This window comes from Pholis gunnellus (assembly GCF_910591455.1).
Source record: "Pholis gunnellus genome assembly, chromosome: 9".
Classification (NCBI taxonomy): Eukaryota; Metazoa; Chordata; class Actinopteri; order Perciformes; family Pholidae; genus Pholis; species Pholis gunnellus.
This window is the reverse complement of record NC_136535.1, coordinates 20,269,289-20,382,096: the sequence shown is the minus strand read 5'-3', so window position 1 is coordinate 20,382,096 and position 112,808 is coordinate 20,269,289. Positions and strand designations below refer to the sequence as shown.

The following is a 112,808-nucleotide window of genomic DNA, read 5'->3' as shown; positions in this document are numbered from 1 at the left end:
GCACAAAGTCTGGAAACTGTTTTCAATCTTTATGCTAACTGGTTGCTCGCTGTAGAGTCACATGTAATGGCTCATGTATACTCGCATGCGGTGTTTGTGTGTGTGTGTGTGTGTGTGTGTGTGTGTGCACTGTCCACAACAATTCATATTTACATACTCGTGCATGCTGAGCTCCCGTTATTCTGTCTGGAACACTGTAGAGGGAGCTGTGGACCAATCTGCAGCGAGTGCACGGAAAGGCTGCTGTAGAAAGAAGGAAAACACAACCGCGGTTCTCAGTTAAAACTATTATAGTGGCTGCATGTTGCCAGTGCACAGCATATGTGCTGTTTTCTACTTCCTTGTACGTTCTCCTGGTCTTTACAAATACGTTGGTTATCTGATTATCTGGTTTTGGAAGGAGGCTCATAAGCCAATCATTAACATGGAACTAGCACAGTTATTGCGGATGCAACATAGTGATGTTTCAACTTTTGAGAGGTGTGCGCTGGGTTTGCGGGACAGTGCAACAAGCATTCAGTACATTTAAGAGTGGTATCTTCTCGTCTAACTCTCAGCAAGAAACTAAATGTTGAACTGTGCCTTTAATTTCTTGCTCAAAATGTTCCTATTTCTAATTTGGACTCTAATTTAGCTATAACAGGATTTCAAAGGAGATACATTTCTGTAATACAGCCCCACATTTCCTGAATACTGTATTTCAACCTACAAGACTTCAGGTCCACTCTGCAGAATGGACCACAGTACATGTACTACGGTAACCTTTTCCATCTCCCTCTCAATTCACAATACCAACATCCCAGCCTGCTACAGCAACCCCAGCCAGTTTCCCATTGGTTAGCCCCAAGGCACAGAGGAGCATATCTGTAGCCAACCTTGACGTGCTAAACTAGGACGCTGAAGGGGACAGAAATGGGAGGAGAGAAGGGGAGAGGCAGGGGAGGCAGGGGAGCGAGCGAAATAAGGAGAGGGGGGTGGGGTGTGGGGGGGGGGGGGTGAAAAAACGTAATGAAAGGCTGGAGAGTGGCAGAAATACGGAAGTGAGGATGGAGAGCTGAGAGAGTGATGGAGAAGAGGGGATAGAGAAAGGAGCGGCGGAGAGGGAAGGGAGTGAAGGTGAAGAATGCAAGCAAAAGGAGGGAGAGAATAGGGTGGGTTTTGGTGATTTGTACTCTGGCTGCATATGCGCCTGGTCTCCATCTCCTCCATTCTCTGCTTGAAAACTGGAAAAATCAATACACCCACAGTCTAGTGTATCCCCACATGAACTGGATCATTAAAAATATATAATCAAACCCCGCACCGTCATTTTTCATCACTATCACCATCATCACGTTTCTGAACAGGCACAGATATCGGTATATCACAACATGGCTGTAACAATGTAATAACCCAATCAATGGCCTCCTAATTATTCCAGTGGCTCAGTTAATCGTCCAGTTAAAGCAGTCTCTCAGCCTTGACTCTCAGAACGGCGCACGGAGACAGGCTGCTTGTTATCAAATGCACACAGCAGAACCGAAGTGAGGCTGTTGTAATAAGAATATCTGACTTCTCAGCTTCACAACTCAATCCAACTCAGGGTCGCAGTGTTGCCTAGTAACGATGGCACACTACTGACCTTATCTATGTGGTCATAAAAATGTATGAAGAAGCCCCCCCCCCCCCCCCCCACCCCCCCCCTGCACGCCTTCAAACCCCTCCCTCCCTTCCTTTAGTCCTTCCTACAACCACACTACCACCCTCACAGCCCTTACCTCCCCCTCTTTTTGAGTAGCGTCTATCCCGGGGGCAAGCACCCTCCACATTCTCCTACCCCTCTCCTACCGTGAGGTGAGTGTTATCTGCCCGGGAGCTCCCCTCTCTTTTATTACGGGAGAGGGGGGGGGGGGGGGGCATGTACGCACTTGTGTACACTGTACACTCACAGTACATGCACGAAGAACACAACAGATACAGCACTAGTGGGTGGGCAGTGGGAGGCTGGAAGGATGCAGATTGCATGCTATGAAACTGATAGATAGCTGTAAGAACAGAGGGACACAGTCAAGCGCAAAGGAGACTCAATACCACACCGCAAGGTGAGTCGGCGCCCCAGCCTTCGTGAGAATATTACTTCAGGAGTGGAATCTTTGCTCTGCCTGCTGTGGGAGCAAAGAAACATGGCAGAGTGTGAGAAAATGTGCTTGTTTGTATGAGAAAACGACAGAAAGACGGTAGACTTACCTCTGCAATGAGCATCCCAAATTTGCTGCATTTGTGAAAGCAATTTGCTGGTGAGAGATGATATGTATCTGATCTCTATCCACTCATGAGTCCTTTGAGCCAGGTTCAGCTTTTCTAATTGGCTATCACCTTGGAGATGCCCATCCTAATGAGGAAACAAACTCCAGGTGTTGCACCTTATATAACCCCTGAGAGTCACAGGGGGAGTGTGACACGTACTGTACACACACACACACACACACACATCTGCTCAATCTGTCTGCTCTACAATTAACACTGGCAGGACATAATATGTCAGGATTTCCACCGCAAAGTGAAAGCAAACATTTGCAAACTGCTTCTATGTCATTTATTCAACTCTGTTTTGGAAACCAAGTACCAGAACCAGGAAGTTATTTAGTTTTGTGCATAAACCATCAAAATGGGTTATTTCATTTGATCTATTTTGGCAAAATCTAAAAACAATTTCTACACCAAAGCAAACATCTGCAGCTAATATTTTTGTTATTTCACACCAAAGAAACAGATTATAACTCATGACATCCGATGCCAAGAAACGCCACAGTTATCCTGTTTGGGGTGAATAATTATAACCAACCAATCCTACTACAGTGTGCCCTAACTATGTTGACAAACAGCATCTCAATAATGTGGACGGCCCGAAGCCCGCCACCGCTCTCCTGCCCACTACTACATCTGCTCTGTGGCACCCGACGCATCAGGTGGGATCTGTGGCATTTGAACAACCACAGACGGCATATGTTTGTGTATGTAAGCGTTAGAGTAGCTAGGGAGACTGGTGAGGGTATGAGTAGTGCCTTGAGGCGAGGAGCAGAATGGGGTGGCAGGGTTCCTGACTCCCACCGCGGCCTGACTAGATACTAGCCTCTATGACTCATCTACGTGTCACTAATGCTTTTCCTATGAATGAACAAACAGATACAGATACACTGCAGAGAGGCAATGCTACCACCACGGGGGGGGAAGAGTAAGTGTGAATAGCCCGCGAGACTTGCATGAGCCACCCTTAGTCATACTCCCGCCTGTCTAAGCAGTGAGAGTTGCCATACAGTTACAAGTAATTGATCTAAAAAAACAAAATAAATCAAAACCAGCTGTCTTTTATATGGCTGGAAACATGCAGTGTGGTACCAGGGAGTGAGCAGTGGTGTACCCACGCACCTGTTGTCTGGAACGTCCCTCTCATCTTATTCAGGCTCCCCTCATTTGGGCTGCTCTCCTGCAGTAGCAGCTGTGAATATGTACACCTTGTTAGGAGGTTGACAGTTCTGGCAGAAGGAGAGACAGGGAAGTAGCTTGTTATGAAGAACAGGCTAACTTTATGTCAATCCCTGCTATGCAGAGACAGGAAATACAAAAACAGACAAATAATAAACAGGAGATCTCCTTTAGAATATGGAAAACTAAAAATCGTCTTTTCACTTCAGTCGAAATGAATTAATAGAGCAAGCCACATTATATCAAGTTAAATATTTGAATGTATCGAGCTAAAAGCTAATTGACCCCAGCCACTCTACTAATAAAACAGCATGGTAGACTGGATATCAAAATGAGATTTGCCTCAGAAACATGTGGCCGGCCTGCTCATTATGACCTGCCCCTCTGTAATCCCCATTTGCCGCTCATCCAGCTCTGTCATGCCTCTGCTGTAATTACACTGCGTCCTATATCACGGGGAAATGCTAAGAGATTCAACAAATCTCTGGTCAGCATTATAGACTAACAGTGATTGGGGCTGTCAGTGGGGCTGCTTATCACAGCTCTGTGTGACGCTAAAAAATACAGCGAGCTGGGGTCCCCAAACAGGCAAAATGGCTAACTCAAGACTTTATAATGCACCGTTTCTAAGTAATCATGGCTAAGGTTTGATTGAAATTCCTAAATGTAATGTAGTACATTGTAACATAAAATGTAAACACACATTTACTTTCTTGCCAAGAGTTAATGAGAAGAATATATGTACAGTAAATATAAGGCATACAGTTGGTTAGCTTATCTTAGCATAAAGAATGTAAAAAGGGGTAACGGCTAACCTTGCTTTGTCAAAACTTAACAAATCCAGAACTTGTTATTTCTACACTTTACTTTTTGTATGACTCAAATAAATAATATAACGTGTTACCACTCTCATAACTGCACAGTAAATATAAGGCTAGATGGTTAGCTTAGCTTTGCATATAGGGCTAGATGGTTAGCTTAGCTAGCATAAAGAATGTAAAAGGGCAAACTGCTAACCTGGCTTTGTAAAATCGTACACAAAACCCAAACTTGTCATTTTTACACTTTGTTTTTGTACGAATCAAATAAAGAAGATATTGCGTGTTAATTAGTGAGCTCCAGGGGTGCTGGTGGGTTGATTATGTTGGTTGAGCCGGGCTAGCTGCTTAGACTTACATTGTAGCTTTCTAGTTTGTTGCTTTAGTTTTAAAAATGCAAGTTATGTTTTTTTTTCAGGCATTTTTTGGCTTATTTTGCTTTTACTAATTGTTTTGCTGCAGATTGTAGATTGTATGTTGTACCCTTGAAAACAAATCACAGATTCACTCACTTTACGTCATAATAACGCATTTGCAGTAATGCTGACATAGTTGATAACCCCTGCCGACCCTTTTGATAATCTATTATTCACAAGAAATGTACAGTCTCTGGTTTCAACTACTCACAGGTTTTCTGTCTTTTGTATGATTGTATATATTGTATATAATATCTTTGATTGTAGGACTGTTGGTCAGACAATATAAGACATTTAAACATGCCAAGAGTTTTTTCCTATAATCATTAGGGGAACAATATGAGACCTTTGTTAAACTTCTACAGTCAAATATTTTAGGGTGTGATATTGTGTTAATAAGTTGACATGATTCTTATTCCTTATTAAAACAAATACAGAAATTGCATTGGTAAAAACTCAATTAGCAGCTTCAACCGAAACTGCTTGTGTTACACAAACCAGTTCTAATCAATATTTGTAACAATGAGTGACCACAAAACTACAGCCTAAACAATGCTGGAGTTATATCTGTGATTAGGTGGAGATGTGCGTCTGTTGTTCAGACAAAGGTGGGTGCATATGAGATAATGTAATGTGCTCTCCTTCTCTCTCTCATCAGCTGTAATGATCAGAGCTGTGAGGATTAAGTACCAATGTCCCAGTAAAGGAGCTTTGCACTGCCAAATGAAGGAACACGGCTGTCCTAAGCTGCCTAATTTGCTCACATGCAGACGATGCTACAGCACCCTTAGATTGGATTAAAAGCACAGGAATGGTGTGGAGTGCCTTGTTGTGGCTAGCAGTGGAACTGCAGGGGGAAGATGCATGGACACATTAGAAATACTGAATCAACAGATGCAACACGGGCACATTTTTTTAAACATAACCAACAACAAAATTGACTAAGTAAAATAAAGTTTCGCAGGGCAATTGGGACATTTTTCCAATTTCATGGACAATTCACTATAACCCTCTGTTCCATGAAAAATCATTATCATCACAAATCACAAGCTGTCATTTCTTCTTGATCTATCGGATTAAAGCTTTCCTGATTTGTATTCGCCATTTAATTTGTAAGATATCTATCACCATTTATGGTACATTTGCTTATTTGTGTGCACTAATAAAAAAACAAATGCGTACAACTTCACAGACTTCTAGTTGCTGGATTCATATGAATTTTATTGGTAGCTGAAAAAATAGGTTGTGAGCCAGAATAAGTTGAGAAACCTGCTAACCCAAGGAGGTACAACACACATGATCAACCACTGGATTCGCTGTGTTTCATGGACAGTAACAGACAAGTAAACGATGCATTCCTGCTTCCCGCTGTTTTTATACTCTCAGGCTAAGGAAATATCAGTCACAGGGAGGAAGAAACAGGGATTGTGCTTAAATGGGTCATTCACAAGACCGAGTGCATGACAAGCAATACACCGGAAAGATGATGTTTTGTGGTCACAGTCTTTCCCCATAATATTCAGGTTATTGTAACTATAGTGATTAACTTCAATGAAAGAGTGAAACAGAGAGGGAGATGGGGTGAACATGTGACAGCATAACTGTGGACTCATGAGGAATTCAGAGTGAGACAGTGGTCGTCTCTGTGTGAAACAGGCAGCGTGGAGAAGGCTTGTGACATTGATCTTGCCTTACCACTGGGATCTTTTTCCTCTTTCTCTGCACTGTCAATGCGGCAAATGAGACCGTCCAGACAGATGCATGCAAAGACTAAAAAAAATCCCCTGAGTTTCTAATTTGGAAAATCAAATGCAGGAAATACTCATAATCTGGTATTATTCGTGGAACACTGACCAGCATCATGGTCCTTGAGAGTGAACTAAAAAAGCATGGGAGGAAATGCATGTGACTGCCGTTGGCATTATTTTTGACGACTTAATCGTATGTTAACTAATTGATATTCGTGTATTGGCCAGGTTAAGCATGCTATGGGAGTAAATGAGGGCTTTAAGACACTTCTGCATCAGGCTTATTTGAATAATATAACTGTGCATGTCATCAAAATTAGCTCATGTGAGCATGTGAAGGTATCTGAGCATTTTGAGGCTTTAAAAGAATAGCCCGCTGTATATAGTGTGTTGTAAATGGGCTTCAACAGATTTATTGTAGAACTCCAAATACAAACTGCAGTTTGTATTTACATGTAAATATCATTGTAATGGGCTTATGGTAATCAGTGTACAATACTGAGCGTTGTGAAATCTTAACGTGGTTTTTACTCTCATATGTGGGAAACAAATACACTGGTTGCAGGGATTATCTTTAAATGTAAAAAAACTCAAAAAGCATATTAACATACATACATTAATGACATATAAATTGTCTTGGTAACATTAACACTAGTATTGTAGGCTACAGGTTTTAAGAGATGACATACTGGACTGTTTTTAAATATTCACAACATTTCAACTGAATTTGAAAGATGTAATAACTTGTGTTGATTGTAACATTAAGCCTCTGGTGTAGCCTACGCATGAGGTTCCTTTTCTGTGACTGAACACATGTGAGTAGCCTGCTGGAGTACCATAACAAGACAACCAAAGGCTATGTGCAAAGGATGGAAAATTAGATTAGCGCTGTAAATGAGGACACATTAAGCGAAGCAAAAAGCTGTGGAACAATGCCTAATTTTGGTGACGCGGTTAAAAGAGGAGACACGCTTCCCCGAGTGTTAAATTACCTGTCCGGAGTGTTCACGTCAATTCAAGTTATAGTGGGAAGTTGTTCCCACTCCCTGGTAGGTTCAAGTCGGTCACCTAGCACCCAGGAAGTGTAAACAGCAGCGTCAAGGCTGTACAAATAAGACAAAGTTTGAATACAAAATAAAAGTTTTCACAATACCAAAAAAAACCCGCAAAATGACACAATAAAAAAGACTTTTTCCTAGTATAGTCTGTGATGTCATTTTGGTATTTCTTCCCTTTTATAATGATGTGTGTGGCTCATATGTCTATATTAAAAATGACTGTCCTGTTTTTGTGCTATAAAAAAAAACAATAAACAGCTTGGGTTTACTTTAGTTTGAAAAGTGTACATAACCGGAAGCTATGTTTCCTATTTTGGCCAACTTGGATACAGTTCTCCAACTTTAGGCTTTATTGTAGCGAAACTATCTCGGAGACACCGACTGCAGTGAAACAGCTGTCACAGTGCTACTCATACTGTGGTACCATCATGACTGCATGTTTGACTCGTTACTGACGGTGGAGAGGCAGCGTGTCCGTGATGTCCGTTACCGTAGAGGCGTTTCCATGGTGGTCAAACTGAAAACTTAAAAGGAGCAAAAACTTTGAGCAAGGAGACTTTTTTTTTTTCTCCCCGCAGACTTTCCCCCTGTTATCACTAGACAACGTAACAAAGCGATGGCACACACTACTGTTTCGATATGGGCATTTATTTTTAGTGTATACTTCGGCGTGTCAACGTGTTACTTTGCTATACCGCTCAAAATATACTCGGGAAGATACAATGTATCCTCGGATCATGTGGATTTGACCCGGAGAGTCGCGTTAACGTCGGATGGAACCGGCCTGTCTTTGGCCTCTGATCCCACCGGTACCGTGAACTTTCTGGACATGGTAAACAACTTGCAGGGGGACTATGGAAGAGGCTACTACATAGAAATGTCGATTGGTACTCCTGGTCAAAAGGTAATGCTGTCGCAAACACATGTTTACTTTTAATTGTTTTTGTTTGACACCTGTGTTTTTTTTCAGTTTTTATAAGACTATTTAAGGTTGTTAAACAGAATGAAACTGCATGTACTTATTTCTTTTCTCTGCTTTCCTTTTTGTTTAGTTTCATTGTGTTCACACAGGGTCATGTGCTGTATTCAGACACTTAACGCTATGTCAAGTGTGTGTGTGTGTGTGTGTGTGTGTGTGTGTGTGTGTGTGTGTGTGTGTGTGTGTGTGTGTGTGTGTGTGTGTGTGTGTGTGTGTGTGTGTGTGTGTGTGTGTGAGTGAGTGTGTGAGAGAGAACAGAGGCCGGTCCGTCCACAATGTGACCCATTCAAGGCAGCTGATTGTTGATTGTTTCACCCCAAGGCTCATGCAATATTTCATATATTTACATACACTTAATGACTGTTTTATATGACCCTGACAGCAGAACAATGACCAGGGTCATGGGAAGATTAGGGCATATTTTGCTATCACTGCCCTTATTAAACAAAACCAGCTTCCCCCCCCCCAGCCTGGAGGGGGCCTGGGAACATGCTGGAAGGATGGTTGCATTAGCTGCCTCAAGTCTGCACAGCCTTTGGGTCTGAAGGTAGACTAAAGCCCCGCTCACATGCACTCACATGATGCTGCCTGTGAGGACCTCTCTTTCTTACCAGGCAGCTGATGGGGATTATGAGGCTCCCAGGGAGCAAAGAGCAGCTCCACAGTTTAGTACAAAAAACAGCACGAGCCCTCCAGGTACATTTCGCTGCTTATTTTCTTTTGGTTGCACGGAAATAGGCCCGTGTAATTCTCTGTCATTTTATACTGCTTGTTATGTAAAGTGCCTAACGAGATCATATTAATGATTAAGGGGGACTAAACGGTCCCGGAAGAGTTGGCATGGGGTGGGAGGGGGGGAGGGGGGGAGGGGGGGATTCTCCCAGTCATTAAAAATACATGACGCATTTACGGTGTTGTAGGTTTAAGGCAGTGCTTTGCCATTGTGTTGTAAGAAGATGCGTTTGAAATGGAGCTTAATCCGAAGGTGAATTATCTCATTAGTGACTTGATCTGTTGTTCCTGGGCCATCTCAAGTTAAACAGATCAGAGAGTCTTTGGTGGCAAGGCTCAGATCCTCAGGCTCACAGAGGCTTATCAGTGCTATACCTGCCACGTCATAATGCAGTATTTGTACCGTTCATACAAAAACTTTACAACCAGTCCATAGTTGCACTTTGGAAAATACACTTAATAATATCTGCTCAAAGGAGGAAACTCTCCAAATCTAATGTTTGTTACCGTTGTTGTTCCTGTGGACCATCCTCGAACTGCATAGAGAGCAACTAGTACACTAAACTATGCACGGCCTTTAACCAGGCACAGGTGTGTTTGCTTATCAGTAATCAACAGTCAACCGATAACGGAATGTATAACAGATTTACAACCGTATCATCGGACTATTCCGTAATTAATACCCAGTAGAAAAACTGATTCAAAAGGATCACTTATCAAACAAATCACCGGTTTTATCTTACGAGAAGCAACTCGAAAAATCCATTGTTCCATATGGGAGTAAATATAATAGTAAATACAGCAAGTCTCAACAAAACATTATTAACATATTTTATTAGTTATTTGCATTTAGGATGCTTGTGCTGAAGCTCTCTGTCTTTTAAGATCCTCTGTGTTTTATAATGAGTCATTTAAACAAGTACTGTCTATCGATAGCTAACAGGACTAACGGTTTTAGTTATTTATATACAGTATATTGGTATTCTGTATATGAAAGGCATCTGTGATGTCAGGGGTGCCTCACCTGGTGAATTCTAACAGACCGTTGTCACATTTCTTCTTGTCATATCAGGAAAAAGCACAGGTGCAACTTAATAAACACCAACAATGGCTCAGTTTCCTGCTATGACATAACACAAATAAAGCTGTGACAAAGGTCTATTTGGGCTCTGTGTCAAGTGACTTGCTGTCTGCACAGCCTGAGGAAGCTCAAGAAGAAGTGAACATTGATTTGAATACTTCATGTTTTTAACAAATACTACTTTGAATATTCTTCTGATGAATGATGATGTTGTTTTTGAGGAAAACATCAGTTCCACCTCTTGATATTTCTCCTCTGATATTCCAGCCTTTTATACTCGCATACATGCCTTGTGTGTATTTATGGTGAAACCATTATAATGTTTTTGTGTCAGCAGAGCTCAAGTTGGTTGAGATTGGTTACGCAGTGCCAAAAAGATTCCTGTATCTCAATACTATTGAGTCATACTCTCAATATTATTCCAACTAAATAATGATGTGATTACAGGGCTGCGGTGTTAAATGAGGCACTATTCAAATGAGCCAATAATTGCCGCATCTGTTAGCAATGCGGCACAGCCGGTCGGAGGTGTCGGATGGAGAAGCCTCACATCTGCTAATTGGTACAAACAGGTAGCAGATGCACATTGCCGCCACGGAGCCACTGCCAATTAGACAAGTGAGCGCTCAACTGCAGGCTGCCGCAGCAGCAGCAGCAGCAGCGGGGGTGGAGGTTTTCGCCTGAGGCTCAGCAGCCGCGCTAAGGGAGGATAGTGTGACCAGAAAAGATACGCGGTGCGGGGATCAGGAAATGCCCCTACTCCCCCCACCTCCCTCCCTCCCTCCCTCTTGCCACGAGGTTTCAGTATTTTCCAATCTGGCCTGCTTGGCCGGTTCAGGCCTTGTGTGAGAGGACTGATGCCATCTGCACAGCAGCAGTGGGGGTTTTAGATGGCACAGCCACAGCGATGGGGACCAGGGCCGGTCCAATGAGGAGGAACTGATAAGGCCGACTCCCATTGGACGGGCCCACCAGGGCTTCCTGTGCCCGACTGAACCGGTCGATAACACATTGTTGATAATTGCAGGGGTCCCCCCCCCCCCCCCCCCCCCCCCAATTGTTTTATAGTGACTTCATGCACAAATGAGCACGACAGTGGGATCTTGGCTAAAATAAATAAATAATTAATAATAGAAAGGAAGTGCGATGTAATGATGAACATGCTCCAGTTAGACATGGTCTAGGCGTGATAGGCTCGAGGAACTAAGCTTGAGGAAGTGGATTTCTTCACGCAATTATTGGAATTCCTTGTTCCTTTGCCTGTCAAACACTTAAATGTCTTAAATTAACTACTTCCTGCTGTTCTGGTCTTTCTAAAACAGGGGTAGGCAACCACAGGCACCTGTGCAAGAGTTTTTTTTAGGGTTGTTTAAGTGTCCTCTCATCCCCATGCTACCTCTTTCCCAGCATGAATGAACCCTTTTTTTTTTGTAATGTATATTTCCAATGTCTGTGTCATGTGACATCATTGAAAAGCTACTGTATGGACCCCTTTGTTGTTGAGTCATCCGGTGGCCATGGGGCATTAGCTTCATGGCCTCGTCATGGTGAGAAACGCTCGCTAGTGAGTGTTAATGTGGCCACTGCTCAGTTGTGGAGGTGACAGAAGTCTGCAGGCTAATTAGTTCCTGCTCGTTGACTTGATGCCTGGAAGACAAGATTATCTCAACCGTTTTTAGCTGGTCTCCACTGTGGACGTGACACACACACACACACATACACCGGCATTGCTGGATAGGTCATACAGTCATGTCAGTAGCTAGAGGCGGTCATGTTTGTCTCAGAGATCACACAGAGAGCAATTATATTACAGATGCAATAGTCATTTTTTGCAGTTTGTGCGACACCGCAGTCAGTTTTTTTTGGTACCAAATCCAAGTTAATATGACATTTCTGCATGTGCCCAGTCCCATAGTGATGTTTACGTATGATATCATCAAATGCAGCTGTAAAGTGCACTCTTCACTTCAGTTTTGAGTTTAATATTTGTGACAATCAAAGCTAATCGGCCTGCAACAAAACACTGACCAAATCGTTTACCGTCTCTACAGCATCAATGCGAAACACATTCTGCGTTGCTTTCATTTTCCATTTATAACACACACATGTGACAACAGGCATTCTGTTGATTGAAGTATGTCTTTATAAACTCTTTCAAATAGGTGGGAAACCTCCCTAACACAGAAACTGTTTTCTGTTTTGCTTTTTGTGTCTATCTTCTTATATTCTCTCCTCACTATTTCCAGATTAATTCCCTTATCGTGTTTGTGTTGGTATTTACTATATTTAGTTTTTATTGCTGTTCTTCTGCTTTTTCCTCCTCTAATCACTATTATTTGTTCAAACAGAACCTTTAAATGCCTGAGTGGCATTTTAAAAGTCTTCTTATCAATGTGTCACACTGTTACTTTTACCCTATGACTCAGCAGCTCTGTGAGGTCGGGTGGGGTCGGCCTGAAGCAGAGAACTGTACTGGTTGTTCAAAGAAACTCTCCCTTGTGTGTTTCAGGTGAACATCCTGGTGGATACAGGAAGTAGCAACTTCGCCGTGGCTGCAGCTCCACACCCATTTATTACTCACTACTTCGACACTGCGCTGTGAGTGGCTGGGACACTTTGTGTGATCTAGAAAACAACATTCATAATGGGAACAGAGTGGAAATATAGGGATTATCTGGTTGTATTAAAAATTTGACAATTTGGGTGTACAAAATTAGGGTTCCCCCCCAAATACGTTCACTATTAAAAGATATGCTTTTAAAATTGAATGTTGCAAAAATTCAGCAGCTTAACTTCCCTTGAAAAACCCTGAATGCGATACACAAACATCATGCTAATATTATTGAATAGCATGATCTCTGCTATGTAATGACTGTCTTTCATGTATCTTTTGAGATGGCCCGTTTATTACAGTCCTAGTCCTAAATCACCACACATTTAGCTTTTTACCTACCTACCACATGCCTTTGTAACTATTCACACTGCTCGCCTTCTTCCCCTGTGTTTAGCTCCGGCACCTACCAGTCATCTGGCCGGACTGTGGCTGTCAGGTACACTCAGGGCAACTGGGAAGGTGAACTGGGCACTGACCGTGTCTCCATTCCCAACGGCCCAAATGGGACTTTCACCATCAACATAGCTGCCATCCGGTCATCTGAGGGCTTCTTCCTTCCTGGGGTCAACTGGCAGGGCATCCTGGGCCTGGCCTATCCCATGCTGGCAAGGGTGAGAGAGAGAGAGAAGCTCTGAAAGTTTGAATCTTCCTTTGAATGGTAGTTTAAGGGGGCGACTTTTTTTTTATAACGGGCCATACGTTTTTTGTTTTTTTTACATTTGCAGTCCCAAAAAGATACAATAAAATACAATACGAACAAAAGCAAAACAACAAAAACATACAAACAATACATCACATATAAAAAAAAACACCATGCAAAAAAAACATTACAGTCTCCATATTGGAAAACAGTTGGTTCCATACAAAGTTTAAGATCAGTGATCACATGATTGGTTTTTCTTGAGCTTCTTATTTGTTCTTTTTTTAAAAGGTGCTATTGGGAGCATTTCTGTTGCCTCTCCCGGCGGCTCGTAGCTTACTGTGCTAACAGCGCTAACAGTGCAAACTACAGCAAAAATAGCAATTTGCTGTCTCTGTGGAATGTTTTTTCCTGAATTCAAACTGCATTGAATGCAGTAGAGAAAGGGTACTTGTATGAGTCCGCCCTCTTTACTTCCTCCCCCTGGATGACGACCAGGACAGGGGTCTTCCTGTTCCTCTGGTATTCCACCACAAGCTCAATGGTTTTGCTGATATTGAGCTTCAGGTGATTGCTGTTGCACCATGTGATGAAGCTCTCTATCGGTCCTCTGTACTCCATAATAATAGTCTCTAAGTGAAGATAGCCAGCTTCTCACACGAAGTGATTCACTGGAATCATACGTGTCAGTATTGTGAATACTTCCATTTTGCCAAAGAAATACACTTTTTATTAAGTTTCTTCAAAGTCTGGACAGAAATGGATATGAACTTGACTGGTTGGTGGAGGCATTCAGCTGTGAGGCGGTTATTCTAGTTACAACTTGTTTTCTTGAGGTCTGACTTTGTGTCGCGATCATTGAGAAATATACCATGAGGTAGGATTGCCATTCTTTGTAGTAAAGAACTAAAAGCAGTGCATATCAACAGTAAATGTATGGTTTGACTTTTATATGAACTTCATAAAACGATAGCGAAAAAGATATCGGGTTTTATCAAGTTAATCAAGCAGTACTACATGACTTCCTGCTGTCATACATGCCTTTCACAGCAGTGAATGACTTTGAGATCTTATCTGGGTTTAGTCATGGACATTTCACATGACAACAGAGACATTTCATGTTCACGCTTTATGTTTAGCAACAAGGGTGTCATTCTTCTGCATAATAATAAAAAAAAGTCAGAAGTATTACCCTGTTGTACCAGATCAGTGAATTAGATTTGTCATAGGTTAATTAATGGACTTGGAACATTAATTTCAATGGATAAAAACTACATATGATTATCCGGCCTCCTCAATAGAAAAATCTAAATTCCTTTATTGTGGAAGAAGCACATTCACAGAGTGCTAGGCTTATACTAATAAACTGGTCCCAGTCACTTCCACACAGTGAGGCATATAGCTCATTAATTAAGCTCTGGTATGGGATCGGTACTCAATATAAGCTGGTACCCAAAGCCCCAGGTCTCGGTATCAGGACTGAAAAGGTTGGATCAGTGCAGCCCGAGTTAAGTATCGTTATAGTAGAAAACCAGCGTATTTTTCCTTCTTAATTCCTGATTCTTGTAAATTGGTGTTAAACTTCCTCACTGTTATTTCCTGTTTCTTAAAGACTTTGTTTCCCCATGTAATCGTGTTAAGATGTCTCAAAAAGCAGTTCTCAGTTCAGTTGTGTATTTCTTTAAATCACACAAAACATTTAGTTGTTGTTTTTTCTGACCGTAATAATTTAGTTTACTGGCTGTCTATACTTAATGTACTCTAAGTCAATATGGTTAATCAGGTGTTAATGATAGCACATCTCCTGTCTCTCGATTAGCCGGACTCGTCCGTGGAGCCCTTCTTCAACTCTTTGGTGCAACAGCTGGGAATTCCAGACATCTTTTCCCTGCAGATGTGTGGCGCTGGACTTTCAGCCAGCAGCACAGTGGACCCCCCTGGAGGCAGCCTTGTGAGTAGTCAGGAGGGGCTGAGTGTGATCAAATGAACTTATCCAAAAAGGTTTGCTCAAAGGCAAAGACATTTGACCGAAGCAGTCTTCTGACCCTTTTTTTAGACTTAGTAACACGCCCCTAAATGTATATTTTTGTAATATAGTCTGCGTCCATTACGTGCTTCACTCACAGTGGACTGGGATGTGGTTGAGCTCTCAGACAAACACTAAAATCCTTCACTAGTGGATCAGACAAAGCAGCTGAGAGCAGTTTAGAAACATAATAGCTGGTATCCTCCTCGTCAATGTGGTTTCTCCACTGGAGGCCCAGTCTAGTTAGAGTGGAGCTAATTAAGCTAAGATAGCATCCTGCTGAGAGCAGGTCTGTTGCCGTTGTACAAACGGCCTCGGTGCCTCGCTCACTGCATCTCCATCATGTGACCCACTGACACGAACATATGGATAAGGTGTGTGTGTGTGTGTGTGTGTGTGTGCGTGTGCGTGTGCGTGTGCGTGTGCGTGTGCGTGTGTGTGTGTGTTTTGTGGAGGGATCCTCCAAACCTTTGCTGGAGCATCCTCTTGTAAGATTTTCCCCGTGTTGTTGTTGTAACCCATAGATGATTGAAGAAGTATTGTTTTTTTTCCCTTCCTTAGATCATGGGAGGGGCTGAACCAACTCTGTATCAGGGGTCAGTGTGGTACACCCCTATTGTAGAGGAGTGGTACTTCCAAGTGGAGGTTTTGAAGCTGGAGGTTGGCGACCAGAATCTGGAGCTGGACTGCAGAGAGGTATACTTCAAACTAAACTATATCTTGTGTTTGAAGCAGAAAAGCAGTAAGTTGGAAACTGATAACATTCTTTTTTATCAAGAATTATGAGTTGATTGTATCAAGGTTACAACAAGGATATGAAACTTGAATTTGAGACGCAGTACTGCAGGGGAATGTACTCAAGAGCTTCCTTGTTTTACATTCTTTAGTTTGCTCAAGGTCCTCCACACTGAACTGAGAATACTACTACTACTGCACTTCACTCTTTCTCCCTTTCTTTCAGTATAACATGGATAAAGCTATAGTTGACAGCGGGACGACGCTGCTGCGGCTTCCTGTCAACGTCTTCAATGCGGTGGTAGAAGCCATCACACGCAGCTCTCTGGTAAGCTGCCGTCTCACCACAGACGGTGATGAAACATGTTGTCAGAGCAAAGCGATGCAGGCGAGGATAGCACACGCTCGCTGCTCAAGGACATGGTGGCTTTGAGAGGAAGGAGCAGGAGTTTTTCTGCTATAAAAATGTGTGTGCGCGCGGCCATGCTTTTTTTTGTCTTTCTTTCCTCATTCTACATTTTTCACTGCACATAAACAGTACTCAAGGTTAATTTGAACCTGGAAGCAACATTTTCAATTAATGTACCCACATCCTTGCAGATCAATCCCAAGTGGGGAAAATGAAAGAGAACACAAAAACCTGTTTTGGTGCCGCACTGACCTTCTGATTCTGTGTGTTTGTCCTTCTGTCTCCCTTTTGTCTTTTTCTCTTTGTTTTCTCTTTGGTTCAGATCCAGGACTTTTCTTCAGGGTTCTGGGATGGCAGCAAGCTTGCATGCTGGATGAAGGGAGAGACCCCCTGGAGGTTTTTCCCCAAGCTGTCCATCTACCTCAGGGCCACGAACACCAGCCAGTCCTTCAGCATCACCATCCTGCCTAAGGTACCGGGATAAACACAAACACATAAACAAGGAATCGCTTCTGCTCCATCAACGCTAAGAGACACAAGCACTCGCTGGTCCTCTTTAATCTCTTGATTTGCCTGTCATGTCACAGCTGTACATTCAGCCAATCACAGACGTGGACGGCACGATGGACTGCTTCCGTTTTGGATTGTCTTCGTCAGCTAATGGCCTGGTGATCGGCGCTACTGTTATGGAAGGCTTCTACGTGGTGTTCGACCGCGCCCAGCGGAGACTGGGCTTCGCACTCAGCAGCTGTGCAGGTGAGGGTTCGCACGAGACTTTCACTAAGACAGCAAAGCATGTGAAACGTATCCGATCCTGTGTGCAAACATTGTAAGTCAACAAATGGGTTTACAGTGTATCCTCAAACGTTAAGTGAGAATAATAGTAATCTGCAAACGAGACAGTATTGCGTTGTTCAGATTGTCATCCCAATATTTTTATATTTTTGTCAGCCTTATGATAACATTTTGTATGTGGTTTGAAATGTGTGTGGCCAATCTCAGTATGCTATTTTTAGTGTGTTCTTTGTAGGGAAGTGCTAAACTCAATTATTCACAGCAGAAAAGACTGAAGTTTGCACAAACAGGGCTGTATTCATACTACGTAATCAACTAAAATCACCAGAACACTTGATATCATATTGACCGTCAAGTGTCAGCAACTACTCATACATCTCTATATGCTACGTATCTATAGCTAACGTTGCTGATGATATTGCTTCAAGACATTTAACTTTTAACAAAGAAGGAAAAATCATAGGCCAGAAGTCTGTAACGTGCCTTTATTAACTGATAACTTATGGAAAAGCAAACGGTAAAGTACAAAGTATTATTTAACATTACTCGCAGGTTCACTGACCAAAACCCAGAGAATATCCTGCTCATCAGGACCTAAACAGCAAAGGTTAAACCTTTTAACAGTCTCACTTCCCTGTAGTTCTGTGCAAATATGAGCTTGGGCAGGGCTTCCAAACTCTCATCTTAAAGCACAAAGATCACCTTTGTTCCGTATTAAGCAAACAGACTTGGCAAATGTAGGCTGAAGGTTAAGGATGCAGGCTTGTGACAGTAGGGTTGCCAACTGTAATTTCCGAGCTGGCTGGTGAAATCTAGACAGAGAACTATTCTCATCATCATCTATTGAGGACTTGTCCACGTATAAAAGAATTAACCTCTAAATACTTCAATGATGCCGCCAGTCTAAGACGACTGTCGCTGTTTTTAAGAGGCTCATACATGAGTTTTTATTGCTGGTGCATAGATATTTTAAGTTTTCCAGCACATTTATATTTTACTTTTTACTCGCCGGTCCGACGTGAGACGCGCAACAAATCTGTCTTGTATCTCTCTGCAGTGAGCGATGGAGAGGCTCTGTCAGAGATCGCAGGGCCCTTCTCAGCAGCAGACGTGGCGGCCAACTGCTCCGGCGGGAAGCTGAAGGAGCCCCTTATGTGGGTGATCTCCTACGCCCTGATGGCGGTCTGCGCGGTGGTCCTCATCATCCTGTTGCTCCTGCTGGTCCTGCCCTGCCGCAGAAACCGCTCCGGGGAGATTACCGACGAGTCGTCTCTGGTCCGCCACCGCATCAAGTGACTGAGGGGACGCGGATGGGCGGACAGGGCGAACAGCGAGCGGGGCCCATCCACAGCGGTGCAGAAAGGGGTGAGGCTCGGCCTGCACCAAACGGGGACGCGCGCCTCTGAATGTCTGACTGATTCTACACTGCACTCGGCGGCTTGGTCCGTGGAGATAGACACAGACAGATCAACCGCCTCTTGACAGGAAAATCCAGCCTAAAAACTCTTCTTAAAAAACAGCTGGTTCCAATTTCTTTTTTGAGGGTGACTATTGCTTATTCTCACTGATGATTGGTGAGACCATGTCATGTGTGACACAGGGGAAGACATTCAGCTTAGTAGGAGAAGAAGAACGGATGCAATTTCCCCACTGACTGTAGTAAATCAGTAATGACATGTAGCTACAGAGCAGGTTTTAGTAAGTATGACGACAGAAGGGGCGAACCAAAGTATAAAACACTTCATCACAAAATAAACTCCAGACGCACACTAAACAGCTCGCCAACAATGACGTATGACGGTATCATAAGAGCTAAGGGTGGAGTCTTCCTTACAGACGATCACAGGACTGCAGGTGGGGAGGACATAAACACTACTATCAACAACCATTGGTGCATTCTTGAACAATTTAAAAGTTTACTGATTTTCTTTCCAGGCAAACAACCTCTTCAGATGTGCCTTTACAGTCTGTGATCAGTGAAGGAATGTTTCTTGTGCCTTCTTATATTTTGAAGTTAACCTCCAGTCCTCTGTTGGGTGAAATTGATGCCTGCGTACGTTGAAGTTGAGGGGGAAAGCTGCTCAAACAATCACTGTCACTAGGAAGAATATTACTAGAGGTTACACGCGTTTACAGTGCCTGTAGTGCCATTAAGTCTCAGCTCACTGATACCGAATGATAAACAGTATCAGCAGTTTGAGACTTACTCTGCCGAATTGCACTTTGTTTCTTACGTCAATCAAAAGTGTATTATACAGCTAAAGATCAATATTTCTCAATCTTACTAATTATGTTCAAGTTTATATTTAAATTATCTTTGAATGTGATTGTATTCTTCCAAATGTTTGCTTTTTAGACACTAGATATTCAAGGATACATATTTATAATGCACATTTTATACAAACAATAAATCAGATGTTTTTTGAAACTGACACATTGGATACTGGAGACAGCTCGCTTTTTTTGCAAAGCTGAACGACTTGTTAGCGACAAAATGTTGTCACGCGTTGTGTTACAGTCTCTTCATACAAAGTATCAGTGTTTCAAGCTGCACAAATGTGTCACTGTCTGCCAAAATGTAAAGTTGACAAATTGAAGCTACACTTGATTCTTTGAATGTCACCTATTTATAAGTGTATTTCTTTTCTGTGCCAAAATCATATTTGTGCTGTAAATAAAATAACTGGATCAAATCGAAGATGTAAATCGTCTTAAATAAATAATGGTGTCTTTGTGAACGGTTACTGAAGAACAAGCTGCATGTGGTTTGTGAGTGACTCGTGGTTTTGTTCTGTTGGCACACAGTATCTCTATCTACCAGCTTAAATATCACTATTAATTCAATTAAACACATATTTACAAAGACTATAATCAGGACTTTAACTACACACGTATCAAATTGAAACAAACATAAATTGTTCTGATGAGATAATAGGAAAACATTGTTCAATGGAGCTTCTTCTGTGGATTTGAGCATCAACAGTAAATCTAAATTATAAAAAACACGGAACAGTAATATTATGTAGAAAATACATAACTGATACAGATATTGTTGAGGCATTGATATAAAGATGTATCTTTGCACACTTAAAAAATAAATTGTAAACAAACATCTCAGATGGTTCATCTTTGTCCCCGTCATCCTCAGTCATCTCGATGCTTCTGTAAAGAAAATACAAAATATAATAAAGACGTTGTTTTTTGTTTCATAATTGTGGGTTTTTACAGCCGTAATTGAGATTAATTGCTCACTGCACTCCAAAAACTCTGCTGATGTTAAAGCACCGCGGTGAAAGTTTTCTCACTGTACGTCCAGCATGTGTACCAGACAAATAAACCTTCTTATTGCATCTGGTCTTCCAAGCAGATTACACCAAATGCTACAATTGATCCGTACATACAGTACATAGAAATCCTCCGCATCAATTAGAATCTGATTTTGTTTAACAGCCTTTACAAGTCCAATCTTTCATTGGTTTTTACCCTCATCTGATTGTAGATCCAGTCCAGAAAATAGGTGACGTTGCCATAAACAGCTGGTTTGTTCTGCTCGGTGCAGTGTTCCCCCCAAATAGTGTCCCCTATGAGCCACCATACTCCATCCTTCAGGGACACCAGAGGGCCGCCGCTGTCAGTCTGAGAAAGAGTTCAGCACAAAACAAATTGATATTTTTATGAACTTCACACTCGGATACATGTAACACTTATCAAGACTCCCACATTAAAAATCAAAAAGCATTACAAAGCATTACAATGATCTGAATGTCTCTTTTGGTGAGATTCATACACCATAAATGCTTTTCATGCAGTGTTGGAAGCATTTTAGGTCTTTCAAGGATTTCCGAGGTCCATAAATAAAGCATGATCTCATGGTCAGCTGCCACCTCAGTGATCTAACTTTACATTCATTGTTGACTCGACTGTATGAGGGGTTTGTTGTAAGTCACAAAGTGGAACTGTTTATCTAAAGCTTTCACCATGTACAGAACATAATGCAGGTCTTGTTGGACTAGGCCTCGAAGCAAGTTACATAAAAGCATGAAAATGCTTTTTCAAGTGCAGGAACTGATCAATTTGCACCAGAAAATATCTCGTCATAAAGAGTGTTTGTTGTCGCTTTGGCTGGACTCTCATTTCTTTGAGTACATTGTTCTATAGGATCCTTTCTATATTTAGAGAATGTATTTTCAGCTAATATCTAGACATATTAACCCTGGGGGCAGTCACACTGCAACCGTCTGGTACATCCTGCAAAATAAAACTAATGGTGACATGTTTTAATACGTGTATCATTGTCTCAGATTAATTTTAAATGTATTCATGTTGTTTTTTAGCATTTGAATCTCTGTGTGGTTGGTCTTACATGGCACACGTTGGTTACTGCCTCCGTCTCTCTGGCACATAACATGTCCTGTGATATTCTGCCATCGGGAGCGACGGACTTGTTGCAGTCTGCAGTATTTAGGAGAGAGACCTGAGCCTCGAGCAGGTGTGGAGAGCCAGAGTCTGTCAACATAAATTCATATACGTTGTATGTGATAATAGGCAGTGGTAGAAAGTGACAAAGTCTATTAGTACTGCACTTAATTAGAAATTTGGAGGTGCTTGTACTTTATTTACTTTGCAGAATCAGATTAATAATAAAACATATTGTTTAAGATTAGATGAGACTTTATAAAGTCAGTAAAATGATCCTCAGCTTTACACGCTGTGACATTAAAGTGATGCACTGTCCACAAAATGCACCAATATATACAATCCAATGATAAAATATATTCTGAAATGCATCATTATGCATGATGAGCTTGTTTACTTTTGGTACTTTAAGTATATTTGAATGAAAATTCAGAATGCAGTACATGTCACAGAGTATTTCTACACTGTAGTATCGTAACCTTTACTGAAGTATAATGTCAGAGTACTTCTTCCATCACTGTTAATCGCTACCATTGAGTGCGGATTGACAATTGTCCAGACTCTGGTGCCATCCAGTGGTAGTCAACGTAACAGACAGCAGTGAATACTATTGCTTTTATCTTTAAACACTTCTAAAGTCCACATATGATTTTGGTAAATTGGTTTAAAACTCTAGTATCTTTAAAATGTCTTGTCGTTGAATCACAACACACAACCGCGTGTAACCAGAACTGTCTCACCTCCATTTACTGTGCGACTGAATCGTGTTATCCAGCCCTTCTGAGGATCAGTGATGTTTACGCCAACATTTGGGAGGCACACAGGTCTGATGTCACTGGAGGCTACCGAAAGGAAAGAATATGTCTGTTGTCATTTATCAGCTGGTTTCCACAGAGGAAAGGATATACACTCAGTATTCACTTTATTGAGTTCACCTACAGTAGCTAAAACTAATGCAGTCTAATGCAGCGGCCCCGCAATAAATCCTCCCTTCATGACGGTTAAAATGTTCACTTCCAGTTAAAACTGATTTAGAGAGGTGTTGAAAATAAAAATGTCATTTTGGAGGCTGCAGTTTGTGGTGCTGTTGGACTGTATTACATTATACAGAGAGGTGTTTCTGGTATTTAGTCTACCCTCACTGATATAAATGGGGTGGACAAAATAATAGAAACATTTGACAGTATAACTACACCCTCAAAATGATCATACAGTTGAATCAACAGCGTTCTAAAACATTTTCAACAAAAACTGAACATAATAACATTCAGGAAGAGAGAATTTATAGCAGGACTTACTTTTAGCTAGGTGTACCTAATAAACTGGCAACTGAGGGTATATAAGATATATACGATAAGTGTAAGTATATATAAGTATTGCTATTACACTAACTAGAATAACTGAGTACACAAGGACAACCCTGTGCTTTTATTGTTGGTCACAAAAAGATTTAGGTCTAAGTTCAAGAAACTGAATATTCATCAATGTGCCTTTAAACACCTGTGATGTCCAGAGGTTTAGAGAGCCTCATCAGAGCGATGTCATTCCTGCGAGTGACCCCGTTAAAGCCTTCGTGGGCTATAACGCGGCTCACAGAGTATGCCGGGTTGAACAGGGTGCCTAGTGGATCCACTATCCCAGCGTACACTGCCCAGTCTTCGGGGCTGGAGGCCCTGCAAGGGGAGAGACACAGCAGAGAGTAGATTCAAGCTGCATCAGGCCACGAATGCTGATTCAAGAAGCGTGGTGAAAAGGCCTCACCTGGCCACACAGTGTGCCGCAGTGACTATCCAGTAGGGGGAGATGACGGCTCCTCCACAGCGGTGGGAGCCCGCAACCTGCAGGCTGACCTGCCACGGCCAGGCCCCCGGAGAGGCCAGCTGGCCCCCAGAGGCCCTGCTGGAGTTCACCCCACGCCCACAATCTGAGGGGAAAACTGCTGTTAGAGAGGACGCATTTCACTGCTACAGGGCTTTCACAAGCAGGTGTTTAGTCAAAGTGGAGATAAAAGTAAAGAAGAAATGTAAAGAGGAGAGCAAAGACGCAGAACAGTGAACTGAAAGTGAAAAATCTTATAATTATAGTCTTGTCTTGTTTTTTTTTAAATGTAGTTTTTGCATTTAATTTGATAGAGGAGACCAAAGGCCCTGGAGAACACTTAGTCCTGCTTATTATTTCTCCAAAAGCTAGCATGTCTTAGGTATATTAAATATAAATATATCAAAAATCTTTAACTGCAGCAAATAATCAACACAAATGCAGAACCAGTTCCACCCACCCCTTACACATCATAGTATTAACATACCAGTACAACGCAATGTCACTGCACTGTTGTTGGGACAGGTATTGCTGCAGATGGCAGAAGAAAAGACATTTGAGGTGTAATGAGGTCCATGTTGATTTAGCATGAACACATTTACACTGGTTCATCTCCACCGGTTCACTAACCTGAGCGCCAGCTGTTGCAGTATGGACGCCTCAGGGTTGAAGTCAGTCTTAGCTATTATGTACCCATCATCTGAATCAGTCTGCTGTTGGCCTGATTTGAAATATGTGCCCCTGTCAAACCACATAAGGGAAAATATACGGCGTCAGTTAAACACACAAATCCTTCACATGTCAGACTATAGAGGGGAAAAAAAAGAGTGAAGGAGCTTCTTACCGGCTGAAGCCAACATGCTGGCAGCTTGCTCTCCCCTGCTGGTCGGTCCAGCCGTGGGAACAAACAGTCCTCCAGTTTTTACTCTGAGTCGAGTAGATCTGGAGCAGGAAGCTGGAGCCACGCAGCCTCACTGAGCACAAACAGTGGGAAGTGGGTGACCAGAGTCAGGTAACATAACAGATAACTGGCCTTTAACAACAATGTTCTCTTTGGACTCTGGAGTGAAGTTTGATGCTTTAAGAGCAGATCCTAAGTAGTCTTTCTCTTAGAGTTCCTAGATGACACGAATGATGGCCTCTAATTTAAATTATGTGGAGCTACAGGACAATCCTGAGCAGCAGTGTGTTAATAGGATGTTAACAAATACAGGCACAGATCTTAGATGTAATCTTTAATCTAAGCCTGTAGAGGTTAAATTAAACAACAATATTAAAGTGTTCCTTTTAGCTGTAATAGATGTGTAGCTTGGTTTTATAAATATAAAGGCGAGTGAACATATTTTCAGGTGTGTCTCATCCCGCACTTTGGCCCCTGGAGGAGCTTGTTTACCGCAGTTAGCTTCATCCTGGCCTGAGCGACAGTCCGTCACTCCGTTACACCACTGGGACTCCCACACACAGCTCCCGTCACCACACTGCATCCCGTGTGCACAGGACGAAGAGACTGAGGCGACAACGGGCAAGAATCAACTCACAGATTTCAGGTTGTAATAGCACATGAGCCATTGCAGCGGACACAAAAACCTGCACTCACAGTAATAAGCGAGGAGGACTCCAGCCACCAGCAGGAGGAGCAGCAGAGAGATCACAGCAGCCACAGTGAACTTAACACACCTCTGTTTCACACCTGACAGGACGACACACACACACACACACACACACACACACACACACACACACACACACACACACACACACACACACACACACACACACACACACACACACACACACACACACACACACACACACAGCTGACTCACTTGATAAATGTGTTTAATACAAGTTATTTTGTTCTTTGCTGTATAAAGAAATCTGTAAATGAAACACTTCTATGAATGCATCTCTATGGAAGTATTGTTGTTGTATTAGGCTGACATTTACAGTCATCAGTCATGAGTTGACCCCATTTATTCTGTAACTCTAACATACAAAAATTGGATAGTTTATTTACATTTTGGGGAATTCTTTTTTACGTTTGGTGCAAACAGTAAACATTGAAATATAAATTTCATATAATACATTGTATTTTGCTTGCAATTAGTCCTTCATTGCACAAAGTGACTATTTTAGAATCACTTTAACAGTATTGAACGGGAGACTGGCTTACTTTTGGGACCGAGGTGGCTGATTTCAGGTGGCGGTTTTGGGGCCACATGATGAACATACTGAGGCTTCACATCTGATCTGGTGAGTGGAGGAAATTTCATCCTCTCATCTTCCAGGTACTGCCAGTAAAGCATAAGTGATGAGACAAGAGAGACGCTGTAATACTCTGGCTGCTTGTAGAGATGGAGATTTAGGAATTTGAGTTTAAGAAGAAAAACAAGCCTAAAATGTAAATGTACTTTTCAAACACAAAGCCATACGCATTTCATTCACTCACATTTCTAAACTTATATTTTCATTACTGGCATTATTATAGTATGAAATGGACTTAACCTTCTTCAAACTGATACAAATAAAATGAAAACTTACCGGATTGGTGGTCATTCTCTGTTTAACCAAAAAATATCTTACAATCAACTGATGGGTGCAGTGTGAAAAATGTCCTCCTGCGATATTTCAATCATCAAACTTGCATGTAAATAATCTGGTCAATATCAGCGTCCACTCCGAGAGTTAATGAAGGTACAAGATGAGCTCTGCTCTCCCGAGTTCTCACATCACAGCGATGAAACAAAGCGCTGGTATGATTGTCCGAGTGGCCGCTCCCCACACTTCACTGGCATCGCTTTAAAACGTCCCTCCTGAGCACACAACAGGCACAAGGAGGACTGTTGCCTCGTCTAAACATCCCACAAGTGTTATCTGCTGAGCTGTCAGTGTGGTGAGCAATGGAAAGGTACTACACTACATGAACTGTATACAGGCAAACACATTAAGCCTCAATACCCGAGTCAATGATTGACAGAAAACACAGTTATATCTGGAAATAAACTTCAGTCAGTTAAATTGAATTAACGAAAATGTGTTTTTACTGCCGTTTGCTATATTTATTTCGTGATACAGAATTCATGTTAAATGGCAGCATTCTTTTTTTTTTACAGAACAGGTACATAATACAAAGTATAATCTGTACACATATCGGACATTTCTGAATGCATTATATATACTCTTTAAGCTTTACAGCACATAATATTCACTAATTTAATTGTAAAAAAAGGAAACTGGGAAACAGCTGAACTGAAACAAACTCCTCTTGGATAAGACTCATCATACATTCATAAGGCGTGTTCATGGTGAAGAGCTTCGGGTAGTCATTGGCAAAACTCAATAACTTCATACGACAGCCAAAAGTATGAAAACATTCACATGCCATGGGCTAAAAAATACTTTTACATAAACATGTCAGACTCATCTCAGCACTACAGTTCACTGGTCTTTTTAAATTCCCTCTCAGGATTTTGCAGTAAAAAAATGTGATCTTATGGTTTGAATTAGTGCAAGCAATCTGCCAAATTGAATTGATGTTCTGTTAAAGTGCAACGTTTAGCAGAAATGAATAATTCTAAAGACAAAAAAGTTGATCTGTTGGGTGTTTAGTCTGAAAATGAGTAATAGAGAACTCCCTTTTATTGAAGATGGTCAAAAGACGCATAAACAAGTGACCATGGGACTTGTTTCACCATTTATATTCTGAAGCTCATTTGCATAATGTCCTTTTTATTTCTTAAACTATGTGGTGATATTATTCCTTCAACAATAGACAAACATCCTTATTTCTTTTGCAGGGTAAAAACCTGTTGCAATCCAGATGTTTTCAAATAGTTTGACTTCCTAAAGGCCGTTTTTTTTTTCCCTGGCACAAGCAAAGAGCAAGAAGCCTGTACCGATCATACAGAGGAGAAGAAGAAAGCGCCCACATCAAACGTGTTGCCTAAAGCAGGAACTTAACCGGCGCGAGTGAACCTCCTCTCAAGTCTACACCCAGGCCTGCCAGCCTGGGAAGAGTCTGCTGAGGTTTTTGGGGTCCATGGCTTGCTGGATGAGCAGGTTGACCTGCCCCCCCACGCTGAGCACCGTGCCCTCCTCCACCCCCTTCAGCTTCTCCTGCAGCCTCAGCAGCACCCGCTCCGCCACTTTGTTGAAGCTTTGACTGTCACTGCGGGAGGGAAGAGTACACGACGATGAGACGGCGCTTTAACAGAGATAGAAACAGGACTTCAACATCATCGAAAAGGGCCGTTTAGGAAGCAGAAGATTAAAAACAGTTCTCATCATGAGCTGTAGCACCTGGATTTACGGTGGTTGTCTATCTCATCTCCCCCCATGGTGGAGCCGAGCGTTGCGTTGAGCTCCTGCTGCTCGTCATGCTGCAGGTAGAAGGCCTTCAGCGGGTTCATGGTCCAGTCGAACAAAGGGTCGTACAGCAGCACCTGTACAGCACATTAACACACAGACACATACAAAGAGGCAACACTTTAAATAAGGTGAAAGAAATCCCACGTGGTTTAAGAGTCTGTGTGTGTGTGTGTGTGTGTGCAGTGATCGTACCTCTACAATAGTCAGCAGAGCTTCTTGAGAGCTCCTCATCACCCCCATAGTCTTCTCACAACATCTGACCAGAGAAGACAAGTGAAGATCATTCAATTTCTGTATTCATCAGGCTGTCTTTGAAGGCACCACGAACCAAACCGTTTTAAAAATGGCCATGCAAGTAGATTTTTTTTTACACAGTTGGGACACAGTTACACAGTTGGGACCAATCTTAAAATGTATAATAGTCGGGAGCAATGTCGAGTGTGTACATTGTAGTTCATTTGTGATCACATTTGTAGTTTATCGGCTAAAGGTTTCATGACAAATTAACCTGACAAAAATGAAACTATGATGAAAAGAAACACGATATGAATTAGTCTTTGTTTATGAATGTTTGATAATATCAGAACAAACACGTCCTCCTCCCTCACTCCTCCCTCACTCCTCCTCCTCCTCACCTCCTGAAAACCCCTTCCACTCCAGTGATGCCCATCCCGTCCACAATGTCTCTGGACAGTCTGAAGGGGACAGTCTCGGGGGTGGGGAGGATCTTCCCCTGCTCAAAGGCCACACCTGAACACCAACAGCAATGAAAAGGAAACAGACAGAGAGAGAGAGAGAGAGAGAGACAGACAGAGAGAGAGAGACAGAGAGAGAGAGAGAGGGGGGGAGGGAGAGAGAGAGGGAGAAAGAGAGCGGGAGAGAGAGAGAGAGAGAGGTGTGTTGGGATGCATGTTACAACATTTCTTCACAATGTCTTGATCTTTGAATTTTGAGCTTTAAAGAGTTATAAAGCTGTGTGCGTTTCATGACAAGAGTCCATATCTGATTTAATTTACCGTCAAATCAAAAATGCATCAAACTCTTGCACTACAGCGAGCTCAGTACAGTCAGCAGTTGTTTACACAGCCTCACCTTTTCTGAAGTGAAGAGTAAACATTCTACGTTTGCATACACAAAACACATGAGAATGATTTTTTTTACCTAAATCGATGTGCACCAGTTCAGCAGTCTGCTCATCAATCAGAATATTCTGGATGTGTCTGTCACCCAGACCTACGATGTAGCCAACTGTGGGCACAGAACAGAAGAGTTATCAGTTCATTGGTTGAATTCAAAAGTGTTTTCTACACCATTATTGGTTATAATGAAATGAATTAATACCAGTAATAATTTGTTATATCTGTCACAATTTACACCGTGGCCATTTTTAAGATGACCTGTACTGAACACAAGCCCTGGGGTGAACATGCAGGACTGTCTGTACCTATAGAAGAGGTGGCCACACTGCGAGTGTAAGCCAGCCGTTTCTCCATCCACACCGCGGGGTCCAGGAATCGTTCCATGCAGAAATACCTGAAGACCGGCCTGAAGTTCTTGCACACCTCACTGTAGGCCTGGAGCTTCTCATCAAACCCCAGCTTCAGAGCCTCCTGCAGTTGTACCGAAATCAATTCAAATGCAAAGATGGAAAAAGACCACGATTAGCAAACTGAGACAGCTGTGGTGTATCAGAAACAAATCCCTGAGTAATTGTGTACGACTGTGTTGAATATTTTTCCATTTAAGCGACGGATATGCTCCGAGCAGTACCGTCAACCTCCTGCGGCAGGCCAGGCTGGTCGGGTCCTGAGGTCTGAAGCGTTTGTGGGCTCCTTTAATGGGATCCACCAGAAACTCCCCGATCGGCACCGTGCCCGAACACCACTCCAACACACCGCTGCGCTGTGAGAACGGCACCACCTGGGATGAAGAAGAACGAAAGTATTAAGTGTCTTTTTTTAAAACTGCTTTGATGGGTTCTTTCAAGAAAATAAGGGAATTACAAGACGACGACACAAAGATCAAACATATAACCAAAAAAACTCTTTCTGATTTATTATGTTCCCCATGAATTAAAGAGCAAAAGGTTTAAATACGAGATCAAGTGGTAAAAAAAGGATTAAATGTGTATTACCTTGTATCGTCTGATGTTGAGCTTCCTCTTGCGGGTGTCCGTGTTGCGCTGCAGCAGCATGGAGCACATGCTGAAGACCTGCTGCATCACCGCGTCCTGCCGCAGGTCGTCCTGACCCTGTTAACAAAGAGAGGTCACCGGAGAACATACTGTGGACCACAGCAGCGAGAGCCTCCGTTTAATGCTGTGCTCTACAATTATAACAAAGGAATTGTTGTTTTTTTGCCATTTTACTCAGTTCTATCAACACTAAAGTCTTCAAAATACAAGAAAAGCTCACGACAGACTCAGTAATGTGAGATTCATTCTGATTTATGATTGTGTAAGATATCCCGAAATATTCCACATATTTCTCCATGGGACATAAACAAAGGCGAACAAAGTCACATTGATTGAAAAGTAGAATTCACTGAGGTTAAAGATCGGGGAAAAACACTGCTCTGGCCACCATGACTCTCCCAAGTGTCGAAGTGGTGAATTATTAGCCTTTAAGTGGCTGACAAGTGTTACCGCAAACAAAAAATATGCGCACGCACACACACACACACACACACACACACACACACACACACACACACACACGCACAATGTCCCCTGAAGAATGTCCTCATTGCAAAGGTGTCGGAGTAATATAACACACTTTGTATTTGTCCTGGTACAAAAACAAGATTAATCATTGCTAAAGTTAAAAGTTCAATCACACATGACAGCAGCTTTGGCTTCAAAGAGAAGAGATTTGTTTAGTCGAGAACAAACCACACAGCCGACAGAAACAAATGTCTTTGCACATGTTTTGTAACATGAGCTCTCCTCACTTACGAGTCAGGGAACCAAACTCTTACCTTGACCAGTTGTCTCCTGCTCTTGCCGTCGGAGCCGACGCAGTCGATGATCTTGGGCAGGTTGACTCCTCCGACCAGGTGGTACTGAGGCATGAAGGATCTGACGGTCACCAGGTTGTCATAGGATCCAGATGGATCCACCTGTTGACACAACAAAACAACACGTGTTGTTTAAATATACTGTCCTGAGTGTTAAACACTTAAACGTCTCATTTATTAAATGTGGGGTCATGGGCGGAGCTGCTTTGTTCTGTACTGTTGGTACAAAATGATCAAATACTGGTTCGATATCTCAAGACATCTGTACCTGATGTGTCATTTGCTGCCAACAATGCTCAGCCAACTCAGACACAACATTTAAATATTTGTTTTTTCACATAAAAAAGTGCATTAGAGCACGAAATCAATTTTATAAAGTGAAATTCAACCAGAATATCAGCAAAATAAAATCCATTGGGTTAATGTAATTAAATCAAATCAAACCCATCATCCCTAGGAAGTCCCTAGCATTCATAAATATTTAAGTGATCATGTTTTACCTTGATCTCCATTGTGGGGATGGCGACCTCATCCAGGTTTTTGATTTGCATGATGGGCTGATCAGCAGGGATGGGAATAGCCTCTATAATGAAAAACACACACAAAAGATTAAACATCTGAATATTTAATACACACATTTAGGGGTAAGAAAGACATTTCACTCAAATCAAAACAGAAATGGCGAACTTAAAGCCATTTGCAAAGAATGTAGAAATGAGACAAATGTTGGAATTTCCAGGACAGCTATCGTCAAATCCTTAAAAAGCCGTCCAGTGTGATTGTTTGTGTACGTCACTGTGCTCTGACTACTCACTCTTCTCCGTCTTGTGCTTTGTGGCGTCCATATAAGCCAGAGTGATGTAGGCGTCACACAGACGCTCGACCCCTCGGATCATCTTGCCTCTCTTTTTCCTGAACCCACTGATGATCCTCTGGGCCACATCGGACCGCTCCTGCACCAGAATAACTTCACTTGTAAAAACAGAACGGGCCGTGTTTACAAAAACTAATGGCTAGAAAAACATTATCGTTGATTTTATCCAAGAGAGCACTTTAAATTGGGCTTTTATTAAAACCTACTCATGTATTTTCACATGAAACAGAGAATAATCTAATGTAAGTCCCACCACGTCGAATGGTGAAGGCTGCCGTGGAGCGCCCTTAGACAGTCGGGGCGTGCAAAAGTTCTCGTCTTTGTTGGCGTTCACCAGGGCGAGGACGATGAAGAGTGTGTGGTGAGGGTGCTCCATAGACGCTCGGCACATCAGCTGTGAGGAGAGAAAACAACTGAAGCAGCAGCTTTTGATATATAGCTGTTAATTTGTATTTTAAAAGAAAATGTTTTGTATTACGTTGCTGAGGACATCGTGGAAGCCGGTATCCTCGCTAATGCCAGTTGCCATCTTGGTTCCCATGCGAGCAGCCAGCTGATACATGAGAGGCAGAAACTTGTAGGAAGGGATCCGCTTCACCCCTTTCTGGAACACAAAATAAGTGAAATGTAAAAGCACTGGGCATCCATTTTACAGAGCGACTTTAGTCCCAAAATCAAAAGCAAAGAGACTCGAGTGTGTTTAACTCACCTTCATCATGTCGTTTACCACCTTAACGCCGGCATTCTCCAGCCACAGTGAAGCCAGGCGAAACACCCAGGTGTCGTGCTCCTCACCTTCCTCCAGACACTGGATGTAATTCTCCACCGCCTTACACAGGAAACGCTGTCTGTCCGCCTGCAGGTTAGACAGGGCCTTCTCATCCAGCACCAGCTCTTTCTGCACCTTTACTGTGTACCTGTGAAGTCAGAGAAGTTGTGTAAAGTCTCCCAATTGCTTTCTTATTCATTCACGTAAAATGTTAAATCTTTCCAGAGGAAGGAGACCGTTTTTTCCTCGCTGCCGTGTAACAAAAAACAGAGATCTTGTGATTTAAACAAGTGAAAAAAAAGCAATTAACAGAGCACACACCTGTTGGAAATCACGTTACGCTCCTTCATCAATTCCACTTCTTCTTTGGCCTTCTCCAGCAGCGCCTGCTTGTTCTCAAACTCAGAGGAGTTCATGTATTTGTCGATGCTCTGGTACTGAGCGTCGGAGAAGCGGGCCAGAGACAGGAAGGCCTCAGTCCGCTGACTCTGCAGCCTGGGGTCCTGAACTCGCGATTCCTCCTCGATCACCTCCACTGCCTGACAGAACAGCACAGGAGACACTTTAACAGCTTCTCTGTCAAAAGCTACTGGGGCATAAATGATGGGTAATTTCTCTGAGGGAGGCCTGCTGTGTGGGCACAAATATGTGTACTTCAGGGTGTTAGAGAGATTCATCAGGTTACACGTATTAGATATTTTGAGGAGTTTAGATTTCTGTTTGTCGCCTGAAAAAATGCCATTAAAAAAAAAAAAGATGTCCCAGGAACTATGGACACCACTGTTTTTATTTTGCGGTTTCCCTGAGCAGATATCCATTAAAATACTGTACGTCACACAACAAGGCTTGCCCGTAAATCTGGCCTGCTTCCTCTTACCCTCTCCAGGTATTTCTCCAGTATTACTCCGGGGCTTTCCAGGCAAGTCTCAGCCAGCCAGTTACCACACAGCCTGAGGCACTCAGTGTAGACCGGGGCCAGAGCAGGATTCATGTCCACCTGGTCAACAAAACACACAGAATAGTTACAACGATGTCTCTTGACATTTTGGATTTGAGGATGTTCCATAATTACAGTAATGTGTTTTCATAGATGCTAAATATCCATGTTTTGGGGGGATTTGTTTGTCTGTGTGTTTAGGTCTGACCTTCTCCTCCAGGTTGTGTATCATCTCTCTCAGCAGACCCAGGGCCAGTCCCTGCTCCCCTTTTACCCAGAACACCTGGGCCTCTTCCAGTTGCCATGATAAGACAGGGGACGACGCCCAGGACCCCGCACCACCACCATGCTGCTTCATCTGGAACACTGCCCGCTCTGCGAGCTGGACAGGAATCACAACACTGTGAGTACTTTGTAGTTAAAATAAAAAGACACACAAACACACTCAGATGAACACACACACACAAAACACACAAACACACACACACTACCTGTGTATTCCCAGCCTTTCGAGCCAGCCGGCAGAGCTCCATGAGGTGGTCCGTGAGCACAGAGCTGAGGTACTGGGTGCTGTCGGGGTCTCCCGCCCTGGATATCAGGGTGTGCTGGGCCACAGTGCGGACGGCCAGAATGGGCTCCACCAAAGCAAAGTCACTGTCAGCGAGCAGCTGGGAGTGCTGTCGCCACTGGCTGCAAACTTCCTTCAGAGTCAAATCTGAGAAGGGCCTGATATTAAGAGTACATAAAACAAATATCTCATTAGCAATGTTTCTATGAGACATCTGGACATCTCCATCAGCCCAACCCAAGACGGCAGGGAACAAGACTTCCACACATACATCCTCAAGACTCCTTCCTGTGTGACTACATTGTTACTCATGTTTGACTGATCACATCACCTAGAAAAGAGCTGTTTAACACTCTCCAGCTCCCTGATGCTCTGCAGGTTCCTGAGAGACGGGTACAGAGAAGACACAGCCTCCAGACTGCCTCTGCACAGCTCCTCCACATCTGCACCCCTGAGGAAACACACGAGCACATAGATAAGTGGATTCCTTTACGAGCGGGGAAAACTGAATTAGAGTTCAAACTTGAAATGTCATGAGATGTCTATCATACCTCGCCTGTTTCATAGTTTCATCAAATATGGAGAACTCTTTGTCCCTCAGTGCTTGCAGGGAACAAAACACCGATTCATGGAAGCTGGGTTTGGTTTTCTCACTCCTGATACAACAAATTAGATTCAGAGGGGAAAAATAAAAAAGGTATTAAGTGAGAGATTGCTTCTGCTTCTCTGAAACACTGTGTAGCAGGCACCACGCTCTCGGCTGTGTGTGTCGCCTCACCTCTCTGGCAGCTCACAGTCCCACTGTGTGCTCCTCCAGGCAGCCTGGAAGCGGAGCTCTCTCAGCTCAGCTCCCCACTCCACCCCTTCGCTCTCCAGACCCCTCATGTAGGTGGCGAGGATGCCGCTCAGACCGAAGTTCTGCAGGCCCTGTTGGCGCAAACGCTACAACTGAAGAGGCTGCGTTACATGCATCAATTCCCGTAATAAGAATCTACATTTTCCTTCGTTATTTTACCTCCACAATTCCCACTTGACGAGTGACCTCGGGCAGCGTAGTGTGCAGGTCGTATGAAGTCAGGGCCTTCCCCCACATAGCCTCATGCTCATAGGTTCGAATCCTATAAATTAGTGTGACAAAACAACCTTTGTAATTCTCATAGTGATTGAACACTGCAGGGAACGAGTGATGATGTGAAAGGGATGCATGTCTCATTAATCTACTTATTGATTACCTCGTCAGTGGACTGGTCAGCGTCTCCCCGCCGCAGCCATACAGACTGTCGGGCTCTCCGATGCTGCGATACACCTCAATCAGCAGCTCCTACAAAAAACGTGAGAGAGAGTGGAAATAAATCCTCTGAAACTCACGACAGAACGACTTTATATTGGATTGCTTACTATTTTACAGCCATTTACACTGTTCTGCCTTACAATGCAAGTTGTGTGCATTTGTCACAGGTTTTGAAGTTGTTGGTCATTAAACTGGGCTCACGTTGGGTAATAAACAATCTAACTTTAACTGCTTCGGGGGGCATTTTTGAGGAATACATCAGGGAGAAATCTGAATGAGAAATTGCTTTGTATTGTTGATTTAGAAAACAAAGTTGTTCAATGAAAAAACGGACCTGCAGGCTGATATTGGTGTCTTCCATACTCTTCTCAGTGAGGCTGGAGATGGTGAAGTTCTGGCTGTTCTCTTCAAAAGTGATCTTACGTGTTGTTGTGGACTTGGTTCTGCAGGTTTGGTAAACGTATGGATAAAATAAAAGGATAAAACTCTCAAAATACTAATTCAATTTAACCTTGTGATCTTTAGATTTAGTTTTTCAGATGTTTCAAAAAAATGTATTTACATATTGTTCATAACCCCAATTTAACGTTTAATGTGTGTGAAAACCAAATGTTAAACTGAAATAATATGTAAACGTCTTCAACACATGTTTAGAAGCTGCATACCGTCGGCTTTCCTCCATGTTAGCTTTGATCTTATCCACGTAGATCTCAGTGTACAGCAGAGCCGTGAAATGTGCCGAGCAGGACTGAGCAGCTTTGGCCACCTGCAGGTAGTTGAGCTCCAGCCAGAAGTTTGAGTCACACACCGTGCCACAGGAGTTGCTGGAAGAACGATACAGTGTTTATTTCAAAGACACGTTGTCAGTTTACATGAACCTTCCATTAACAAAGACACAAATCAGAGTAAGAGCAGGTCCAAATACAGTCCCTGAACATCCGACACATATTTGATTACAATAACAGTGCAGACCTATCAGCTTCCAGTGGCCTCTGTTGGTGTCTCAGGTAGTCGATAACAGCAAGCATTGTACGCAGAGAGGTCTTGTCGTACAAGCCCTGACTGGCAGCATCCGACTCTATAAAGAATAACACATTTTAATCACAAACAAACACAAAAAAACATACAAACTCCTGAATGTGGGTGGACGGAGAGACATGCATATTATTTGTCATACTCTCAAGCTTACCGGAGTCAGAGTTGAGAGGTGTGGCAGAGCGACTGGCAGCCTGAGCGCTTCTGGAACAAAAGCTGAAGAAGTCCCGAATGTGAGAGGAGAGCAACTCCCTCCACACACCATTGCGGTCTTCCAGAAGGATGGAGTGAATGATGAGCGGCAGCAGCCTCTGACAGCAGTCCACCCTCACCTGGAGACGGACCGAGGAAAGAAGACGCCGTTAGAGCCGGAGCTCCGGATTCAAACTAGAACTGGTTGATGGAAAGTATGAGACAAAATGTGGACCACGAATGCTACAAAATGCTCTAAAGCACGAAAACACAATCCAAGATGTGGATACTTAAAGCACATGGAACCGTATTCAAACTGTGTATGTGTAGGCAGGGTACGAGTTCTTCAGCTAACTTCTGTGTGGCTCACCAGACACAGCGGTCGGGACAGCAGCAGTGCTTCACTCCTGACTCCTTCGCTGTCGAGCAGGGCGGTGCACAGAGCCTTCAGCCAGGCCTTGTGGCCGCCTGCCTGGGGAATCCAAAACTCCTGGCTCACCAGCTTCTCCCTGGCCGCCAAACTCTCCTCAGCACTCACGACTGCCACCTAATTAAGGAAAGCCATCGGTAAACACACAGATGTTACATGTGCATCCTCGAAAACACATTCATACAAGTGAGGGAGATACATCTGCATTCAACTGGACAGCAAAGTGGTAAAAAAAGGGTTGATCTTTTGTATTAATTAGTATACATACACACTGTTAAACATCCTTAACCCACCTTCTCCTTGGCCTTTCTAAAGGGGTTGAGGTAGGCCAGCATGGGGTCTCTGTTGTCTTTGTGTTGCGCCCAGAAATCGACTCCAGACTGAGTGGCGAGGATGCTCTTCACACACTGAGCGGCTGCCTGCCTCACCTCGATACTGGCAAGACAACCGCAGCACAGAAGACAGTAAATATAAACACACGCCGCTCCCTACGCCATAGTCATGTACAACAAACGTTTGACTACTGAGATCTAGGCTTCAGTGTACCGCTGTTGAGTGAGTGCGTCGTTCATGCAGTTGAGGACGATGTAAAGACACTGTGACTCGGTTGAGGTGAAGAGGGACACAGCCTTTTCGTACAGGGGGTCTCTGCCATGAAGCAGGGCGATGGTGGAGAAATCCACAGGACCCAGTTCTCCTAGACAGCTGCCCGCTGCCTCTGCAGGAACAGATTTGATGTTTGTACTCGTGAAAAATGATTAATGTGTCCAGACAAGGCTGAGAACACAGCATACTGTCGCCGTAGGAGGTTTTTGATTTCATACCAAGAATGTCGGCTCCTCCCGGGTGGTTGGCTGCTAGCTTACAGAGCTGCAGCAGACTGAGAACCAAATTCACCAGCACACTGTCAGTGGGTTCAGCTACAGGAGGGACAAAGACGAGTGAGAGAACAAGCTCATTAGACATTTAAGATGCCAAAACGTTATGCATGGACTATTTTTCCTCAGCTAACCAGCTTCAGCACCGTACCTTGGCACTCTTTGAGCAGCTCTCTGATCTGTCCCTTGTTGTCATGCAGCTGTCTGGTGAGCTCCTTCAGCCCCTCCAGTCTGGTCAGAGGTAAGGAGTCACATGACGTCACTGACAGGAAGTGGGCTATCTCCTGTGAAAGGGAAACATGGAGGATGTAGGTCGGCAATGACATTTTGAATAGTTCATTTTCATTGATACCCATGAAATGAGAAATCAGAGCTACATATGCATAAACAATGACTTGTGTACATGATACAAATACATGGGTATTAGTTAGGTTATTACCTGTCTCAGTGTGAAGCTCCCAGTGTTATATTTGAGCTTGTGCTGTACAGAGCGCAGCTCTCTGAACTCAGGGAGGTCAGGAAAAGGCTCCAGCCTGCTGATGGCTCCTTTTAACTTCTGTTGATTTTCTATCACGAGAAACTGCAACAGACTGTTCACCTAGAGGGGCCAGCGGGGAGAAACAAAGAAAGTTAGAATGTGGCTCGCAAATGCAGAAAGGAGACAGATATTTCTCTCATACAGTGCAAAGCGCACAACAGTAATACATGTCTTAAGGGGAGCTTGGGAAGTGAAGAAACAGTAGTTAAGTCTATAAATCCAAGAAGCATTTATCAAATAAGTATCAACCAGTCCACACTTTTGTCTGGATGCATACCTGCATGTGGCAGTTTTGCTTAATGCATGCGTTCTTCAATGCATAAGTCTGTTGCATTTTCCTTTAATTACATATAATTGTACTGAATCTGCTAACTGCAAAACAGAAAAACTCCTGTACATTGACTCCCGGCTGCTTACCTGCTGTGAGATGGCGGGCCGGCTTTTCACCTGAGCTGTGAGAGTCCCGACAATGACCTGTAGGTGGCAGTCCAGAGCGTCATCACAGAACTCCAGAGCCGCCCGACACACAGACGTCAACAGGTCGCAGCACAGAGAGAGGCTCCGGTTAGAAACCTCGTCATCACATTGAACTGGTCTGAGGATGAGAGAAACACAAACGGGTCCGACTTTGTCAGGGAAGACGATATAGTGAGGGGGTTGTGTCTACACAGCGTGTGTTATGCTGTGAATGTTTGTGTGCACCAACCTGCTGTTGAGATGGTGGATGAGTGTGTAGATGATGTCCCTGAGCACGAAGGCCCAGGCTCCCCCGAGGCCGTCCTTCACCTCTCTGAGCAGCAGGTTGACAAACAGGTGGTACATGAGGAGGATGCGATGACGTTCATAGCTGTTGGTCGTCTCCGCTGCTCTTTCACACACCGCCAGCAGAATCCTCTGGATAGAAATCTAGAGCACGACGAAGGGACGACAAGCGGGTTACGAGCTACTAAAAGCTACTTTAGAGCAAAATAGTGTCGGTCAATTAAACCACATAAGGGATAACTTGCATGTCTTACCGGAGTTTTTGAAAGAATGGCTACCAAAGTCTTGTGGTTTGCGCTGTGGCACTTGCTGAGGTAGTCCAGTGTGGCTCTAATGACATAAGAGCTGAAGTGCGGTGGGTTTGGTACAGGGTCCAGCTCCCTGAGGGCCGTTAAAGAGATATTTTGTCACATTTTCTTAGATTTAGATTGAGACAAACAACTTTTATTAATGTCCTGGGCGAGTAAATAGAAAAACAAATGAACAAATAAATAAAATAGACTGATATGAGGAAAGCATGGTCAATTAGAACAACCGTTACCCTATGAAGCGGTTCAGGTCTCCTCTGTCCCCTTCAGCTCCACTTCCTTCATACAGAGTCATTAGCAGTTCAACCACTATGTCCGCCAGGTTACTGTGGATCAGGTTGTCAATTTGCTGCGGAGACATGCACAAACAATTTGCCATTGAATTACTGGATATTTACGGCACACACTGCACACTCAGTTGAGCCTTTGATCCTGTACATCTTCACAGGTGAGCAACTTATTCAGACTGGGGCGACACATTCTGAAAGAGTAACGTGTACGTGAGACAAATGTGCAAAAGTCCCACAACAAATATCGTGCTGACACATTATGGAAACCTCACAACAGTCGCTGTCCTTTTGCACTTCAGATGTAGCTTATACGAACAACTTTAATGTGATTTAGATCCGTGTGCTGCAAGTCCACACCCGGTGCTGAAAATCATATGTATTTGCTTTCCCTCGCTGTCTGTTTTCACTATTTTCAAAAGTGAATTATTGTCACGATGTGATCAAATTGTAAAAGCTCCACATGTACAACAGCCGTGTTTACCTGTTTGCCCAGACAGTTGGCATCTTTGAGCAGGTCGTAGACTTTGTGGGCATTCTCTCTCCGCTGTGTGACCTGTGAATCCTGGCCCGACGGGGCAAAGTATGGCAGGATGTTGACCATGATATTGGGGAAACAGTCGGCCAGTAACCCTTTCCAGTCCTTCTCAAGATACCTGCCGATAGACTTCACCTGCTCAAAGTCATCCAGGAACACCAGGTGGGGGATTAACACCTGGTAGGAAGAGCTTCAAGGGGACACAAGACAACAGCTATGATAGCGTTTTACTTAACGTAAGGTCATTGCATACCGGGGAAAACAACATCAAATGGAGTTGTGACTTAAAATGAAAATAACAGAAGTTAAGTTCCTCACTTGTAGAAGTCTTTGACTGTGTCGTGGTCTAGGAGGGTGTAGGGGAAAGATCCAAGAGTGTAGCGATCGTCAGACTGTCTCTGCGCCAGCCACTCAGCGACCAGGTAGTACAGGTGAGAACTGACAAATGTTTTCACACTCCTGTAGCCCAGCGCTCTGGACACACTGCACAGCATCTGTGACAAAAAGAAGGACAGAAACGGTTCCTCTCACTCTGCTCTTTCTGCAGTTTGTTGTTTTATAGGGATGAAGGGCAGGCTTTTAATTAGTTTTAGGTAACACTGCGATGCATAAAGATAAGATCATGTATCAGATTAGTGGTGCAAAGTAACATTCACTTGTTAAAGCAATGTGGACGATGCTGTATGACGTTAGAAACACTATTATAGACACTACTTTCAGCATTTTGATCCTTTCACAATGCACAAGGCCCTGACATCGTCACCTTTTTGATGAGCTGTTCCTCTATATTGTTCTCCTTGTAGGACTGGAAGAGGGCAAACAGAGACTGCTTTTCACAGACTGGGCTACAACACAGCACAACGGACAAAGTCTTCAACAGGGTGGCCTTGCGGTTAAACAACTCGTCCTTCATGTCTTCGGAAGAGCTGCTTCTCTGTGTACGATCACACAGACACAAGAAGCATTAGGAGAGTCAAACAGAGGTGGGAAAACACACGCGTGATAAAGTATTCCTAATGAACTTACCGGGAGCTTCATTCCTTCCTGAGCCCTTAGGTAAACGTTCTCAAAAGCCGCCTGCTGGTGTTTAAGCGGCAGCATGTTCCTCTTATCTGGATGCTCTGGTCTCATCTCCAGAAACAACCTGGAGACGCAGAAGAACAATGGTGACAACCAGATCCATGATATACCATGTTTAGAAGTGACATATATTGTGTGTGAGGTACATCTTTCACTGAAATGTATCCTGAAACGTCATCAGCTCCCGGTTAAAGCGTACCTCTCCACTGACATGGCTACCAGCATGCGGACTTGGTGGTGGGCGTCTGCAAGGTGAGAAGGAAGGACGACAGACACCGGGCAATCTTCCTCTTTGATACTTAAGACGGCCCAATTACAACAAGGGTCAGCCTGTCAGAGGGGAGGGACAGAAAATATAGAAAGCAGCTTTAATATTCTGACTCAAAAAACACACTAGCCAACAATAAAACCAGTCGTCTTCACAGTCAAACATACAAATGTGGTCTCTAAAAGTGTATTAAACTAATATATAGAATATATATAGGACTGTCTCAGAAAATTAGAATATTGTGATAAAGTTCTTTATTTTGTGTAATGCAATTAAAAAAACAAAAATGTCATGCATTCTGGATTCATTACAAATCAACTGAAATATTGCAAGCCTTTTATTCTTTTAATATTGCTGATTATGGCTTACAGCTTAAGAAAACTCAAATATCCTATCTCTAAATATTAGAATATCATGAAAAAGTATACTAGTAGGGTATTCAACTAATCACTTGAATCGTCTAATTAACTCGAAACACCTGCAAGGGTTTCCTGAGCCTTGAAAAACACTCAGCTTGGTTCAGTAAACTAAATCACACGTATGGGGATTATCACAATATTCTAATTTTCTGAGACAGTCCTGTATATAGAAATGCTGCATTTCATGGTTGTGCAGATACATCACAATAACTGTGAGAGCTCACCTCCAGCAAGGCCACCAGACATCTCACTAACGCAGCTCGGACAGCTGCCATGCATTTCCCCGTTTGACTCAGGAAACTGAAACACATTATAGGGATTGAGTTAGTATCAGAAGGGGTGCGTTCCAATGCCCAATCTACCATATATTTATTATGCTCGAAAAAGATTGAGTATTTCCTAATACATGGTCTGTCAAATGCAGTATGCATGCTCATTGACAGCTTCAAATGTCAGACTATGGACTGCGACGGATATATGAGCAAGAGGGTCAAAGACTGCTGGCTCCTTGCCACAGACAGAGGCTTCCATTTAAGTCATAATCTCTCATGCGGTAAAAAATATGCTGCTAACCAGAATCCAGACACCACTTTTAGCAGAGATCCCTGAACATGTCTCATCTCCTCCGGCAAGTGGTGGGTTTTCCTGAGGCTCGTGATGGAGGGCAACAAACCCAGCAGTACAGCAGCACAGATCTCTTGGTCCTGACGGTACAAAGAACACAGGTCCCTGTAAACACAGCAGCAGCACAAAGGAAAAACATGAACTAAACTTCATTATTTCATTTCATAAAGACAGAAATGGATGAATTCTAAAAGAAAACATTCATTTGTGTGGCAGAAAGATTTCCCTACGCTAGAGGACGGAGCAGGGAATCAAATTCCTCCGGAGAGAGCGAGTCCTCAGCTGGAAGCTTCTTCAACAGGACAAGATACTGGAAGAGAACCAGATATTAATATTCATCCGCTGAACCACCATCATTGCCACTGCAACCACGACTCCCCACGGCTACATCTGCTACCCACCATGTTGAGGTGCAGGGCTTTGTTAAAGTCCATCTGCTCCACCAGCAGCAGCAGCCTGCGCCGCACCTCCTGTGGTTTGAAAAGCAGACCGTGGACGTGCTGGATGGAGCCGCACTCACACAGGAGCTCCAGGACTGCGAGGAGAGCCACGTCCTGTTGGGCCAGATGATCGTCTGCTAACAGACTTTTTGCACCTGCCGGAGGACAGAACCGAGATTCTTTTAACAGTCATCCACTTACATCGTTTACTGGTGTCTGGATCCTTCTTTCTTTCTAATCCCACACTGATACAGAGAGCAAGTGATCCCTTCATACCTGGCCCACAGGAAGCCTCACTGCTGTCTCCCTTCTGTCTGTGACTCCCATCGGTGCTGCTGTGGGACTCATCGCCCTCATCAAACAGGTCGATGTCTTCCCCTTGTTGAGTTCTGGTCACGTCCAAGTCATCATCCATATGATCGTCATCGTCCACAACACTGACTCTCTTAGAAACGCTGCTTAACTGAGGAGACGAGGAAGTGAGATTATTTCTTTTTTTTTTTTAATCCTCGAGCAACAAACACCTTGAATATGCCACGTACGTAAATATATGTCACTTACCAACAGTTTGCAGATCTCAGCCAGTTCACTGAGGAGACTGAACGGCAGAATCATCATGAACAGACTGGAGGAGATAGGACAACCATTATCCTGCAGAAGAAAAGACAAAGATTTATTTGCACAGCATCCTTAATTTTGAACGTGTGATTGCGTGCGAAGACTGGTGATTCAGATTTATCTGTATGATGTCAGCATTGTGCATCCCGTCATGATAGAGGCTAGCGCTGGGCAATACGGAGAAAATCAAATATACCATATTTTTGACCAAATACCTTGATTTCGATACTGCGACGATATTGCAGGGTTGACTATTGGTGCTTACAGAAAATATTTAACCAATGGGATTTGAGATAAATAATCATCAGTGATGTGGATATAATGACTAAGTACGTGAAGGCAAATAATAAAACAGCTTGAACAGTCCGGGAAGAAGACTTCAGAAAAATACATCACTTTAATGCAGCCTTTAAAACCAGGAAAAGACTTGCCACATGCCATATTACAACATCCAAAATCTAAGCATTATCTGGTCTCATATCACAGTGGCAATGTAATATGAATATATTGTCCAGCCCTAATGCAGACTTGTGTCACCTTGTTTGTTCTGCTGGCTGACTGTGAGCAGAGCTTCATGACAGATCTCAGTGTGCTCATGGTTCCTTCCTCGGTCATCTTCACTTTCACACTAGAAACAAAACCGCTGAAGTCCTGGGACAGGGCCTGGGAACAAAAACACACCAACAACCTTAACCTTCTATGTTGTGACGTAATGTTTTAATGGTGAAGAGGCTGGGATGATTAATGGAATGATAAATCTACTGCGGTGCTTCTGAATGCTACCTTGGCTTTAGTGTAGAGTTGTGAGCGGCAGGCCTCCTCCTCAGTCAGAAACCCAGTGGACACGTAACCAGCTAGAACTCCAGTCAGCAGACTGAAACAGCGCACCAGACACTCTGGAGGCGTGGACTGAGACTGTGGTCGGGGGGGGGGGCGACACGACACGACATCAGAATAAATACCAGTCGTCACTGTGACGACTATACAGACACTTAAACACACAAGCATCAACTTCCACTCACATCGGGAGAGTAGCAGTTGAGTAGGTGGTCAGCCACACAAAGCAGGGATTGCTCCAACTTGTTTCTGAGGGAGGGGACGGCGGCGAATTGGCCGTCAGTTGAAGCCGCTGTCGCTGTATCGCCAGTGTCTCGCCTCGGTGACGGCAGCGTGTTGAAGCTGAACTGCAAGTAAAGCCTCTCGATCTCCTCCAGGTTGTCTTTGGCGTTGGATGTTTTTTGTTCTTGAGAAAAGGCACTTTAAAAAAAAAAAAAAAAAGAGTAATTGAAAGATGAATTATTTCTATTCCAAAACGGCAATCGACACATTGATTGTGCCAAAAGGAGGTGTTAGGACGAAGGTCATCATGTCTGTGATTTTGGTAGTCTGTACACTCAGTGTGTCAGACCAGGACCCTTTCCCTCACCTTTCTACTCCCTCAGGACCCAGCAGACGCTTCAGGCCAGTTCTGGTGTCTTTCAAGGTCAGGGAGACCAAGATGTTCGCTATTAGGTTGTGTGGAAAGTCTCTGCACACAAGATCATAATCAAGCATAAATGTACAGACCTTTATTTTAAAATCAAAGAAAGATAGATCCATCTTAAGTGCATCCCCTGGGGAACACCAGTCTGTAACTGGAGCTTCCCACTATTTAAACATGAACGCAGTCTCAACATATTACGATTCACGTCCTTAAACAAGCGAGTACTGAACCAGGACAAATGTATCTACAGTCAAAGTCCCATAAACCCAGAGTTAACATGGAAAAGCAACACAAAGCCAAACCTGCAAATGATGGGGTGAGGTCTGGAGCTATCCTCCATCTCTTCGCTCTGATCGGTCATCAGCAGCCAGGCTATAAGGGTCTCCTTCAGGTTGGATGTCGCAGAACCCTCTGTGGCCCCCACATAGTCCCTCCCTGAGCTTGAGATGATACTTTTAGGGGTCTGACACTTCAGCAAGGCCTGGGCCAGACAGAGAGCAGCACCGCTGTGGATAGAGAGAAACAAAGGGCTACTAAATGCAAACACAAAAACCCACACATCATAACAACACATTTTCAGTATTAACAAATGTATTGTTATATGTTGAGGAATGGCGAAGACTCACTGAGACGGTTTACATGCTGATCCACAGAAGAGCTTCCAGAACTCTCTGTCCATATTGATGAGTCCACCGTGGACAATAGACCTCAGCAAGTCCAGGCTGAGGGTCTCTGTCTGAGGTGAGCTGACCCCTCGCATGGCCAGGGCCCACACCCGACCCCACAGCCGGGCCAGCTCCGTCCTGTGGACGCGGGCCCTTTCCGGGTCGCCGGCCTGGCACCGGGCCACCTCCCTCAGGCAACGCAGCACGTACGGCCCCCTCTCTCCTCTCCGCTGCTCTGCCAGCAGCTGGTACAACACCGACAGCAGCGGGACCAGCTCCTGGCCGGGCACCATGGACGGGTACTTAGAGGTGAGCACTGCCGTGATCTGCAGCCTGAGAGGAGGAAAAGAGGGTTTGAATACCATCACAGGCTACTTTGAGTGTTTTTCTACCACAAAATACATTTTCTTATTTCTAGAAAGTCATACTCAGAACTTACTTATTTACCTTTAAAACGTTATTATATTATTTGTACGATTTTCATACCATGGTATGACATCAAAGTCATTATGCTGAGGCTGCAGATGGTCCCGGAGGACCTCCCAGCCCACTTCAATGCGCCGTCGCTTGCTGGCTGCACCATGGGTGGGACTGCCCACGTGGGTCGCTCTGACGGAGGCCTGGGTCACCTCCAAGATATGGGGGTCATTGTCCTCCCTGAACAGCTACATGCAGGAAACACAAGACGAAGGAAATAGTCTTGACAACTCAGCTTTTGATATTAGCTGTTGTATAAACACAAACATAAAAAATTGTGATTTTCTGTATGCATAATTGAGACTTGAACTGTGTTACCTGATGACAGATGTCAGCTGTGAGCTCAGTGAGATTGTCTTTGACAGCTATGTGTCGTGTCCCAGTGACGTACTTCCCTCTGCTGCCTAGCTGGCTAATTTCTCTGATTAAGGCGTCATACAGGTTGTACAGCAGACTCCCCCACCTGGTCCAGTCCTCAGCATGAGCACCTAAAATATGAGAGAGCGGACAGCGAGTAAATGGTTGTTAGTTCAAAGTCATACCTGTGGTTCAAAATGTTTGATTGCCTTTAAATCACATATTCACAACACTTATCCAAAGCAAACCCCCTGTTCAGCTACTGGTTTTCAATAATTTGACGGTATAAACTTGTATTTTATTGTGTTTTAGATAATGTAATTTGGAAAGATTGCTTGATATCAGTAATCCATCACCATTCATCTTTAGTCACCTTTATTATAAAGTAAATGTTTGTCACAGTTGCCGTATTATCACTCAATAACACAGATGTTCTTCTTGAAATCTTTCCTTGGTGGCACAGTTTGAACTTTAAAGATTAAGTGCGTCAAATGTCTTCCCTCCATGGCTTGGAACAATCACAATAGTGTTATCAGCCTTATAAGGAACTACACACAACCCACGATAAGGCCTGTCTACCGCAGAATTACAACCTACGGTGTCACCACCGAAGAGAAACAAAGAATTGTTAAAAAGAAAAAGGAACGATTACTCCACCTGTGTCTTGCGTCTTGGCTCCTTTGGGGTGGTGGGCACAAATCTGCAGGTTAAAGAACTCCACGATCTCCTCTTTGAGAGCCGCACTGGGCCTCATATCGGCCCAGACATACAGTATAGAAGGCAGAAGCTCCTCTCCCAGGTGACACACCCTCATGCGACAGTTCATGGCCGCGGATCTCAAGAAGATGTTGAGCGCAGCGACGAGGTGCTCCAAAACAGACAAGTGTTTCTCCTGCCTAGCAGGATCACAGGATTTTTTAAAAGACGACAACAAGTGCATCTATTTCTTCTAGTTGGTGTACAATTATGTAGCAAAATAATACAATTTAATGTTGATTAAAAAAAGTCTTCACCTGGCATTTAGAAGTGCTTTGGAGAAGAAGCTGAAGAGAGCGCTGTTGAATCCCTCGGTCTGCATGCAGCAGCCCTGCACCACCGTGTGGATCACTCTGCTCACCAGAACACGGTTGATGGACTTGGACGAAGTATTAAACAGGTCGCAGTATAAGTTCAGAAGATCTAAGAATCACAAATATAAACAACGGCAAGTTTGTATTATAATATCAGAATTCAGTAACACAACTGTATAATGTAAAGCAATAACTAAAGATTAGTTATGGTTCATGAAATGTTGCTAAAATTTTCATATCATTTATCTAAAATATATGTAGTTTGAACGGATGTCCCACTGACTGTGCCACTGCTGTTGAGGGATGTCACACCAGTACTTGCGGACAGAGAGGATGTCCTTTACTAAGAGGCTGCTATAATCTTGTCCATAAGCTGAACAGCTGTATGAATTCTGCAGGACGTTCATCACATGTTTCAGCATCTCACTGCACTTAAGACGAGGCCCGCCTGCACAGAGAGAGAGAGAGTCACACTTTAACTGCAGTCCCAACACTACGTTCAACTGAACGAAAGATATTAAGCAAAAAGTCAGTGTTTCTTACGTTTGTTTGCGTAGCGAATGAAGTATTTGATCAAGCTGCACATTTCAGCCATCTTCTTCTGCCGCGTGGACAGAGTAGTCGCAGTGACGTTGGCTTTACTTGATTGCATGCTTTCTGTCTCCTTCTGGACATAACTCTGCAAGAATCTGACATGGGGGGGGGGAACAGAATAGAAAGTGCTTATTCAGCAAGACCATTGCATCTGATGAATAACTGAACCTAATAAAACCCAAACTTACATGTATGTTGCACAATATGAAATGAGAAAAGATTACTGGGGGAAAAAATCAGCCATTGTAATTATACAAACACCATATTTAGTATGTTGTTAAATGCAGTAGGTCAAATTTCCATTAGTTTAATGGATACTGTAAGGCTCCCAGCAGTCAGCTGGTATTCATTTGTGAGTGATGCAAAGAAATAAAAGTGAAACTAAACAGATCATAGATAAGTAAGATGTCCAAGTGTACAATAACACTTATCAGATTACCTGAAAACAGCATCCCATGTGAGTTGCTTGGAGCTTTTAGCTTTAGGTTCGGAGGTACGATCCAACTCCTGTACAACTTCTGGACTTCGAATGAGCCTCCTGAAGCGTTCAGCTTCTTTCTGGAAGCAGGAAGAGAGGATACAAATGTGAAAAGTGTAGGATTTGTACCGCACGTAGAGGTTAAACTTGATTACAGTGAGGCTAAAACAAAGCGTGGGACAATATATTTGATTACAATGTTTAAATGCAGTTCATATGCAGGTGCGATTACCTTCCTCTCTGTGGCCTTGTCATTCTCCAGCCCCCTGCAGCACACCAGGAGATCATGAAGAGCCAGACTCATGGTGCTTCACAGTGGACGAGGGCGCAGCTTTCATCAATGCAGATAAGGCTTTTCTACCTGCAAGAGCAGGATGTTGACAAGAGAGAATGTTGATCGTTGGTCCACATTATACATACAAAGCACTCCTGTCAAAATATTGACATCAAATGGCAGTTTAACTACTGACCACTTAACCTAAATACAAGAAATCTCTTTAAATTACCTTAGCTACAGTAGCAACAGCTACTTTAGCAACACAACATTGCCAGATTAGTTGTTGTTTTGATTCACAAACATTCAAACACTCTCAGTCAATCCACTGACCTTTGGTGGCTGTCCTGATTTTAGAGACGTAGCTGTCACACATTTAAAGTTCAGATGTTCACTGAGATGCAACGGTTACTGGTTGAGCTCCTGACAACTTTTTGCTTTGCCATCTTGACGCGCGTTAACGGACACACGCACGCACACGCAGACCACGCAGGAAAATTCCCGCCCCGGCATCAGCAGTGGAGAGGTTACGTCACTTCCTGGTCAGGGATAGAACCGAGTGTGTGTTTCCGGTTAGTTTAGAGCCAACGGTCAAACGAATTTACTGTTTGGTCTGGTGCAATATTATTAAAGTGTTAGAAAGTATATATAAGTTATGTCCGATGTATTACACGTATATATGTATAGAGCAGGGTGTAGTAGAGTTTGACGTTTCGGATTGGACTACAACTACCAGCACTCCCATCAGGACGAGGACATTAATCCTCAAACTTCCGGGTTACGTGCTTGAGTTCCCCGCCTTTTGAGTAAGCGACAGCATCCCAGGACCTTCACAATAATAACCGCTGACGTTTTTTTAAATTCGACTCGGTATAACAGATTTTTTGAGAGATTTTTCTGAACATGTAGCTTACTTTTGACACTTAATATCAACCAACAGGCAGCCATGTTGCTGCCGTCCGACGTCGCCCGGCTTGTTTTGGGTAAGTCTAATCAAGGTTTTAGTGTTGTCGTTCGAAGCGAAGTCGTAGCTGTACGTTAGCGTTAGCCAAACATGATACTTAATCAACGTTAACTGTAAAAGGGTGGCTCAATGCGCATAGCCGTTACCAACCGTCAACGATAAACCTGCAGTGCATTTTGGGTAATTAACTATCTACATTTTTTAGCTTTGTTATGCTGCTCTTATGATGTTGGTAAACGTCCTTCTTCAGGGTACCTTCAAGAAGAGCGACTGTGCGCGACAACCCAAGCTTTCATCCACGAGTGCCCAAACCTGAAAGAGTACGCCGAACACTCCACAGAAGATGGGACTATTCCTGCTTGTGTTTTTGTAAGTGCGCCTTTTTGTCTCTGATAGGCCCCCTTTACACAAACTCTTCAGTGTGTATGTCATGATGCTCGTACATTGAACTTCACGTCTGTGATTTCTCTTGTTTGTTTCCCCCCAATCACAGTCCGTCTTTGGGAAAGGCCTGACAACCATCCTAAACGAGTATATAGCTGCCAAAACAAAAGGTGAGCTTATCTGACATTGTTCCTCTTAGAAACATGTAGCATTTGTTATATATTCTTAGTGTCGTGCTTATGTTTTGGGCCATTTTTCAATAGAGTCTTGTCATGAGGTCCCTGCAGTGATGACCTCGTTGTGGAAAAAGCTGGACTTTACTCTCAACCAGATCAAGTAAGGAGCTTCAAGATTCATCTTCTAAAATCACTGCAACTGAGATTTAACTGACCACTGTCTCAAATCTCAGTGATTTCTATTCAAAGCTGACACTCAACACTGATATTGTTCCATTATTGTTCTATTTGTTTTCCTTAGGTCATTGCAGAATTCCCCGGCTATATCAGCAAATCAAAGAAGTAAGTCTGTTATTAGTTTTTCCATTTTAATATAAGATTTTACATTTCTACAACTACTATCTTTGCCGACAAAAGGTACATTACTGCTACATTAATGTATACTGCAATGTTACCAATGTTTTTTTTAATCAACACCCACCCAAGTACGTTTGACTCAGCTATCAAGGTTTTTCTATTATGATTTCGACCCATCAAATGTATTGTGTGGTATGCAGTTGAAAGTGTAATTGTCTAATGTTGAGCTGTTCTGTTGTTGTCGATGGTAAAGTTTTTATTTATCTTATATTTGCTGTCTGAGTTGTGTTTTGACTCAGGGTTTGTTTTTAGGGCCTTTCAGTTACTAGTCTCTGTTTATTGCAGTACGTTCACGCATCGGATTGGCTAACATGGCTAGACAGCGGGTGTTGACCGCGGCTTCGGCTGCTGGTGTCGTCTGCTCATCGGTCTCTGAGACGAGCTCCATCGTCAGCCCTGCAAACATCTCCCACAGCATGCTGGGCCACTCCACTCCCGTGAGCTACACTGCCGCGCACGCCCGACCAGCCACCGGCAGTGGCGCACACGAGCAGATCCATGATGGCAGCCGGTTACTAAATACGCCCAGTCAGTACCACAAAATAGGCAGTGCTCTCTATATTTTTTGCTTTTATTGACAGTGCAGTTGAGGTGACATTTTTAATACTGTAGAGATGTTGAAACAAACATGTATTCTGATTTTCTTTGAACAAAAGTATTTTTGATGATTGCTTGAAAATGTTGATGATTGCCACAAAACAAATTTGCTTGTTTTTGATGTGTGACGTAATGTGTCCACCACAGGGGATTCACCAATACAGATAATTGTTTCAGAACATCGGCTAAATCCAGGTCCAATGTCTCCTGGACGGCGGAAATGGTAAGAATAATAATTATTATTGTTATATTGCAGTTAACGCATTGATGCATTGGATTGACAAAGCTGCTTTCTCGATGCAGAACTACAGTAGAGAAGTAGAAAGTTAATGCTTATTCGGGGACTTGACTAGAATGCATACCGCATTGCATTATGGGATGTTAATGCCGCCGTAGTGTCCAGTCTTTGCATACTGTAATATTAGACTGGAAATAGTATGCAACTCGCAGCCTATTGGTTCCATACTACGGTTTCGGACATATTAAAAATCTCACATTCTGTCTTAGCTACTAAATAGCAAGACATTTTAGAAATCACCAAAATGTCTACCGTGAAAAGAACTACTGAATTCTTGATATTTTAGTCAATGTGTCTGTATGACCGTGGCTCATACTTTGTGTGTGAGGTACAGGGCCTCGGTTTAGACCTTATTCACAGCAGACATTTGCACAGCTGACTTGTGATTGCAGTGAAAGTGAGGGTGCTGCTTATTGCATTTAATGAAAGGTCTGTTTCAGTCAGCAGAGCAGCATAAAAGGACTGCGGAACTGCTTCTTCAAACTGGAAAGGACTCATCGTTAATGTTATTAGTTACACCTGTGGTTTTCCTGTTAACAGCTTTAGTTTGGGGTGTTTCTGTATGAGATGGCGCTTCAAGTGTTCATATTGCGTTGTCTATGCCTTGTGCATGTTGGCAGCCACCTCCTAAACTTATTTATTTTCTTCTGCTGCCTTCAGGGACACCCCCAGGAAGAGAGGTGGTGCTCAGAGTGGGTCTAGTACCCCCAGTAGATGTGCCATGACTGTCAGTGCCCCCAATGCAGAACCTCCACCTGAAGATGGTGATGGGAACTTTCCTGTAAGTAGAACTATATGTCAGGGGTTTTGACCAAACGATGATCTTGTGCAGCAGATTAGGGCTAAATTACCTCTTTAGATTATCACCTCTTTAGAATACCAGAAATAAATGTGTTTTCATTTTTGTAGTATGGTGAATGACTGGATGCTCTAGACACCAGTTTGATCTGATTTTGGTTCGTTGTGCAGGGCCAGCTTCACTAGGACATGTCTCAACACTTCTTTAATCTATTATTTGAGTTAGTGAGGGGTAAAAGGAACTGTTGTTTCTCAGACCAACAGTAGGTGACCTCAGCCTTACCTCTGTGTTTCTGGAAGCAATTAAGTGATAGTAGAATGTCACAGAATCAGAGGTTTAAGCGTTCATATATTTTTTGGACCTCACAACACATGCTAATTTCCACAGCAGCTTGTGATACAAAATGCACGTGACAAGATATTGGGGGACCGATCGTTACAAGAGAAGCTTGCTGAAAACATCAACAAAATCCTCGCCAAGTAAGTTTTCAGTTGGCATTTCCTCACTGCGTTTGTATTAAGTTGTTGTGATGGATGATTTGTGATTTTGTCGATGGCAATCAAAGTTGTGACATGTCTGCAAGCATGTTATCACATGGCCGTACCAATTTCTCCTCATCAGTGAGCCAACGCCCCAAACATCTAAGGCCCCTTCAAGTACAGTGGAGGCAGACCAGTCTATTGATGAAATCCTGGGATTACAGGTGCTGAAAAACTATAATAATTAATATCATAGTAATATAATTATATACTGTGTGTGTGTGTGTGTGTGTGTGTGTGTATATATATATATATATATATATATATATATATATGTGTATATATATATATATATATATATATATATATGTGTGTATATAACACGCTGTGCTTATTTTACAGTGTGTCCTTACATTATTTCCTGACGTTTGTCCTCTGAAACAGGGGGAAATCCACATGAGTGACGATGCCATTCATGACATTTTGGAGCAAACGGAGTCAGACCCAGCTTTTCACGCCCTCTTTGAGCTCTTCGACTACAGTAACCTACTTTGCTTTCATTTTGTTTGCTGTGCAGAGCACTTCTGAATCACTTCTTTTTAAACTGTGTTATAAAGCACTATAGAAAACTTTTATGATGTGTATTTACAGATAAAACACGATTCCCCGATGGCGAACCGGGGGATGGAGATATTGGCAGTATTCCAGTAGAGGGCGACCTCGCTGGACCTTCATCTACAGTCGGACCCCTTCCGAGTGATGATCCAGGTATTCTTACAATGTAATGCAGTAGTAAGCTCTCAGAGAGAAAACACCGGTGTCACCTTTTGATTGTTGTCTGCCTCACAAAGGCCAAGGCAAGTTTCTTGAATTCAAAGTTTGGAAGATGAGATATAAAAAAAAATCCTATTTACTCCTATTAAAGACCGAGCTGTATTAAATACAAACATGTGGACAGATACCAATACTCAAATATTTATTTTATTTTTCAGTCACTGCACACCGAGATGCTAAGGCTTCGGATACAACGCCAATGGCCGCAAAGATGAGAGCTGGACAAGAGCATAGGACCAGGAAGTCTACTGCTCCCAGCTTGTTGAAGAAAGTAGCTCTTGGCCCCAGCGGCAGAGTGTCTAGAATAGAAAACAGTTCAGCCAAGTTGTTAGTGAGTCACGGGGAGCATCAAGGTGTCTCATCCGCTGCAGTGGACTCAAACAGCAAAGAAAAGGCCTCACTCTTCAATAACTTTGTTTTTGTAACACCGATGGATGTTGATGAACCGTTGAACACCCCTCCCCCTCTTTCAGACTGTATGCTCATTCAGGAGCCCGCCACAAAGGACGGCCCGTCCATCGTAACTTCTCCCAGTGAATCAGCCGTTCTTCCCTCTGCTGTGTTTAATGTGCCGGAAGCGACATCGTATGTCGTTAAAGGACCGGAGCATAAACAAGCGGCAGGATCTAAAGCGCAACTCGCTACAACTCGCCCCGCTGCTTTTTTGTTTCCTTTGCAAGTGGAACTAAACAACACTCCGATGCTGACGGCCGACCTACCTCATATGTCTCTTTCAAGCAGTGGAAGAGACACTCAACCCGGGGCTTCTCTCTCAGTGACGCCTGAATCTGCCTCTTGCACATCTCCTCCTAGCAGTGCCGCGGTCACAACTGTGCCTGCCTCGCCCTCATCTGCACCCACATCTGCTTCTACCTCTGCAACGCTAACGGCTACGCCCGCCTCATCCTTACCCGTCTCGCCCGCATCCTCCTCCTCTTGTGCCCCAGTTGGTGCATCACCCGATCCTCCAACTGCCAACCACACCACTCCAAGCAAGGCTGCAGCGGATCCCAGTAATATCGTTTCTTTGGAGATCATTATTAGCGACAACCAGGAGGAGGATTTTTCCAGCAACGTGGCCTTGAATCAGACAATTTCTAGCATTTCTGGAGACAATATACCCACCATCTACCTTTCCTCTCCAGCTAAGTCCTCCGTGGGCCCCGGCACACCAAAGGCCACCTTGGATGAGGCGGCACAGGCAGTTAGTGGCTTACAAACCTCTGAGTCGCACGCCAGTCCTCTGAGCTGTAAGACTGGAGCTGTAGTCTCATCCCCGTTAACGGGGACGTCACAGGCCCAGCAAAACTTCATAATTCAGCTACCCCTGAACGCGGCTAACCCTGCCCTCCAAGGAGCCACTGCCAGCTATTTCCTTGTGACTGAGCCCCCTACTGCAGATGCTCAAACCAGACAGGTGTTACTGTCTGCTGGAGTCTCAACGGTGCAGCCTTTACCCACCAACCAGTACGGGGTGACCACACCATCACGCTCTCGAGGCTCCTCCACCGGTAAGAGACAACAGACTACAGTAGTGGGTCATCTCGGTAGACAGAAAGTATTCTCTAGTAAGTATCACTAGCTGGCTTTGGTTTTTGTAGTTGCATCTTTTTTATATTTAGTTTGTAATTGTCTTAACTTACTGTGAAAGGGACACCTCTTCCCCTTAAGGTACTTTGGGCGGGGCAAACATTAGACAATGTCGCTTTGGCCCCATTTTTATAGAATGTGATCATGTGTATTGATAATGAGTTATGTTCCTATGAAGCAATACATAATGCTCCATTTGGTGTGCTCGTCCACATTGACACACAGGCTGCAGTGTAAAATGACTGAAAATATAAAACATTTGGAGTACCTCAACAGAAAATTCAGGAAACTCTAAAGTTGAGCAAAGTTCATTTTGATTTTTGTTTTAGTTTTTTTGCCATAATCAAATTATTTTATTTTATTTTATTTTGTGCAGGGCCAACACTCATCTTACCATCACCTGTTAAGCCCATGTTGCTTCCTGTTTCTGTTGTGGGGCCAAATACTCTGGGGAAGGTCCAGATGCTGTCCAATCAGGTAACAGAACTTTATCTGCACTTCTTAAGTTGGTAGTCAATAGGTATTTCCTTTCTTAACATGTTTACCTAAATAATAACATGATTCCTGATCATTCTGATGATCATCTACTTTACAGCTTGTTGCCATACCAAACCCAGCCCCTGTACAGCCGTCAGAAACTGTCAAGCCAAAGTCTCCCACAATCAAACAGTCTACACCTGCTGGTGAGTTGCAAGTTGAATTGGAGCGGTGCCAGCTAGCGCTATAAGATGTTTTACTTCATGTTACCAAAGTATGTCCTCTGTGTTTATGTTAATGTTTTAATGTCACGACCCTCTTTCTCTGAATTCCAGGCACTGAGCAACACCTGGTCGCTAACTTGGTTCAACCTGTGTTGGCTGACAACACGGGCCAGCAGGAGACAGCAATGGGTCCTCGTCATCGGAGAATTCTATGTTTTGACTCTTCTGCAGAAGCACAAACTGCTAAAACAGCAAGAAGCACCAAATCTACATCTACACCGCGATCTGTCCAGCAGACTGAGAAAGATGATAAACAGTCGGGGACTCGAACTAAACCTTCTATCTTGAGTGGCAACAAGCCCCGGAGGAGAATAGAGACCGTCAGATGCTCAACAGATACCCAGACCAGAGGAGGCTTCATGAAGGAGGCAGAGAAGGCCACTCCTCCACAACAGCACCAGAAAGATCCTCTTAAAAAGAACTATCGCACCCATAGCGAAGAGTCTCAAAGGGCAAGTACCAGCAGGGTTGATGCCCCTCAGCCCGAGACTTTGAAAAAGTCCGAATCGCGAAGGAGATCAAAATCTATAGACAGTATACACAATCATGATAAGGATGGTGATGCAGCGAAAGCGAAGGATTCTCGTACTTCCAAGTCTTTGTCCTCTGATTCTGCTCTGAAATCAGGAACCGTAAAGGAGAAAGAGGAGAGCAGCAGGAAAGAACCTGCAGAAAAGGCTGCTGGCAAATCACGAGAGGGGCGTACAGAAAAGAGGACTCCTACTCAGGAGATGCCAAATGTGACGGCTAACAAGGAAAATGAGATGAAAGGCAGCTTGCAAGAGCAGCAGCAGCAGTCAACGCCTTCATCCTCAGCATTAAGAGACTTCAGCCCTCCAGTTGTCACCCAGCCTGCATCTAATCCTCAGTCCAAGGCTACAAAAGCCCCCTCAAAGACCAGCTCTCTGGCCAAACAGGCAGCTGAGATGCTGCAGGACATCCAGGGGCTCAACTCTCCTTCCTCCCCGGTCAAGAGGCCCGGAGCAGCCGGCTCAGACCACAGCCTTCCCTGTACCCCGGGGACTGGTCGCAGCCAGGAGGAGTCCGCTGACCGCGCCCGGACTCCTTCCCGACAGAGGAAAGGTAAAGACGGAGAGGGGACTCCCAAGCACCTGATTCCTCCCAACACCCCGGACGTCCCCACCTGCAGCCCAGCCAGCGAGGCCGGCAGTGAAAACAGCATCAACATGGCCGCCCACACGCTCATGATTCTCTCGCGTGCCGCCATCGCCAGGACGGGCACGCCGCTGAAGGACAGCTTGCGTCAGGAGGAAGTGGGAGAGAAATCGCCCACGAGCTCAAAGAACTCTAAGAAACGCAAACAGCCTTCTCCCACGGCCAGCCCGCGTGCAAAGAAGGACTCAAAACAATCTCCCAGCCAAAAGACAGACCGGGTGAGTACCACACAAGGATTTGTCCTGTTTAGAATGTGTTTGGGTGTTAAAACTAGACCTACTTTATGTTATAGACAAGTTCTGCTCCAACAGTATTCTGTTTTCAGATGTAGGGCTTTTTTCACTGTGTATTATTTTTCCGTTTTAATCGTTTGGTCCATAAATTGTCAGGAAAAAGATAAACATTTTATAGTTTAGAAAAGCCCACGGTGATGTCTTCAAATCACCTATTTCGTCAAAACTCTATAAAGATTTTCTGTTTTCTATCAAATATGGAAAGCTGCAAGTTCTCACATTTGAAAAAAAAGCTTTAAAAGGGAATCTTTGATATTTTGGATTTAAAAATGACATTAAATCATTGAAAGCAATGAATCAATTATCAATATAGTTGCAGATTAATTTTCTGTTGATTAATTGACATTGTTTCAGCTCTACTTGAAAGTCTTGCTGTTGTAGCTTTTAAACAGACAGTACTTACCCCTGCATGACTACCAATACACTCTGGTTGGCTCTCTGAGGCAATTCTACTGATTATATGTTAAAACGGTATACTGATGAAAGTTAAGCTTAGTCGTTAAAGTTAGGACTGAGAATGAGAGATGTCCTAAAATGACATGCAGGTTTGGTGCATTGGACTCTCTTTGTCTGTAGGTGTGAATGTGTCGACATGTGTTCGTCCTCCAATAGACTGTCAGTCTGCACACGGTGCCCTCTGTGGCCCTGAACAAGATGAGCAGTTTACAGAGTGGATGGATGGATTTAGGTGACAGTGCGGCCTTTACTCTAGTGCCACCATCAGGCCGATCTTTACTATTATTTATTGTTTTCATTAAGAATTAAGAGTACTTGAGTTGTCTCTGTTTTGCATCCTTGCAACACTGTGTGTAATGAGCAACATGTTTACACAGAGCCACAAGATGTTCTCTTGCTGAAGAACTGCCTTTTGCTGTCCGTACTGTCCTTTTATATTGTAATGAAGTGTTTATGCATAACCCCATTAATACCATTAAATGAGGGGGATGTTGATTCACATCACTGTGGTGTAATTCTGACTTTTGGTTTTAATCTGCAGGAAAGGAAGAAACTTGTAGACTTCTTCCCCCAGGACCTGGATGTGGATAAGTTCCTGTCCTCACTACACTATGACGAGTGAAACCGGACCCTCCAACAGGAAAGGACCTCCGTATTGCTACCTGCTTAAGTTTCGATCCAGGAATAGAACAAGCCATCTGCTAAATCAGTGCCTAAGGTTCCAATTAGTGACCTTGCCTGAGACCTTGTAAGCTGCAATGTCTCCTTCAGCCAATGAGGGGCTTTGATTTGGTTGATCAGCTTCCTTCCATTTTGGATGATCTGCATAACGTCTTGTTTGATGCAGCAGCTCCCCCCCTCATGCTCACTCCTGTTACATTTTTCATTGTTTTGTACAAACATCACTTGTTTTGGGGCCCTTTGACATATTGAGTGCATGTTGATAAAATGATGACTCAAAGCATTTTCTTGGTCAATATTTGACTCTAGTTTGATAAATCCAGTTTACACTGGCTGATAGGCTTGTGTGTGTGTGTGTGTGTGTACAGATGTGTTTTCTAATTTGAGTGATACTGAAGACTCATTGGCTTTAGTTTTTCATGTTCAGTGAAGTCTGGTTAATTGAAAAATACAAAAATGTGAAATTCTATTTTATGTCACACACATATATACATACATGGAAGAATGAGACACACAAAATAGCTGCAATTGTTCAAAATTGCGTATTCAAGCTTCATTCAATGTAATAAAACAAAGTCGTTGTGTATTTGTCCTCGGTGTACACAGAGATGTCTTCGGCTTGAATGTCATGTCATGAAGCTCAATAAATTAAGTTTTGCTCTCTGAGTAAAATAATGATCTATGTTCAGTCTGCATCATTGCAGTGAGGTAAAGGGTCATTTAAGGGCCCAAAAGGAGATCCATCAAGTATTCAATGCAGACCTGTTTTACAGTTGGACGGTCCTGACTCCTGACTGACAGACAGACACTGAGACTGATCAACAATGCTTGGACTTGATTTAGGATTAATGCCAGCTTCATCTGGTTCTAGACTAATATTGCTCCATGGCTCAAGGTTAAAACTATCCCACCGCGAGTGTTGCAATAGTCTCACTTTGTTGGCAAATTTGGCAACCTCTGATTGGACCATGACACACACTTTACGGAAATACGTATCCAATTTAATTTCACAATAAAAGCATCACCTTTATGAGTTGCATCTTATTGAATTAGAAGGCAAGACTGTGCTTTATATATACTACGCATTGTTTCCAGGATTACATAACGGATTATTTCACCACACCAGGACCACAAAATTCGCTTGAAAAAAAATATTTCACGTCTGAACGGGTTTTACTTGAACACGTCCGACGTTTGTTTCCGGGTCTAGAGGACAGGAAAGAGGTACGACTGTCATATGATTTTAACAAACATCGCTCTAGATCCCCTCAGTTTGGAGTAAATGTTGTCATTACTATAGCAGCAGAACGACAAGGAACGTTTTTTTTACATATCTCCTCACAAGTAAGGCGACTCCTGATTAATATTTAAACCCTTTGATGTAGAAACTGCCTCCCTAGCTTAGCCTTTAGCATGGTGGCTAACCGGTTAGCATATGAAGGATTGTGATGTGCACGCATTCGGCATCATATCTCGTGACAGATTAAACCTCAAAGCGACGATTATTAAGTAAACCACACGTTGTTGTCACGAGGCAGCTGGTAACATGTTCGTCTTATATCTTGTATGATATTTAGTCTTTTTGTGATCTCATTTAAATGTCTGTTGGCGTGTTGACGAGATTTTTTTATTTTTTTTAAAGCTGATAAGGATTTCCAGACAGGCATGTGCTCTTTGGTCCATAGGAAATGAAAGAACAGCGAGGGAGCGACTGTTATTGTCTTGTTCTCTTGTCTCCTAGCCTGACCTGCTGAGACCTTGATAGACATGATGGCAGCCAACGGAGCGGGCTGTGAACGGCCACAGAAACGTGCAGCCAGAGACAAACACAACGGCAAGACGACAGGTCGGTAAACGTCCAACTTTTTAAACGTGTACAGTAGAGGAAGTCAACACTCATATCCGAGGTGTCCCTGACACGTGTAGCTGGTGTTATCTCTGATGCCACAGTACGATAACCACCACATAGTTTGAACAAGTCATAAACACCCGAATTCATTCAAACTACTTGACTTATAATAGAGCTGGTTGATGCCACGTGTATCATGCATTCACCAGTAACAGCTCAACAGAATACAATAGTTGAAGTAGAGGATAGTAGTACAGTATTTGAGGTTGATTGCATTTCTGTCTGCGCTCCAGACTCTTCGGTGAGAGAGAGGCGACAGAAGGATAAGGAGGACCGCCTGTCTCTGGTGGTGTGGAGGAGGCCCGTCACCACACTACACTATTTCCTCCTGGAGACTATTATCAAGCTAAAGGAGTGGACCTTGAAGTAAGACGTTTGACAGGTTTTTCTAGTGTTTCTGTCAGGATGTTTGCGTCGTATCTGTTTTTCTTGTTAATCTCGTCTGTACTGCTCACCAACATACCCTGTGACTTAAATAATAATTAGTTGTTTGAACTTGTTTCCTTATTGACATTTTGTTTCCTTTCCTTCCTGTTCAGGCTTTGGCAGCGACGAGGCGCAGTGTGCTTAGTTTTGTTGTTATGTTCTCTGTTCTCCTTCGCCTACTCTACGGAGGGAGCACACCAACAAGTAAGGCTCAATGTTAATAATCAACACCACTGCGCTGTCACCAGCCTGTTTTAAAGGTCAATGATAAGTCACTCTTTAGCCACCTAAAGACATTCTTGGAAGGAAGCTGTTGGGAAATAATGAGGTCGAGTAACCTATTATCATACAGTCAGTTGTGTTCACTAATTCCTCTGTGCAGCGGCCCGTTACCGTTCGGTTAAAGCATCACCAAGCCTCAACATAAAATGAATCTCCTTATATTCCTCACATTTCTAATGATGAACTAATAAGTAACTCATGACAGCTCTTAAGTAAATCATTAAATATCAGTACGAAAGACTCAAACTGTTATTTACAGTAATTAAGAATTACCTTTTTAAAAAACGGACATAATTCAATGAGCATTTCCTGTTTCTTCCGCCTTCTAATCAGTTTTATTTTCCTCACTGAAGTATGTCCAGTACCTGGAGAAGAGGTTCCTGTGGTGTGCCTACTGGGTAGGCCTTGGGATCCTGTCCTCGGTTGGCCTTGGGACTGGCCTGCACACCTTTCTCCTCTATCTGGTAAGATAACACTTTACGGTTTGGCAGAAGTGTACACACCAGTTCATGAATTGGGTTAGTACAAAGTACAGGGATGCTCACAAACACCACACCAAAAAAAGAGATGAAAAATAAAAAGTATCAGACTGCACTGAGTTAAGAAAGTGCTGCAATCCCAGCAGCCACCTCGCTGCGAGGCCAGCTGTGGCTGTGAAGAAATCTTCCGTCTTACGATGAGCAACATGACAAAAGTGAGGAAAAATATAAACTAACACAACTTTATGAATTTGAAAACCGCCTACTGTTCTGCCTCTACATAAAGTTCAAACCAACTGGAGCAAATGTTGATGTAATGCCATTTAAATAAGCGGCATACAATTGGAAAAGATGGGGGAAAAATGGCGGTCAGTGATAAAGTCATTTGCCCATCTGTACACACTGTAAGTGCAAACAAAAACAGACTCGATAAATAGATGTAACGTTCCACTTAAACCACATTAATATCAAATCATCCACATGTTTTTGTCATGATTGTATCCATTACTACATTTACATATTTCTGGGAAATGTGGTCGGATGTACTCGGCATGAGTCAGGACGTCCTGTGTGTATCTACAGTATGCAGGCTGACATCTCATTCACCACACACTTCCCTTCTAGACATACCTGCCTAATGGACATAAAAGCTCCATGTGTGTCTATTCCTGCAGTTGCCAGAGGATGGCGTCACACTCCACATTCATTGTCTTCCACTCATTCCATTTTGTCACCCTTCAGTCCAAAGCGAACCAAAAGTTCAGTGTAATTTTTCCCCTGACATGCAGTCACAGAATGACCGTATGACTGAGTCACCAAAATGTGTGTCACTGTGTCTTGGTTGTGGTAAAAATAAAAAAAAGGAGAACGTAGCAACATAAAACCAGAGTGCGACACAGTCCTCTTTAGACCGATGATGTGGCTTCTGTTCTGTGGAGTTTGTGCAGATGTGGTTCCTGCTGAGTCAGATGTTTCCGTGATAATGAAATCATGGGAACAGATATTACTGGGACCTCCATGTGTCGGGAGATGCGGTGCACTCCTCCTGTTAATGCTTCACATTGTTTGTTTGACTGGGTTCACCGTCCTCTGTTGTCTATAGTTACTCTAAAAACTCAGTCCAACAATAACGCGGCGGTGGCTCATACTTGTTCTCTTTAACACTTCAGAAGGTGTGACCTCATCCTCTCTCTGTGTGAGGGAGGTTTTCTCTCTATGAGTAGGCACCGTCATCTCCCCCGTATGGAACAACCTAGCATCTGTTAAACCAGTTTCTCCTCATTTATTTTTTTCTAAATGACCAGCTTTTACTTTTGCAATAGATAATATCTTAGAAAAGACTTTTTTTTTACAACAACTTTCCTTTGCGTCCCACTTTGATGGTGTGACGGCCTCTGGATCCCCATGGCTCAAGAGCCGGGTCGTGACAGATGGCCTACTTGAGGCTCTTCTGATCTTGTGTTTTACTAAACCTGATACAATGTTACAATTCCCATTAGAAACATTGTGTCCAGACAATAAAATGTAAACCAGTATTCCCAAAATGTTAGTGGCTAGCAACCTTCATGTTACAGGAGAAGAGTGTTTTGTTGAAAGTCAGGACAGTCCTACCATGTCTCTATTATAAGTGGGAGGGCTCTTGTGGCCCAATTAGCGACAGAAGAACGTGGTGGTTTGAATTACAATTAACTTTACATTATGAACTGAGCAAAGATACTATTAGTTTCAACAGCATGTTCAAGGGGTTCCAGCCGTGGAGGAGTGTTTTTGAAGAGGTTTAGAAAAAATAGTTCCAGCTCATCAGTCCTTCCCCAGCTCCTCTCCGTTAGACCTCCTGCCATCTCCTCGCACCAACCCAGGCCTCCTTTATCGTAGCCCCCTCTAGATCGTATGACCTTTTTCTTTAGCTTTTCACACATGTTGACCATATGACGTAAGCCCTCTGCTCATAAGGAGACTATTTCCTGTGTCTCTATTCACTAGAACTTAGCTCGTGTTCACAGTGTCACAGCTCCGATCGCTGCTGCCTACTCGGTGTTGATGTCAGCCGTAGACGGGGAAAGCCCCGGTTTTAATTTTGAAGGGAAAAACATCTCCCACCTGCACACTGTGAATTCACATCAAGCCTGAAGCATGAATAGATAGCCCCATAGAGAGGATGAAATCATCCCACTCATGGGAGAGGGGATTCACTCACCAGCATGATCGTATGATTCATCATGATGGGCTGGAGCTCAGTGCTGGATTCTAGTCATAATACTGTGGATGAAATGGGAGAGAAAGCATGTTCATACATTGCTTTTACTCGGAGATGCATCTTTTTGATCGTGGTTTGATTAAAGCTGTAACGATGGCAGCTAAATATGATGCTGTTGATCCCACCCCGTCTCCGTTCATCTCTTTGGTTTAGAACACGTCACGTCCTGAATAAAGGTTTGTATGATGCTCAGAGAGTGATTCCTAATTTTGGTAACGTACACTTCTCAGGTCCAAATTAAAGTCAACCAGCACAGGGTGTTTTTTTGCTAATTATTTGTTGGATTCCCATGAAATGTGCTGGTTGTTCATGGCCCCTAGAGGATTAGATCGTAACAGTTTTGGTGACACAGAGAACCACGCCCGAGAACTTCCCTCTTGCTCGATCCAGAGGTCAGAATGTCAAAGCAGATTGCCGTAAAATTGTTGAATTGAACATTTGAATCACTCCGTGGCCCTTCCTGTTGAGTCACCTTCCCAATAAGCTTCACATATTTAGACCCGTTCCTGGTGAGAAACAGAACAATTGGTAGTCTGTTGTCTGTCCCCATCTCTGCTGCTTTATGGGTCCACTAGCAGTGCTTTTGCGAGGTTGCCTCGTTCCTGATGATTGAAGATGATTTGTAATCTTCTTTTTTCCATTTAATGGAAATCCACGTAGTCAACGGATACCAGGCAAAGAAGTGGTTCATCTGTCCTGTATGCAAAGCGTTGTACTCTGGTGAACAAAGAAGTTCCCCGCAGGGCCAACGTATCGCCCGTCTGATGAGTATCAGAGTTTGACTCACAGCTTAGTGTTTCTTGTCGTGTCATGAAGAAACGCCGTTAAGTGAGCCCCTGTTTGCTTTGGAACAGACCGTGTTGTGTCAACTAAAGAAGCCTCTTGTGCGTTCGTACTCGGTGGGGAGGAGGGGGGGTGGGGGGTGAGTAGTTCCAGTCAACAGATTAATTGTGCGCTGTCCATCTTCTGTCAGTGCTGCCTGTATCACCTGAAGGAGGCATAATGGAAGAGCTGTGTGGTAGTTAACAGCGGGGCCCACTGTTTTTTTGAGGCCAGGTGGCTGAGCCTAACCAGACGTCTTTACAATGATAAAGGATGACATGCCTACCTGTCGGAGAGAGAGACCGTGAGTCAGCTACCGTCGGTCTGTGTCTGTACCTGTAGGCACACGAGCTCCCTTAATCATGCAACAGCACATTCACCTAAAGTACTTGTGTAGGGCTGTGCAATACAATCATATAATCATTGTTAAAGGGTCAACAGTTACTAAATACTTAAATACACACAGTTGCCAGTTTATTAGGTACACCTAGCATTTACTGACCAGGGTGTGCTTTTAAGGAAATAATGACATGTGGTATTGGCAATATTTAAACCACCTTCTGTGGAGAATAGTCAACAAGAGTAGGCTAATAATAGTATAGTATATGTCCTCATGGTTCCCAGTCCACTAATGCAGCTCATCTTGTCTCACCTCTCTCAGGGTCCTCACATAGCATCGGTGACCCTGGCAGCATACGAGTGCAGCTCCACAGACTTCCCAGAGCCCCCGTACCCAGACCAGATCGTGTGTCCCCAAGGCGGAGGGCTGGAGGGGAGCATCTCCCTCTTCTCAATCATGTCAAAGGTCCGCCTGGAGGCCTGCATGTGGGTAAGTTTGAATAAAGAGACAGTTCAGCGATGCACACTGACAAAGGGCAAGAATGTTGGCCAGTGCCAGCGGTGGGCGGCGTTGTGACAGCTGGAAACTACTCTCAGCCTCATGTCAACATGCCTAATGGAAGGACAGAAACGCCATGATACTTGTATATGCTTCAAACGCTTGTGTCGCGTGTACGTAATTCAAAAGTTCATGGTGGCATGAATTAGTCGCCTGTGGGTGAATGTGGCGAAATGGATTAGCAAACGCTGACGCGGGGCATTTTTGATTGTGCTGGTTTAGGGGGCAGGCACTGCCATCGGGGAGCTGCCTCCGTATTTCATGGCCAGAGCGGCTCGTCAGTCGGGAGCTGATCCAGAGGACGAAGACTACGAGGAGTTTGAGGAGATGCTGGAGCAGGCAGAGGGCGCTCAGGTGAGAGTCGCACACACACACACACACACACACACACACACACACACACACATCTGTTATGAGAACCAGTGGTTTTGTCATCAGCAGATCATGTGCACAAAAATACAAAGAATGTTTTGATCAAGATTTAAGAAGCAGCACCCACCTCAGATGATCTTTTCTTTTGATTTGAAGTGGCAAACGGTTAGACCTTAATGTGTAGTTTAAAAATCTCCACAAACACAAGTTAGCTGTGAATAGGTTACATTTTCTTTATCCTCCAAATTTGTCACATTTAGTGCAGATTTTAGCCTAGATTCAACCTCCTGTCCTCATTGAAGACGCACCCTGAATATTGACGTATTCGTCCCTCTACTTGGTTCCGTATTAGCACAGGTGTTTACACTTTACCACCCAATATGATATGATCATATCTGTTCCGGCCTCATCTTTATAATGCACGACTGACCATGGAGCCACTGTCCAGTGATTGGTCCTGAAGTACCATGTGACTTCAGTGAAGCCCCTCCCTCCTTGCACTTCCAGTAAATCTGTCTGTTTTGTGGGTGAGTCACCCTGAGCACAGCTCCCCCCTTTAATCATCCCTCGGGCTACGCTCTCTCTCCTGCCTCCTCCCTCCCTCACTCCCTCCCTCCTCTCTTTTCACCGGCCTCTAATTTGACTGACGGACAGTTCAGTCAGGAACCTAAGCTCACATGACTGGAGACGGCTGAGATCAGATGCTGAGTCAGCAGTAGACATCCGCGGGATTGTGTACGTTGTCTCCATGACCGGTTTGTCAGATGAATAGGCTCAAGAGGCCAAACCTCACATCACATGGGTTTCATCACGGGAATGTGTTCAGGACGTATCCGCGTGTGCATGTTTCACATGTTTTCTAAGCAACCGGCTCACAGGAGAGTCAGAAGCTTTTATTTATTCACAGCTGAGGAACACATGGTTCATGGGAATCAATGTCACACTAAATATTTTAAGAAGAAGATTGCGAGACATTGAAACAAACTTGAAAAGAATGAATTGTAACTGAGCAAATTATTGCATTTATAATTGCATTATTATGACAAACGGTCACTAGGTATTTCACCCCAGTACTCTTAACAGTACTCTCGCTTCTTGTAATAGTCTTAGCAGAGAATTTGCACAGCAAACCACACCTGTGAGAAACACAGCTCGAGTATTTTCAGTAATGAATGAAAGGTGGATGTGTTTAGAGACCCCCATGTATTTAAATTTTGTGCTGTGTCATGACAGTCTTTTAAGAAGATCTTACCCATTCATATCTGACAGCTGTAATGTGGTTTGAATCGTTTTTTTTGTTCATTTGTTTTTCAGGATTTTGTCACAAGAGCTAAACTGGGAGTTCAGCATATGGTGCAGAAAGTGGGCTTTTTCGGGATCTTGGCTTGTGCCTCGGTAAGTTCTTTATGATGTCCCTGCAAGTTTTATGCATGTGTGATGTAAGATTTCCTCATTTCAACAAACTTTTGTCGCTGTTGATTCAAATATTAACCTGTAACAAGGGTAATTTATAGATTAATGTGATTTCTGTGTGTGTTTCAGATCCCTAATCCCCTCTTCGACCTGGCTGGAATAACTTGCGGTCATTTCATGGTTCCCTTCTGGACCTTCTTTGGAGCGACTCTAATTGGGAAAGCCATCATCAAGATGCATATACAGGTCGGTAGCTCAACTAAAAGTTTTTATCAGAGGTGGTTCTACACGAGCAACGGACCAGTTCACATCAAATCACACCAGTTTTTTCCATTTTAACATTAAAAAAAAAACCATACAGGCACACTTTAAATGTGACTCATCTTTTGTTTCATGTCATCACAGTTGTCTGTCCACATAATGTAATAATGCATGTCAAAAAATAAGAATAGAAGGGGAAAAAGGGGGGGGGGGGGGGGGGGGGTTGCAATGCTGACTGATTCACAACCTCAAAACGTGTGGGAGAACTAAGATCAAACCTCCAGCTTAGATCGAGCTTTATATTATTATTTTTCCTTTTTTTTTGGTACCTTGAACCTCTTGGGCATCACGTGTCGTATCCTGTCTGATTTTGTCCAGGGGGCCATGTGTCATGCCGTTTGAAGCTGATCAGTTTCAGGACCGGAGAAAGAATATTGTGGTTTTTGGCCCCCCCCCCCCCCCCCCAAGCTTCATACCGACACACACACACTTTGGCGCTTTGCAAAAACCACACAAAGCCCCTCGCAGCCCAGAATTTAGCTTACTGCCTGGTTTGGGTTTTGTAATTAGTGTGTCTGTGGACTGTGGCAGATGTGGCCTCAATTTCCCACAGCTGTGCCGCTAAAATAAAAAATCTAAATATGTTGTATCCGTCAATATATTTCTGTTTGTCATGTGTGTTTCTAAGAGACACTTTGTTGTTTTGTTAATTATTTCTTTCCTCCCTAAATATGTCTGCCATGTCCTGTAAAACACAGTTCCACATCAACGTATATCATTTTATGTCGTGGAGGTTTACTGTGTTGTATTCCTCTGCATATTATCAGAAAGTAATTGTTTTTAACGCTTAATCTCTCTTGTTTTCCTACAGAAACTATTTGTTATCATCACCTTCAGCAAGCACATAGTGGAGCAAATGGTGTCTCTCATTGGGTAAGTGTGTGTGTGTTCCCCTGATTTTGTGGACGGTAATGCATTTGTAAACCTTTTCAGATGCATTTTGACCACTGATTGGAGATCCTGTACGAATGAATGCCTTCACTGCGGGGGTGTACGTGCATGCATTTAGCATTTTTCCACAGAAAAGGTATACCCCCCCCTCTCCCCCTCCACACACACGCGATCCATCTCTGCAGCACTGGGTGTCAGGCATGTGAGGTCCCATCTGAACATGTTGATCTGACTCACCAAGTTCAGCTTTCACTTAGATATTTGCCCCAGCGAGGCGGGAAACGCAATCATAGACCATCGATGAAAAAAACCTTCTGACTGTTGAACTAATGTCAGGTTTAAGCAATTAAAGGTAACGGTAATATCCTAGTGGTTAGCTTTAATTATGCACTTTGGGTGCTAAAATGTAGCTTTCACAGTAAAAGAAAAACATAAAAAAAGATACTAATTAGTATTCATTGTAGGTCAAGTAATGAATTATCAGTAGGCCAAATAAAAGCAAGTAAAGAGTTTAGTCAGACCTTTCTGTTCACGGGAGACTAAACATTTTTTTTAAATGAGCAGTTAGTGATCTTAATCTGTTACTTTTATGTACGTCCAGGTCGTAGCTTTGACCTGAATCTATGGTCATAGCCGAGTGTTCTGAGTCCACTTGATTGAAAAATAAGATTCAAGGTTCTTTCCCATGAAGGTCAGACGGTGACTCGCTATGAGAGCTTCAGTGCTGATACAGGATGTTTTTGTGTGTGCTTGCATGCTAAGTGGAAGAGATAGCAAGAAAGATGAATGAGTCAAACTAAAACTAGTTGGGTTTGTTTGAAATCAGCAATTACCCACTTCCCTTTAGCTGTTTAGTAAATTATCCAAACGCATGTTTATGTCTCAACTTGGGGCAGAATTTAATGACTGCAGTGGGAAGTCTATATTCTTCTTTTCTAGGTAATCCCTAGAAAAGAGATCCCTTTCAACTCTTCCACTGCTGGCCAACATGTAGAACGATAACTCCATTGCTTCTATATGAATTGATAAGCTGGTATCCATTATGATTGGCCCCCTGGTGAGCTAATCCACATTACCAAATAAGGACATGAGCACGCCCTGATTGGATATCTTTCCACAAGAAGGCAGCAATGGTGGTAAAGGTGATGACATCATGTCGACTCACTTCCTGATTTAAGGGGCTGACACAGGCTCCTATAGAGAGCTGAGGAGTATAAGAGGAGGGCCAAAGGGTTTCTGCTTCATTCCTCTCTGCTGTCTGCTCCTGCTCACAGTAGGTGGAGGCTCCAGGATGGGCCCCTCATGTAGGACGGGGCCTCCAGCAGCTGTTCCAGAGGATGCTGGTTGAGGACCTTTTTGGTAGTGTTCAGGGAAAGAGAAGACTTCAGGCTCTTATAGGGAACAAGGGTTCACGGTCTAAAGCTTGAGTTTTTTTGTGTCTCCTTGTCAAAGGAAGGGTGCTTTTAAAGGGTAAGTGAACTAATGTTCTTCCTCCCCGTCTCTTGTGTCTCTGTGTGGATGTATGCGCTGTCAGGTCTGTGCCCAGAGTGGGACCATCACTCCAGAAGCCCTTCAGTCAGTACCTGGACGCACAGAGGAGCAAGCTGCACCATGCTGGAGGAAGTGCACCAGCGGTAAGAGCAATACTAGTGGTAATATTTTACCACGCACCACTTTAGAATGACTACTTCTTCTTTATATCACCAAAATCTGACTTTTATTGATGTATTAATTTGTTAAGATTAACAATATATATGTCTTTGAGCCAATCAGTTGGGCGCTTGTTTTAGTAAAGCCCAACAGATTTTTGAGGCCAATATTTATATTTTTGAGTGCTTAAATTAAAAAAAAAGCTTATTTTTTTCTCGTAATTGGAAAACATCATTTCTTTTAAACATCCTTGAATTTGGTTATTACCGAAGTGTGACTGTGTAATTGTCAGTGCTCTCTGGTGGACAAATTATGTAACTAAGAATTGTTTTTAGTTATTGACCTTGTATATTTACTTGTATATTTGCGAGCTGTAGTTTTTAGTTTCAGTCTTTGGCTGCTAGAGAACATTCTGCAAATGGAGCTTGTTATATATGAATACCATTTTCTTCATGTACTTCATTGCAGAAAGCAAACGATATTCGCAATATTTTGTCCCCTATGAACTGTAATATTACAATATGCTTTTTTTTTTTTTTTTTTATGACTGTAACTGATGGCATACGCACTCCCAATTTTCTTGGGTTTCCAGGATGAGAACTGGCTGTCGTGGGTGTTTGAGAAGGTGGTGCTGGTCATGGTCTGCTACTTTGTCACTTCCATCGTCAACTCCATGGCTCAGAGCTACGCCAAGCGCCTGCAGCAGCAGAGGCACACGGAGGAGAAGACCAAGTGATGACGAGACGGAAGCGGTTCAAAAACATCCAAGTGACTGTTTCTGCTGCTGCTGCTGGGAGACCCTCCGCTCAGCCACGGCCACTTACGACTTAACAACAAACCTCACACCCTCCCCTCCCCCCCTCCCCCATCCATTCTCAGAGGCCGACCACTCAAAAAAAACCAGGCACTATTTGTTGGCGTGTGTGCGCGCGCTTTTGAGGATGTATGTGCTGTTTGGCGTTTGTCCCTCTTCAGGTTTTGTAGTTCTTCCTCTCATCTCACTCTCTCGGTGTGTGTAGTGCGATTGGTTTTATTGCTGATCTTAACGTGTTTCTGTTAACTTAACCCATTCGTTGACCTCAGATGTACAGCAGCAGTTGGGTGGTGACTGCTGTGTAGGTGCAGTGCCCATCAGACGCTATGCCTTATGCAAGACGGGGAGGTCTCACTTCCCTTGAATATAGTTTTTGACTTAACTTGATTTTTATTTAATTTTGTAACATTTATGTATGGATGGATCATGACTTGTTTGTACAGTGCGCTGCCAAGATAACTGCTGTGGATGGTCTTTCTTTTCAGGGTTAATTTTCCTGTTTTTTTTGTCCTGTTAAAGACCAAATTTGTCTCTTCTTTTTTTTTGGTCTCTGGAATTGTCCGTTTTAAAATAATGAAGAAAAAAAAAAGAAGCAATATCAACTTAAGAGTGTGGTATTGATGGTTTGCACATTGTGTAAATATCTTAATATCTTTTTGACAGTATGCACAGATGTATTTCTATTCTAATGGTCTGTGTGGACATGAGTTAACTTGAACCAAAAAAGAAAAAAAAAGAAAAGGTGATATCATTTGTAAAGTGACATTGTACTCTCGGCTAACTAGACCCATTTCTATTCTGTACATTTAGGTTGAACCTTGGATCAGATCATATATAAAACATGTAAATCATAGCACTGGTTTCCAAGTCTGATTCTCTCTTTTGTTTCACATTCTCTTTCAGTTGAAGATTAACTTTTAAATGTTCTCCCTCATACGCTCTGTGATCTTGTGACATTTAAAACTGTTGTAAAGTTTCTTTAAACCCTCGTGACGGAGCTAATGGTTAGTTTTCTAGTGATCATCTGTAAGGTAAGTGAACAGTTCAGCGCCATCAGTTAGTAGTTGTTTATCTGGGCTGATTCAGACTCTTCATGTCGGGGAGACGTCCGGCCTGAAACGGACTCGGCAGATTCTGGTCCACTCCGGCTTGTGGACCCCGCTTCTATATTCCCATGAACATCCTCGACTCAACTTTCCCATCCCGTCAGCTAGCTTATCAGACTGGTGTTGGCTGTTAAACTAGCACGGCAACAGCAGTCTGTAAGCTGGCTGAAGTTCTGGGCCTTCAGCATTTCGTTTCTGCCGCTTGGCACGTGTCAGAACTGCACTTGAGCCGGTCCATTAGTGGACACAGACCGGTCTGTAGTGAACACCTGGTTTTACGTTGATCTGACCACATCTGGAAATACTGTGATGGAAAAACAATGAACAATAAAGTGATGAAAAGTATGTTAACTGCTCTTGTTACTTTTCTTTGTTTCCAATAATTGCTGAACATACCTTCACATTTACTAACTGGAATAGCTCAGGAGCTGTTTGGGAGCTTTTGATCACAACACATGGTCTTCTTCAGCAGATGGAGACGCTGCGTTGTCATGGAAGTGTAGAAGTTGAAACGCTTTTAAAGGCTGAAAGCTGAAAATAATCTAATCCCAAAACCCATAACGAATTAAATGTAAAAATAGTTCCAACAAGAGGAACTGAATGTGTCCCAATGATACTTTTGGTGGAAAGAAATTGTCAAAAGTCAAGGAATTTGTTTCTTTCAGTGAACCAAATAAATATATTTTTTTTATGTACATGTTTAAAAAGAAAGAAGAAAAGCAGCAGCAATGTCCCACGTATTGGTATTCTGTTTGGTACATACAGTCCAAAGGGCCAGGTGGTGCTTCTCCATTTCTAGTGCAGTTGGTTGTAGCTGGAGATGACTTGCTCAATAGATGTGAAGCTGTCTAGAAAGTCCTCCTCTGAGATCCCAAACTTAATGTACTGGTGGATGTAAGCCCTTTAACAGAGGACAGGAAAAGACATTTAATCCAGAAATAAAATAAAACATTAAATAGAAACGGTGTTTGGACCCAGCATTTCCAAAAAGTGACATTTAAGCATTGTTTTCCTGAGTAACAGGGCTGACTCACCTGGACGCAAACATATTCCAGGCTTTTCCCACCATGTTGTCCAGAGGTCTGAGCAGAGTCTGGCTGTTGCTGACCAGCGTGGCACATTTCTCATACTTATTAAAAGGCACTGGGGATTTCCACGAGTTGAAAGCTGCTTCTGATGAGAGCCAGGAGGTGTACAGGGCCGGGTCCTCGAAGCCACCTGTGGACGGTACACAGTTTACATCTCACGCATAGCGCCACATCGTTCCAAAATGTCATCATATTCCCTCATGACATTTCAACCAGACCTGTCTCTGCGCTGTAAACGTCTTTCCCTCTCAGTATGAGCAGGTTGGCCAGAGAGCGGTTGAAGCTGGATCCTGTGAGACTCCTGGTCCGCTCAGAAGCTGCAGGCGGACGCACCTGCCAGTCTATACCTGAGACGGGACAAACAGCGATCCTCAGAAGTGTTTCGCTGATCACACTCACTGTCAAGCCATATAATAGCTCAATAAACTAATCTGAAACTGAACTGCGAGGTTACATTTCACAGGACTTGCCTTCCTCCATCTTGGTGTTGGAGATGAGCATCTGTCGGAGGTGTTTGAGCATGCTCGGCCAGCTGAACGTGCTGTAGGCCATGGAGGAACTAGGCATCTGAGGGATGGTGCACACGCTCAGCAGCTTGTACTCCGGGTGGCACGCGAGGGCGCTCACCAGCTCACCTGAGAGACGACAAAAGAGTGAAGTCCACATTAGGGGTGAGACGGCACAGGGTACAACATTCCCTGTGTAGACTCCACCTCTCCATGGCTCACCCAGAGGATTTCTGCCGTAGACTCCGTGGGAGTCGGCGGTGAGCGCGGGCTGCAGGACGCTGCCCAGCTGGTGAGCGATCACCTTGTTGACATCACCGAAGGAGATGTGTTTGATGTTGAGCAGCTGACCGCAGATCCTGTGCACCGTGTCGTTCTCGTGCACCAGGATGGCGTCGGACAGCTGGTAGAGGTGAGCCAGCGTCAGCACAGAGTTGTAGTTCTGGACAATCACCTGAGAGGACAGGTGAAAGATTTTAAGAGCACATTATTCTAATATTAAAAGACTGAACACTCGACAGCCGTCTCCGTTACCTCCCCGGTGCCGTACGGCCAGGTGAGGTGGTTGAGGATGAAGGTTTTGGGGTAGATGTCTCGGAGACACTGGGTAACGTAAGTTCCAACGCCGGACCCCGTTCCCCCCGCCACACTCATGATGGCCATGAGTCCGGACAACCTGTCACAGCGCTCCACCTCTCGCCTCACCAGCTGCTCCACCACGTCTCTGTGACGAGGCCCGTGGACACGGTACCTGGTGGGACACAAGAAGCACATTAACAGCTTTTCCCACCCAGGAGGACTGCTTTCCTGTGTTTGTGTTGTGTCTGTAAAAAAAAAAAAAGTTCCCACTAAGTTTGATGCTTTTCTTTGTAATAAATGATACCAAACGGACACGACTTCGGCTCTGACAGAATATAAGGGTTAACAGTTACAAGACATACGAGAAGATCATCTGCAAATCAACCCATAATGATTCATATTGAACTTATAAATCATAACAGATTATGAGCAATTGAGTTAAGTCATCAGACCCATCCCCAACAGCTGAAAGCTCAGGGAAAAATGCTCGTAAATAGGCCTTGAGTTGGGAAAGTGTTGACATGTTTACACAATGATGAGGTGATTTCCGATGTTTTGCTTTGTAATAAACATACTACTATCACAAAAACAGTGTTATTTATGGATTATTAGTTTGTTGATATGTTACAGTAAAAGGTGAAATGGCCTTACCCATTAGCCCAGTTGTTCCCAGAGCCCTGCTTCTGGCTGAAGTGGGAAGACTCTCCATACCTCCACATGCCACACTTTGCAGCCCTGCTCATACTCTGGTTGATCACTTTGGGCTCCATGTCAATCAGCACCGCCCTGGCTACGAGCTCTGGTTTGTAGACAGGGAGACATGATTATTATTTATTTAGACGCTGATTTCACCCACTAAAGGAGGACATAGATCAGGTGTTTACCTCCACGTGAGGTTTGGTGGAAGAATCGCTCGCAGACCGCTGTGCTGTACACTTTCCTCTGTCCCTCCAGAGCATCACTGCAGAGGACGTCAAACAGCTCGTGGCCCACCTGGTTGCCGCACTGACCGAGCTGAACGGTTACGATGGACATGTTCTCTGGAGACTCTCCGGGAGGATCGATAGTTTTCTCCGATCAGAGTATCGGGACATACAGTCTGAAAGGTTTCATGGCTGAGTCCACGGAGCTGTCAGCATCTTTGTTGTTTAAAACCGGCGCACGTCCTGTCGTCAGCCGCCACGAGAGGTTCAAATGGCGTTTCCGGCCCGAACTGTCAAAACTTTCAAAATAAAACTCCTGTGCGTATGTGGTGAAAAAAAAAGAATCTGATTTAAGTAATATGATGTAATGTACATTGGGTATTATTATATTATATTATATTATATTATATTATATTATATTATATTATATTATATTATATTATATTATATTATATTATATTATATTATCTTATCTTATATTATATTATATTATATTATATTATATTATATTGTATTGTATTGCATTGTATTGTATTGTATTGTATTGTATTGTATTATATTATATTATGTTATTATGTTATTGGGGTGTTTGTGATTAGAATAGAAATTGAATGAGAATGACAAAAACATTTCAACAACATAGTTTCTTCAACGTGGACTGAATTGTTTCAAGCATACAACATGTCAGTATTTAGTAGCGGAGAATGTTCATGTTTAAAATTAACCTGAATATTTTAGGTGTCACTAGAGACCCTAATAGTACAGTCAGAATAGTTTTTTTTTAAATTCAGGTCCTTTTTATTGTATTTACTTTCAGTTTATTGTTAGATTCCTCTGTAATGTGTCCTGCATCTAAAGAGGTATCTAAACGTTCGTGTAAAGGCTTGCTATGAATGGCGAAAGATCTAATGAGGTTTATTTCATCTTTAATTTGAATTTGTAGTGAATACACTGATGTCGGTTTATGACCAAAAATAAAGGCGAGTCACACAGGGCACCGCCCCTTTTTGTCGGGTGTTGCAATGCGCATGCTCAGTGTAGTAGCCGGTTATGGCGGCGGTGTGTGTTTGTCCATGAGGTGGGGGGACGCCTGCTATTCTTGCGGTCTGTGACGGAGTGATCCGAGCGAAGCGCTGCCATGGCCGGAGTGTTTGACATTGATTTGGACCAGCCGGAGGAAAATGTCTCCGACGATGAGAACGAGGAGGTACTTTCATGGAGGATGTTGAGACGTGACTGCGAGAGTTGTCACGGCAGAAACTCTCCACGCACAGTAGCTAGCTGTTAGCCTGCTAGCCTGCCACAGGCCCTGCTCCTGCAGCCGGCGCTCTCAGGCCTAACAGGGTTAGCAGAGGCTAATGCTAGCTCGCCACCGTTAGCCTGACAGCGATCATGACAGAGAGCTGTCACTCGTTCTGTTTCTATTCTACTAGTAGAGATAGCTCCGCGGTGAACTGCATGTGTTTTTAACGCCGTCTCGTTTAAATAGAACCGTCGCTGTCATGTTAAGAGTTGTGCAAACAGAGCCCTACTTGGCCAAAGGTGCTGCAGTGATAAATGTGGCTCGGTGTGCAACAGTTTATTTTAGCAAGACTGCCACAGAGTGTGACTGTGTGGACATAGAGCTGGTGTCTGTGTGTTTCTATTCACACCGAGGCTGAAATACAGCAGCACAATATCTGACTGTGCACCTAATTTAATATAGCGACTACGTTAAACTGGTTTACAAATTATTAGTATTAAATTACGTGTAAATGCTGCTTCATGCAATTGTCAGTATATTATTACAGCAAAACCATGATCACATGATGTTAAAACAGTCATTGAATAGGCGATAGTAACTATATGCACACACATCAGGTGTGTGTTTATCATTAAGATAAACCATTTTTGCTTATTATTTTATCTATATAGCACGAATTGGGAAACTGTTACTTCACAGCAGCTCTTGTTTGTCAGTGTCACAGCACAGCTCCTGTTTTAACGTGAAGCCAAACACCTTTTTAAGCTGTCAGATAAGACAAGAACATGACCATTTGAATATGCTTGATTCTGTTTTTTATTCGTTCTCTTGTTTATAGCTATTTATTTGCATCGCATGACAAGTATTGTAAATGCTGTACTGTCATAGTAATAAAACAGACAAAGCATTAAATCGCACGGAAAAAAATGAAATACAGAAATGTCTTTATGAGAATAAAGGCTCCTACAGAGTTGACGAATAAGAAATGAAAAGCTGAAGAAAGAAAGTCACTCAATCAAACTGTGATTTCGAGCACTACAGAAAAGCAGAATGACTTTTGTGTTTATGTCGTGTTTTCTACTTTTCCTTGCAGGTTCAAATCGGTGACATCATGGACCAGTGCAGTGGATTTGAGTTGTAAGTTGTCCTTCCGTGCTTGTGTTCGTGTATGTACGTTGTTTTGTTTGCAATTGAATCAGTGGAAAAACAAGAACTCAATGCACTGAATGTGTGTCTGCAGCAACATGGACGACTGTGAGAAGATTGAGATATCTGAGGACAACGTCAACCAGGGGACGGAGAACATCAGACCCGAGTGCTTTGAGCTGCTGCGGGTTCTGGGGAAAGGTGGTTATGGAAAGGTACCCAAGAAGCGCCACGCCTTGAGAAAGTACACTTAACACGCACACACGCCTATAAATGCACACGTTGGATTATTGTCCCTCTAGGATGCGAAGAACTGGGTTGTGTTCATTTCTATCTTAAACATGTCAATCATTTCCCCTTCTGTGCAGGTCTTTCAAGTTCGAAAAGTGGTTGGCGCTGCGTCAGGCAAAATATTTGCCATGAAAGTTTTAAAAAAGGTAAATCTTTCTGCTCAAATATCTATAATTAGAGCAATGTACCGCCGCTCTGTTTGTATCCTGTGAACGCAATTGCATGCTTGTTTTTACAAAGAAACATTATTTTGCTTCTGTCTGCAAATATTGGCTGTCCTTGAAGCCAGTGGTGGGGTAGGATTTCACTGCTCGTTGGTAGACTGCCATCTGCGCTGCTGCAGCCTTGGCACTTAAAAAGGCTCTGCCTCAGCCCGTTAGATTCCACTTGATGTTAACACCGCTTCTGCTTAATTGGCTAAAGTGACCCCAGTGACACATTGAAGACCTGCCAGATTTCAACCGGTCGTTTTTGATCGTTCAGCTTCAAAGTGGCAGGCGGGCCTGTAGTTTTTGGGGTTATAGCCCAGGGCCCGTGTTTATGAAGCATCTCGGAGTAAGATATCAGTCATGACTTGCCCAAGATTCTCAGTGACACATATGCAGTGGTGCGTTTAGGCTTTTTCAGGTTTCAGGAGAGCTGCAGAACTGTCCCAACCGGTTCAGAGTTCTCAGACGGCAACATAGATTCCAGCTAGAGTACACAGTCACAGTGTGCAACATTTGATGCAGAATAACGAGATTTTTCAGATTGAATTGGAAAAATAAAAAAATCATATTTTCAAGATAATCCCACTGCAGAAAAAATTTACACTGAATTCAAATCTAAAATATAGCTACAACAGCAACGATGTAGAACGTTATCGCTGTGGCTGCTATTGTTCCACCTCATGTAATTATATACTAACGTGTATTTTATGTATGATTTTTTTATATTCAGATGAAATATATTTGTAGTCTTTTTGTGAACAAAACTATCTTGTAATACAAGTAGCATAATGCTGTCATTATTTGAGATTTTCCTGCTTCACGATATTTCTAATTCATTCTGTTTTGAATCTGTTGATTTCACATTGAACCACAGAGAATGATGAATAAGTGCCATATACCAATTATGTCATTTACTCTTAAATGAGAACTTTGCTTCCTTGCTGTGCGTGTGTAGCAAGGCTCGTAAATAACTAAAGTCCTACTCCGAGGTTGAGTCACTGTGATTCTTAGTTGCTTGATAAAAATGGGCCCGGATTACAGGAAGTAATAGCCCCTAGCACAGTAGAGCAGTTAGTGGATGACGGTTAGTTACTTTTGTTAATCCTGTAAAGTGAACAAAGGCCCAGTTAACGAGCCCGGAAAGGGCTTAAAATTCAGTAAACGATGCGCGATTCCTAATCGGTCTCAACAAAAAGTGAATTGCAAAGACATTTTAAAGTGTCTCAGTCAGCAAGCTCGTACTGCACCATTTCAAATCAACGGGCGTGTCTCAGCCTCGGTTGAGCTCAGTCTGTTGTAGTAGTTCTGACACTCAAAGCTGAGAAAACATTGCTGCTGACGGGCGGCTCTTTAGCTTTCTGACAGATGTGGTTAGCAAACACAAACCTGAGCAGGAGAGAGGAGAGGAAGCTTGTGGAGAGCTGGAGGAACAGAAGACTCTACATATACAACCACAGTAGTGCTCGGACTGTTGACGTCATTGTTCTCCATAGAATTTTAAAGCATGGTTTTCATTGGAAAGCTTTAGTGTTGAGTGATAATTAAGGACTGTCGTCAGGGATAGAGAACTAGAGACAATAGTAAGCGGCCTGATCTGCCTTGAACTGTATTTATTGATTAAACTAGATCAGCTTCTTTTATCTTAGTGACATAGTTGCCCCGCCTCTCAGATGTTACATAGTTGAATACTTTCTCTCCATAATAGTCATAGTAGAGACAAACAAAAAATCAGCTCATAAGTCAGCAATAAACAGACTGTTGGCAGAACATATTTGTCTGCATGGATGAAAACATGGCCATTGTTTCACCGTTCCGTCTGCCTCTTGAGTTGACTAATGTCGGTGTACTTCTTCGGGTTCGGGGGCACCAGGCTATGATTGTACGCAACGCCAAGGACACGGCCCACACGAAGGCCGAGAGGAACATCCTGGAGGAGGTGAAGCATCCCTTCATAGTTGATCTCATCTACGCCTTCCAGACAGGAGGGAAGCTGTACCTCATCCTGGAGTACCTGAGCGGTCAGTACAAGAAATGCGCACACACACACACACACACACACTTGGTACACAACGCACACTCTAAAGGAAGATCAATGCATATTACGCAAGTGTGAAATCACTTCCTCCGGCTCCGGGATGTATGTGTGTCACCCGTGTTAACCGAATACAATGTGTTCACCTGCGCAGGAGGAGAACTGTTCATGCAGCTGGAGAGGGAGGGCATCTTCATGGAAGACACAGCCTGGTGAGTGTTGAATAGGGATGAGCTATTTATTGGCTCGAAGTGTTTTGAAGATTGTATTTAGTTGAGTTTATTTTCTTTGTCTTTCTCTGTAGTTTCTACCTGGCAGAGATCTCCATGGCTCTGGGCCACCTGCACCAGAAGGGCATCATCTACAGAGACCTGAAGCCAGAGAACATCATGCTCAACAACCACGGTGGGTGTGTTTGTACACATGTGATGACAAACCTTCCTGCATGATTTGTCCAAAGAAAGTGTCTTCAATTTCTTTGTATTTGTCCTTAAAAACATCACTTTCCATATGCACAAATATCATGTCACAGAAATAACCGTAAATAAAGACCATGTTGCAATTTAACAATTGTCAACAATTGCATCTGAATGTGTGTTTTTCCTTCCAGGGCATGTGAAGTTGACAGACTTTGGATTGTGTAAAGAGTCAATTCACGACGGCACAGTCACCCACACTTTCTGCGGTACCATTGAATACATGTAAGTGGAGCACTCCTTCAATCCCACTCGCTCTTTTGATACACTTGCATGCCGATATGCCTCCTCACTCACTCGTTCCCCTCCTTCTTCTTTCAAGCTTAGCATCGACTCATTTACGTTCCTTCGTTAGTAACAGATGTGCACTCGTGTCGTTGCAGGGCCCCAGAGATCTTGATGAGAAGCGGACACAACAGAGCAGTAGACTGGTGGAGTCTGGGCGCTCTGATGTACGACATGCTCACAGGAGCGGTCAGTGAAACTTTCACAACATTTAAAAGAAATCTTTCTACGATTATAAAATATGAGTCATAATTTGGTAATGTTTGTGTAACCCCCCCCCCCCCCCCTCCTCTCTTTTCCCACTGTAGCCACCATTCACCGGTGAAAACCGCAAAAAGACCATTGACAAGATTCTGAAGTGTAAGCTCAGCCTCCCACCCTACCTCACACAAGAAGCAAGAGATCTCCTGAAACGGGTATCTCCTGTTCGCTTAAAGCTTATACGACGCGTGTTTATCCAAAATAAGTGTGGCGTTGTTGTGTAAGCATTCTTTTGACACTTGACTGCTGCTTTGTACAGTTGTTGAAGAGGAACGCCTCGTCGCGGCTGGGAGCGGCAGCAGGAGACGCCACAGAGGTGCAGGTGAGAATGACTATTATTACCTCTCAGGACGTACTGGTAGTAACACACATGGTTGCCGTTGTTTAACCTCTCCCCGACGTCGAAGCTCAGTCTTATGGCCCTGTCTTTGTATTTGATGGTCCCACAGGCTCATCCCTTCTTCAGACACATCAACTGGGAGGATTTACTGGCTCGGAAAGTGGAGCCCCCCTTCAAACCTTTCCTGGTGAGTATCAGAGGAGCAAGGAGTTCTGAATTACATGTTAAGATTAGATCTCTGTGCGCTCGAGATGAGTTTAGGTTTCCGGTTACCTGCCCAGGTTGAAGCAACTGATCGAGTGTTTGGTAATCAAACCCAGGTCGTCTCGTGTTCCAGACCTGCGTGTTGTTAGTCGACACATCTGCTCATGTTGCTGCACCTCCTCACCCCGTGTTGTGTCTTCCCCTTCTATTTTGGCAGCAATCGGCTGAAGACGTGAGTCAGTTCGACTCGAAGTTCACCAGCCAGACGCCGGTCGACAGCCCGGACGACTCGACGCTCAGTGAAAGTGCCAATCAAGCCTTCCTGGTAACTTCTCTGACTACGTGTTCACGTCTTTAGTTTGTTTCGTTCTGACTCCGTACGTTCGTGAATTATGACAAATGTCTCATAGGATAAAATGATGACATTTTAGACAGACATGGATGTAATCTGCAACCTGAATATAATTCTAATTATCTCGTGAACACAAATGTGTTGAGAGCCTTTTTATTTTAAATGAATGACTCAGTAATAATAGAGGTCCTTCTGCCCCTCAGACGTGAGCGTGCACCAACCGTATCTGTGTTTGTCTCTGATGTCTCTGTTCCTTTAGGGTTTCACATACGTTGCTCCGTCAGTCCTGGAAAACATCAAAGAAAGGTTCGCATTTGAGCCAAAGATCCGCTCACCTCGACGCATCGTGGGCAGCCCAAGAACACCTCTCAGGTATGTGGGCGTGTCTGCAGCAGCCACTTGACCTAGCCTCACTTTGTTTCACCCAATTTGTGTTGTGTATTGCCGATTTAAACATTTTCCAGTTTCCTTTCCAATGTTATGTATGTAAAAGTCTAGCATTTCGCTCCACCTTAAGCTAAAAATAACTAAAACTGTCAGTCCTACAGCACATTTGTCATAATTACATATAGACTGAAGCCCCACTTGATTAGCTGTCATCTGTTATGTACGTCCTCTCCTCTGTGCTTTCAGCCCAGTCAAGTTCTCAGGCGGGGAGTGCTGGGCCCGGAGCCCCCTTCTCCCTGGCGCAGGACCAAGTGTCCTCCAGTCACCTCAGGACCAGGCCATGGAGCTGTCCACCCCGGAGCAGATGGACGTCACAACCAGCTCCGAGGTCTCGGCCCCTCTTCCCATCCGTCAGCCTTCCGGGGCCAACCTGGGCCAGATGAAGCAGCAAGCCTATCCCAGCATGGCCAAGCGGCCCGAGCATTTACGTATGAACCTATGACCCACCGCACCTCTGTAGGAAAGTTCATTTCTTGACTCTTTTTTTATTTTTATTTTTTTTTAAGGAACAAAGCAAAAAGATATGGATGCTAGAGACGATTCAAATCCAAAATTGCACATCCGCACACTCCATATACTGTCACAACCTGGAGTTCGTGCGTGGGTCTGCGGCCTCGCCGCTTCTCCGCCGACACCTCAGGTCTCCTGACCTGTGTCTTCTGAACTGGACTAGTAAGGACTGGAAACCCTTTTTTGAGGAGCCACAGCCTTTTTTGTGCGACCTGGAAATCAAAAGGCGACAACTTTATCACACAGTATGCAAGCTATTTACTCTAAAATGCCGTCAGTCTACTGTACAAGACGACGTCCAAAGTGCTTTGTGCTATTTGAATGAATGCCGGTGAGGCAAACTGCTTCCATTTGGGAGATTTTGAAAGTTCTTCTCAGACAAAAATAAATTTAAAAAAATGCTTCCTGGTTCTGAATGAAATGATATAAATTAGGTTAATTATTGAAAAAGATCAAAGAAATGAGCGTTGTGAGCAGCGGTTCTGGTATTGATGAATATAGCTTCAAGTCTTTATACGATGGATGCATTAACTGTGCTATACATCAATGATGAGTCAAAGAGCCGAGATTCAAAAAGAAAAAAACCTTGACTTTTTACATTCTTTCAGCATTAAAGGCGTATTTGATGTGGGAACCGTACTTTGATTCTCTGCTCTTAAGGCGTGCTACACTGTATGACGGATCGCTGGAGTAGTTGACACGTCGCCAGACATAATTCAGCTTGATCACCGCGACCACCCGAAGATGTCTCACTGATCTGGGTGCTGCTTCGTGTGACCACAATCTCAGCGCTGACAGCACGTCAGACCCCCGGAGTGAGCTCATACTGGAGACCGTGGCACCAGTTGATCTGGATCCTCAGTTGTGGGGTTTGATGCTCAAGAGAACTCGGGGCAACTTTCACAGCGTCTTACATCAGCTCACTTGTTTAGGAGGGAAGTTTTAGATATCCCGAAAAAAGCAAGGAAAATTCTAATAAAATGTATAAAAAAAATACAGAATGCATCGTGTCTTTTTTTTTTTTTTTTGTATGAAAGGAAAAACATCTGGAGACCTCACAAGTGCACATGTTTTTTTAATCACGTATAAGATTTGTTTCAGATCTCAACATTACATTGTGTGAACGTCAAAGATCCTCACATTCATCATCATTAGAGAGCCCTGCTGCTAGCTCATTTACATGTCTTACTTTACCATCAGCCTGTGCTAGCCTTTTACTCTATGATTGGGAATTTGGACTCATTGTAAACTAAAGTTGTGCAAAGTAAAAAATATCATTTTTTTCATTAAAAAACAAAAAGTTCAGTTAAAGGATGGTGAGATAAATTAAAACTCCATTTGCAGCTGAAATGCATCCAAAAGCCAATTTAGCAAATTAAAGTATCTGATCTGAAATATAAAAACAAATGCACACGTTGCTGAAATCAACAGTCACACAGTTGAATGTTTGTCAAAGAAAATGAAAACAACAAATCCAGTGCCCTGATAATGAGAAAAGGCTTTCAGGAAGAAGTCATGACAGTGATGTGCTGATACAAATACAGAAGAAAGGCCCAATAACCGTCAAACAAAGGCATGCAGTGTAACTTCTAATTTGAATGTAGCGTAAGGGACTTTTGTGCATTTCAGAGGAACCATTGGCCAAAGAACAACTGCTACCACAGCAATCTGAATCTATTTGACCTTTTACATGTAGTTCAAAAAGTCGGCATCAGAATCAAATTATGCCAAATGAGTTAAAAATGAAGCTCTCCTGACATCAACCCTGATTGTGTGCTCCAACGCTTACATTTGACAGAAGTTTTTCAATGCTGGCTTTAGAGAAAAATACTGTAACATTCAGTTCTACGTACAATATGAAAACATAAACAAGACATCTGCTTATCAAGCTTCTCTTCAAGGCTGCTGGTCTGGGATCTCAATGGGTTTTGGGAGCAAGAACTTCCCTGTATGTGTTCAATTACATACTTCTCAGGCTGGTGTTAACGTCCCACTCTGCAGAACTTGGCTTTATGGATGTTAAAATGTCGTAATTAGGACTCCTGTAATACATTGTTGCATTGAGAGTTAGTGTACAGCATATTGACCTTTTACATAAAATGTGTCTGAATGATAATGCATCTATAAAAAGCTGTGAGACTTACTGCCCGAAAAAGATACATGCATATTTTTGGAATATTTGTTTTCTTTTTGCAACTTAAAAATGCCCCACTGACAACCAAGAGGTCTGAAAAGTTCAAATCCACAGTGTCCAATAAAGAAATTGATTTGGTCCTATAATGGATACAACTGATCAGATTTAAGGAAAGTTTGGAAAAAGAAAAGAATGCTCCAAGAAAATCTTTTAATATTTCAGACATCTCAGTTCACTTAACCATTGATGATATCGGTAATAATGAGGAATGTGCGCTCAGCGTCTTGTTATGGAGGATGTATAAAGAAAACAAACCGCAGTTAGGTAGTTGTGTAATCTACCAAACCAGAAGACGGACTTTGAAACACCAAACAAAGCACAAATCACTTAAAAAGGAAGAAAATATATATATTTAAATCATGATTTAAAGAATCATTGGTTCAGATCTGAGTCCAGCAGCAATCAAAGAGTCTTCACACCGGGTTTAACCAGCATCCGGACACTTCATCTGTTTTTTTACCTTTAGTATCTCTGTTAATATAGATTCAATGGTGACTGGCCGGGAAGGTACACAAGAGTCTGAAGTGCTGAGTGTAGTTGTTACTTTTGAAGTTATATTTTGCTCATATTTGGACCAAAAAGCAGAAAACTGCACAGAATAACTGAACGTGTACTTCCCACAAAGTAAACTCAACAAACTGGCAATGAAGGCAGGTAAAAACACACTAATAACATTATTTGAACATATTCTTTGAGCCAGCTCTTGTTTGGTTAAGCTGTTTCCAAGCAGCAGAATATGGTTTCAAAATAAAAATGTAAAAAGTTCTCCGCTAGTCTGACCGGTTGGTTCAGTTTTCAGGGCAATGTTACAGTAAGCACGAGTAACGATGACGAGGTGGATTTTTACCTCTACAGAGACAATGGAGTCCTTCATCACATTTGTGTACCTCGAGGTGACAGAGGTGAGACAGTATGAGTGTTTTCTTGACGCAGCAACTCGAGCAGGACCAGCTGGACTAAGCGGACGGGAATGGAACAACATGTCCGCCTTCAGCTGTTTTTTTGGAGCAGAGTATGCGGAAGTGCAAGATGAAAAGTGTCATCACCGACTCGCTCTGCACCTCCACGCAGCGGGCTTCTGTTCCTGCAGGCGCCTCATCTTCTTCCCCAACCACACCCACCAGACTAAACCAATCACAGCGCACACCACCGACTCCACGTAGTAGCCGTCCAGCGTGGTCAGACAAGCGCCGCCCTCCTTAACGCACAGCTGGAGACACAACAGGGAGAAAAAGGAATCAATATATCAAGTCTAGGTAGTTACATACTCCGCTGTGCAGATTATTCCCCCTCGTTGCGTACTCACCCCCGCCTCCTCTGGAGAGCCACAGCTCTGCCCGGTGGCCCCCTGACACTCCTTAGAGGTCAGAGGATCCACCATCCACAGAGCCAACGTGGAGGGCCAGTTCCCACCCAGGTTGGTGACGGTGTTCAGCAGGGTCATGTAGGTCCCGCCGATGAGGGGGTCGCTCACTTTGGCGTGGAAGGCCATGCAAGCCACGTACATACTGTATAACGCCACCTGGGGAAGCAACATGGGAAACATCTGTTCATGCTGCTCAATAGTCAAACGTACCATGATATTTAACTTCATTCTGATCGCATCAATTTTTTTTTTTTTTAACTGCTGTTTTAATGACCGGATGGCAAAAATCCAAGGTCCAGAAAAAGAATAATTATATAATCAATAAAATGGTTTTCATATTCTATTGAAACACAAATAGAAAGATGCAAACGTAACTAAAATATGCCCGAAATGTAAAAAAAAATAAAGAATAAGGGGACGAATATGTTTCTGTCCCTGATACTTTAGATGTTCTTCTGTTGCACAGTGACATCTGCGGGCAGAGACAGGAAATTAAATGAGGTTGTTAGGAGAAAAAGGAACTCATCTTAACACTCGTCTGCCTTTATACACCATTATACTTAAAAATAAGACGGTGACAAACATCTGTGTGTCTGCAACACATGGTTTGATAAACCTGTTAATAGATTACATCCATAATTTGCTTTTAATTGCTACAGTAATAAAAGACAAAACTAAGAGACTTCAGCCATTCTAGCAGCACTGCAAGGCTGTGCTTTGAGCTAAATGCTAACATGTACCATGCTGACCATCTTTACCATGTTAGTTAATTAGCTACTTAGCAATAAACGCAAAGTGCAGCTGAGGCTGATGGGAATCATTAGTTTTGCAGGTAATTGGTCATAAAACAATGCATTACACAAATTAGAATTTCAGAATTGACTCTCTAAGTTGTGGTCATCTTTAGCTCATTGCAGCCAGTTTCCATTCCCCATCTTACGAGCAGACTTAGACACACAGTACTGCTCATAATACACAGAGGGTCAGAAGCCCTTTTCTAAGCAGCAGACTGTCACTATCTGCACACTGCTGATATCCTGTCACCTGGAAAAACTATGGTAAGGACTGGGCTAGAAGCAGTAAAGGGAAGTAAGATGATAAAGAGAGTAACAGAAATACAAACCTGATGCAATGCGTAGCTAAACAGCACTATGGCGTAGTAGTAAACAGGGAACCCTCCTTCATGTTTTACACTGGGCGTCCACCACACCAGCAGAGCGTAACCCAGTCCTATGAGCAACCTGCAACCGCAAACAGCAACACTCGGTCAGCTTTTAGTTTGTATGAATGGGTTTGTGAGCCTGTGTGTGTGTGTGTGTGTGTGTGTGTGTGTGTATGTGTGTTACAACCTGAAAGGGAAGGCCTTGTAGAAGACATCCAGCGGTCTGGGCCCTGCTGTGTATTTGCTGATGATCACAGGTAGTAGGATCTGCAGAGGCACCATGGGCACTGCCAGCAGTGCCAGCTGCTCCTTGGGAACTCCAGCCTCCACCAGCTTCAGGCCCGTCACTGCATCTGCTGCTGAGAAGCCAATCTGAATAACGAAAGAGAAGACAAAAGGAGAGAATCTTTCATTCACATTGGATGTTTGTGTAAAGCAGCAAAGTGTCCGAAAGCAACACTTTCAAAGTCATATTAAAAAGTTGTTTCACGTAATGCTCAAGTACTTTAGCAGTGAGAAGCAGGGAACAAAAGGTGAAGACTGTGGGCATCTTGATGATAGAGAACAGCAGCTTGTAGGTCTCCATGACGCCCTGTGTTTCCTCCTGGACTTTCTGCTTTCCTTTGCCGTCATTATTTTCTCTCTTCATGATGGCCACCAGAGTCGTGGAAACCAGGAACACAATTCCCCAAAAAAACAAGAACTCTGCAGCCGAAGAACAGAAAGCATTAGAAATGACACGTCAACACGACTGCTCTGTTGTAAAAGAACGACAACTCGGTGAGGTCCGGGATGAATAATACCCGACAAGGTGACGATGCCCGTGTCCTTGGGCTCTACTCTGAGGTACTTGTTGCAGAAGTCTGCAGACTCCAGAGCCAGAAAGAGCACATTCCCCAGGAAGTACCCCGCCGTCTGGCCCACAGAGTTGCATGTAGAAGCATATCCCACATTCTCTCTGGACAACATGGTCAGGGCCCAGCCATCCACAGCTATGTCCTTTGAAGCAGAGAAGGTACCGGAATTGGAGGACAGGAGAAAAAAAAAAACTCATCTAATTGAATGTATTTATCGTCCCGAATGTGCGTTTGCGTCACAGTGAGCCTGTACCTGTGTGGCTGCAAGGAAGGCAAGCATAAAGAAGACGGCAGTGAGTGTTACCACCTTCGGTCCTCCCTCACTTTGCATCAGTGAATTGACCGTCCCGGAAAGGTAGAGCATGAAGAGGCCCAGCAGGTACTGTGTGGGCACCAGCCATGACTTTCTGAAAACCAGGAATAATATACACATTGTAGGGGGGGGGGGGATATAATCCTCCAGGCAGATGAAAACATCAACATAAACAGTACGCATGTGTCCTCCTTACCTTCTCCCAAACCGGCTGAAGTAGAGAGCGTCCACCAGCGGTGCCCATAAAAGTTTGAGACTAAATGGCCAGAAGACAAAGCTGAAGAAGGCTTGGTCTTTGTAGCTGATGCTCTTACTCTGTAAGATCAGAGGGATGCTACCAGCCAGTCCCAGAGGAATCCCTTGCAGCACGTATAGGAACAGAAGGAGCAAAACGTTCCCCAACTCGTCACGGATCCCGGGCCGGACTCTCCTTTGCCTCCGGTCCTCAGAGGACAACACTTTGATAAGACCCAGACCCTCCGCCTCCTCTTCTACTTCGGGTTCAGAGGAGCTCGTCTCTCCCCTGTCCATGCCCCTGATGTTTTCGGATAAGACGGTGGTACCCGCGATCTTCCTCTGCCGCCCGTTCTTGTGTGTCATCAATTCTGAGTGCTCCATGTTGGAACAGTGGGCATCAAACCCGCTGTGCCCTCAGCAAATCTGCAGGAAAACAAAAGAAAAGAGGGGACTAGTTCAGCAGCTAAATGACTGCATGTCTGCCATGAATATTTCCAATCATTTGAATCCCATTAAGATTGTTATCGTTGTTTGAAAGGCATAGCCAGAACAGCAGAGGTACAGAACTTCACAGGCAGAAAAGCTGTTCATAGCGAGAATAAAGACACAATAAACAAATGGAATAGAGCAGAATGCAAACATTCAGTGAACTACAAGCAGGGTCGTACTGATTATGCGTGAACAAAAGCAGTCAGCAAACTGGTCAAGTGAGTTTCTGACTGATTAGAATAATGAAAAGCAGACTCGTATCATATGCACAGTGTATACAGTGTATGCACACTTCAAATGACGGCATAAAAGAACATATACGGGCAGAAATCTGTGCAAAAGAAGAAAGAATAAATAGTGTCAAGTCATGATTGGGGTGAAAGGTGAAGGAGACACTTCCAGAGGCTAACAAATAGATCCAGGTTAGGTTGGTTAGAAATAAGAAGTTATCGAGCTTTGTATGTCATACTGTATAGTACAGTACAGTACAGTACAGTACAAGGAAAATGTTCACGGTTGTTTCCTGCTGTCACCTAAAAATCACAAGATGTTAACTTACCTTAGCCTAAACGTGAACTATATAAAATCGATAGTTTCTCGTACACATAGAGACGTAGAAAGGACATGCGTGAGATGAAAAGGTAAAAGGTAGAGCACACCAGCAGTAGATGAATTCACGTGTACCTGATGATGATAACAGCATGCCACACAGATAATGCCAGATCGGGAAAAAGATTGAACACAAAACGGCTGAATTACAGAGCAAATCAACGGGAGGCCGATTCTAGTCTATGTTCATGCAAATCACGAGTTTGTGACATCTTAATAAAAGGCAAGAAACACGAGAAAATCACTACCGTTTCCCTCAAGACAGGTTAGTTACATCAATACACAAACAGGCTCTCAAGAGAAGATCCAGGAAGTGCGGCATGTGCGACGTCTAAATGGGTCCGGCACCTACAGATGACGTGTCAATGACGAAGGGAAAGGAGTTCCGTTTCAGTGCTAATGTCATGTAGGGGAAGGAAAATAAATTCAAAGAAGTGCACTCTTAAGCCCTAATCGTAGAGCTCGAGCCTGGAATCACATTCAAAAATATCCTCACAAACTCAGGTGTCTCACACACACACACACACACACACACACACACACACACACACACACACACCATTGACTGGTGATGATCCTTTAGTAGAGGCTGCTTCCTCCGAGGTTGGAAATATCCCAACAATAATAACATCAGTTCCACAAAACGCCAAATTAACCAACATAATTAAAGCATACATTCACAGAGTTATGAAACTTTAAGGAAATACTGTTGGTTGTCCTTTCATTGGCATGTTGTGTTACATTGACATACAATTGAAACCAGGAAACAAGAGACCCAGTTTTAGCATCATCGTCATCATAAGAGCAAGACAGACAAATGGTAATATGATCAGTTTGCACGTCTTCAATCGGGTTGCATATTAATTAGTCTACAGAAGTCGCACTATCACTATATAATAGGACTAGACAACATTCATTCATTCATTGTGAAGTGTGAAGCCCACAGCATTTCAAAAAAAAATATTATCATTCAAATTCTATGACACTAATAATGTATTGGGGATGTATTATTATTATTATTATTATGAGTAGTTATGCACAATTTTGTTTTCTAAATTAATACAAAGAAGACACATTTTTCCAAGAATGATGACTGATATCCGATTGAACCGAAATCACACTCAAACATTCTCCTTCACCAAAAGATCTTTTGGTGATGGTCGTGATGCATCCACCCCATTTAAATTAGAGGTAATGAATAACGGCACGCTCTGCCTTGTGGTTGCTGTGAGTGCATGTGAAGCTGCTTATCCACACCGATGGCATGTGACAACACACAGGCATATTTAGGTGGATCAGCATGTGACAACAGGACAACAGGAGCACTGGGAAGTTTTAAACCATGTGAGAGGGTGTCAATCTACCATAACGTGTCCTGATATAAGAAATAATGCACTCGTCATCAAAACGGAGTACATTATTGTACTTACACCACGGCCACTAACCACAGAAGAGAGGCTTGTATATATGAGCTTTGTCAAAACAGACATGGTGCATGATATTCCTAAAATAAATGACAAAAAGCAGAAGGTCAACAGGGACCCACAGATCAGTTCTGCCTTTTAGATTAATCCAACCATGTTCCTGGTTTAACCAGTGATAGCTCACTGAGGAGGAAGTACTGCTTTAATGGTTAGTGTTCTTTGTGCACTGGAGTGGAGGTTATAGTTTGACTGATTATAGATTGACACCTACCAGCCAATCAGAAATTATTAAGCATGGCTATGGTAACAATTATGTTGTAAAGTATTTTTCATTACATTTTCCACAGGATGGCGCTGATATTCCATCACCTCTGAGTATCAGAGCCCAGTGGTTCTCAACCTCTGGTTATGTGCCTTCAGATGTTTTAATATCCCATCACGGGTGTGTTTAGTGAGTGTTTGTTTTTACCCTTAAACCTGCAATTCATATGAACAACTCTTTATTAATTATCTTTATTGTGATCTGCAAGAACTGTGGTATTGACACATTTTGGTGATGTTTGCCACCCCCAGGTTGAAAACCACTGCCTTACTACTTCTGAAACTACTTTCTTTTCTTTAAGACACTATCATACCTTCCATACCTAGAATTTTTTTTAAGTATCTCGAATAATGACAAACTAGTACAAAGGGGACTTTGACATCTGCCTATTTGACACTTGTGTTTTTGCTGTGACATTCCTCTTTCAGTGAAGCGGGTCAAACAATTCTGAGAGAATACTGAAACTACATTATTGTTAGCTAAATAAAGAAATACATGTCAGTGGCAGACACAAAAGCCACATAAAAACATTGAGCCTGGAGGTAACTTATGGTGTAGTATAAATAGCAAGAAGAAAGTTTGTGGAACATATAGTAGAGTATGTGTTAAGTACAGGGGGTTCCTCTCACATACTTGCTGCCTCTGTCTGACGAGACTCTGAAGCATGGGGCTCTGTAGACTCATTGTGCTTGCTGGCAATGTTGAAAATACTTGTGCAGGACTGTTTTATGCGGATTTTGATACTAATTAAGTAAGTTAATAGTCAGATATTTAATTCACTGGATAAGCCAAAAACAGAATTTACCATCTTTTTTTATTTTTTATCTGCAGACGTTTTCCAGAAAAATGTGTTTATTATGAGAAATATTGATACTGCATTATAAAACAAATCATAGCGTGTGTGGGACAAGTTGTTTATCCACACCACTGTGCCCCTGTCCTAGCCCACAGTTTTATCTTAGAAAAAAACGAGAAATGTCAGTATTGAATGGCGTATAAAAATAATAATTTAAATAATCTAATTGTCTTGCAAAGGGATGGCAAATATCCTTGTAGATCCCTCTGGACACCTCAGTGAAATGTACTATTGCCTTGCTATTAAACTCCATCTCATATTCTATACAAACATACAGAAATTAAGCACCCAATTGCTGCCACTATCTCAACATGGTCAGTCAAACTCTACTATGCTGTCTAAGCCCAGCCCTCTTAGGGGCCACACTGTTCTTTACTCTCACTTTGCGCTCCACCCCATGATGCATGGCACGTTTATTTAGTCTTCAGTCCCCACTGTGAAAGTTATTCCCAGCCGGAGTAGGACAGTCTGTGACAGCCCATCTTCAACCCAATCTGCTTTTGAAACAGTAGCCAGCGTGCTGAGCCAGGAGCTAACCAGTAGCCCCCACTCTCTCTCTCGCTCTCTCTCTCTCTCTCTCTCTCTCTCTCTCTCTCTCTCTCTCTCTCTCTCTCTCTCTCTCTCTCTGTGTGAGAGACCTGGGACACCGAGAGGAGAGCTCATTCCACCACACCACAGTCCTCCATGGCTGTGTGCAACGGAGACAGCAAGGTCAGTGGTGCGGGGAGGACCCGCTGCTTCGGTACTTTGTTGACCGGTTGCCCGGTGTTAGGACTCCGATTGCCGGTGTAGTCCCCCCCGGTTAATTACGGCCTGTGTGGGGGGAAAGTTAAGAGAGCATGCAGCGTTATCATCAGTTCCGCTGAGGAGCTCTGAGTACCGCTGTTGCCTGTTGCAGTATTACATGAACATGTTGCTCATAGCCGCTAGCCGCACAGGATATCTCTATTACGATTAGCATATATCGTACACATATTTAAACTCCAGCCGTGGCTGCCTTTCTCCTTATTAGTGGCTCCCTCCCAGGACCCTTTGCCTCCAAAGCACCGCGTGGGTTTTAGCATAGCTCCGCTAACTTAGCCAGCGGGACGTGCTGCTAGCAGGCTAATGGTGATTACTACTGTTTACACTGTCCGTGAGCTAGCATGCTACATAGGCAGTGTGTTAGCTAGCTCTAGCCGGGGCAGTCAGAATGTTGTAACGATAGTACTACTAACCGACAGTCGTGCATTATGACTGTTACAGACTTTCATTTTGGGAAGTGGCATTGAGCTCGAGGTAACCCAATTTATTTCCCTCGGCTGCTGTCACACACTTTAAGCTAACGGAACGTTAACTGACAGTTTTGCTAACATCGTCACGGAGCTAGTATGAGCCAACTTGCGGTTAACGTTACCTCTCTGACAACAGGAGCCACTACTGCTGTGTTATCCGCTCATTTGGTAAAGTTTTGGTGGATTTTTGTTGTTGTCGTGATTATGCTTTTAGAGCTGCTGACGATATGTTTGAACGATAATACGGTAACTGAGACTCAACGGCAACAAATCTGAGGTGATACGGTAACGTTAGCATGTCTGATGAAAGTTGTTTTTAGAAACATCTACGGGCAGGAAGTGTTTCAACAAACCACGTGGGATCATGTTTCTCTTCTTGCAGTCCTTATCGTCTACTCTCATTAGCTATCAGTGATCTGACATCTCTCTAGTTCTTGTGCTGAAAATTGTTTCCCCAAATTTCAATCTGCGTGTATGTTTATAAAAAACAATCCGGACTGGGAAGTTGTGTCAAAATGAAACAGTACACCCTGCTCCCAGATAGCCTTTGGCTAACTTGCTTGTTTCATGTGATTCTACTGATGGGCTGAATGGATACACCACGTTTCACGAGAGTGACTGTCTGTCTTGTATTGAAAGCTCACATGTCCATAATTATGTTAGGCTTCATTGAGTCACATTTTTCCACGGGGGATGTCTGAAGTGGAGCCCAATTAAGTCAAGAAGGAGTGGGTTACTTTACACCACCGAACTGTTGATGTTAAGGAAAAAATTTCTGTGTGCTTGTCAAAAAATCATTCAGTAAATACTTGTGTGCACGAGAGACTATATATATCATTTTCTGCCCTGCTCGGCTCAACACAAGCACTTAAAATCAAGACTGGGTTTTTTCTGTCCACAGCTGGAGATCAGCAGCGCAGAGCAGAATGGATCCTGCGAGGGGGCGGTGGCGATCCTGGATGCTGGGGCCCAGTACGGCAAGGTGATCGACAGACGGGTGCGGGAGATGTGCGTACGCTCTGAGATCCTCCCTTTAGAGACCCCGGCCTTCGCCATCAGAGAGCAGGGCTACAGGTGAGCATGAGAAGCATTTCAACCACATCATTTTTATTACATTATTCTGTCATTATGGAAGTGTTTTATAATGCATTTTGCCTTGATTGTTTCCCTTCTTAGGGCAATCATCATTTCCGGAGGTCCAGCTTCTGTGTATGCAGAAGATGCGCCCTGGTTCGACCCGGCCATATTCACCATAGGAAAGCCTGTCCTTGGGATTTGCTATGGGATGCAGGTATCTATGCACATGCATGCATACACAGTAAACTTCTGGGCTTTTATAGTTGTTAGGCCTTTGTTCCATGAAGCATTTGTGTTACACACATTCACAGCGAGCAGCTAGACTTACAGCTGCTGTTCAGCTCTCCTGGGCCAGCTGGGACTTCACCACCTTCTTCAAGGGCACTTTCACACTCGCTGAGGGAGATGAGAGAATTACTCGTTTAATTTTCCCCCAGCTTTGCCTGGAAACTAAAACCAGCAGCCTTCCATTCTCTAGCTCATTTCTCGAGGCAGCTGGCAGTTACAGCATCTTTGGAATCGCACTAACATGTCAATTTCCGTGTCCAAGTGTTAACTTTGCTCTGCGTGTTTCCTACAGATGATGAATAAAGTTTTCGGCGGCACGGTACACAAAAAGAGTGTGAGGGAAGATGGAGTGTTCACTATTGGACTGGACAACACTTGTTCTCTCTTCAGGTAATATGGCTGCTCAAGTGGATCGCAAGAAAATTAGTTTAATTTATGTGTTATTATAAATAAGTGTCGATATGATCTTCTTGGAGCTGCACATTCTTACACATCCTTGCATGTAATCATCCTGTCACTCAACCCTAAAAATAAGCATTCACCAAATCCCTTCTAGATCAGTCATTAAACTTACAGTACCATCTTTTTCTCTTAAATATCTGAGCACAAAATGATGTTGGCTGCGTAAAGCACAACTGCTGCTCAACAGGTTCGTCCCAGTGCCATGCTTAAGACATAAACTGCAGAACCGCTCCAGCAGTCACATATTTCCCCCTGGTTGTTACACAAATACTGGAGAGTCTAAAATAGACGTCCGCTGTCTTTTATTACCGTCTGCCTCTCACACTTGACTCGCATGCACCCAGTGAACGCAGGCCTGGACACATTTAACTGTTACATGCAATGTCGTTGAACGCCACACATCTTCCTCTGACGTCAAAGTGCGTGTGTGTCTTATCAGGGGCCTTCAAAAGGATGAACTGGTCCTGCTGACCCACGGAGACAGTGTGGATAAAGTGGCCGACGGCTTTAAAGTGGTGGCCCAATCGGGGAACATCATTGCCGGTGAGCACGTTGTGTTGTTTGACTATATATTTTTAAGAAGTGTCATTCAATGAGGATAAATGGTTGATAAACGTTAACGGTCCTCCGCCACATCTGATGTCCCCACCAGGCATCGCTAATGAACAGAAGAAGCTGTACGGGACACAGTTTCACCCTGAAGTCGACCTGACGGAGAGAGGCATCGAGATGCTGCGTAACTTCCTGTTCGAGATTGCGGGATGCACCAGTAATTTTACCGTACAGAACCGCCAACAGGTCTGCATCGACGACATCAAAGAAAAAGTAGCCAAGTCTAAAGTGCTGGTGAGTAGAACTGCACAAAGTTTCATGTTGGTGTGTGTTCTTATCCAAACTATTTTTAGGGCAGAGAGGTGAAGGAAGAACAGCAGAAAATATATTCTCAGCACATTTAAACTAGCAATGGGAGTTAATTTGACTGAAGTTAAAAGCTGGGTTGCTGAGTGTGATATTTAGTAGCAGCTCAGGAAGTGGTGACGGCAGCAGCAGCGGTGGGAAGTAAAGTAGAACCAATTAAACTCTCAAATTAAACCCTGTTTTATCTGAAAAGAGGTAGTCGACTCCCTGAGCGCCTTTAAACTGGGCTTCATCTCAGGGGATTGTGAAGGCGATAAATGAGTGGCTTCCAGGCACGTGGTTTATATTTAAAGAAATACATGCAGCCTCTGTTTCCTGTTCTTCAACTGCGGTCTAAGGGATACATGTTTCACTATTTGTTCCTGCAGCAGTGGTTCCTGCAGTAGTTTGGGTGTGTGAGTCACACGAGTTAATAGTCCACTAATAAGTAAAGAAGTGTCAAGGCTGTAGTCCTCTCTTTCTTTTTGATTAAGGTGACAATGCCTAATATTTTTACAGCCTGCCATAAAGACAGAACACCAGATATGTCGAAGACAACATGACCAATGCTAAAATAAAACGAGATTAGACGTGCAGTTGCTTTGAGAGCGAGACAGAGTAGGAGCTCCTTCCTCCTTAATCCAGCAGAGGGTGGCTGTGACTGCACAGTTGGTGACTGTTTCTAACGCTGTCTTCAGGTGCTGCTGAGTGGCGGGGTAGACTCAACAGTTTGCACAGCTCTCCTCAACAAAGCGCTGAACCCGGACCAGGTGATAGCGGTTCACATCGACAACGGCTTCATGAGGAAGAGAGAGAGTCAGAGTGTGGAGGAGGCCCTCACCAAGCTGGGCATCAAACTCAAAGGTAGGGACAGTCGTCATTATGTTCTACTTTAGCCTGAATGACTAATCAGTTTGAAAACAAAATAATTCTCTTTGTGCTCTTAAATGTTTGCTCTATTTAGTGGTAAACGCTGCTCACACCTTCTACAACGGAACGACAACCCTCCCCATCTCTGAGGAGGACAGGACGCCACGAAAACGCATCAGCAAGACTTTGAATATGACGACCAACCCAGAAGAGAAAAGGAAAATCATTGGCGATACATTTGTCAAAGTGAGTGTTGGGTCTTAATCAATTCTTTTGTGATAACATTTTTATTTCAACCTGCCAGCATGCAATACATCGTCGTTTATCACATTTGTCAACATCTGCCAATATGGCGGCGTTATTGATTCTTTAATTCACTGCTTCTGACGGTTTGGATTCCGTTGCTTCACAGGTGGCAAATGAAGTTATAGGAGAGTTGAATCTGAAGCCTGAAGAGGTTTTCCTGGCCCAGGGTACCTTGCGGCCCGATCTTATTGAGAGTGCCTCTCATCTTGCCAGCGGCAAGGCGGAAGTCATCAAAACGCATCACAACGACACTGAGCTCATCCGCAAGCTCAGGGATGAGGTACTGCACACATGCACGTATCCACACAAATACTAGGAGGACAGCAAACGGCTGAACGTCATTCACTTTTCATCGAAACATGTGTTTCTACATCATCCATCGTCCACTTGAGAGGCTTTCTTTCTTCAACAGCTATTCAGTATCCCCTTTTTATAGAAACGCACAACTCTGCAACACCGACGCATTTACCTCACTCCCACTCTGTTGTAATGCTGATTCCACTCTTTTGTGACCCTCCAGGGAAAAGTAATCGAACCACTGAAAGATTTCCATAAAGATGAGGTCAAAGCGCTGGGGAGAGAGCTGGGCCTGCCAGAGGAGATCGTCTCCCGACACCCTTTCCCTGGCAAGTACATAAACGCATGCCAATGATGTGACGGCTCTGACAAAAGGGATTATTCATATAATGTTTGATTTCTTTCTACCATTTTCTCCTTTCTTTCCCTCATTTACCCATTTACCTAATTCAATCAGACGGACTCAAAACTGTCCTCACGTTGCTCTTATATTTGCTAAAAAAGAAGTGCCCCTCCTCCTTGCTTTTCCTTTTTTAGGTCCGGGTTTGTCCATCAGAGTGATTTGTGCAGAGGAGCCCTACATCTGTAAGGACTTTGCTGAAACAAACAACATCCTCAAAATCATCACAGACTTCTCTGCAAGCATCAAAAAGGTCAGAACAATACAGATGCAAAAATAAATTGTAATAACTAGTCATCTGACTGATGTCCTGTGTTTTAGGGAAATATCATAAACAACTCGTCACTGTAACAGGATCATGAGTCATGTATTTGCAACTAATGGCAGGAAATTAATTACCGTGATGATGCATGCACATTTTTTAATATGAATTTAATCACTGCTTACTGAAAACAGCCCTCTTAGCTTGTGCGCTCACTGTACATTTCCTGATGACAAACATTAGAGGTAGTACACAGATCCAAACAAACAAAGTTGCACCACAGATTGGCTGTTTGCTGCTGGTTGTCTGACAGTAGAACCGGGGACTCATTTGCCATGACACGCTGAACAGCTGTTCATTTGATAAATGATTGAAGTTCAGAGTTGATCTACTTTGACTTTGTGAACGAGGGTTATTGTGGCTCTACTGACTAAGGTGGTGGACGCATCGGAAAGCTGGAAAATGAGAAGTGTTCACAAAATGAGTTAAAAGTAGTCACAACATAGACGGCGCTACTTCTGAGGTCTCTGTCCTTGTAGTTCATTTTACATTCTGCTTTAAAATTCTCTCTCTCTCCCCTCCAGCCCCATACCTTGCTGCAGAGAGTCAAGTCGTGCATATCAGACGAGGAGGAAGAGAAGCTCATGCAGATCACCAGCCTTCATTCACTCAATGCCTTCCTGCTGCCCATCAAAACTGTCGGCGTCCAGGTAAACTAGCTGGTCAATCAACTCATCAACTCCAACCAGACGCTCTGATATTTTGTGTGTTGTCTGTTTGTCCACACATTTCTACCGTCCGAAGGCTTAAACCTGAAGTCAAAATAGTGTTAAAGCAGACTTGCTGCAGTGGCTTCTTAAAGGCCCAAGTAAAAGTTAGAGAGGATATTTTTAGGTTGATCCAAACATTGTTTAGGAGTTGTTGGATTTACATGTATGTGAAGGGGTCAAATGTCTTTAGAACTGCAGATGAATGTGAGGCAGGAGAAGCAGGAAGCGGTGTGTCTCCCTTGTGTTGTTTGTCTCGCTGTGTTTTCACTATAATTTAGTGGTTAACCGCGAGACACACCCACCCACACAAAGCCTCTGTTTCTTACTTTGTGACTTTCTCTCTCTATTCCTAGCCAAAGGACCGATCTGTTGTAAATATTGTGACGTGTTTTTATTTCTCCCCCAACTTCTCTGATGCTAAACATGACATATGCCGAGGATGTGGCTAAACATGGCCAACATCATTTTCCAGTAATTTAACGGACCGTTATGGTCATGACTATTTTCCTTCCCCAAACATTGCCGTCAACCAGTGGCTGTGTGTGTGTGGGGGTGTGGATGTGTCTTAATTCTTCCTGTTTGAGTTTTATATTCACCCTTAACCTCAAATTGTGGGGCAGACAGGAGACGATGGACAAACACAGCCAGTGTTTATTGCCTGTGGAATTTGTTGGAAGTGAAAACACTCTATTTATAGAAACGTCACTGTATATTTAAAAGGGAACGTTTGGAGAATGACACACGTGTGTTTGCTAATCTAACATTTGTTGCAGTTTTGTGTTCTCTAGTTTTATTGTTGCTCTGACTTTCTGATAAGCCTACTTTATAAATGACTGTAAAAATACGTCTTCTGTCTCAGGGGGATTGCCGGTCCTACAGTTACGTGTGCGGCATCACAAGTAAAGAGTCGCCACACTGGGAGACTCTCATGTTCCTGTCCAGACTCATCCCTCGCATGTGCCATACTATCAATAGGTAACGCACCCGGCTCTGCTCTTCGTCTCTCCCCACTTGTATGCCTCATCAGACACTCTGTGTATTCTATGGACACTCATCCATTCATTCACGTCTCTCCTTTTTCCAGAGTGGTGTATGTGTTCGGGTCTCACGTGAAAGAGCCGCCAACAGACATTACCCCGACCTTCCTGACCACAGGCGTTCTGAGCACTCTCAGACAGGCTGACTTTGTAGCTCACTCTATCCTTAGAGAGTCTGGTAAGTGTGTTTGTATAGCCACCGGATTTTAGACATTTTAATTTAGCCTTATGTATTGTATTACAGACTCCATTATAACAATGTAGTCTCTCTAGAGCCATTCTCTCCTTTTTACAAAGCCTGGTGTTAATACGTTTCAAGAATAGTGTACTCGTCTGCATACTCGCGTCCACATGAGGAATGTAACGTTTCCCCAGAGGCAAACCACATACTGGCTGTTTGTGAGTCCGTTCTTGACTGCGTCTGTGGTTTCACTCAGTATTCTGAGGAGGATTTGAAGATTATTTTGTCCACATTTGATATCGTATAAATGATCCCTAACAGTATGACGTAAGCCTTTTTTTGCTTCATTAACAGATGGACATGAAAGATGTTAAAGCAGCAATGAGAACATTTTCTCTCTTGCAGGCTATTCCGGTAAGATCAGCCAGATGCCAGTCATCTTGACCCCCCTGCACTTTGACCGTGACCCTCTGCAAAAACAGCCATCCTGCCGGCGCTCTGTGGTGATCCGCACCTTCATCACCAGCGATTTCATGACCGGCATCCCTGCCATGCCAGGCAACCATATCCCGGAGGAGGTAAACCATGATTCAAAGTTTAAACTTAGTCTCGGCATTATCTTACCATCATGGATACTAACCTACGTTAAGGGATTGAGCCCCAGAATCATTTAAATACATTTTTTTTCCTTACTTTGTTCAATGTTTTAAGAGTCATTTTGTCTTGTTATCTGTTTCCGCAGGTGGTGCTGAAAATGGTAAATGAGATCAAGAAGATCCCCGGGATCTCCAGAGTCATGTATGATCTGACCTCCAAACCACCCGGCACCACAGAGTGGGAATAAAACACGACATGACGTCATAGGCCTACCAACGGGACGCACACACTCACACACACAATGCACAAACACACTCAACCGATATCAGAGAGGGCTGGTGAAATCCTCCTTCCCCCCCCCCCCCCCGCTCTCCCTCCTTCTCTCCCTCCATCTCTCCCTCCTTCCCTCCCTCCTTCTCTTCAACATTCCCACGGAAGGCAGACCGTACTGTGACGGGCGCACATGCAAACGCGCTACTACTCTGCTCTCCTCCCTGGTCTTAATATTTTTGGCGATAGGGATTGATTAATGTTGGTTATTGACAATATATTGCCACTTTTGGTCCACGTACATCAATGTATTTCCTCTCTATGACTAAAAGGTAAATTGCTGCTTCCTTTTCTTAAGGTCAACCATTAAAGGCAAGTGGCGAGAAGCTTGAAAAGTTCAGAAAGTGGTGATGTTGTGCCTCAGGTTGCATTATGGGATGAGCTAAACAAGCAAACAGAAGGGTCACTAACTGAAGGAGAGTTGTTTTCTGCCTTTTTCTTTTGTTGGATGTTTTTGTTTCACAGCTGTGGGTCAGAATATTCTCAACCTAAAAGTATCCTCTCTATTTGTTCATTTTCAGTTTCTGCCTGCATTCTGTGCTATGAAGAAGGTTGTCTGTTTTTAAGGTAAAAACCCAACGGGCAACCTATGTGACCAATCAATAATTTTTCAGCTTTTTGTTTTGCCAAAAGTAGAATAAGCCGTGGTGATATACAACATTGTGGGCTCCTCTTGACGATCTTCTCCAGGCTACATTTTGTTGACCAGAGCTCTTGACTTGTTGCTGTGCCACAGGGAGGACAGCAGACAACCCAAGATTAGCTTCAGTGTGATGACTCGTGTGCAGGAAGCCAATATGATGGGCAACTTTGTATGTGCCTGTTCTGTTGTTTGTGTTTATTTCTTGATGTGATCCGACCTGGACTTTAATGTTTCCGGAAAAGGACGATATAACACTGTTTCCTCTTCATGCTGCAATATGTATGCTTTTAATGAAGAATAAACTCAACAAGAGGATTAACTAATAACAAAATTATAAGTACAGTAGAGTTTATAACCACATTGTGTAAATTGCAATTGTCTTTATCATTATTTGGCTGCTCTTTTGTTGTGCAGGGGCACATTTTTGCACATTTTGTCTTTTTAAAAAAAAAAAATCTTTCCACCCATAAAGAAAGCCTCGGTGTCGGAACAATGCATCCGGTGGGAACGTCACCACATTTAAGTGCGTCACTGTGTAGAGTCAAAGTTCAGGTTGTCTGTTGCCATCTCTAACACAAGTTCACTGTGTGAGGCATCGACTGCTTAATTAATTTCCGTCGTCAAAACATTAAGCACATCATAATCTCTAGTCTCGTCATTTAGTCCTCAGTAAATACAGTGCTCGGGTTTAACTGAGATTTTAAAAGTGTATTGTACCCCGATAGAGCCATTTCACTCGGACGCAGTGGTTGTCATGTCTTTGTGCCTCTCATTCTCTGTTTTCTCCTTATCCCGTAGTGGCAAAAGTACTCCTAATGCAAAATGAATGGTTTTCCTAACTCGTCTTAACCGCTATTAGTGTCCCTCCGTTCGGCCTTTTACACATGTGTATTTTGCGTTGCATATGTCTCCATAGAAAACAGCTTGATAATATTGGACACACACTTTCGTAGTTGGATTTAATTGCAATATCGATAACATTAAGTTATGCAATTTATTGTCTTTTTTTTGTTGGTTTTGTTTTATAATTTCTATTCAACAACGCTCATTCTCCTTTGTAACGTGCCTCAAGCCACTGCATGCAGTTTCAACTATGATGACATTTGTACAATGGAAAACTGAGCTTTAATAAAGATCTCCATGTTGAAACTTCTCACTTCTATAATGAGCAACTTATCTCTACTGGTTTACACTTCACATTACTTTCTTTCTAATGGTTTTCATCTTAATACTTTTTCTTCCCACAGTTGGAGAGTATCGATTATTTTGAGTACTCAACGTAAATAATAACGCCACCATAACAGCTAAATACAGAAGACAATGAAGAAATCAAAAGCACTTTTAAGTAAATTAAAGCTTTCTAGTTAATGATTGATTCAAAGGAACTATTTTTGAATTATAGAACAATATTCAAATTTGGATATTAGAGAAATTGATCAGTTCTGAGGGAGAAGTGAGAGGCATTGCAGAGGTTCTTTGGGATGTTTCTTAAGTTTTCACATATTAGACCTTTTCCTTATGTTGCTCTAGCTATTTGATTTACATTTCACTTGATTTATTATGATATTTTTTTGTCTGGAAGGGTGATTGCTGGATTATGATCTAAAGTGAAAGTGCATTAAGTTTGTGTTAACCTCACTCCCCGCTGGTTTAACTATCCACACTATTGTCTTGTCTGAGTCATAAAAAAACGTTTTTACCCCCATTGAACAGGGGGTTGAAATTATGAATATTAATGCAGCCTTGTGCATTATATGTACCAACTGTAAATCACAGCCAGAATACAGAAGTACAGTTTTCTTTGGCACTGGAAGCAAGTGAATGTATTCTGCTGAACTTTATTAGTGTAGAAGTTGTTATTCAAAACCTACAAAAAGAAGAGTAGAATAGAAAAGTGGAAGACCCTTTTTTTCCATTTAATCATGTGCCTCTTTGCAAATGTCCTCCTGGAACCGGCCTTTAATAATGACATTAGCGTTTTTTGTGAATTACTGCACGTAATTGATTTCTTGCAGCACACATCAGTATCGGTCGGATTTGTCTCTCACGTGCCTGACTGAGATCACAAGGGCCAAATCACACACACACACGCACCCTGTAGGTCATCTATGATCATCAGCAACTACATGAAAATATCCTGTTAGAGTCCTGCTTTCTGTGTTTCAACTTCCCTTTCAATTAAATCCATGCAAACAGCCATATTGTTGAGAGAAGTTTAGACTGTAGCTTATTTGTGTGCTGTTACCCAGCAGAGGTCCCTCTGTGTGCCGGGGTTCAGGTGTGTGTTTCTCCCCGCTGACTGAGAGACAAGAGCAGACAAGTTCAGTCATCCATCAACACACACTCGGGGGACAAGACATGGTTTTGGAACAGTAGCCGTGCTGTTAAGTTGCGTAAAGGCTGTACAAGTTACCACATGCGGCTGCCAATTAACATGTGGCCTGTGGCAGTTTATCCTCCACAGCTGACCCGAGTGCAGACTGATAAACTGCTTTGTCTTTACAGGATGAAAGAAAGAGGAAAGAAAGAGAAATTAAATTATGGGATGGTTTTTTTTCATTTGAAGTTGAAGTGTGTGTTTGTGCACATTTGGTGGTCCAGGGTCCAGTGTGTGCTAATGGAGGGAGAAAAAAAACAGAGTAAAACTTTTTGAACCAAACATCATTTTATACACGGTTAATGAGATCATAATTCTTTAATAATTACTAAAATCATCTAAAATGAACTAAGTCCTTCTTGTCTATGTTTCAATGAAGATTAATATGTCCTCATCCAGTGCCCTCCTCTTCACTTTTGTTCTCAGGTTTCCCCGTGCAGCACATCTCCCTTGAGAGCAGGCAAGACACCTGTCACACTTTTCTGTCTGCCACAGCGAGAGCTCTCCCGACTCCTTTCTTCGCCCGCATAGCATGGAAATCGGTCGCTTTTTGCTAGGATTATGTGCCTTTTCCTACTTGTACAGATCATTTTCAGCAGAGTCCACATGCAAGCTGAAGGCCAAGTTCAACCTGAGCGGCTACAAGGATGTAGACAAGAAGAAGGTTGTCGTTGGGGGGATGTTTCCTGTTCACAAGCGTATAGCTTCCAGTGATGGCAACACGTCAAGGGTGCCGGTCTCCTCGGGGTGTGAGGGGTGAGTTGAGCTTCTCATTTGTCTTTTGTATTGGCCTTTTGCGTAAATTGTTGTTAGAATATATTACACTAATCTTAGATAATCTCAAAAGCCTAATTAAGTGACATTATTTCATAATTCAGCCCCTAAATGAGAAAACAATGTACTGCCGTATATGTTTCAACCTCGCAGTGTGCTTCGGAGAACTCTTAACCTGAGGATTTTACTATAGAAATCAAGAAAGAGCTGGGCAGCACCTCTGGGGGCCAATTAGCCTCAGTAGCCCATATTATCATGGAGACAGGCCTTTGCACTGTAGTATGCAGCAATAATCAGCAAGCCTGCAAACTGTCCTCTTGTGGCTAATTTAGGTAATAACTTTCAAAAGACTAAAATAGTCCGCGCATATCTTCCAGTCATGAAGTTTTGTGTACCGTCATCTCATCCCTCTCCCACCATCCTCCAGGTTTAACTTCCGTACCTTCCGCTGGACCCAGACCATGCTGTTTGCCATCAACGAAATTAACGAGAAGCAGGACCTGCTGCCTAACACCGACCTGGGCTACGTCATCTACGACTCCTGCTTCACCATCTCCAAGGCGGTGGAGGGCACCCTCACCTACCTGACGGGCCAAGACGAGGCCGTGCCCAACTACCGCTGCGGGACTGGGGCTCCCCTGGCTGCTCTGGTGGGCGCTGGGGGCTCCGATCTGTCCATTGCCACGGCGAGGATACTTGGGCTTTATCACTTCCCACAGGTAGGCCAGTGGGGAGTTAGAAGAAGACAAGGAAGATGAACAAATAGAGAGAACAAGTGCAATGTTCGTGTCCTCTCCTCTGTCATCCTTAGGTCAGCTATTCTTCCACCTGCTCCGCCCTGGAAAGTAAGTTCCAGTTCCCCACCTTCCTCAGGACCATTCCCAATGACAAGCACCAGTCCACAGCTATCGCCCAGCTGGTGCTGCACTTCGGCTGGACTTGGGTGGGCACCATAGCTGCCGATGATGATTACGGAAAGTATGGCATCAAAGCCTTCAAAGAGCAGGTTGAGGAAGCTGGTGTCTGCATCTCCTTCTCTGAGATCTTGCCCAAGGTAACATCTTTTCAGTCAATATTTCAACATCCTCCTGTGGTTCTGATCACACACTGTCGTGCCGGTCTTCTCTAGAGATGTATTACAATTTATTGATGTTGAAAAATGAATATATTCTTTTTTTTTTAAACTTCAGGTGAGTTCACAAGAGGCCATCCAGCGTATTGCTAAAACCGTAGTTGAGGCCACGTCCAAGATCATTGTGGTCTTCTCGTCAGACGTGGACCTCAGTCCTCTGATCCTCGAGCTGCTCCGGCACAACGTGACCAACCGCACCTGGATCGCCAGCGAGGCCTGGGTCACCTCCGCTCTCATCAACCAGCCTGGGGTGAGTGCTCAGTCCAGTGACGACTGAGGGTCAAAGCTCATTGATTGATTGACTGAACAGACATGAAGCAGATGCTCCACAGGCTCTGAATCACAGTTTGAGCTGAAGTCGACAATGTGCGTGTTTTTACCCAGGTGAACTCGGTGCTCGGTGGTACCCTGGGCTTTGGGGTTAAAAGGGCTGACATCCCGGGGCTTCGACGCCATCTACTGGACTTGGACCCCTATACTAACCAGCTCACAGAGGAATTCTGGGAGATCGTGCGTTTATTAAGATCTCTAATTGGCCAGACTGTCACCATATCTGTCTCCACCCATCTATTAACCACATGCAAAATCTCCTTGAGACGAAATGATGATGAACATTCAGTGGCAACTCTAACAGTCATACACAAATCTAGAAAGTTTGTGACCTTGTTTTTTGTCTTGTAGTTGTTTAACTGCACATTGGACTATGGCAAAGCGGTGAGGCAGGCCAAACAGAGGGCCAAGGATGTCAACGGCACGCTGTCCAGGGCAGTGAGAGGGGTTCCTGATGGGCTGTGTACGGGCTCCGAGTCTCTGGCACAGCTCAGTAACACCTACTTTGATGTTTCACAGTTACGAATCACTTACAGGTCAGTTCTCACTGCCCATATTGCTGCTACAAGTATGAATTATTTTTATCTTCATGCTACTTTAATCGTCTCTACAACACTTATTACAAAGGGTCAGTACACCCAAATTACAAAAAGTAACACCAGGCCATAAAGATTTTGAGATACCTGCCTCTGAAACTCAAGTATCACTCCAGAAACACTGTCCTGGGTACTCAGAATACACACGTAATGCAGGTGTTTTCACAGGGACTATTTCTTTGATAGAAAGTAGTTCCGGATTAAAAAGGACATTCATTGTGTTTGAGTGGCAGCAGAAAACTTCACTCCACTATCTGCAACAGCACATACAACTATGAAGTAAAACATTTTGTTTTCTTTTAGCAATTTTTGTGAACAAACCCTTTAAGGATACGATCACACTGATGTGCTATGAAGACGTGATTGATAATGGTGGTGATGATGATGATGATGATGATGATGAAGATATCTCCCCACAGTGTGTACAAATCTGTGTACGCTGTGGCCCACGCCTTGCACAACCTGGAGCACTGTGAAGACGGACAGGGACCATTCATTGGGAAAAGCTGTGCTGACATCACCAAGTTTGAGCCGTGGCAGGTAAGCCTGTGTGTGTGTGTGTGTGTGTGTGTGTGTGTGTGAGTGAGTGAGTACAACTGTTTTTACGTGCATGTGTTTCACTCAGACGTGGCTCCATCGTTCTCTCCCTTAGCTGATGTACTACCTGAAGAACGTGCGCTTCAAAGTGCCGCACACGGACGAGGAGATCTACTTTGAGGACGGAGACGTGGAAGGCGCCTACGACATCATTAACTGGCAGGTCAACAGCCACGGGGAGATATCCTACGTCACTGTGGGAAGCTACAATGGCTCAGCAGCTCCAGAGGACAGGATGACCATCACGAATGACTCCATTGTGTGGAACAATGAAATATTGGAGGTCAGCAGCATGTTGATCAAGACAGAGTTTAACTCTTCTAGATTAGGATTAGCATCACATACATGTGTGTCTCTATAAATCTGTGTGTGTGTGTGTGTGTGTTTTGCAGCCTCCTCGGTCAGTGTGCAGTGAGAACTGCCAGCCGGGCACCAGGAAGGGAATCCGACAGGGAGAGCCAGTGTGCTGCTTTGACTGTATCCCGTGTGCTGATGGAGAGATCAGCAACTCAACGAGTCAGTATACAGCTTCTAAACTGTACCTTATTGACACGACGGTGTCTTCTTGAAAAGTCTGAACTTCTACTGAAATATGAACCTGAGTGAATAAAGTTTATTTTATTTTAATTACATTTTTGCAAAGACATTCAAGACTAATGTTAGAAGAAAACACATCTGTTGTTACTTCATTTAATAGCCTGAAAATACTTAACTTAATCTTGCTTGTCTGAAATTCAATTTAGCTGTATACTGGCGTATGCTTTACAATGCTATAATTGGGGCAAATATAAGATAATCGCAAAGTAAATGTAATAATGACATCTTATAAAACTTGCTATAATAAAAATGCGTTATTCAAAATGTGTAAATTACCACAGTGAGGAAGCTGCGTTAATTTCGCCTCACAAAGATGTAATATGCTGCAAAACTAAGCATGGCGTCTTCTGTCATGTTTTAGAGGCCACTTGTATCTGCTGGGCCTCTTGCTCTTCTCCAGACTACGTCTGAGTTCCTCTCTCTCTGACAGATGCTCGTGCATGTATCCTGTGCAGTTATGAAGACTGGTCCAATGAAGCTCATGACAGCTGTGTACCAAAAATCATTGAGTTCCTCGCCTTTGGAGAGCCGCTGGGGATCACTCTCATCGTCATCTCGGCCTTCGGAGCGCTAGTCACCATCGGTGTCGGGGTGAGACAAACCTCCCAGTGAAGCCAACAGATCCCTTGTTGCAGAGAGTAAGGAGCCAAAAAAAAACAAACGGTGTGATTCAATGTTCTTCTTTTTCCAGGTGGTGTTTGTTGTGCACATTGGCACCCCTCTGGTCAAAGCCAATGATGCTCTGTTGAGTTTCTCGCTGCTCCTCTCGCTGGTGGTGACCTTCCTCTGTTCCATCGTCTTCCTCGGAGAGCCTCAGCACTGGAGCTGCATGACCAGTCAAGTAGCCCTGGCTCTGGGCTTTGCTCTCTGCCTTTCCTCTATCATGGGTGAGTCCACGGCTTTTTTTGAATTAAGTATATGAGTATATATACACAGTCTGTCTATCTACTAACTGCTCTGTAATTCAGGTAAGACAGCAGTGCTGATGCTGAGAGCTCAGACTCTGAAAGCGGCCCGGATCAAAGCCAAAGCAGCTGCCAAAGCTGCAAAGGTGGCTGCAGCTGAAGCAGCAGCCAACGGCGGCAGTCCTGATGTCATCTTCACCAATGCTTTTTTAAACAATGACTCCAATGCCAGCGCTAACCCTGAAGTTGACAGTCTCACCTGTGCCCACCAGAGGGCGATAGCTGCTGTGGCAACTTTAATACAGGTAGATACAATAAAAACAGGAAGAAAGGATGTGAATCGTCTTTACTCTGACCTGATCCTGTATTATATCTGACATCCTTCTACCCAGGCTGTAGCGTGCACAGTGTGGCTTATCATCCTCCCTCCACACCCCTTTGAAAACACCTCTGCCCAGAATATAAAGATCATTCTGGAGTGTGACGAAGGCTCTGTGGTCTTCATCTGTTGTATCTTCGCCTATGACATCCTGCTGGCTCTGCTGGCCTTCGTCTTTGCTTTCATAGCCCGCAAACTGGAGGACCACTTCAGGTAGGAAACACACAAGGTTTCAGTAGTTGCATTGTAGTTGATATTTGACATTGTATTGTAACGTAACATAAAGGATTATTTTATTCTGTTTACACTTCCTCATCTTCTTCTCGCACAAACACACAAAAGTGCCGGTATTAATCTGTGAGAAATCAAAACATGTGTGCTATATTACTTTTCTAATTCAATTTCCACTTGTTCCTCTCTCTCTTATTCAGACATTTTGATGTAAAGAACATTTCTCTTGACCCTAAAGCAACATTTTTCTTCCTCTGTCTTCCAGTGAGGCGAAGTGTGTGACCTTCGGCATGCTCGTCTTCTTCATCGTGTGGATCTCTTTTGTCCCGGCGTACCTCAGCACACGCGGCAAGTTCATGGTTGCCGTCCAGATTTTTGCCATCTTGGCTTCCAGCTTCGGCCTGCTGAGCTGCATCTTCTTGCCCAAGTGTTACATTCTTTTGGTCAAACCTGAGAGCAACAGAGAGGAGATGATGAGGCCCCGCGCAAAACCACGCGATGGGACCTCAACCGGGACCTCGGCTTCATTCGCAACAGCTGCTACTGAGGTCAATGCAACGATTGCATCCACTGCTATTGATGATTAGTGGAGGTGCACTAAGAACTAAACAGAGCCACTATACCGACATCGTGAAATAATGAATTGGCTCATTAGGCAACTAGTCCAACTGATTAGGGTCCCTAGTCATGTTATTCACATATATGTTACAATCATCATGTTTGTCCAATAGTTCAAACTAAATATTTATCTTTACATGTTTGTCAAGCCAAAGCCAAGTGTACAATCACCTGCATTAGATATGATACTATATTAGATTTCAATAAGCAAAATCCACGGGGAAGGAAAACTGCTACCTCATCGATTACTTCTTAAAAAATCTTAAAAAATGCATTTTCAACAACACTGCTATTTCTGAAATAATTACGGTCCTGATACAAATGTCAAGCGCAGAACATTTTTAACACACGATATAATATTTACTTTACTTGCTTTACTATGATGTCTTTGAGTCATGCTAAAATATATTTTAACAAGTTCAGACTCTTACTATCAAATTGTTGTTGTTTCAGTTGTGTAGCATAATTGCAATAAAGGCAACGTTTTACCTCAGATATTGTACTGTTGTCCTAATACATTTTAAACACATTTGACAATTTATAAACATACCGGATTTAGCTTATTTTGTTCTCATTAAAATATTTGCATAATTCTCAGTTACCATACTAACCTGTCAATGTCATACAAACTAGTGTAACTCTGTTAGCATAATGCATTTCCTAATATATTAGACATAGATTAGACACACATCACTGTAATACGTGTTTTTTCTTGTTGAAGCAATAAGTTGATTTTGTGCCCATTTTTGGGCACTACTTTTACTGACTTTGAACTGCAGTGTCAACTCCAACATGTAGTTATTGTCCTCTCATAGTTAAGTAGGACTGCAGGGAATATTCTTGTTTCAGGATTTTGTCTCTGAACATCGGCATGCCTCCTTAGGGCCACTTGAGGGCCGCCAGATATGAAAAATAAGCTAAGCGTTCC

At 43.4% G+C, this 112,808-nt stretch overlaps 10 protein-coding genes across 15 annotated transcripts; 6 read left to right on the top strand and 4 right to left on the bottom strand.

Moving 5' to 3' along the window:
• Window positions 1-7,936: 7,936 nt before the first annotated feature.
• bace2 (beta-secretase 2) lies at window positions 7,937-20,251 on the top strand. Its single transcript, XM_079166057.1, has 9 exons — window positions 7,937-8,409; window positions 12,807-12,895; window positions 13,306-13,522; window positions 15,371-15,502; window positions 16,139-16,273; window positions 16,539-16,640; window positions 17,044-17,193; window positions 17,309-17,477; window positions 18,574-20,251. The coding sequence occupies exons 1-9, from the start codon at window positions 8,122-8,124 to the stop codon at window positions 18,810-18,812; spliced, it is 1,521 nt and encodes a 506-aa protein (XP_079022183.1). The 5' UTR covers window positions 7,937-8,121; the 3' UTR covers window positions 18,813-20,251.
• Window positions 20,252-20,969: 718 nt separating this feature from the next.
• LOC306701227 (transmembrane protease serine 2-like) lies at window positions 20,970-26,056 on the bottom strand (the record flags this gene model as incomplete). Its single annotated transcript, XM_079166484.1, has 11 exons — window positions 20,970-21,152; window positions 21,880-22,022; window positions 22,673-22,774; window positions 23,433-23,605; window positions 23,694-23,856; window positions 24,238-24,281; window positions 24,381-24,491; window positions 24,595-24,724; window positions 25,144-25,257; window positions 25,348-25,440; window positions 25,924-26,056. 11 exons carry the CDS (start codon window positions 26,054-26,056, stop codon window positions 20,970-20,972), a joined length of 1,389 nt encoding a protein of 462 aa, XP_079022610.1.
• Window positions 26,057-26,802: 746 nt separating this feature from the next.
• atm (ATM serine/threonine kinase) lies at window positions 26,803-49,849 on the bottom strand. The gene is made up of 63 exons (XM_079165746.1): window positions 49,721-49,849; window positions 49,346-49,474; window positions 49,075-49,193; window positions 48,585-48,730; window positions 48,325-48,489; window positions 47,985-48,150; window positions 47,629-47,867; window positions 46,933-47,102; window positions 46,624-46,802; window positions 46,099-46,470; window positions 45,775-45,978; window positions 45,416-45,517; window positions 45,012-45,246; window positions 44,773-44,904; window positions 44,527-44,652; window positions 43,933-44,022; window positions 43,648-43,834; window positions 43,333-43,526; window positions 43,162-43,241; window positions 42,881-43,036; window positions 42,532-42,607; window positions 41,820-41,950; window positions 41,567-41,684; window positions 41,304-41,474; window positions 40,859-41,034; window positions 40,487-40,730; window positions 39,949-40,064; window positions 39,662-39,788; window positions 39,352-39,551; window positions 39,063-39,240; window positions 38,547-38,705; window positions 38,259-38,391; window positions 38,054-38,149; window positions 37,776-37,947; window positions 37,523-37,664; window positions 37,170-37,346; window positions 36,762-36,939; window positions 36,545-36,650; window positions 36,238-36,396; window positions 35,907-36,015; window positions 35,514-35,602; window positions 35,297-35,399; window positions 35,060-35,208; window positions 34,833-34,937; window positions 34,613-34,732; window positions 34,205-34,439; window positions 33,922-34,095; window positions 33,654-33,773; window positions 33,098-33,315; window positions 32,717-32,924; window positions 32,486-32,611; window positions 32,261-32,401; window positions 31,948-32,086; window positions 31,634-31,716; window positions 31,095-31,235; window positions 30,253-30,369; window positions 29,889-30,038; window positions 29,563-29,728; window positions 29,280-29,366; window positions 28,754-28,868; window positions 28,311-28,374; window positions 28,050-28,192; window positions 26,803-27,918 (listed from the first exon to the last, which is right to left on the bottom strand). Exons 2-63 carry the CDS (start codon window positions 49,415-49,417, stop codon window positions 27,738-27,740), a joined length of 9,276 nt encoding a protein of 3,091 aa, XP_079021872.1. The 5' UTR covers window positions 49,418-49,474; window positions 49,721-49,849; the 3' UTR covers window positions 26,803-27,737.
• Window positions 49,850-50,216: 367 nt separating this feature from the next.
• Window positions 50,217-59,928, top strand: npat (nuclear protein, ataxia-telangiectasia locus). 3 transcript variants are annotated; one of them, XM_079166236.1, is made up of 17 exons: window positions 50,217-50,370; window positions 50,602-50,720; window positions 50,845-50,905; window positions 50,999-51,071; window positions 51,213-51,253; window positions 51,614-51,856; window positions 52,073-52,148; window positions 52,884-53,004; window positions 53,413-53,501; window positions 53,644-53,725; window positions 53,946-54,042; window positions 54,153-54,269; window positions 54,494-55,903; window positions 56,302-56,402; window positions 56,521-56,608; window positions 56,738-58,080; window positions 59,153-59,928. In XM_079166236.1, exons 1-17 carry the CDS (start codon window positions 50,334-50,336, stop codon window positions 59,231-59,233), a joined length of 4,179 nt encoding a protein of 1,392 aa, XP_079022362.1. In that variant the 5' UTR covers window positions 50,217-50,333; the 3' UTR covers window positions 59,234-59,928. The 3 variants fall into 3 exon arrangements, with proteins under 3 accessions (XP_079022362.1, XP_079022363.1, XP_079022361.1); XM_079166237.1 differs by having other exon boundaries at window positions 53,410-53,501; window positions 54,494-55,846; XM_079166235.1 differs by having other exon boundaries at window positions 53,410-53,501.
• A 573-nt stretch (window positions 59,929-60,501) lies between these two features.
• vmp1 (vacuole membrane protein 1) lies at window positions 60,502-72,499 on the top strand. 3 transcript variants are annotated; one of them, XM_079165770.1, is made up of 12 exons: window positions 60,502-60,516; window positions 61,034-61,138; window positions 61,435-61,567; window positions 61,741-61,831; window positions 62,263-62,373; window positions 66,129-66,296; window positions 66,588-66,719; window positions 68,052-68,132; window positions 68,280-68,396; window positions 69,283-69,344; window positions 70,897-70,996; window positions 71,605-72,499. In XM_079165770.1, the coding sequence occupies exons 2-12, from the start codon at window positions 61,060-61,062 to the stop codon at window positions 71,746-71,748; spliced, it is 1,218 nt and encodes a 405-aa protein (XP_079021896.1). In that variant the 5' UTR covers window positions 60,502-60,516; window positions 61,034-61,059; the 3' UTR covers window positions 71,749-72,499. The 3 variants fall into 3 exon arrangements, with proteins under 3 accessions (XP_079021896.1, XP_079021895.1, XP_079021897.1); XM_079165769.1 differs by having other exon boundaries at window positions 60,503-60,636; XM_079165771.1 differs by lacking the exon at window positions 60,502-60,516 and adding an exon at window positions 60,804-60,856.
• A 1,211-nt stretch (window positions 72,500-73,710) lies between these two features.
• Window positions 73,711-76,140, bottom strand: tubd1 (tubulin, delta 1; the record flags this gene model as incomplete). The annotated part of the gene is made up of 8 exons (XM_079165794.1): window positions 73,711-73,833; window positions 73,967-74,150; window positions 74,239-74,367; window positions 74,482-74,655; window positions 74,749-74,980; window positions 75,061-75,277; window positions 75,757-75,904; window positions 75,990-76,140. 8 exons carry the CDS (start codon window positions 76,138-76,140, stop codon window positions 73,728-73,730), a joined length of 1,341 nt encoding a protein of 446 aa, XP_079021920.1. The 3' UTR covers window positions 73,711-73,727.
• Window positions 76,141-77,077: 937 nt separating this feature from the next.
• On the top strand, window positions 77,078-84,809 carry rps6kb1b (ribosomal protein S6 kinase b, polypeptide 1b). Its single transcript, XM_079166734.1, has 15 exons — window positions 77,078-77,235; window positions 78,365-78,408; window positions 78,512-78,632; window positions 78,786-78,854; window positions 80,788-80,935; window positions 81,104-81,161; window positions 81,254-81,354; window positions 81,560-81,650; window positions 81,809-81,899; window positions 82,019-82,126; window positions 82,231-82,293; window positions 82,421-82,498; window positions 82,733-82,840; window positions 83,127-83,239; window positions 83,501-84,809. The coding sequence occupies exons 1-15, from the start codon at window positions 77,167-77,169 to the stop codon at window positions 83,754-83,756; spliced, it is 1,518 nt and encodes a 505-aa protein (XP_079022860.1). The 5' UTR covers window positions 77,078-77,166; the 3' UTR covers window positions 83,757-84,809.
• Window positions 84,810-84,882: 73 nt separating this feature from the next.
• Window positions 84,883-91,339, bottom strand: slc33a1 (solute carrier family 33 member 1). Of its 2 annotated transcripts, none has more exons than XM_079166046.1 (9): window positions 91,300-91,339; window positions 89,913-90,376; window positions 89,657-89,810; window positions 89,350-89,545; window positions 89,052-89,251; window positions 88,734-88,918; window positions 88,508-88,625; window positions 87,325-87,540; window positions 84,883-87,228 (listed from the first exon to the last, which is right to left on the bottom strand). In XM_079166046.1, exons 2-9 carry the CDS (start codon window positions 90,332-90,334, stop codon window positions 87,061-87,063), a joined length of 1,659 nt encoding a protein of 552 aa, XP_079022172.1. In that variant the 5' UTR covers window positions 90,335-90,376; window positions 91,300-91,339; the 3' UTR covers window positions 84,883-87,060. The 2 variants fall into 2 exon arrangements, with proteins under 2 accessions (XP_079022172.1, XP_079022171.1); XM_079166045.1 differs by having other exon boundaries at window positions 91,127-91,330.
• A 2,934-nt stretch (window positions 91,340-94,273) lies between these two features.
• gmps (guanine monophosphate synthase) lies at window positions 94,274-104,497 on the top strand. The gene is made up of 16 exons (XM_079166231.1): window positions 94,274-94,364; window positions 95,829-96,001; window positions 96,104-96,218; window positions 96,585-96,682; window positions 97,194-97,297; window positions 97,407-97,600; window positions 98,350-98,515; window positions 98,616-98,767; window positions 98,934-99,107; window positions 99,348-99,453; window positions 99,662-99,777; window positions 100,371-100,496; window positions 101,416-101,531; window positions 101,641-101,771; window positions 102,180-102,352; window positions 102,517-104,497. Exons 1-16 carry the CDS (start codon window positions 94,338-94,340, stop codon window positions 102,616-102,618), a joined length of 2,073 nt encoding a protein of 690 aa, XP_079022357.1. The 5' UTR covers window positions 94,274-94,337; the 3' UTR covers window positions 102,619-104,497.
• A 1,756-nt stretch (window positions 104,498-106,253) lies between these two features.
• Window positions 106,254-111,849, top strand: vmn2r1 (vomeronasal 2, receptor 1; the record flags this gene model as incomplete). The annotated part of the gene is made up of 14 exons (XM_079166702.1): window positions 106,254-106,477; window positions 106,923-107,214; window positions 107,307-107,549; window positions 107,686-107,877; window positions 108,012-108,137; window positions 108,309-108,493; window positions 108,973-109,093; window positions 109,206-109,433; window positions 109,543-109,666; window positions 110,178-110,338; window positions 110,439-110,634; window positions 110,716-110,957; window positions 111,045-111,244; window positions 111,528-111,849. The coding sequence occupies 14 exons, from the start codon at window positions 106,254-106,256 to the stop codon at window positions 111,847-111,849; spliced, it is 2,856 nt and encodes a 951-aa protein (XP_079022828.1).
• Between the last annotated feature and the right edge of the window lie 959 nt (window positions 111,850-112,808).

Excerpts from the sequence above, each read along its gene's own strand:
- bace2 (XM_079166057.1), top strand. The coding sequence starts at position 8,122 with ATGGCACACACTACTGTTTCGATATGGGCATTTATTTTTAGTGTATAC. Across the intron at positions 8,410-12,806 it reads TTGGTACTCCTGGTCAAAAG|GTGAACATCCTGGTGGATAC; the intron begins GTAATGCTGTCG and ends TGTGTGTTTCAG. Across the intron at positions 12,896-13,305 it reads CACTACTTCGACACTGCGCT|CTCCGGCACCTACCAGTCAT; the intron begins GTGAGTGGCTGG and ends CCCTGTGTTTAG.
- atm (XM_079165746.1), bottom strand. The coding sequence starts at position 49,417 with ATGAGTCTGGCTCTTCATGATCTCCTGGTGTGCTGCAGGGGGCTGGAG. Across the intron at positions 31,236-31,633 it reads TCCCCACAATGGAGATCAAG|GTGGATCCATCTGGATCCTA; the intron begins GTAAAACATGAT and ends TTGTGTCAACAG. Across the intron at positions 28,869-29,279 it reads ACTGGTGCACATCGATTTAG|GTGTGGCCTTTGAGCAGGGG; the intron begins GTAAAAAAAATC and ends GTTGGTGTTCAG.
- npat (XM_079166235.1), top strand. The coding sequence starts at position 50,334 with ATGTTGCTGCCGTCCGACGTCGCCCGGCTTGTTTTGG. Across the intron at positions 50,371-50,601 it reads CGTCGCCCGGCTTGTTTTGG|GGTACCTTCAAGAAGAGCGA; the intron begins GTAAGTCTAATC and ends GTCCTTCTTCAG. Across the intron at positions 51,072-51,212 it reads TTTACTCTCAACCAGATCAA|GTCATTGCAGAATTCCCCGG; the intron begins GTAAGGAGCTTC and ends TGTTTTCCTTAG.
- vmp1 (XM_079165770.1), top strand. The coding sequence starts at position 61,060 with ATGATGGCAGCCAACGGAGCGGGCTGTGAACGGCCACAGAAACGTGCA. Across the intron at positions 61,568-61,740 it reads CTAAAGGAGTGGACCTTGAA|GCTTTGGCAGCGACGAGGCG; the intron begins GTAAGACGTTTG and ends CTTCCTGTTCAG. Across the intron at positions 61,832-62,262 it reads CGGAGGGAGCACACCAACAA|TATGTCCAGTACCTGGAGAA; the intron begins GTAAGGCTCAAT and ends TCCTCACTGAAG.
- rps6kb1b (XM_079166734.1), top strand. The coding sequence starts at position 77,167 with ATGGCCGGAGTGTTTGACATTGATTTGGACCAGCCGGAGGAAAATGTC. Across the intron at positions 77,236-78,364 it reads CCGACGATGAGAACGAGGAG|GTTCAAATCGGTGACATCAT; the intron begins GTACTTTCATGG and ends TTTTCCTTGCAG. Across the intron at positions 81,355-81,559 it reads CATCATGCTCAACAACCACG|GGCATGTGAAGTTGACAGAC; the intron begins GTGGGTGTGTTT and ends TTTTCCTTCCAG.
- slc33a1 (XM_079166046.1), bottom strand. The coding sequence starts at position 90,334 with ATGGAGCACTCAGAATTGATGACACACAAGAACGGGCGGCAGAGGAAG. Across the intron at positions 89,546-89,656 it reads CCTTCCTTGCAGCCACACAG|GACATAGCTGTGGATGGCTG; the intron begins GTACAGGCTCAC and ends TCTGCTTCAAAG. Across the intron at positions 89,252-89,349 it reads GGGCATCGTCACCTTGTCGG|AGTTCTTGTTTTTTTGGGGA; the intron begins GTATTATTCATC and ends CTTCGGCTGCAG.
- gmps (XM_079166231.1), top strand. The coding sequence starts at position 94,338 with ATGGCTGTGTGCAACGGAGACAGCAAG. Across the intron at positions 94,365-95,828 it reads TGTGCAACGGAGACAGCAAG|CTGGAGATCAGCAGCGCAGA; the intron begins GTCAGTGGTGCG and ends TTCTGTCCACAG. Across the intron at positions 97,601-98,349 it reads TAGCCAAGTCTAAAGTGCTG|GTGCTGCTGAGTGGCGGGGT; the intron begins GTGAGTAGAACT and ends CGCTGTCTTCAG.